Source organism: Liolophura sinensis, chromosome 1 (genome assembly GCF_032854445.1).
Source record: "Liolophura sinensis isolate JHLJ2023 chromosome 1, CUHK_Ljap_v2, whole genome shotgun sequence".
NCBI classification, from domain to species: Eukaryota; Metazoa; Mollusca; class Polyplacophora; order Chitonida; family Chitonidae; genus Liolophura; species Liolophura sinensis.
Window position 1 is genome coordinate 29,082,288 of NC_088295.1, and position 144,179 is coordinate 29,226,466.

The window sequence follows — 144,179 nt, forward strand, 5'->3', positions numbered from 1 at the left end:
CCCGGCCAGAGGACACTCCCCATTACAAGGAGCAACTAACAACACCTCTCCAGACTGATACCCAGTACATTTCACATTTAATTTTTATCACATTTTCCTACTTTTTAACCGTCGTGAATTTGTGTTTATAAAGAGTATTTTGGAAACTAAGCTTGGGGTGTATCCATTTATCGAATGATAATTAGCAAACTAATACCCGTATCATGATCTAACATCAAACCACTTTATAAACAAATAAAATACGAACTGCAAAATGGTCTTCTCTCATGAAGAGAGAGGTGACTTTGGAGAGATAAGATTAATTTGAACAGATAAACGTATAACAATACAGATTTTCTCACAAGTGGTCATTTTTATTTTTGTAATGCATTTCTTTTAACACTTAAAGAGTACAATACTTTGGACAGACTAAGGCCAATGAGCAAAGGTTTTGCTCCTCACGATAAGCTATGGTGAGGCGACGATGTTTTCGAAGTGGTCGATTCAGGCTAGTAGCGAACTATTCGCCCATGTGCAATCGTGAATCCTGTTCTGTTTTCATTTAAAAGTACTCTCTTTTTTGTCCAAAATATATCCTCATGTGACCCGATAAAATGAGACAATAAAATCAACAAAATCAATACACTAATTCTAATATGAATTGTTCAGATCTCGTCTGCAACTTCCACTACTCTACCTACACTGCTTTCTGAGACGCCATTTCATAACTAAGGCAAGCACCTGTCAAGACAAAGGTGTTTGAACTACAAAGAGGCTAAATTATACAGGAGTGTAGTTAATTCAGCCGTTGACTCTTGGACCAGGTTTCGCTTTAATGTATTTATGATCCTTAAATGAGACGTAAGTTCAAACGAATACTGTTTAATACTATTGTCACGACATGCCAAATTATCTCTGATGAATAAATTCATATTTAATGAATATACGACTAGGCTGGGTTCAGTATACACGTCTCTAGTCTTGCGTCAAAAACACAAACATATAATTCCCTTTGTAGAGTCGGGCAGGAAGCCCGTGGGGCGTCACAAGTCACCTGTTAATTGTTAAGAAATCATTATGGGGGCTTTTAAAAATAAAAAAAAATGCAATCGCTTTTCTCTTAACACATTATGACATAGTCGGTGGAAACCTTGGTTGCAGGCATGGTTGAATCTGTTTTGTTTCACGGTCTACTTCCGAATCACTGATATTGTTTGTACCATCCCGCTGTTCAAACGATGAGGTCTATCTCGTTTTATTGCACCGCTGCAAACAAACAAATCCAAAGGAAATTTGAATAATACGCCTGCAATAAATAACGTATCAGGTCATTTACACAGCCAACTCCCCGCCCCGCTCCCACCCCCTCGTATATAGACTGCTTTACCAGGCCTATAAGATTCCATGTTAAAACGTTGAATACATCAAATCAATATTAGTTTTAATATAGACATATATATTACACATTATGTAAATTTTAAGGCACACCACAAAAGTCCATTAAAATAAAATGAGCACAACATGGTGATAATCACCGTGCAATGTTGTATGCTCTGAAAAACATGCACTGCCAATGACATCTCTTCAAATCATTTATTGCAAATATAAAACAATTATTACTCCATGGAATTAAAATTCTTTGGATTTTCTTTGGAAACAAATCAACCAATAATTATAATATTGAAAATTATACACGAGCATGTAAATAACCACTCTCTTAACTGCTGAAACTTATTGTATAATCTTTCATGAAGTGAAAATATCAGCCAACATGCACAATGTTCGCCAGATGTGGAGATTATGAGGAAAGAACGTAAATCGACAGTAGATTAACTATAGGTCATCTTATATATTTAATCATTTATTCATGCACTATCTATTTACTCAAGAATTTTTCACTTATACGACTACCACCTTTTCCCAGTAAAAATCTCTACAACGTAAAACAGACTGTGTGCATGGATTCGAACGCGTTACCTCATTGGTCGAGAGCTATAGGAAACATCTGACAGAAGCCATTAGCCCTTGAGCCAATTCGTACGGCTTATCCCCTTGTAACCAGGGATTAGAAGATGTATAGGAATCGTGATAAATAAAATCACCATGTTAGATCTAGGAATAGTTGAAATTAAGCCACAGCTGATACTGACATAACAAAACTTCTGACAAAATTGTCATAAACGATCACTTATTAACTACAGCTTGCTAGACAGTTTGGATATTGATTTCGGTATCATTTAAAACAGTTTACTGCTTCTCTTCACATGACTCCGTCCTAATTTCTTTATATATGTACTTTTTTAGTTCTTTAGCCGCTTGTGCTTCGCGTGTCTTTGGAAACTGCTATATTTCTATTATTGACTTGATCTTCATTTATTTTTTTTTTATTTATTTATTTTGATTGGCCTTGTACGCTGTACTGAAGAATATTATGAACCTTTGAGCATGTGGATATGGTTGACGATTTGTGTATACGAATGTGTGTTCTGACGCCTGTAGATCTCACTAGATGCTTGTCCAATGGTTAAAGGCAAAGACCACACCAGCATGAAATACATCTCAGAGAAAAGACCAATTCATATTGTCCGGGAAAATAGTCTGATTTATTTTTTAAGAATATTTTTTAAAATGCATTTAAAACTTTGGCCTTTTCTAGCCATAACCGGTGATATATGCTGACCTCACGGCTTATTGCTGTCAATAATGCCATGCTGTCAATGGAGTTGTCATGCAGCTGTATCTGCATGGCGATGGACTGTGGTTCACCCGTGAGGTCTATCAATATTCGACCGCCCATAAACCTGACTCCCATTATAACCGATAAAATCCAGTGCCGTGTTAACAACCAATGAAACAAACAACTAATTAGCATATATGCTAATACACACACATAATGTTTTAAGAAACAGCCGGAAGCATATTGTGTATATACCTAAAGACATTTGTCATTAAAATCATATGCACAAAACTTGAAGTCGAAAGCCGAACAGATTATGACCAGTTTGGACGATGACAGTATATTGTACAGTTAGTTACAAGATAACTTTTAAAACTGATCCTGTTGTAATCTGCCTTTCTGAATGGTAGCACATGGTAAATTGATTAATGTTTGTATAATATAAGTGCAACAATCTTCCATCTACCGTGGGCAAGTCAAATCGAGTTAATTCATGTATCAGTAGGGTTTTTTTTTTTGTTTCACTTGGAAAATTTTGACTGGAACATCATGCATAGAATATGACTGCCTCCCCGGCATCATTGAAAACGTTTGACGGCTTCTCTTATATACTAGTTACCAGGGATATTTTATAAAAGTATTTATTAGGTAATACACTGGGATATGGTATTTGGGTTGTTTCGGAAATGGGTCTTGCGATTATCGACTTCAGCACTCCTTGAGATAGACTGATATGCGAATGTTGAACTTAATTGACGCTTGTATGTAAGGCTGTGTAAATATCACGGAGAACTGTTATTGACGTTATTTATTCATTTATTCATGTACGGACTTGGTTGTTGCTTCACACCATACTCAAAATATTTCAATAAATTATAAAGCGGTGTTCATTTTAATGAGTCAAGGAAACCAGGACGAGCTTAAGAGAAAACTGCAACAGCTGGATTCGAATCTGCGATAGACTTCATTTGTCAAGGGATAGCGAACCTCTTACAAAAATTATTAAATGTCTCGACCACGGCGGTGGTGTATACTTAATGTACAAGTGAGAGTGACAAACTGGAACATCATGCTCATAATCAACGACTGAACTCTAGTTGTCTGTATAAACATATAAGTTTAAACTTGAACAGGAAGAGTGTGCTATATAAAGGAGCTGGCTGAGGGGACAGATGATAGCGACACGTGGGAATTGGATACAAACACTGCCGAATTATATACCTTCGCATAATACAAGACAAACGATGTCTACCTGGATATGACGATTTATGGTATTGAAAAGTGATAAATTTGAAACGGTACATTGACATTGACAAAGTGAGGGTTGTCCTGTGGACAAATTTTGATCCTGTCTGAGTTTGCTGTCTAAATGCGTATCCGGAATACATATAGAGTTAGCGGAGCAGTGATAAATACTAACTGGTGGGGTGTTTGATTTACTTCTATATTAAGACCCCCTTGAGGTGCACTGACAACCAGGTGAAGGCTTCCTGAAGTGGCTGGATCCATTTGTACATGGCGCTAAACCGTTACAAGCGCCTTAGGTCTCGCTAAGAATAATTCCTAAATAGTTGTGTACTTTAGATCCCCAAACACGTCGCTGGGTAGGGATGGGGGGAGGAGAGGATTGTGGTCAGACAGAAGTGTGTCAGGTGTGCAGAGCTGTCCCCAGGGAAACTAGCAGTGAGGGGGTAACACTTGACAAACTATTACCCCCACTATCTCTGTACCACAGCCACTTTGGCACGCGACCCTAAGATATATCCGGATGTCAGAGGTCCAGCTAGATTGTGTATCGACCGAGCTAGCTGTCCGTAATCATTATATGCAGTTTTAATCTTTTATCTTTTTATTTAAACCTCAAAATGCAAACATGAAATTCTAGTTTTGGTGACAACGGCCTCCCCGCACCGGTCGCTTTTCTTATCGGATCACGTGACTCTCATCCCTGTTAGACGCAGCTGTATGGTAATTTTCACCTCCAGTAATAGTTGTTGGGTCACATCTACCGTCACCCGACGTGCGTCTCGCTCTTTTAAAAATCCCCTGGGCCCTCAAACCATTCTCTACCCTTAAGAGTCCTTCTTAAAGAGGCGTGCCCATTTTTGAATCTAGACCACGTCAAACCTCTGTCCCGTCACTTGGGGTTCAGTCACAAGATTTGGCAAACCCTCCAAATCCCCTACCACGTTTTATGTATGCGGACAGTTAAGAGTTCCTTCAAATTTTGTCTGTATAACTATTTTGTCTGTATTTACTATTGCAAATTTTGAAAAGGAAGATTTATTCTATTATTTGCAGTTTTCAAAAAGGATCTCAATTTTAGTAAATATATAAACACACACATAAATATATTTCTAAAATTACAACTATATTGCAGGCTTTATATCATAAATGGTATCTACATAAACGTGTACTAAAAGTGGTTTAAAAGAATATCTTCTCTGAACTGTACGAGGATGCATGATTTTCTTCACTACTGAACACATATATTCATGTTTTTTTATCAATCAGCCGTTTCATATTTCTAAAAATTTCAAATTACGATTTCACTTGATGTAAAAGATTTCCTTTTTAATGTATTGTTACGTTTTGAAACAAACACTCACTTGCGCTTAAGTCCTGTAAATAGTATAGAATGTGTATCAGTTTCTTTCCGTATACTACTTGCTATAAATAAATACAACGCCTCATCTCAGTTCAGCCAGAGTAAGAACATACACAAACATGCATTATACTCCATGCATTAGCTTTCAATACATGAGCACAGTGTTGGCAATGGTTCAGTCGTTACGTTTGCAAATGTACGTGGACTCTTGCTAGCAGAGCATCTTCGTGTAAAAACTGTGTAAATATCATGTCAACAAATGTCAGCGAGTTCAGCACATTTAAAATTTGCAGAAGAAACTGTTAAAATTAAGCAGAGATGACCGTTTCATAAATGTGCTAGAGAAGAATATTTCACACGAGTTTCTACACATCACTTACTGACACAAAGTACTTCTGTACTGATGTGTCTTACAAAGCTATTCTTCAGTATATTCATCGCCATTATCGCACGTCTTTATTCGGCTTGTGATCACTGCTTTGATGAGAAGATGCGTAGGTTGTCCAAATCGCACGGTGGTGTTTTATCAATGTGCTGAATCAATGCAATTCATTGGCTGGTTTTCAATGGACAATAAATCTGGACCAATTGTAGGATGTGTTTGTGGCTGGGCCCTCGCGCGTCCTTAGCGCCTGACTGCGGATGGATGAAGTATGAGTTCTGTCATGATTCGAAAACCACGTGCTGGCTATCAAAGGATCGAAATATAATACTTCACGCTTGCTGAACAAACTGATTTGCGGTTGTGTTGAGAAATTATGGCTTCAAATGAATAAATTGAAGCGTATCGCTGGCAGACGTATGTAGAAAAACGCATTCGCTCCATGCATGCTTCACAGTTTACGGGGTCCTTTTGCGGTTTTTTCTTGCAGGTTATATGATGCTGCTATGTCACCTCTACCTCCTATTTTCAGATTTTTGGAAGAGTTAAGGACTAACTTTCTCACAAAACAGCAATGCACAAACACCGCAAATAAAGCATAGATCTAGTGACAGAAATGCGATATGTAGTGCAATCACGATGAATCCGTGACTGCTGATTGAATTTATTATTTACTCATCGGAGCTACATCAAGAAAGAATCATCATAGAATGTGCGGATAGGCTACAGCGAAAGATATATTTTTCCAAGATGAATCGCGAAAAGTAATTTAAAGCCTGCATCATTACTAGTTGAATTTATCATGATTTCTTCCATATATTTTCATATAAACCTTAAATGACGTTGTTATCAGGTCGTTTAGAAAGTGCTTTTGATAACAATACACACTTCATTTTCATTGGTAGCGTTCATTCAACATTCCAAACATATTAACTGGTTAATTAATTGATTGTTGAGACCATAACAGCAATAAGGTTTGCCCATTTAATTCTCCTTTTAGAGCGGGGGGGGGGCTTAGATCTGTACGTATATTATTTTTTTAATATATAGATTACTTTTGTGATTTGTGTTTATGGGCTTACTCAAAAAGTTTTGACTTTGTCACGTTTATGAGTGAAGCCTCTGGAGTAAACAACTGCTTTTTTCACAAAGTTGTTGACGTAATCTAGCAGCTGAATTATCTAGATTGGAGCTTGCGTCATTATTGGTACAGCTTGGGAAAATGGGTCAAGAGAAGAACCTCATGTATATGCTGGTGCAGGTGAGATAGACTTAACCAAAACAGATGCAACTGTGATTATGTTGACACAGACGATCCTGATCCCAAAATTTAAAAATTTTCAGTAAATGTTACGAACCTCTTCAAATATATGACAATCCCAAATATAAGTTTCGTTTTACACCATTACGGTAAATCTTCAACCTTTTCAACCACGAAACGCTTTTTTCCAGTGGAATTTATGCACATAAAATTATCACGAAAATAACGTCAATGCGTATGTATGTGTCGTTAAAGTGCAAATTATTTCTCTACACCCCATATTTCTCTCGGAATGTTTCAAAGTGTTGGTTGCAGAGCCGGTTGAAAAGGTTAAAAAATTATAGGAAATACATAATGCCCAGGGAACTCCTATATACGATTGCTGCTCTTCTTTAGATCCTTCTTGAATCCCCATTGCACGTACAAGACAAAATTGATTTTTCATTTCTTACTCAGCGAATAAAAAATATCTCCTTACAGAATATACATGGAGATGGTTAATATGTTGCACTAAAGTGGTCAAGTCAGAATAAAAGAACGTGTTAGGTGATTCCAATTGAAAAAGAAAACAGACTAAACTAGACAAAATCTTAGGCACCAAATCGCTGATGTGATTTCTGGCATGGTCATACTTTTCAGATGTCTTCAGTTTTAGATATCTCATGTAGGGGTTGCTCAGAGATATATACATATACCATACAGATAGATAATCAAACTAAATCATGCTAGCGTGTTTGAATACCTGTTATGGGAAAGTTTTGCAGCTGATGGTCAAACTTTGCGTATATAGCCAATACTCATATTCCAGTTTTGTTGCAAAAATCGATTGAAAACACTGTTCAAATCAACACCATAAGGGGTGTTAAGTGATGTATATACAGTAACTCACTGTGAACCTGTCGGAGATGAAAAGAAATGACAAATAAATTAGCGAATCTTAAACAGATAACAAACTGAGCCAGACTGCACCATTAACAGGTTTTTCGAACTGACTCCTAGCAATTAAGCGCAACCTTTTCGTGGAGCTTTCTAGTATTTAAAGGCAGCAAACAAGAAAATACAGGAGAAATCGTATATTTGATTCTTGTAATTAGTTTGGGTAAATCCTGTGGTATATAGTGGTATCACCTTTAAACTCAGAATTAAGACTCTACAATTTATTTATTTATTTATTTACATGTATATATTTATTTGCTTGATCGGTATTTCACGCCGACTGCAGAATATTTCACTTATGCGACGGTGGTAAGTATTATTTTGGGAGGAAAGCGGGACAGATCCCGCGTATACAGCCGGAAAGGAAAACCAGCATGAGCTGGACTTGAACCACTATAGGCCAAGGGTGTCCCCGAAGACGCTACAAGGGTGTGGATTATTCTCCGTGAAACTGAACACATTGAAGGAACACGGCCATGTATATTCATGCAGAGCTTCAGGACTTTGTCGTGATTACGCATATTGTTTTGAGAAATGCTTTCTATACAGGTGCACTGAACTATATGGGATGTAACCGTTAAGACATTATTAATTATCTGATTGGTGTTAAATGCCGCAACTTTTGGCGAACTTTTCACCAATGCGACGGCGATCTGTTTTATGAGTGAAGCAAACCGAGTGTCTGTATACATAAACATTAGGCTTTTGGCAACTACCTCCACCAAGAACGTCTCTGGCACGTGTGACATATTGATGGAAGCGATCTCTTACGAAGGTCATGTAAGGTTGCTTGTTCATGTATAGAATGGCCTCAGAGGCTTTGTCGACCGCTATAAGTACCACCAATGAAGGTCCACAATCAGTTTGTTTATTGTTAAAATACAATGTTATAAAGGAGTGAGTCTAGTATAACTACTGTTTTACCAGCATTACCATCTTGCTTGAACTATTGTAGAGTTTTAGACTCAAACCCTCAGCTTGGCTAAAAGTGAACCGATAATATAAGCAATTCAAGAAAACAAAATGCTGTTTGTAAAACGTCAGCTGAAGGCAATGCACATCATTAATAAACGATGGCTTCTCGTCATGTGGCTGAAAAATTGTTAAGTATAACGTAAACCCCAAACCATACATATATACATGCATACATAAGTATATTTAAAAACGGAAACTGATTTTGCTTGAGCACAGTGATGATGTCTTATTTCTAGAGAATTAAAAACCCGGAGATTACAAATTATTCTCGGCGTGTCGTCTTGTGCCTTGGCTTATTTCTGGGCGAATGAGCAAATAAGCCAGCACTTAGAACGTACACTGTTGTCGCCATGTTGAACGTTTAACGGCGCGTCAAGCACTTCTGCGATATGGATAAAACGATCGACGGCAAACTAATGGCCCGGCCACAAGTGGAGAAGTTTTAAGTAGGTAATTGGACCATTGTATTAATCGATCAATTGCTAGAGGCTTTTAACACCATAAAACACATCACGGAACGTTAAGCTTCAAGAGGCCTGCAATTCACGGCCGCAGTTTCGTAAAGTATAATAACCCATGCGTCAACGGGCAGCATGATCACACGACATATCGTATTACATCTATTACAACGTCTTTATGTCGTTTTGCTCATGGTTGATAAAGGTGTGAAATCTTTCTTAGATTCATTAATTTAACTCGAAGTCTTGTAGGCCTATCTTAAACGTAACATAAGGGAAATACAATACTGGTATGGATATTTAGATTCACGAAAAATTAGAATTCATTTTTGTGACATGTAGGCTGACAGGTTTGTCACAGCCTGTAAAATTGCGTGAATAGATTAGAATATTCATGCTGAAAAATAAAAACAAAGGAACACCGGTCGCTTTTATAGGAAACGTGCAATCATACTTTGCTTTGGAGCAAGATGAAGAACGTGAACGTGGTATGAAAATCTTGGAACACGTTTGGTAATCTATGCACCTTTACTGTTCTCTTGGTTTAGTTCCTTCGTTGTGCAAGATTTAATATCCCTATGGCAGTTTGTATGCGTTCCTAAGAACACAGGCGCACATCATCTCGTGTAACTCGTGTATTCATAATGGCCATATTAGATACCACGGACGACCTATAAATATCAAAGACTCAATAACCTTGACCACAATAAATACTTGAAAATATTAGCAAAACGCAAATGAAGGCGCCTACTGGCTCAGTATGACTGTATATTTAGTTGCCTTTGTTATATAACTTTGCATGACCTTCTGCAAATGTCTTGTTACGATTATTTAACAAACCTTGTAACAACCTAAGTTATCCGTACCTTGTTTTAAAGGCTGTGGGTAGTATACTGAGACACAATTCGATACCTTTACGTCGTAAAGTGCAAAGGACAAAGGCAACATTTGGAAACAGGTAAACATTCGCTGAAATGAGGTTAATGTGCTTCAAGTGTCGGGAAATGAACTGCACATCTTGTAAAACATTATGCAACAAAGGCCAGAAGACACTGACGCAAAGGTGTTCAAAAGGGTGTTTCTTGAAGAACGAAGTAAAGGTGAACCAGAAGAATTAACCCGCCGGTATACATGGATGTGAGGGCACGGGACATGCTCCAGAGGGACGCTTACTAACGGGCGGGTAGGGTCATGACACGAGCTTAACAGACCCACAGTGGATGAGAATGGAGAACTGATTTGAATAGGTACAAAACACGCAACGCCATAGCAGTGTTTCAACCAATGGCCTTGAAAAGACCTATAAGGTAACTAAGTTAAAGACGTGGAAGAGGAGAGCGTGTGTTGGGAACCAGTGAGCTTGTCAGACGATGGGGTTTCCGCCTGTAAGCCCTGGTCCCAGTATTCTACCCCTGGGGAGATAATATCTTCTCCACAAAGACCTATACGCGGTCCATTCTATCAACGCCACTCATAGTGTTGGGCACATTGACAGAAAACTGCTCAAAGATGAAATTTGCCCTGCCGTCGCAGATTCGTTTGTGTCACTTTACTGCTGAGCAAACAGCGACTTCAGCATTATAGAGGTTCAATTGAATTGTCCTCGATCGACTTAAAATATATCTGAAATAGATTTTAAATGGGCAAGAGGATTCTAACAGCCATATAGAGACCTGTTTTCAATGGACTGGCCCTCGTAAAACTCTCAGGTGAAGATAAATAACCAGATGACAGGTATGGAAAAGGTTCGGTCTCGGACCTTTGCAAATCGCTGGTGTTAAGGGCCATAGAGCTGACCATTGATCTGCGTTGTCAGCACAATTGAGGGAATCAGTAAATCACATTAATTCAGAACGACAACGATTTTTATGAGTGAGAAAACAGTGGATTGCAGAGATTAAGGTTTGTCCAATCTTTTACCATGTGAACACTGGATTTCCGTCGGAGGCAGGCTTTATGCTGGGCATACGCGCTGAAAGCTCCTGACGCGGTGCGTTTCCACAGAGTGATGCAGACGGCAACGCGTAACCTTCACCCTCTTCCCACAAAGAAAGCGCCCAGCGGCGTCTTTACAGACAATGTGTTTTGTCCAGTTTCTGATGACGCTAATTAACCAAACGTTTATGCCCCCTTTTTTCATGAATGTTTATTACGCTCCGCTAAAAGTGTATGAACAATAGTTTTTTTTTATTAATCTATAACGTTTTATCTGTTTTATGTAGTTCTCTTCGCGGCTTCAACATTGCTTCTTTGTTGTGTATGAAAGTTAAGAGGAAGCTTCGTACAGCTTTGAGCAATATATATGCGCCTGAAGCAGTAAATATATATATTTGTGGAAATGGTACGTTAGAGGAAAAGCATACACAATGTAACATACAGCTTACAGACTGATATACATTCTTTGACAAGTCAAAATCCTTTTGTCCTTAAAAGTCAATATGTTGCCTCCAAAGACATTGTGGATGCATATTCCAACAAGTTACCACTTGTTGATTGCAATCTACAGCATGTACGTTGTTGTCAAATACCCAAAGATTGAGGAAATGATGGAAGAAGTGCTGTATATGTGACAAATGGCAATTTTAAAGCAATAAATACAAGCTAAATTAAATACAAAAAAAAAAATAAAAAGAAATTATTGATATGTTATGCGATTTGTGAAATAGAGAAACACATCGGGATTTCTGTCAGCAAAATATAACAAACTAAACGCTGAAGTCAGATTTAACAAGCAATAAAGCTATATTAACTGAGCCAGCATTCAGCTGTATTGAACGGGAATCTGTGGCGTACTGGAAAGACACGTTTTCGTTTGGCGTCTAAGTATGGCTACAGAGTTCATTTGTATTTATATATGTAGAATATTGGATGCATGGCGTCAGGCTCTCCCCGTTGTGGCGTAATGGGACAAGGAGTTCGGTTGGTTTGAAAAATACGTCGAAAGGACTTGATTAATGGTAATTTAAAATACAAATAATTTTTCTCCATATAGTGAACCCACTACATAACTGTTCTTTGGGCCTTGGTGACATCAAATGAAGCAGTTGTCTGTGCTCCTGTGTGGCACATGTATTACATGATATGATGTTTCCCGGAGACCGTTTGCATTCCAGCAACAGGACATATGTCAAACGTGGAAAAAAAACACCAGCATATCTTAACTGAAATGCAGCGGTGGTTTCCTCCAGGCACGCCGGCTTCCTCCTCCCCATGATATATTGGCAACCATAGTGCGTGAGGAAAAATCCTTAAGCATTTATTAAAAAGATTTATGCATTATTTAGCAACAATTATGTCATATTCATCAAAAAAAATAACATGAAACTCGAATAAATTCTATAACTGCAACTATATAAACATTTTCAAGTCAGTGCGATATAAACGATGAAGTGTCATAAGAAGAAGTCCAGAAAAGTGCTTTATGACGGACTAACGGGCTAGCAGACATGGTGTAAACATTTATAGCCCGCGTCCGGGCGCTAATAAACAGTAAAAGAAAATGTAGGCCTACCGCTGTCGCTGGGTTCCCTTAAATATGATGACCACAGAAACTTTGCTCTTAAGGCGACAAAGTTTTATTCACATTATGTCAAGATATAGAATAGTCATATTTGAATTTCAGTCTGTGTATGTCATTGAGATGAAGAGTTTTCTTTTCATCTATCCATTAACTCAATGTACCTGCATATATGCCTCCATAGCCGTGTGAAATTTGGTCTTCGTTGCAGTTTTTAATTACACAGTGTACGTAGCTTTGTAAAGAAAAACATAAATGAGTGACATGAATGACTCTGGCTGTGATCATAGTATATATTAATGTCAACTTAACATCTAATTGGTGGAGACAGAAGCTACAAATAAAGGTGTTACCTGGTGAATGTATAATTCTTCACCTGCGACAAATGTTTAACTCTGTCATCGGGATAGATTAAATGGTCTGATTATGCCACGATTATATTGTAGGGATTTTCTTACCCAACATAAGGTCAAAGCAGTTGCCTTAAATAACGTCTGTATCTACACAGCGCAACGAGGCCTCTCGAGATCCACGTGGCGCACGTGCCGAATGTGTTTACTCTCATTGGTGTGTCAAATCAACCAACGCTTGCGCATGTGCAGTCATTATTTCATAGCTTTCTTCCAACAGGTGGCAAAACCTCGACTATGTTAGCTCATTCGCGTGACATGAGCCTGCAAAACAGAAAAATAATGCTTAAGGAAAAGATGTTAGCATGTTAAGTAATGTTTTAACATTTATTATTCGATCAGACTTATACTCTGTTTTGTATAAAATGCTGCATAAGCTATGTATGTTTGCCAAATTTCCATTCGCCTTCAAAGATTAGCATATACTTTTCCACTCTGTAAATTTATTCATTATTTTGCCAAATAAAGTGGGGACCGTGGATAGTTTTCTACCGGTATTGTGTAACATGTCATTTATCAAAGGCCTATTGAGAGAAATAAATGAGGTTTTTTGCTTGTGTTGACATGGTTTTTTCGCCACGCGCTCTGCTCCCGATCGAAAGGACTTGAGCACTGCACGCTTTAGAAGTAGCTCCATTAGCGTATGAATATATGGACCTGTTTACTCGCGGTCGAATAAAGAACCAGAGCTCGGGGTAAATCTCATAAAGGAGAAAAGCGGAAAATGGTTTTGTTCACATGAAAACAGTTTAGATCATAATACATCCGTCATCAAGACCTGGCTAGCGGCCTTTTCCCCCCGACACGTTTTGCCCGGAAAGACGTCTAATTAATAGTCGCACTTCTTTCCAGCTCCACTTCGCAAGTTAATTCATCAAATATGGCATTGTGACCACGGCTATATTGCACACTTAAGATCATAATTTAATCTGTTTATTCCTTTTCATTTTAACATACAAATAAAATAAATCTTCAAAATATATATATGGAATTTGCATCTTTTCGTATGAAATGTGCTAAAAGGTTTAAAAATGGACTGCTTTTATTATTTGATTCAGATCGTTACTACCTAAGGCTACATTATAATGCAAGCTCACGCCTCGTGGGCTGAATACTGGATTTAAACGTACGGCAAAGTGGGCGTTGTACTAAATCACCCACAACACTCCGATAATTCATATTTGGGTTGGCCTGCACTTTTTAACCTGTTTTATATCGATCAGGATTTTATTTAACTGTTAAATGATTGAATGAATTGGTTTTATGGCCACATTGGCAGAATTCCAACCATATATGAACGCCATTCCGCGCCTGGAAGAACTATGCATGTGTTTAATTCAGGAACTGTGGTTTTAGCACACAGCGAACTGTACCCTACATGTAGCGTCTTCAATCTATATATAGAAGACTCTGTCTCCTTACGTCTACACTAGACTCTATAATGGAAGCCCATACACTGTAGATCTTGACTTACTGCTTGACAATAAAGGACGCGATCTTTTCATGCCGCATAAGTCAGTAAGTATAAACTATACGGGATGTTGCATTTCTGCGTGAAAAGGTGTTTTATAATCTACAGATTTCCTAAAAGCTTGCGGAGCTGCAAAGCTACTTTCTGCCTTCTGTTTAGAATAGATGATCACGCAAGTTTTCCACTTACTATGGAACTAGTTTTTCTTTTTAGTTTTGACTTCTATATATATGCTATGGTTCCATTACTTCCGTAGACGTTGAAAATACCCCTCCCCACCCCCACCCCCCTCCTCACAGTTCGTGTTCTCTTCGCCCTTAGTCTGCATGGCCTGCCTGCCGAAGGCGGCCGGAAAAAGGGCACTTGCAACTCATGACCAAATGCCATGCAGTAATTACTAAGTTATGTTGTACCAAAATCCCATCCAGGACATGGTTTCAAGCTGATTCCCACACACTATTTGAACTATCCTGTTCTCCGAACAATCTGTTGATATGAAACGAGCTTTAGTCTCCATATATTTATTTATTTGATTGGTGTTTTAGGCCGTATACTCAAGAATATTCCATATATACGACGATGGCCAGCATTATGATGGGAGGAAACCGGACAGAGCCCGGGGAAACCTACGACCATTGCCTCCACATAGCAGACAACTATCGAATTATATACATATATTATAACTGGTCACACACTCAAAAAGAATGACTCTTCATTAGATCGTCTTTATCCCAATGCAAGTAACAAAAAAAATTAGGAGGGGAAGTGGAGTGTGGGGATATTCAGGAAAGACAGACACTGCATATGATACTAAAGGTTAAGTGGTTGTTCTGATTAGTATATAGCGTTAGACCTATATATTGTGTCCCTGTTATGTATATAGAAGTGGTAGGCGACTCTAGGAAGCGTAAGTGGAGGTTTAACGTTAAACCCTTAGGCAGCTCACACCGCGTATATAGTAACCTACTTTATAGGGAGTTGTAAAGACGTAGTAAATTTGAACCCTTTAAGATTTCAGGTTCCCGGAAAACGGGCTTTAAATCTTACGATCTGAAGAAAAAAAAGCGTTTTAAACTCCGTCCCCAGCTAATTGTGGCTTTTTAAAATCCTTAGCACATGCGCACATCGCTGCGATGTTTTTGTAATCTTTTCAAAGCGTGGTTCCGTCTATTGTCGTTCTGTGATATACGCAGTCCGCAGAAGGTGACAGTTTTCTTTGAGTTCTCTACAAACCACTGTAATTATGTCTACCGTTTGGAGGTGATTAATGCCAGCTTTAGGCCTCACAAGTCAGAGGCACACACGTTATGATTGTATTATACTCTTTCTGCAGCGAACTGTTTGTCATCTGAGCTGATAACCTGTGATGAACAACCCAGTGTAGAACACATGATGGGTGCTGCTTCACTATGAAGCAATCATTTTAGTTGTGGAAAGGCATAAAATAGATGTAAATATTATTACGTCCTACAATAAATGGCATTAAACAAAAGGGTAATTATATAAATCAGTTAAATCGTGGGGTGTTCATTGCGGCATATATTGGACAGCGTTGTTGTAAGTTTTAACAGGGTTTAACTTCGCATATACCCTTCTCAACACGTTAATAACGATTTTGTCCCAACAATATTTATCAGATAGAAAGCCATTCTTGAGTATATGTAAAGTTGAGCTAAGAAAAGTCATGCAAGCCACATCGCATGCAGAGAGCGCTGTATGGTGGCGTGACGTCACAATGACGTGCCATGGAATGTAGCGTCGCTAAGAAAACTGACGTCAGCCAAACGCGTCATACTGTGCTAAAACACCTCAACATCCATCTGACAGCGATTTTGTTTTCAAATGCTATTATAAAGGAAACTTTAATTTTATATAGGCTATCTATATACCCTTGGGGTTCATTACCAATGGGTTTTATCCCTGACCAGCTCGAACGTGTGTCAACATTTATCGTGTGAGCACGCTTTTATCCTTCAATCATTCTATTAACCAATCAAATCAAATTTAATCCGGCAATCTACATATAAAGCATGCCATGTCAACTAAAAATTTAATGAGTGAAAAATGCTAAAGCAAAAACTCAGCTAGATGATGAAACGTGTAAATGAATTTCATAAGAAACTCCGAGATCTATTCATTTTTGTAAACATTTTGTATACCGGTACTCGGAAATGTACATGTAGGTATATGTAGGCCTTTCGCGTAGCAGACAAGGATGAACGTTGTAACTTTCGACATAGCAGACAACATATATATAGGGGGGCCTCTGGGCTTTCCTCTAGAAAACAAACTGCTAGTAAGTTGAATTTATAATTATGTCGACATAGCAGATAACGTATATATACGGGGCTATTTTACAAGCGGCCTTTATCTTGTTCACTCGTCTAGTAAACAAACAGCTAGTTTAATTTATAATTATGTCTATTTCTTAATGATAAAATTTACTGGAGCAGAAAATACGCATTTGTTAGAAACTGGGCCGTTATCTCTGCGATTGGCCTGAGACAAGTTCAGAACTCTACTGTTCTATGGTTGCATTTCAGCCAGGTCTTCAAAATCGCATAGCATACTCTCCAGGTCAAAATCAAACTCTCCATACGCATCTTTCTCCATCGGTCGATGTCACTAGTGAGGGGTGAGCTAGTGCATCACCAGAGACGACGTAACTTGACCTAGTTAATGCTGACTGTAGATTGGATGCCGATGAGCTGGTAGTTACAGCAGCGGGAAGTATGATTGGGGGTGACATGACAAATAGGTAGTCTAGGCTTTGTTGATGACGAACTGGAAGTCACAGTAGCGGGAAGTATTGCAGGAGGTTGTATTCCAGAGAAAGGCACGGATGCTGTGATTGGTATTTGGGAAACGATTACAGTGTTCACTAAGTCTGGACATGAAGCGTTACATGGTGTCCTTGCCCAGTCGTTTCCTGGTAAACCAGACGCTTTCTTCACCCAGGAACGAATCCTTTTGGTACTGCCAGAGCCTGTCCACATCGAGATGCAGTTTAGCGATGTATGTTTGAAATGAAGCCACCGGGCACATGGGCGAGTCTGGTTCTTCTGGCATGAAACCAGAAGCATTATCTTTGTCACAAGCTTTATCATTCTTTGTCAGTTCGTCCACAACTTTATATAGCTAGTCATCTTTTCCATGTTTTCACGTCCTCGTCGACAAAAGTAGTCACACGTCAAACGTAACTTTATTTTATAGCCCATAAGGGTTTTTTGGGGATTGAGGTGAATGGAGGAATAAATCTTCTTCCTGTCATCTTCACAAATGACAGGGTAAGGAGTTGTTGTGCCATGGCCCAGTTGTTTCAGTTCATTAATGGCTTGAACATTTCATTTGCATCGGTAAGTTTACGCCTCTCGGTGGAAACCATAGAAACTCGTTGAAGTGTGAGAATGTGATTTTAGCAATTCAAAATGTATGGAAGCGAAATAAAGCTTAGTCAAGTTATTGTCAAATATATAAGGGATAAATCTACTCAACTTCGTTACACAGAATCACGCGTTTGTGTTGCCAGTGGGAAAACACATACATTCAGCTATCGAATGCGACGTGTGTACACTGTGATGAAGAGAGAAGTGGAACAAACATAAGCAAAACTTGCAGATTTAAGATATGTACGAGTCTAGAATTTTGTACTCTGTGAACAATCGAAACATAGCTGTACGTTAAATCTATAGATTGCATGGAACCAAATCATTTCGCATGCAAGTGCTGTACTGAATATCAGCATGCACCTGGCAGCATAATAGTTATATCAGTCATATTATAGCCTTTATACGTTGACCGGCCCAGTCAAAAACCTTATCATTTACTCAGTACAGTCGAGATCATAGGGGTATAGGAAGATATATATTCATACCTTTACAGTGACATAGCTTCCTCTTGTGTAATGAGGTCAGCGATCAGCTGTATGTTTTCCCGCGCAATGGCTACTCGGTCCAAGCCAGAGCTTGTAATACAGCTGTACTGTGTAATATACCAGTTTGTTCAGAAATCGTCATGGCAATGGCAGAAATGTCCAGTACATTACGTCAGTTTGGTTCGAGTTATTTAAGTGGAAAAGATTTCCTGTTTGGTTTCTAGTACATATAGCACTTCGCTGTGGTTTAGGTCACATGGTCTCCAAAACTGCCTCTTAATTTCGTTGATCATTGGTGATCATCGATGCTTCTTAATTGTGGTATTACAATATAAATCATAATAAGTGTTCTACAACATTTGAGTGACTTGGGCATGTCTGTTCCAGTTGAGAAAATATCATACCCTAATCTCATTATTCTCATTGCTTCGGTCATACTTCATATACATGTACTTTCTTTGGTGGTTTGTGTTCAACGTCATTTTGGGAATTGTCCTTGCAGTTATTGGACCGGTATACAAATGTCTATGCCGAAGCACAAAGAGCCTAGCAATGTCTCCTTAGAAGGCATGCCTCGATCCAAAGTTGCACAGTGTGCCGTCTCACTGGAACATCATGCCGGAGACACCGGGCATGATGCCATACAACACGTAACTCAGTTACTGACCTATGAAATTATAAGATTGAATGCAAACATCTGTTTCCGCTGACGAATTACCTGATAGTCATAAGTTCGCGGGGTATACCAGTGACTCGATATCGTGTTTCCAGTTTCCCTGTAATGGTCTCATAAGAATTTGAGATCAAGAGCTGATTTATTGCGTTTCCCAGCACTTGCCAAAAAATGGCTGTGGCCGTTTAGGTCGGCTTGTACAACTCTTCCCAAATAACTAAGATTATATTATCTAATGTCAGACCTTGATGTGTTTGCACTACTTTAGTCAAACGAGGGTGTTTCTTTGCTCACAAACAATCCCTGCCCTTATAACATACCACTGTTAAGATGTTATTCTTGGCTATCTACTCATGTCCATCTTGCCAGTCTTGTCAACAGTATCGAAAGCAATACTGAAGCCAATAGTCGTGGTCATTACAGGCTAAATGACCAGATAATACACTCTAACAGAGGTTTGCTGAGTGATTATCAAGAACGTGCTCTGAAGCCTGCTTTGCTCTTGGTTATTTTACTCAGTGGCACGATGTCCTCCACTGTATATGACTCGGTTGTTTTCTTGTTCATCACCAGCAAATGAGAACAAGAGTGTATGTCTGACCCGCACAGATCATGTAGCTCAAAGAGATTCAACATAGAAGTGTGAGCAGTCCAAAATACAACTTGGAACGATGGAGAGTACTGATACAAATTAGAATCCAGGAAGAGAAAAGACACATCTTGGAACCTGAGCATTACTGATACGGCTTAGAATACTGTGACAGCACTGATACAGCTTAGAACCCTGGGCTGAACTGATACAACTTAGAACCCTGGACAGCACTGATGCAACTTAGAACCCTGGGAAGCACTGATACAGCTTAGAACACTGTGGCAGCACTGATACAACTTAGAACCCTTGGCAGTACCGATACAACTTAGAACTCTGGGCAGTACTGATTCAGTTTCGAACACTGGGCTGCACTGATACAACTAAGAACCATCAGCAGCACTGATACAGCTTTGAACACTGTGGCAGCACTGATACAACTTAGAACCCTTGGCAGTACCGATACAACTTAGAACTCTGGGCAGTACTGATTCAGTTTCAAACACTGGGCAGCACTGATACAGCTTGCGTGTTCTGATCCTGAAAGAACTGAGTTGAATATCATGTCATCTCTGTGATCTAAACACTACCACTATATGTCACTGAATACAACTCGTTATGTAGCAGGAACTCTGCAAAGAAACAATGCACTACAAACTATGTAATATTGTTGTATCCACATATAAAATGCAATATACAAGGATATGTAAACTCAGTACCTGATACAGTGCATTAACATTACAGAATGCCTGAAACTCTAAACACCCCGTACTATATCATGTGTTAAATGACACCTTGTTTGCTGGGGTGTGCAACGTTTGTTCAAAGTGGAACATAGTGGAAGGTCATGATGACCAGATGCCAGGGTTAGCATGTGACTTATAGGAATTTGGTCAGGTCATGTTTTCATAGGGTCATCACTTGAAATACCGGTTTATGTAAGGCCAACAGTCTCCAACGCACAAATGGGTTTTCTCATTCACCCATTACTTTAAATACAATTATCTCAGTTTCTAATTCTCATAAAACCTTGAAACCAAAAAACAAAGTTATAACTTTGTTCACATTTCCTTTATTCCTAGGGCCCTGTACAATTCTTCATAACACAGACTCCTCCAGCTGCAGACCATGTTATACTGTCGCTTTCTTCACCATTCCAATCTATGAACTCAGTTCACACAGTATAGTTCACTGATATCCATTCCATATGCAAGCACAGCATCAGACTTTTCCTGATGCTCCATTGTACTCCATATTCAGTTTTTTCTGGTGTAAAATTTGAATCTCTTACAGTCCCCGCTGTCTTACTGCCATAACAAGCTGGAAATGAAACAGTAGATGTAGAAGTAAAATGTAGAACATGCACCAAATTCCAGTAGTATTTAAGTCCAACTGAAAATACTCTTGTCAAAATGACCAAAAGACCATAAATATTAGTCACTGTCCTTCTTCATTTCAATATGAATTGTATTTAGGAAAATTGTGATGAAACAAATCAAAATAGTACAGCTCAAAGTCAGAGTGCCGCATAAAAAACAATTTTTTCTCTCATTGATATCCTTGTATACTAAGATTTCAGGGGCAGAGAATATATGAAATATGTGAAAAGATATTCAAATAATACTACCCTACAATGCCACTGGAGAACTGTGTAATTAAATCACAGCTCTCTGCCAGTCTGATGCCTAACATCGGTAACATTTTACATTTTGACCCTTGAACCGGACAATTAGCAATGAGTGAGCAAATAGTTAGATAGCTGAAGAGTACAATCAAAGGGAGACAACTAATGAATTACTTTCCAGCCTGATTAGAATTACCCCCCTGCAATACACAAGATGCAACGGTATTATTTCTTGCCTTAAGCTAGAAATGCAGATATATACATGTAATAATGTGTGTATAAAACATTGTACATAAAAAGAGAGGCTAACGTGACATGTGCCCATAATTCATTGAGGTACCAAATAATTATGAGTTAAAATCATCAATTTAAGTTACTGGAATTGTTTTTTTTTGCAGAGTATTGACAAAATCTCTAAATAGAGAACTTTTAATGCCTCCTATTTGGGGTTTATAAAGGACAGTTTACCTGAGAATAGTTAATGGTGGCATCCCTTCTTCTGTTCCCCTTTTAAAACCTGAAAGGACAGAAAAAGAAATCTGAAGGGAATAACACATTATACTGAATACAGTGGACTCTCTCAACACCAACATCTTAATTAACTGACATCTTGTCAAAAACATTTTGTAGTCTGTTTTCTGCTCCATTTGACAGTAATGCTAATTGCCTTCAGTAAACCAACTCTTGGTCATTCTTAACACCGACAGTGGTATGTAGTACAAACATTTTTAGTGAGTGTTAATCTGTCTTGTCTAATCCGATGCAGCGACGTCCGACGGAGTGCGAGTTTGGCTTCAACTGGCCTGCTCGCCAGGCGACTGAAGAACAGTGGGAAGGGAGATAATCTGCTTATGTGAACTCTGCTTATGTGCCTACTTCAGCAGGTGATGATGTCCTGCCTTGATACTGTACCATACCTCCTGAGATCAGAGTTTAGTTCCTAGAAAATGATGAGTCTGACACGGAGTAGCTCAATGACTGAATAAAAATACCTCAAACAAGTTACCATCACAAATTTTCCCTACTATTGCCCTGACAACATCCGACCATGACCAGTAGACCAGCAAAGTGTGGCCACATGGATATGAGCTTCAGTGATAAAGTTCGATATTTTGTAAAGTAATTATGCATATGTACTAAAGTAAAGTACACATCAGCTTCTTTCGATAGTTTGTTGCCATGCTTCACTGTGCTCTTTAACAAGTTTAATTAAACATATATGTATGTATAATACACGTTGTTGTTTTCCGGTTGGTTTACAGAGAGTCCACTGTAGTTTGCTAGATAAACTCAATATTACGCTATAGTATATATAGTACGCTATATAATCATACACTGTAAGCCACTGCTAATTAGAGTTTAGTTATGTATAAAGTGCTTAGTTTTTTATTTGAGGTTTTAACAACTTTCTCAAAAATGTGATAAAAATTATTCCTTGGTTTGGTTTAAACAACATTTTATTCAAATTAAGGTCAGGCTGCTGAAACTGTAGCGCACATATTTGTTGGGGTCTCCACTTTCACAGGAGACACACAATATGTGCCCGAGGTGCAAAGTGGCAAAACATTGGCATTACTCAATGAAAAGTCAATTTAACGACATGTGACTGCACTGCACTACAAGGCTTCAAAATCAAATCAGTGTTAAGGTGTCATCAAGTTGGACTAGATTTATCACATGCACATTAAAGTTCCTAAGTTCAATTGAAAGCTTCTCGTAATAAACAAAGTTATTATTACTCGCTGAACCCAAACTGGTCCTTGACAAACACACAAGTTCACATTACAAGCAACACGAAGTAATTTCTCAGAAATTCCAACTGTACCCATGGTCAACTGTCGATGACATTGTCAAATCGTGTGCGTGAATAAATGATGGCTGCTCATCACGATGTTGATATCAACATGTTACAGTAAAATAACAAAGGCGCTACAAGGCGGTTATTAAAGACCCAGTCCTGTACTGAGTGCAAAGACAACTGAAAACTATAAGTTACTGGTCTTACAAACCACATAGCCCACCGCAACAACAACAACATCTAGAACTAATGTCTTTTAAACATTACCTAAATAAAGGATGACAGGTATAAACCCCCAATGAAACGTCGTTTTAGCTACACTGAAAACTGTTGACACCCTCTGTTTCATTTCTGGACTCATCTTGACCATGACTAATGGTTAGGAATGTTCGGTAAACAAACTGAAATGTTTTCCGAGTTTCGTTTTCTTGATTCTGATACTCCAGAAAAGACCCAATGTCTGATTGGCTGAGACTGCGGCCTCTTTCAAAATAAACCAACCAAGTGGGGTTTTACAAAATTTACGGTACCCACGCATGCGTGTTCGCATTAAGTATTCAACATCCGCTGTATAAACACGTGGAGACCATGATGTGATTTTGCTGCTAAAAATTCGTCTTGTGGAAATTAGAGTTCCGATGGCGAAAGAAAAGTCTACTGTACGCTTGCGAGGAGGGGCAAGTTTGGTGAAATGTTGTCCAACATTTTCATGGGATTCAAAGTGAGTGGCTTTCGCCACAATGCGAAACGAAAATATTCAATCCAATCCAAAAGCTCATGTCATTGAACTCCGACTGCTCAACAATGTAGGCCTATACGCCATTCATTCAGAATGTGGCAAACGAAATGTGATCACATCTGTTCAGGCCTTTAAATTTAAGTACAGAAGCAGTAAAGAGCAATCCATCTGAGCTGATTTCATACGACGATGAGTTTCATTTTCAGACGATGAGTATCAATTTCATTGATGGTTTTCCCTAACCCCGAAAGACTCGAACTCCTTTTCTTATACAGGCCTAGTGTCGGATTTTCGTCGCTTACAATGGTAATTTCGTACTCAAAGAAGGTCCAGACCGATTGTCTTTGTTATGGAATAAGTCTCGCGAAAATGAAATTCACCAACCTAAAGACCTGCTTTCTGCACCCACGAGCCGCCACAACCGCGCCACCACCACCACCACCACCACCACCATATCTCTCCTTGATTTAGAATAGATTTATTATAGCCATGAAGGCTTCCACTGTATATGCTTCTCGGCAAATACCACCATCTTCTCACTGCTCCACTATGAACATGATGAAACAGGACATGTGAGTGGCTGCTCAACATGGCGGCAATGGCCAAGGAGTTTATACTGTGCCGTCATGGCTAGAATAAATCTATTCTAAATTGAGTCCGGACATATGGTGGCGGTGAAAGTGGAGAAAGCAGGTTTTTAGGTTGGTGTCATTTATTTTTGTGAGACTTGTTCGATAACAAAGGCAATCGGCCTGGACCTTCGTTCAGTACAAAATTAACAATGTAAGCGTCAAGACCCCAACGATGATATGCCAGTATAAGAAAAGGAGTTGGCAACTTTCGGGGCTAGATTGGCCCTAGATGTTATGCAGTAGCACTAGAGGCTAGAGCATGTGTAGCGGAAGCAGATGTAGTTTACAAGCTTTCATAGAAAATAATGTGATAAATGTGCAATAATCCTAAATCCTACAGTTAGCCACCTTTCTGGTCCAAGAGGCGTATGTCTTAAAAATAGTTAACATACCCAAAACAGTACATACCAACTACAGAAGAAAAAATTGACGTTTTCAAAACTTTCATATAATTAAGGAGACAAATCTATGCACAGGAACAAACACCTATGTCATATATATTCGTGACCTGTTTTATTTCCAGATTCCTGTTTTGTTGTGCTGGTGACACTGTGAAGGTACTGAGTATTACCAGTGGAGAATGTGTCCACATTCTTAAAGGTCATAGGTCACCAGTCACATGTGTTCAGGTCAATCCTAAAAATAAATTACAAGTAAGTACAAAAGTCATCTGTTTCTAGTTTGTCATCAATTGTATCAGAACAAAATTACAAGATTAGTGTATGTATTCGGTTATACAACCATTGATGTTCTTTTCCTTTCACATTGATTCTGTCAGAATGATATTTGTCAAGTAACAGGACTAAAACGGTGAAATAATTTTGCATGCCTGTTAAATCTACCTCAGGAGGCTTGTCTTTTTAATCTTTTGTGCACTTTATTTTGTCAAAATATTTAAAAGTGATTTTAGACACTCTTCATGTTGTTATTATCAGAAGTCTTCATTCTCAGATTGCTGTCAGACCTTTGTACTTTGTACAAGTTCTGCTACATGTACAACTAAAAGCTGTAATGTTGCTGTTGTGCTCTGAACTTGGAGCTAAAACACTGTATTCCTGTCAAAAGCATTTATCAAAATTTACAGATGTTGGGTTTTCAATCTGTACATCTGAAAAAAGTGTGAATTTCACTCTTTACTTTCACTTTTTGTTTTCAGATATTTTCATCATCACTTGATCAGACTATTATCAAATGGAACTACATGGATGGAGTTCAGCTTCGGGTACAAATCAGTTATAACACTAATAATCAACCTGGTGGAACTCCTTATGTTTTTCCTCTCTTTTATAAAGTTTTATATTTAGTTACATTGAGACACATTCACTGTGTGTCCAATGAAGTATTTTAAATTTCTTGGACGGATAAGACATTCTCTTGTGTGTGCATGTGTGCTCATATTGCGGCACGTACTTCCATTTTTGCATCAGCTAAAAGCGAAACTAATGTTGACTTCTTGTTTGGATTGAGGTAAAAAGGATCCTTTCAGTCACTAGTACACATTTAAATCCATATATGCAGAAAATCTGATAAAGTGTTAACTTTCCTCTCTGGATTGTCCGGATTGAATCTAAGGCCACGGTAAGAAAACATGGATAACGAGACAGCTGCGCAGACGATAAACAATAGCAGCAAACCTTGACTGAAACCTTTTAGAGTTGACTTTCTTCGTACAACTGACTGGACAAATTGTTCTTTCTATTTTTAATTCATGACGACTGATGAAACCGTCGCTAAACTTGTCATTTAGGGCTACGTGGTCCTGTTAGGTTGATTTCCAGGTCTTCTGGCGCACTGCTCCAAACTATTAGTAGACCCAATTTGCCATGACTGCAAAAAATTATTTCGACAAGCGAAAAGGAAATACTTCTGTGGATTGCAACAACATTTCAACAAAGGATTGCATTTATACTTGCAGAAGTGATAATAAAGGTCCTATTCTCTAATGCTTTAGAGTGAATTTAGGAGCCCACTTCACTATGCACCAACTGGATTTTGGAATTCATTGATTAAACATTGAGGCAGGGAAATATCAGAAAGTTGTTGAAAATAGACCCTAACATTTAATTTAATTAAGTTACTAAATTGGCAAGTCTTGTTTAAAAATTGCAGATCATCTGCTATTGTACTTACTAAAACTTTATGGCTGGAGAAAAGTTGCAGGCCAAAGGAGATTTTCTAATTCAAGCCCTGACGATATGTCCCTTTAATGACTACATATATGTTTTTTTTTTTACTGGTCACTGTCTCTTTGTAGAAATTCCTATTACACTCACCAATATTGAATTTCTGGCTGCCGAAATGGTTGGACAATTCTGTTATTGTATTGAGGAAAACATTTGCTGGTGGTGAGTTACCTCCCTTTTAAGAAGGATTTTTCAGATTTGTTTCCATGTTCTTCAGTAGTATTGTAGAACTGTTGCACCTCATATGGCCATTGTGGTTTCAGTTTTAACCAGTTATCTTTCATTTCCGTAGAGTTGATTTAGAGTATACTATTATCCTACTTTATCGCATCACCTCATAATGTGTATACATTTGGGTTACTTCATAACTCAAAATATTGTTAACTTGTGTTTCAGCCTGTGATCTCAGTACATGTCATCTGGTCGAAGATAAGAAGATTAAACTTGAAACTGTGATTGAAAGATGTTCTGGTGATGCTCGTGGTGTTGCCATGGGACACGAGGTAACCTGCAAAGCAATAGTTATTCTACCGTGAATAAAACACAATTTTACCAATTGTAGAGAAAACATTTTAACACTGTAGTAATGTTTTTCTTAAATTAACATCAAACACCAACCAAAAAATAAAATTAAATGATAAAATAAATTATTTCAGATATAAATTTTCATGAATTTCACCCCATTTTGTGTTTCAGAATGAGTACATTGTATCAGTCCAGGAAAAAGGGCTGAAGATATATTCATTTAAAAAGAAAATATTAGAAGAGTAAGTTATTTGCTTAAATCATGCTTTGAAGTTTAATACCTGTTTAATTTTTAGGACAATACATGTATAACAGTAATCTTGATTTTAAGGTCTGTGTATAGATGTTCTGGATTAACATTCGAGCATTATAGAAAAGAAGCTTCTCATGTGATTTGAAAAGGTCACACTATTAAATGGACAGACAAAATTTCCTGTGACAGACCTCAGTTGCTTGCATTATTCCATCCTTCTTTGTAAATCAGACATGAAAGCCTAGAGTAGACTTGCTTTTGTGTAAGTTTATATTGATTTTGTCAGTTTGTTTATAATTACAGCTTTTTTGTTTGATATGAACAGAATGAAAGAGGGTTTAACGTATAATGTATTTATAAAGATTTAATACATTTTGCATTTCAGACATCGTGTCAAGAAGGAAAAAGTGACTTGTGTAACTTGTCATCCAACAGAATATTGTATAGCCGTGGGGATGTCTGATGGAAAAATACAGTTCTGGTAAGTATATAGTATATGTAGCTATGGGGATGTCAGATGGAAAATACACTTTTGGTAAGAATAGCTTTGGGGATGTAGGATGGGAAAATTCTCTTGTGCTAGGCACAGCTGTGGGGATGTCAGATGGAAAAATACACCTGTAGTACGCATAGCTTTGGGGATGTTGGACAGGAAAATACACTTGTGGTAAGTATAACTTTGGGAATATCAGAGTGGAAATACACTTATGATAAGCATAGCTATGGGATGTAGGATGCGAAAATACACTTGTGCTATGCACAGCTATGGGGATGTCTGAAGGAAAAATACACTCATGATAAGTATAGCTCTTTGGGATATCAGACCGAAAAATACACTTGTGGCACGCATGGTTTTGGGAATGTCTGATGGAAAATACACTTGTTGTAAGCATAGATATGTCAGATGGAAAAATACGTATAAATACACTTATGGTAAGTATGGCATTGGCAAAGTCACATGGAAAGTCCTGTGAAGCACAGCATTTAAAATATCAGATGCGAAAACAAATCAAGGCCTAAACTGCATTCATCTCCCCATGTACATTTTTTGGCATCCATTTGAGCGTTTAGTCAGCAGTTTTTAGATAACAAATATCTGAGTTCATTTGTGCAAAGTTTATCGGGGATGCCGAAGGTTTATGTGAATGAGAAAATGGCATCTCACCATACAGTGTTTAAAATTCATTAAATCTTAGCGTATAATTTTTTTCTGAATTCATTACAACTGAAGAATTTAAATTTTGTTCTTTGTCTTTCTTGCACAGAAGACATGTTGTTTTTCTTTTGTTTGTTTATAAAATACAGTAAAATTATTGAAGCGCCATGTTCCAGCCGACTTGCTTTCTCTGACATCCGCGATAACTAGGTCATCACTGCTTTTATCTTAGAAGTCACCGCTACAGAATTGAAGCGAATCCAGTAACAGTTGAATGCCTAGATCAGCCGAAGTGGTGCTTAGATTTATTTCCATTTGTTTCAGAAATGAAGATGAATCTAATTCTACAACAATGCTAAATCATCACTTTCAAAGTACACAGAATACCTAATTCTACAACGATGCTAAATCATCACTTTCAAAGTACACAGAATATATCAGGGAACCAGACTAGGCTTCTGCTTAGGCTGTTATACAAAAATTACCTTCGACGTTAGAGAGCTAGAGTAAAGGTGACGTCATCTTGCCCTTAATAATGGAGATGTGCTGAAGCTGTGTCAAGACGACGTTTCACTAATCTTTGACTGGGTTGAAAAAAACTCTAAAAAATTATTTAATGCTAGTTTAAGATACTTTGATCAGTGGACATAAACATTGGTTAAGTACTGTCTTTCACTTGAAGTATTGACTGTGGGCTCTTTCCTCTGGGCTCTGCCTGATTTCCTCCTACCATAATACTGACTGCCGTCGTATAAGTGAAATATTCTTGAGTACAGGGTAAAACACCAAATAAATATTAAGTGTTGATATCCATCATGAGTATCTTCATGTTAGAAAGTGGCACGTGTGCTTTTATTGCTTGGAAGTTTAAATTAGTTCCTTGTCCCTTAGAAAGTTGGCACATGTGCTTTTATTGATTGGAAGTTTGAATTAGTGCCTTTTCCCTTAGAAAGTTGGCACGTGTGCTTCCATTGCTTGGAAGTTTAAATTAGTTCCTTGTCCCTTAGAAAGTTGGCACGTGTGCTTCATTGCTTGGAAGTTTGAATTAGTCCCTTGTCCCTTAGAAAGTTGGCACGTGTGCTTCATTGCTTGGAAGTTTGAATTAGTCCCTTGTCCCTTAGAAAGTTGGCACGTGTGCTTCCATTGCTTGGAAGTTGGAATTAGTCCCTTGTCCCTTAGAAAGTTGGCACGTGTGTTTCCATTGCTTGGAAGTTTGAATTAGTCCCTTGTCCCTTAGAAAGTTGGCACATGTGCTTCCATTGCTTGGAAGTTTGAATTAGTCCCTTGTCCTTAAGAAAGTTGGCACGTGTGCTTCCATTGCTTGGAAGTTGGAATTAGTCCCTTGTCCCTTAGAAAGTAGGCACGTGTGCTTCCATTGCTTGGAAGTATGAATTAGTCCCTTGTCCCTTAGAAAGTTGGCACGTGTGCTTCATTGCTTGGAAGTTTGAATTAGTCCCTTGTCCCTTAGAAAGTTGGCACGTGTGCTTCATTGCTTGGAAGTTTGAATGAGTCCCTTGTCCCTTAGAAAGTTGGCACGTGTGCTTCCATTGCTTGGAAGTTGGAATTAGTCCCTTGTCCCTTAGAAAGTTGGCACGTGTGCTTCCATTGCTTGGAAGTTGGAATTAGTCCCTTGTCCCTTAGAAAGTTGGCACGTGTGCTTCATTGCTTGGAAGTTGGAATTAGTGCCTTGTCCCTTAGAAAGTTGGCACTTGTTCTTCCATTGCTTGAAGTTTAAATCTGGCTTATTGTAAGGGAAGAATGTGTACTGTGGCATGTGTGGAAAGTCTGCACACCGGTCTACTCAAACTTTTCATTTTCCAGGTGGAATTTCCTGAGCCGTACAAATGTGGTGAAGACGACCTGTCACTGGCATGCTTTACCAGTCCTCCATCTGACCTTTACGGCTGAAGGTCAGTGCATATAAACTGTTTACTACAGCCCGAACTCTCTTGTAATGGGGCCAGAAATTGATTTAGAAGATAAAGCTATATGATAAAGACTACTGGTTAGAGCTAGGGTCTGTTTCGGAAGTTTGGAGATCTGAGCTCAGAGCTGGGTCAGGCCATATAAAAGACTTTAAAAATGAGACCTGATGATGCCTCATGTGGCACTCAGCACTCAACGCTAAGAAGATAGAGAAAGGAAACAGGAATGGAGACAGTGACTTCAGTATGATACTTCAGTGGGGGTATATACATATATATATACATATATATATATATATATATATATATATATATATATATATATATATATATGTAAGCATATGTACATTCACTGTATGACTCCTTGTCATATGACTGAAAATTATGTATGAAGCATACATATGTACATACATTCTATTACATTAAAAGAAAATGTTAAAGCAAAACTGCTGTACTCTTTTATATTGTATTGCTACATAGACCTTGATTCTGCTGGAAGACTAAGATAATGGCCTTGTCCCTTTGCACTATTTCCTTGTGATTGTTAAATGTGACGACAACACAGCATTTTGAGTAATTCTAGACTGATGACATCTAATGTATTGAATTAACATAAATGTTTTTTCTACCTTATTGTGAACAGTTAGAATAAAACCCAGAGGTAAATTAACATGATGCCAGACTAGTTTTACTGTATATGCCGTGGTCTTTTGTAAGGCAATTTGACTACAGACCGGCAGTAATTTTCATGAATCTCTGAACATTGTAGAATTCTTTTGCACATAAATTTTTCTGTGCTGTCGCCATATTGTGATGCCATGAGTGAGGAAAACATTAGAAAGTTACTTGTGTGTATCGTGTCCTTCAGGCCCTCTTGTGGTCCTGTAGTCTCTGTTCAGGGGCCTGTTTCACAAAGCACACGCAGCGCTGGGAACACACAACTTCCTTGACATCCAGTCCTGTAGGTATTACGTTTTCATCGTAGCTACAAGTACGTAGCATTACATGCACGCAGCGCTGCTTGGGCTCCGTGAAACGAGCCCAAGATTTCACTCTCTGTACTGTAGTCTTTAATAGTTGATAAAACAATGGACGTGAACTCTTTGTTGACAGGTTCCTACCTGCTGAGTGGAGGGCATGAATGCGTGCTAGTGAAATGGCAGTACAACTCTCATCACAAGGAGTTGCTACCTCGTATGGGCGCTCCCATACGCTTCCTCACCTGCTCTCCGGACAACACCATGTATGCCACAGCTCATGCTGATAATGGTAAGTATACAAGGCTAATGTGCTCTGTTTTTGTGATGTGCTGGTTTCTGTGTTTGTCAGTGTAGGTTAGGTTTGAATATTGAATGACTGTTTATAGTACAGGTATAGTTTATGTCATAATCTGAGCATCAGGGTCCAGTAATAGAGAAAGCAATGTTTATAGGGGTGCTGTCTGAAAAAGTACTGCAGGTACTGAGCTCAGGGTTTGTATACATGTAGAGCACAATAGCATGAGGGAGATATTTCATCATTGATTGGATGTGTGCATATTAAGTATGGTATATTACTGAATTCCTGACTTAGTGTATTATGCATAAGAATCAGTGTTGAACAAAGTGCTAGGGGTGGTTCTAAAAAAGTACTACATGTATTGAGCTCATGGTTTGCACGCATGTTGAGCAGAATAGCAAGAGGGGGATATTCCATTGTTGATTCCCTGTGTACATATTAATACAGTAAACTACTAAATTCCTGACTTCCTGTGTTGTGTATTGTGTACTAGAATCAATGTTAAACAAAATGTTAGGGGTGGTGTCTGAAAAAGTACTGCATGTATTGAGCTCAGGGTTTGCTCACATGTAGAGCACAATAGCACAAGGGGGATATTCCATCTTTGAGTGGGTGTGTGTATATTAAATGCCATAAATTACTGAATTCCTGACTTGGTGTATTGTGTATTAGAATGACTGTTAAATGAAATGTAAGGGTTGGTATTTTTATTTAAATGTGTTGTATGTAATGATCTGAAGTTTGACATGCATGTAAAGTACAGTGACGCATTGGGGATGTTCCGTTGCTGATGCTCTGTGAGCATATTAAGTACCGTAAATTACCAAATTCATGATTTCAACTCTTTATGCAATGAGCTGAGGTTTTGCATTCATGTGTCTCGTACAGTCGAGCTCTTTGGTAGCCTTGCAACCAATGCTGAGTGAAGATTTCATTGGCGAAAGATGATCACATGATACCTTCAAGGTCATGTGACCCCAAAAAGTCACAGATTCCATTTTGTATGTAATCACACGACATTTCCATACATGCTGACTGGGTGATGTAGATGACTATGATCTCACAAGATCCAAATTGCCAGCAGATGGGCAAAATCTTGTTGGGCACATTTGTTTCTGGGGTTTTTGGTGCCCAAAATGAAACAAGTTGAATCTTTGGATCAGGTGTTCCAGACTGAGGAATTCTTGTTGCAGTTACTCACACACAAGTAAATTTCAAGGATTTTTTGTTGTCTGCATCAGGAGGTCTTGTTTTCGATAGCACACATTGTTTGTCTGTGCTGGGCTTTACTCCTGGATGCTCACGCTGGGGCACCTAGTCACCAGGTACATCTGATGTATCCAGTGATGGACTCATACTTGTTGTTACAGGACTCCTTTTGTCTCAGGTTTCACCTCTGTTCCTCTGTTTTTTTAGCCGGCAGATAGGAACATAATTTGCATAAACAATTACAATTTACAATGAAATAATTTGTTCAGGCCTTATAGAAAGTAACCAAATTCCTACCCAAAGTTTTACAAAAAAATTTTAAAAAACTGAAATATACATGTGTGTATAGACATTTCTGGGAATGTGCTGAGATGTATATTAGGTGATTGTATAGTTCAGACATTCAACCTCTGGTTCTTGTTTACAGTTATCCAGGTGATCAGCAGTAGCTTCAGCCTGTTACATGTGTATCAGGGCTTAACGCGGAGTCACCTGGAGCAGGTAGACAGTGAGCCCATACCTGTGGGCTTCCTCATCGATCCACGCACAAAGTGTCTCGTCACCAATGGGAAACCGGGCCACCTCCAGTTTTACTGCCTGCACTCTGACAAACAACTCTATAATGTGAGGCGGGGAAGCGGGAGAATTGCTTACAATATTTTAATTAAAGGCTTGGTTTTATTATGATGAGTTAATTTATACTCTTACAGTTTGAATTTCATTGTGGAATCTTTTAAGTTTTAATTTTAGAATCCAGTGGTTCCATTCAGTAAGTGTTCAGTAAAAAATCAGAGGAAAAAAAATTTATTTCCAGATTAAATACCTAAAAACATAACACAACGATTAACAGTTTAAAAGTTGCTTGTGTATTTCCAAACTCAAGTTTTCTTTTTTCAGTGCAGATTTCTATAATTTAACTACAATTATATTGAGTAAGTTTTTTGTGTCTGTATTGCAGCTGGATATTGTTTGTCAAAACTACATCTCTCCGGAGAATCTTAAAAAGCCAACTGTGATAACAGACGTAAGACAGGCATCATTTGATGACAAGGGGGAGTGGCTTGTTAGCTTGGAGATGTGGGATGATGGAGTCATGACACCAGAAATAAGACTGAAATTCTGGCATTTCAATGAAAGTTCACAAATGTAGGTAATATAGTTGATAAATTTTATCCAACTATGTAATACTATATGATGAAATATTATGAAATAGGCATAAATTAACACTTTGTTAGGCAACTCTGTTGTCCATCCAAAGGTAAACATGTTAAAGTTACTTCACATTTTATTACTTATGATGAAAGAAAAATGTTATTGGTTCTGCCTTTAACATGTGACAGTGTATATTGTTTGTTGCATGTGTTTCAGGTTTGTGTTGAATACACGAGTAGAAATGGCCCACCAGAAGAAGGTAAATGCTGTCGAGTTCCAGCCACAGCTTACATCATCGCAAACAGAGTTATCTCCCATGGTTGTGACTACAAGTAATGATGGGAACTTTCGCCTGTGGTCATTGGTTGATGACTCAGATATTTATCGTAAGTTACCATGTTTCATAGAACTGATTTATATTGCTAGGATGCATTTCACAAGAAGTAATTCCTGTATGAACTAATACATATATAAGGTACAGAACAGAGCAATTGGGTTGTTTTAAACCTCCAGTTAATAAGGCAGGTTAAGGCAGTTTAGATGAAGATAGGTAAAATCAGTAATCAATCACTATCTATTAACCATATGATTATTTGATTGATTAGTGTTCAACACCATACGCACACAGTGACACAGGGAATGTACAAATTCCCTGTCCACAATGGAGGATTGAACAAACGTCTGGTGTGCTTTGTGGCTAGGAGTTATGCACCTTATTCACTGAGCTACACCTTGCTCCCAGTAACCACATTACTAATGTCTTTAACCTTTGATGTCATAAGACAACCTTACATATTTTCAGGAGCTAGCAGCAGATGGAGCTGCGAGTCTGTTGGGTTTTATCGAGGGCTTCCTGCAGGACAGGCTGCTTTCTCAGAGGATGGTTCACTGCTGGCTGTTGCATTTGTGTCCATCATCACAATCTGGGACCCATATACCAATGCCCTGAGGACAACATTCAACAGAAAAGACCACCAGGACTGTATTCAGTAAGGACTTTCATCTACATCATTAAAATGCACATAACAGCTTTAAAATTGTTAGTGTAGGTACTTCCTCTTCTGGTGCTATGTATGAAGCCTGGATCTTTGCATAAATCCAGCAGATACCCCTGGTGGCCAACAGTTGAATGCAGCGCCATGGGCTGTTGAAGTTTTCTCATGACGTTGATGTTTGTGAGGATTGGACTTGAGTGTAGTCCAAGGATTGGTCAGCCCATTGGCAATATACTGTGACTAGGAGGGGTATCATGTCACTTGCCTTCATTATGGTGTATATACATTACAGGCAGCTGAGCATTGGAGTTTTCAGCCCAAGACCTCTTAGGCAGAATCCAGCCTTTTTTTGAAATAAAAAATTATAGAATTCGAAAATTTCCCCTTCTGTTTTCAGAACCTTACAGTTTGGTTTGCAGAGATGTTCCCATCTGCTTGTTAGTACATCAAAGACTCAGTTGACTGTATGGAACCTTCTTAGTTGTTCAGGTATGTTCCACAAAATTTATTGATAAGACTTTAGGAAAATTGCTGATATTAATGCAAATTTACCATTAATCAGTACAATCAGCTGACAGATGACCTAGTACAGTGTTTGTCTTTCATCAAGAAGGAGATTGCATGTACACGTTTTTGTTGTAACACATTTGTTTCAGTTATTATTGTAAGGATTTACATTTGCTTCAGTTATTATTGTAAGGATTTTCATTTGTTTCAGTTATTATTGTAAGGATTTTCATTTGTTCCAGTTTTTGAAAGAATTTATGTTTGTTTCAGTTATTATTGTAAGGATTTGAATTGTGTCAGTTGTTATTTCTAAGGATTTACATTTGTTCCAATTAATATTGTAAGAATTTACACAGGAGTATTTATTTATTTATTTATTTGATTGGAGTTCTTCATCTCCTTTCATTATAAGTAGCTGTGTTAAGAATTCACATCGTTTAGGCCATTCACATTTGTACTAAGGTTTTGCCTCATGATCCAGAGATTGAAAACCAGTGCGTTACTGGAGTGTTATGATGATAGGGATACTAATTAGTATATGTTGTGGTATATAACAACACATATAATGTACATATGACTAGAGCAGGAGTATTACCATCTCATTTCTCCCCAGTTAAGTGGAGTGTCAGCCTACAAGTGTCTGTTCTTGTGAGAGATTTGGGCTCAGAGCTCATGGCAGCCTTCACTAAAAACAGAGATGGTAAGCAATTACTCAGTTTCTCAGATAGTTTTGCTGTCTGAGTTGTGATTAGTTTTGTTCAAATGTGCAAATAATTTTGTTTTCTGTATGAAAATACACAAGGCTTGAATCAACATCTAGATTTTTTGATGTCTGTTCACGACATGTTGCAAGCAATTTAAAACAAGATTTGAAGTATAACGTAGACAATACATTTCTCATAAATAACCATCACCTTATTCAGCTATCTACAACGTCACATACAAAGCAGTATGAGAAAAGAGAAATCTGATTTGCATAGTCTTGGTGAATTCCATTCTGAGGTGTTCTGATCTAGTGAAAATTGTTCTGCAGAATGTGTGAAAGATCTCTTCGAATTGTGCTGTATTTACTTTACAGTCTTGCAAGAAGGGAAAATTACTCATCCTTTAAGTTGTAAGATGGTGCACATGTAGGTTCATATACTGTTCATTTGATTAACTATTTTTCTTTGTCTTTTTTTATTTATTTCTTCTTACAGTATTTGTGTTCAAGCCTTCAGATTCAACACCAGTTTATGCACAAGGCACTGGTAGCCACAAAGACATTGTTGCTGCAGTGTTTCTACCTCATGTGCAGAAGAGTTCATCAAAGGGAGAGGAATTGTTACCATGGGAAGAAACAGCACAGTTATATTTCATGAATGAAGATCAATTACTACTGACGATCACATCAGAAACAGAAGACAGTTGTAGCACTGAATCAATTGTACGTTATCACATTTACAGGCAATAATATTTAATTTCTGCTCAAATAAACATAAACATCTGCTGTCTTTTATCACTGTCAGGTTGTCCTGGTTGCTGTTTCTTGAGATAAATTGAAATATCTCTGAGAGTCATCACTAAAATAAAAACAGAAAGTTTACAACTCAGCTGGTTTGACTCCAGTTTTCGCCTCTTTCTTATACAGTTTACCACATGTAATACTAAATTTAAATAAGACCGTTTGTCAGGTACCCAACAAAGGGTGCTAGGGTGGTAAACGCTGATCAAATTATATATGTTAATAATAATAGCTCTTCTACTAAACATGTTATATTTGCAGAAACCAGTTCATCACAATTTACCTCAGCCCCCGATGAAGCTTCTGATGGCTAAGAATCGTAAGTCCGGTGTCAGAGAGGAGAAACCCAGGCTGTTTGACGCTGTAACTGGTCAGCCTGGAAAAGAGTTCATAAGCCAGGTAAGTTTCACATACCCTCAGATTAAGTTTGTGGTTCTGATCCTTCAGTAGGTTCAAGCCTTGTTGCCATAAAGTATCAGCAGAAATCGAACCAAAAAAAATGCTTCATATACTTCTGCAGTTTAAAGCAAAAGTGAGTAGAAATATTTAAATGATACAAAGGAAATCGTATGGAACAGAACTAATACCATGGTTCAAAAGATTTATGATGAATAACACTATTGTACTCCTGTAACTGAACAGTGGTCAAGAACAAAATCTTTGGTAGTGTGCCCAAAATTTTCTTGGTGCGACATAATAATATTCCTTATGTGACGTTGATTCAAGCAGATATGACGTCAAGTAAGGAAATTATGCTAGAATGACGTCAAAAACGTTTGAAAGTACATCAGTATTTCTGGCTACACCTCATCAGTGGGTGACTTGGGAGCCCCCTGTTCATGCCTGACATCACATCACACAAAAGTGGAATGGACAGAAAATTTTGTTCCTTATTTTTCTCCAAAATACACGAAATGGGGTTTAATACACTGCAGTTTTTTGATAATTAAGGAAAGCAATTCAGACTCTCAGTTAGGGTTATCATTTTGAGACAGGTTTTGACTCTGAAGTAGCACTTTAATGTCAATTTTTGGTCCCGTTTTATTAAGGCAATCGAGATACAGTGGTTTACGTGAAAATGTATCACAGTTAAACTTGGGGTTCAATTCATTCTACGAGTTTAAAAGTGGCAACCTTAGTTTGTGTCAGTATAGTGTGACGTGGTGGGACATCAGATGTACTTCCTTCGACATAGCCTTTCACTGGGGCAGCACCAGAAGTATGTTGCTGTCTAGAACTGAGATCCGTTTTCATTCTTCCCACGTTAGCTTTCAGAAATACAGATCTGTACTTTGCCGTTCATTAACCTGGAACTCGGTCTTTTTGAGTGTACTGTCCTCGATTTGTCAAAGCTCTACGCTTTCATGTAATCCTACAGTAATTCTGACTTCATATCACCTAATTATTCATGAATAATAAAGACCATAAGGTTGGTGAAGTTCTGAAGCTACATGTATGCCATAAGCCAACGTGTCAACAAACCACTGTTTTGTGCTCTGCACTAAGAAGGTTAGGGTGCTATTATGTATATGGTCGTAGTCACAAGTTCATCACTTCTTGAATGGTAATGACATCAAGTTATTCTTGCAGGGAGTTTTAATGACAACTTCTTCTGTTTCCAGATGCTCAGTACTTCAGCCATGTACTTCCACAGTGACATCTCTCTGTGGGGCATTCATGGAGTCTCTACTCATCAACAAGACAAGCAGGTATTCACTGAGTTGGCGGGAAATGGATTAAAAGATCCGCTATTAACGTAAGCAAATATATCTGGAAAAGGGGATATTATCATTAGAGATAAAACTGGCACACACCCTCTGTCTCTTTTGAAGGGAATAATAGTGTTCAATGTTATCATGGATTTCTCTTCTAAATAACTTTTCTTGAGTGGCATAAAAGAAAACAACGAAAGTAAATAAATTTAAGTGAAACTTTCAACAAATGTTTCTTGATATACAAATTCCAGTTCAAAACAGGAAGATGAGGAAAGTGGTGAAGAAATGAACCAGTCCGGTGGCGCGTTGTCAGGCAGTGACTCGGACATGGAAACAGAAACAACCAATCAGAAACCTCCAAAGAAAAGTGACACAGTCCCTAAATATGACCTTCATTCCAGTGGGAAACCCCAAAAGGAAGTTATGCAGGACATTTCAGAAACATCTAAGATGCTATTTAGCATAGGCTCAATCTCAGATATGCCATCTGAAGATTATAGTTGGATGAAAGCAGTTGTGAAGTGATGGTGCAGGTCACTTGAGCTGTTTGTATTTGGAGAACACGCCAGAATAAAACACAAACCTATTTCATATATATTGTCTCCGCTTCTTTGGATAAAAATGTTTTAATCAAGCCTAGTTTGAGAAAGAGACTCGGCCGAAGGGTGCTAGCCTCCGTATGTACGACAAACGAGTTGTGGAATTTGACTGGCTCTCATTGTTGAATTGGAAGTTTACCAATATTTTGTTGTTCGTTGAAGTCCTCTTGTCTTCCACCAATACAGTTTTGCAATACTACGCCAAACATGGGCATGCCAATTAGTAAAGGTCTGTGGTATATTCCACGGCACTACGGTTTCCTTCAGCCATAAATCTGAACGCCGCCGTATGAGTGAAAATTTTTGAATATTACTACATGCCATGTAACAATGAGTTACAGATCCATTAGTGTTGTAGAACGCCTGTGTAGAATATTACAAATTAGGGACACAAGGATAAACTACAAATCGTATTGTCACCGAAATAAAATAGTTCAGCGGCTTTAGTTGTTTTGTGCATGAAGGCAAGATAGTATATTGATAATCTTGCACACCTCAAGAAACGCATCGGCCCAGTATACCACAAAAACTTCAATACAGACTCATTCAGGGCACGGTGAATAACTATGCCATTCGTTGACGGGACCACGTGCCCAGTAACCAGAAATATAAATCAGCTGTGGCTTCTTGAGTCCATGCCGGCACTAAAGTATCTAGCCGAAGTCACCGCACCCAGTCACATTATGCTGACACTGGGCAAACCAGTCCAGTTTCTTTCCTCTAACATCCAGGACGGAGTGCCAAGGGAGGCCGAAAATAGAACAAGTCTTCGGTGTGATCCAACCGGGGTTTGATCCCAGGTTTTCCAACTTTAAGGTAGATGCTCTAGCTTGTGTTTATGTAATCCTTTCCTGCTGTCTGCTGATATTGCTTGAACTAGGCCTACCGCATATACACTTTATACAATCTTTCCGCACAGACTGATATGCTTTGGGCTGGATGTAGGCCGTTCTCAAAGCTGAGTGCATGTTATTTCATATACTCATGAGCATACACAAAGGCGTCCACAACCATTCACCACTTGCTTTTAGTGCGTCTTTGAGAAGAATAATGCGGAGAAAGAGCTAAGATGGTGATCAAAGAGGCATGTTTTCGCTTTGAAAGTACTAATGTGTATAAGATTACATGTAGACGTGAATAACAATGTGAAATCCAGTTTATCATATTGTCTGTGACGCTATGTACGATGTTCCAGGAAGTAGGCTGGCAACCGTGGCCTGTTTGGAAGGTGGAAATATCATGTGTATGATGTCCAGCTTTTCCAAACCAGTGTTTGCCAAAGATGTGTATGTTTGAGTAACTCGTTTTACCTACAATATGTGTTTTTGTATACAAAATGCATCTCTGCTACGTATAGGTAGTGCGGCCTATATACTAGTATGCTGTTGTAAATGTTAAATATGTAATTAAGCCAGCAAACACAAAGTTTACCACCACCGTTTGTCCAATGCATGGTACTTCGCGCATATTTATTCTTGTTCACGCTGCATGTAGTAGAGAATATATCACTTCCACGAATTATGTGTTAAGTGAGAAGAATTTAAAGGAAACGATTGTGTGATTTGCTCAATGACTACGGTTCAATCACACTCACAAGCGCCACTAGAAAAATTAAAAACCTATTTTGCTTGCGTTATCCCTCCTAAAGCCAATTTAGTAATCTCTGCTCGTGTTGCAATACATTTCATTTGGTTGCATGTAAGATTTTATGAGGGCTTTTATAGCTTTACTTGTAATTTGCTACCGGATAGCAGGCTTTTTCTGTTTTGGTTTATTTATCTTATTTAATTTTTTAAATTACTAAGTTTAATGTTGTACATTTTGGGTTTTACATAATGATGACGTGATGGCACCCAAGATGATGTTTACTGAAGTAGTTAGTCTATTGCCGCAAAACCAGTTAGGGCTACAAGATAAGTAATGATTTGAGCAGATTCAGCATAAAATGTATTGGTATCCATGGTAAGTATATATACCGCAATAATACAACATATAAAAAAGGACGCCGAGTTTGTTTATTTTTATGGTACTTTTCAGTTTGCAAGATAGACTTTTCAATAATCCTAATTTTTCATGATCTGGGTTTGTTAATTATTATTTTGGTGGCTACCTGGCATAGAGATTCTCCGAGTGACGTTTTTGTTGAACAAATATCTAAAAAAAAATTGCATTATCTTTAGTTGTATATGTGAAAAGGAGAAACTTCTGGTTAAATTGTAGAAATAAAATGTTTCGTCCAAGACAAAGGACAGACATTGAAAATATCATGTAACGTTATGTTGGTGCGAGGTAGACCGCCAGGTGTTCCGCGTACCAGCGGCGTGTATACGAGAGTCCGAACTCGGGGCTGGGCTGGAAGACAGTAGGCTGTATGTCTCCCCAATCTTCAGCGATTGAGAAATCTTGGTGCAAAAGGTCAGTCTAAGCGCCATTGCACGCTACATCGAAAATCAGTTCATCGCCGGATTCTAAATCAATAATCGCAAGGCATAATTGCAACAAATTTATTAACAAAAATTCCCGCACAAAATTTAGGATTTTTTTTATATAAAGGCTTAACCTATTTGCTTGAGAGAAACGCTATAATTTTGAAATGACCTTTATGCATGATATTAGTATGCATGACAGGCAATGGAAGATGTTTTATCGATTAAACACTTTAAAACGAAATTTAAGTGTTATTTTATTAACGAGGATACAAGTCCCTGTTGTCCATTGTTTCTCTGTTGCCATTGGATATGCAAATCAATAAACTTATCCGTTAGAAGGATTGCGTCTACGGTCTTCATAACGAGGTCTGTTTCAGTTTTCCCAGTTTAGCTTTCAGAAGTAATGTGAAAAGCTAAGCTAGGAACATGGCCAACCTATCTCAGAGCTAATACCAGTCTTAACGCCACAGATGTCTAAGAAGGCTGTCGTCTACTATGGTTTTCCTAATAGTTATTCGCCCTGCATGTCAACATTTAGAAATCGACATCAAACTGTTCCTGGAATGCTTTAGTCAAATCCAAAGTGTTATACAATTCCTTGACATTGCTTATTTGGTGCTTTGTTGTTCGGCAACTTATCAAACACAAAAACTATTTGTTTTAAACGGTTCAACTGTTTAACAATTAAACTGTCAAACACGTTAAAGCCAGTAAAATTTCTGCCATTGGCTTATAGGGCGTCGTGATTTAATAATTGAACATTGTAAGATGAAATCGCTGATTGATACTAACAGTTCGTTTTGCTACTCGATAAAGGATGCCACACCAGACAAATGTTTATTTCATCTGCCGCAAACAACCCCCAGACTTATAAATAATAAAACATCTGGTATTTCTGGGATACGAGAATGTTGTGAGGATACAGAGATCTCGCAGATCTGGTGTGACCATCGATGGGGTGTTCCCAAAAGATTTGACAAGTAAGGACACGATCTGCACCTGCCTTGAGGAAATTGACAGGTGTCAGGAAGAGAGTGGACAACCCTTTTTTATAGTCTTTGGTCTTAGTTCTGCAATAACTAGTAAGTTTAGAGTGAAAAGAAACCAAAAGCACGGCCCATTCCACTGACAAAATCCCTTACATTCGACAATTAGTGAGAATTTACGCTTGTGCCTATATTACAAAAAATGGGAAGGCTTTTGAAAAAAATCTGCCCATAAAGCAACACTTATTATAAGAATGGCACTGAATGTCTTCATAAACTACTTCTGTGTAGTTTGCTCTTTTATGCAACTAAATGCCATAACCAGTACACCGTTACAAATGAGATATATCCGTTCGTGATACAAAGGAACTGGAATTGTGGGGCGGAGAATCGGCCCCAGTGCAAGAAACTGTGCACCTCAAGAAGCGAAAATGACCATAGCTGTGAGTGACAGCTGCTAACACACTCCTAAGGCTACCTCTGTTTCAGTTCTGTTTTACTCTTCTTCTCCTGTTATATGGCAAGCATGCGACTTATAAACCTCCAAAAATACACCGAAGCAATGTACAGGTCAAAAAATCGAAAAATGGTAGACTGCTCGAGTACCACTGAAATATCTTTTTTTTGCATCAGACACTGTAGAATGGGGAAAATCACTACACCACAAGTGTAACTTTCTGAAAAATCATTGAGCGCGCAGTTATGCGCCAATCAATTTAATCCGTATATAACAAATGTTCAGCTTTATTCTTCCTCATATGTGCTCTCAACCAGGATTCACGGTTGGAATTCAGGAGCGGTGCCCAAGTCTATGATGGGGTCGCCGTTGGTGTTATGTTTGTCCGGTGCCATGAGATCCACAGACTTCTCTCTCAAGGACATTAGTAACACCAACAGTTGTGTGGTCTATGGAAGCTGGGTGTCGGTAGTGATCAGTTCTAAAACAGCACTCATCTGCGGCTATCGTGCTAACCAGCTATCATACATTTCAGGACATACCCAAGCATCGTCTGTGTAAGCGTATCGTGAAGAATGATAGAAACTGCAAGCCAGGGATTGTGTGCCAGAGGTCGAACTCTCACATGGGCGGGACAACCTGTGTCTTTCTGGAAGCTTTATCGTCGTAAATATCCCCCTAAGAAAATGCGAATGAATGAATGCTTGGCGTTTAACATCGTACTTAGCATTAAACGGCCATCAAAGAAATAAATTTATCAATTTGTATATATATTTTGCCTGCAACATTCATGTATTGTCCGATTTTCTGTACCTAAATAGAGCAGACCAGTGTGCCAGTGACCAATGAAAATGGCATCTCCTGTAACCTTTGTGAATATCTAGGCATATTCTGTTGAATGCATATGAATGTAAAAAATGAAAGAATTTTTGCTGAAAGTAACTGGCCGAGATTTTGTTCCAATAAACTTGTATTACATGTATAGACTACCTCCATCCTTTTGAATAGACACATTATTTGTAAAGGCAGCGACGTCCCACAACCTTGTTCAAAGTGCACAGGCTATATTCATATTCTGTTTTGTCGCTTTATGCGTGAAGTCATGCGTGCGAATGGCTTTCTCATGAACGTATTGGTACTGAAATACAGGAAAACTTTCAGTAAACATACTATGCTGGTGACCTCAGTTCGCGGATGGGGCTGGTTATAAGATTTCAATGGTTAGTCTTGGGTAGAACCTTCGTCAATGTACATACATATATACCCAGACCAGGTGTGCGCATAAGAAATTAAATTGAAAGACAGCACCCGGCTAATATTTATGTCCACTGAAAGACTACCATTCAAGGTTTATTAAACCGCCATTAAATATTTTTTTAGATTTTTCTACCCAGTGAAACTTCATCTTGACACAGCTTCAGCACGTCTCCATTATCGAGAGAATGGTGACATCTCGTTTACTCGAGCTCTTTAATGTCGATCGTATTTTCCGTATAATAGTCTAAGCAGTAGCCTGTGGCAGAGAAAAGTTGTGGAGGACCAAGGGATAAACACATGTAGCTTTCTCGGAAATTGGACGTGCTGGAAGCATATATTCTTCCACTGCTTGAACTGTTGATACAGTTGGCCTACTATGTCATTTAAAAGGAACTCCAGCGATCCTGTTTAAATAGCCTGGAGATGCCGGGGTTCCTGTTTCAGGTCGTAACCTCCGGATGGGCTGTGCTGGTGATTTTGACCCTTGTTAAATGTTTTCAGAATTACAATAGGATCGTTGTACAACTAGATTCATGCTCAGTTCAGAAATAAATCTGAGCACCACTGAGGCTGATCTAGACATTCGACTGTCGCTGTATTTTATGCTTCAATTTTGTAGTGGTAGCGTCCGAGATGAGAGCAGTGCTAACCTAGTTATCGCGGACGTCAGGGAAAGCACCTTGGTTTAACACGTACTGTATTTTATACAAGAAAACAGAAACAAACATCCCTTGTATGTTTATTCCCGTAAACCCTCGACGTCCCTAATGAATTTTGTTACTTAGAAACTGCTGACTAAACGCCAAAATGAACGACGACTGTATGTGTATAATTTGAACAGGATGACTACAAAGTGGGCCTATAGTTGTCTATTGGGGAGATGAATGTGGTTTGGGGCGAGACGTCATGCTAGTGCCTGACATGATTTGGCGTCGTTGAATATTACACGGCTTGTAAATGATTTTGTTTTACACCTGTGGTGGTCCGTTAATGATACAGGCCTGTCCCACAACTCATGTCTCATATCTCGTGTGAATATCGTATGTATGAATAGAGTGAATAACAAAGAACATAAATATATAGGCGTTTTTTGCCCTGTTTATCAAAGAAGAAGCCAACATATATTTCAGTCTACACTCCATTCATGTGAAGTACTAGTCTGTGGTTGACCCTTCATTGATTTCTCGCGACCGTGAAAGTAGGTCATGTTCTCACGTGACCAAATACCAGAGCGCTATAATAACCAGTACTGATTGTGGTTTGACCAGTACGAAGAGCTGATAAATCAAGTATAGCGGCTGGTGTTACGTCAGTATACCGGTACTGATCCCCCCTCAGGTAAGCGGCCACCTGGCTATACAGGTATGCATGTTGTATTGGCCACTGAAGTCACGTATAGGTTAAGATAGGTTAAGATTAGCTGACTGTTTAGACCGCAGCGAAATATTACTGAGAGTGTTGTTGTCATGACACACATACAGGAGGTATTTTGTTGTGAATTATAGAGGTAGTTTAGATGTTGGATGGGGCACTTTAGATGAGTGGGTGGGGTGGGGTATAATATTAGCAGGCAGGAACGTTAGGAGTACAAACTTCTCGCTACGTTCTCTGACTGATCTTAGGGCAGACATAATGTCCCTAATCACATAGCACTTCGATCTGAAGTCTTAAGTCTATAATCCACAAAGATTCTGATACTCGGTCTGCACATCTTACTCAGTCCTATACAGTTTAATCGGCTATACTTCAGGTATATACTTAAACAAAACAGCTCAACAAATAAGACAACGATTTATTTATTGTGTATAACAAAGTCCGCATTTTCACGTTCTGTATCAAAGAGGTAAAATAGTGAAGGTGGTTATCACTTATAACATTTTTTCACTAATATATTAAGAATATTTCACTAAATAAGGCGGCACCCAGCAATAACCTAAATCCGCAGCCGAACCAGCGAGAGCTGGGTTCGAACATGCGACCTCATTGAATGGTCAAGGGTCGAAGGCGATAGGTCCGGCGTTGAGACAATATAATTCACTGACACATGCACCCTGTCTGTGCTGAAGACCCGGACGTGTTTATTGTTGTGATGAGAATATTTGTGTATACCACTGACCTCAAACTCAGTTCAGGCTATCATACTTTTATAGTGTGTATCGGGGTTGCATATACGTGGTCTTAACCATTCATTCTGTGTTGCCTGCATTTGTACGCTCGCAAAGGCCAGTAGCCATGGATATACCGTGAGCAAATAACCTTATGGGAATTAAATTAGTGACCGTAAACCCCCGTAGCAGAGTAAGGAGTATGACGCCCTTAGCGCTATTTTCCTCGGGTCACTTCTTGTTGGTAGGTCGAATTGACTGACGTATTCCAGGTAAACTGCCCCAGTTTAAACCTTTGGTTTGTGATCCGTGTGTATATTCCTTACAGTCCTGTTTCACAAAGCAATTGTCTATTGATGATCGTTTCCCTGACTTTCCTCCCACTATTCATTCCTCCTGCCTCCTACGTATAACTGAAATATTCTTGAGTATAAAATATAAAACACCAATCAAATACACATAATAAAAAAATCAGAGCAATTGTAGATTAAGTTGACTTTATGATAAAGATATACACTTGCCATGTTAAAGATATAGATGCTGACGTTGTATCAAGCAACAATGGGCCTGATTTATTTTTGGAACAGGATACTGTTTGACTTTTAAATTAAAAGTTTGTTTTTGATTTTGATTTCAGCGCAGTATGCATTAACAAATATAAAGACTGTGTTCTTTTTACCATGCACAGTTTTGTAAGGATTCAGGGTCAATCTAAACACTACCATATTGTGCGTGTGATATGCGACCAAGCCTTGGGAAACTCCAGATTCTGCGATATAAGCAATAGGAAGTTTGAGATGAAATGCATCCATCCACCCTATAGTTTTGAGCACCCGTTGGTATACGTTCTCAAACGTTGAATAGTTTCAGAGCATAAGTTTTAAATACGGTACACTTGCACGGCACTTTGTGTCTATTAACATTTTCAGGCTATTTCAGGGTTTTGTAGTATAACAAACAACTCTTTCACGGCCTCCTTGTATCCCAAGCCTCTGTGGAGTACCGGTATAATAAACGGAAATAACTCATCTGGGTTCAAGACTGTTAATCACTGAATACATATTTTGAGGAACTTGTATATAGTGTCATGATTTGTATACATTCCATAAATATGTATTACAAAATGTTATAGTTATGTGAATGCCACTGAAGGGTCTTAAACTTCCTTTGTATGCACTTGTGAAGACGTATATTTCCACTGAATTAGGCGTACAGTGTCTGAGACTGTTCCATGCTATGAAGGATGCTATTCTTTTAGGATGGACGTTGTAATATTGTGCTTGCCATGTTTCCAGACGTATGTACCGATTATTTAAAGCTTGTTGTGATGCTGAAGATGCGAAGAAGAAAGGCGATAACATGAAGGCGAGTGTTTAACTGGATGTATCCAAAATGTATTTATTTATCCAATTCCTGCATTTTCAATGACACTGTACGAAAATATGTGTACTAGTGTGGTTATGCATGCTAGTGTCAACGTCTTAGTCTATATACAGATACAGTATAGATGTAACATTGTTATCAAGTGAATGATAAGAATTATAAAATACATGCATATGTTAATGATACGTCTTGTCCATTTTACAGGCCTTCAAATTAAGCAGTATTTTCGTATCAACTAAACCTACTGCACCCCTGTCGCTTGTGGTTTAATTAACATCTCTACGTACCTTATTGCAATTTTCATTTGTACCATAAGAACAGAATGAAAGCGATGATGTTTTGAAAACGATTGCGTCGTGTTGGTCTGAGGTAGACCGCCAGTGTTCAGCGTACCAGCGGCGTGTATGTGAGAGTCCGGACTCAGGCCTGGGCTGGAAGACAGTCAGGCTGTTTGTCTCGTCAACATTCACAGATTTCTTCAACGAAAGAGAAGTTCTTGTCAAAAAGGTAAACTCTCAGCAATTTGTATTATCCCATTGTAGTACTTGACGAACACTAAAATTACACCAAGATGGATGCTATATGTAATAATATGAACATAATATATTAATATTTCTTATATAAAGTATTAAATCATTCCATAATATTCTCAAATAAAATCTCTTGACAATATGATGGGTATGTCTGTGGGGCAAACACACTAACGCTATAGACAGACTGTCTACTGTTGGTATATTTGCATGTCAAAAAAGAGTTACATACAGTTACATGTGCGGATGAAACAGTAAACATGGACTAAGTAAGAGCTACAGTAGTTCACTTGAATTAAATGTCTGTTGTCTCAATGTCTGACGATCTGATATCAGCAACAGTGAAGTATAACATGCGACGTTGTAACACGTATATATGTTACACTGAATCCCAAGCGTGCATGCTGACAACATTTTGTTCTGGTTAAGCTTTTCGTACCTTTTTAAATTTTCAGTGGCATGGTGAAACTCTAAAGCTGTTAACAGGCATGGTAGTTGTATGGGTTCGCTTGTTCGAATCATTGTTCCCGCCCAAGGTCTTGCTTCCGTTTATGTGTTAGCTACGCAAGATCCGCAACCTTTCCAACACTTACAAACCTGGGTCCGTATTTATCAAGCAATTTAATTGCGTCCTTTAGAAGCCAAACTCAGAGCAGGGAAGAGCTCAGATTGTGGTTAGTACATTGTTCTGCAGTCAAGAATCAGTGTGCAAATTTTAAACTTTCTAGATCAAAATTTTATTTGTAGCTATTTGAATATTTGACAAGATATTTGATAAATACGGACCCTGAGAACTGTCTTATACTGTATGTGAAATATACTCGATTATTTAATAATTTGAATGTGTCATGTTGGATCAGTGAGAGACAAAGTCTTCTCAGACCTGCAATCGCTGGGGTTTGAGTGTAGTTGCCTTGCCGTCATTTTTTTTATTATCGTTCTACTGTGCATATTAATGCATACCACTTATCCATATTTGGCGAAGCGTGCTAGTGCAGCTCATACTGACTTCCTCTCTGGTCGTACCTGGTCTGCAGGTAATCCGTGGATGGGCTCTACCCTGTGTGCTGGCCACTGCCATATAAGTACATGTAACATACTTGAGTACGGAGTAAATATTTGATTGTGATAAGTTTTAGGGTTTAGGGTTTAAGGGTGACAAAGTCTGATCAGAGCACGCAGAAATCCAAAGCACTGTTGTATAGATTTGTCGACATTCATGACGTTGCTCAAAGCTACCATCAGCTGTATTTGACAAAGCGACACCACTGACCGAAAGCTGATAGCCTGGACCGAGGTATATACAGATCTGTCATACAGACATGAAATAAGTTTCCAATAGGTATGCTTATATGTACAAAAACAATGCAGGTGTTTCCTGAGCTACGGGAATGGTGTGAGGACAGGAAGATCTCGCTGATTGAGTGTGACCTTCGATGGGGCGTTCCCAAAGATTCGACCAGTAAGGAGACGATCTGCACTTGTCTTGAGGAGATTGACAGGTGTCAGGAAGAGAATGGTCAACCTTTCTTCCTTAACCTGCTCGGAGACAGGTAAGTGGAGTCACTGAACGCGAAGAAGATAAATAAGTCTTGCACCGCAAGACCATGTCGTAGGCTTACATGGCCATGTAACATGTACAGAATGCCTGTCGCCATTGTGTCGGTTAATACCAGCTTGCATCAACTATATAGGTTCACGTACAGATTTGACAGGAGTAATGGTGCATAGGGCAAATAGTGATAAAGTCCCGTAATTGTGTTTAAATCACCATTGACTGGTTGCATATCTGACCCCAACACCGAATGTGTCAGAAATATGCACCAAGTCTTTCATAGACAGATGTTAAATGTGTTTAAACTGCAATCATTTGTAACACCAGAGCACCGCTAGAGGACGTGCAATTCCTGCTATTTACACATGTACATGAACAGTAAAAACCCTACATAACTAAGGTATGTTGACAAGAGGCCAGAATCCATCGGTTATATGTGACCACGTGCCAGCTATCACACTGTCGTCGATGCTCTGGTTTTACTCTGTGTTATTGTATTTTATATTGTATATCTGCATAAACCAGGATTCGCCATCATCTGGGTTTACTATCTGTATGCTGTAGTTTGACCATTTGCCAAGTATCACACTGCTGTCGCTGCTCTGCACTTACTATATGTATGCTGTAGTCTGACCATTTGCCAAGTATCACACTGTTGTCGCTGCTCTGGACATACTCTCTTGATGCTGTAGTCTGACCATTTGCAAAGTATCACACTGCTGTCGCTGATCTGGACTTACTATATGTATGCTGTAGTCTGACCATTTGTCAAGTATCAAGCTGTTGTCGATGCTCTGGACATACTCTCTTGATGCTGTGGTCTGACCATTTGCCAAGTATCACACTGCTGTCGCTGATCTGGACTTACTATATGTATACTGTAGCCTGACCATTTGCCAAGTATCAAACTGCTGTCGCTGATCTGGACTTACTATCTGTATGCTGTAGTCTGACCATTTGCCAAGTATCAAACTGTTGTCGCTGCTCAGCACTTACTATCTGTATGCTGTAGTCTGGCCATTTGCCAAGTATCAAACTGTTGTCGCTGCTCTGCACTTACTGTATGTATGCTGTAGTCTGACCATTTGCCAAGTATCAAACTGTTGTCGCTGCTCTGCACTTACTGTATGTATGCTGTAGTCTGACCATTTGCCGAGTATCACACTGTTGTCCCTGATGAGCACTTACTATATGTATACTGTAGCCTGACCATTTGCCAAGTATCAAACTGCTGTCGCTGCTCTGGACTTACTATCTGTGTCTTTTATATCCGTGCAGTGTATGTTCGTTTCGTAAGCACTTATGTTTTATACTATACAGATATGGATGGATACCATCAGAAAGTGATGTGCCGGATGATATCAAAGAAAAGTATGGTTGGGTTCCCAACGCCTCGATAACATTCATGGAAATTCTGTGTGGTGCCTACAGGTAAGAATCAAGCTGTCAAAGAGAAACCGTTGATGATTCATGTTTCTTTGGAACCCAAATACTATATACATGTATAACTGTAATAACTTTCAGGCGCAAATTTGTGCCTGAAATAAATGAAGGAGATGACGTGAAGAAAGAGCATATTTGTACGACAAGAGATCTGTGGATGTGATCTTCAAAATGTTATTTCAGAATGAAAAACCCGAATGCGGCGTTCTTCGTGAGAGATTCACAGTTTCTACAAGAGGTACCAGAATCACAAAGGACGCGTTTTGTTGACGATGAACCGCTGAAGAGTCAACATCTGAAGGTAGGCTGTATTAAGAATCATTTCTGATAATTTGAGGGTCCGATTCTCACAAGGCTATTTCTGACTTCAATCAAAATTTAAAACCTTGCTTAAATTGAAATGCCTAGTTTTTGGGACTAGAGGCTGAAATGAAGACACATTTGCCTTAAGCTAACAATGGATTGACGAACAAAATTTTAACCTCTGGAGTCCAGTAATTATCCCTAAAATTTCAACTTCTGACTTAAGTCAGTTTTGTGGAATCGACCTCAGATCCGTGCAAGAAATGTGATAGTGTCAAGAAATCGAACGTGGAAAAGGTTTCAGTCTGTAAAACACTTTATACAAATCTGATTACAGAAAATATAATAATGTACCTAAATGGCTGCATGAAATTTAGCCTTTGTGGTTCACTCTTCTCAGCATGTATCATAACATGTTGTATCTGGAAACAGGAGCTCAAACGACGGATCAGAGAAAGATTCCCGGAACAAGTTTATGACTACGCCTGCAAAGTTGATACGGACAAAGTGGTAGCTGAACAAGAGAGTCCTCAGGTTGGGAAGTGAATATATGATTCTTAAATAAAGAAGGGCAAGAACATAATATGATGAGTGGCAAATCAAACCCATGAACTCTTGTCTGTAGTATACTTAGTATGCCCTAATCGCTGTATGTGTGCTTATAAAACACAAATACAGTGCACAGGCATTGCTGGGTTACAGCTGAAAACGTTGTGTTTTTAATGCAATTTTTGCTGCCCAACATTCCTTCTGCCATAAAGTGTTAAATGAAATTTTTTTCTGAAATTTGTCATAGATTGTAGATATCCTCTATAAGCGCAAAGAAATCAAGAATATTGTGAGAAATTATACCTGAAAATTATAAACAGACACTAATTGTTTGTCATACCTTTAAGAACTACGCTATTGACCTTTGATCTTCTCTGCTTATCTTAGCTTGCCTACCAATTTACTACCTTATTCAGGTGAGTCTCTTAGGGTTGGAAGGCTTCGCACAGCAGGTTCTGGACTTCTTCAAGAATGCCATAGAAAACAAGTACAGCGACCAGCTAAACGTGAAAACATTAGACAAATGGGAACAAGGTGCATGTTTTACTTAGGATTTACTTCACTCTACATTCAAACCATTTTGGTAAAAGACAGCAATAATATGTGGATTTTTTTGAGTCTTTTGAATCTGGTCTTTTGTTTTGAACTCAAACATCGATTTGGATCTTGAAATTCAACCGGTCGTTGTTTTATCTGTTGGATTTTATGACAGATTTAGCCAGTTCATTAGTTTTTCTCTTTGTTAGGCAACCATTCTGAAGAAGGCAAGATTTTGTGCCTTGACATGATTTGCTGACTTTCTAACTAGAGGCATCATCCGCTTTATAATCAGTATAGGTCCAAGGGTTCCAAAGTGCATTAACATTTGGTCTTGATAAATACCCTGTTGATTAGGTATTATATTGGAATACATTTTAGAATAAACGGTCCCTGTGGCATAACGAAAGTGTTTGGTATTTACAGAGAGACAGATGCAGTTCATCTTCATCAAACAGAAATCAGATGCGACCATTGGCAGGGACGGGGAAGTGGCTACAATGTTATCATATGCTCAAGGAGAAACGCCGAGCTTCCTGGAGCTGACAGGTGTATATGGAGAGATATAATCTCGAATAAACAATAAAATCATGTCTGTTCCATTCCCTGCATAACGGCCAATAACGTAACAAAGAAGCACACATTCTTTATGCACAGTGATATTGTTTAATCGATGTTATATAAACTTATTAAACATTTGAACGGCTTTTGAATTTATAAACATGTATAATCACCTTCCCATCACCTTCCTGTTTTCGCATTTTTTGCCTTTTTTGGGGGTGGATGGGGGTGGGGGTGGGGTTAAATGCCTAAAGGCTGATATAGTATGTAAAATGTATCGTGTGTAATGATGTGGACGTCAAGATGTATTTTAATGTTTCAGAGGGAGAAAAGCTTGAAGAAGGTATGTATCTGTCACGTGCAGAAACATAACTTACAAGTGGCGTACATGTCATACTATAGGATACATGACGAGACGTTGTAGCAAAGTTTGGATCCATCACCGACTCGTGGGAACAATATTCTAGAATTCGGCATAAAGAGGATTGTCAAATAAATATTTAATGACATTTTTGCTAAAGCTTTTTTGGAAATCAAGTTTAATTTAAGTACATTATATTTTCCACCCATATACTGTTTTCTACATGTTACACTGTTCTGGGCTTTTCATGACAGACGCTGTTTGAAATTATATGTGTATTTTGTGGGGAAAAGTACATTTCATGGCCTGGTGCACTAAAAGTAATTCAGCAATAAAGCAGTTTAGTGACAAATTTTAACTGCAATTGGATTCTTCGTTAATTTCAGGAAAGACAACTGGCTGGGAAGATTTCGAGAATCTTCATTCCAACTTGACCATTATCTCACCTCCTGGGTTTGGAAAGACGTCATTGATGGCGAAAATAACAACGGAAGCCATGAAGGTAATTAAACTTTTAACGTAAGATATGTGTAATTTATATTTTGACAAATTCGGGAAGAAAATGACAAAACTTACTTTACAATATGTTGAAAGTTACCGACAACCTTTGCCACGCATGTGTGCGGTAGTTCCACGCCACGCCGAATTGGTGGAAGAAAAGTGGCCCTGCGAACGTAAGACTGTACAAATGGCCAGACGAGTACCGTCAACTGGTTATTGTAGAATAGACCACCGAGAAATGAGATACATACTAAATTGATCTATATCCAAACTAAAAGCATAAAGCGGTCAGTATATGAAGTTTGATCTATAAATTGTTGGGCTAAAGCTCAAGACTATATGCCACGGAATGCCAAAAAATAAACTATGTGGTTATAACTTATCTAACTTCATACCCTACTTTGAATTTCGTATATATTCTCATTCCTGATTCAATTCCTGATGTCTTACTTAATGATATATACTTTCACTGACATGTTGGACTCCACAATTTCAGGCTGGGTTGGATGTATTCTACCACTTTGTCGGAAGTACAAGCGCTAGCTGCACAGCTAAAAATCTATTGACCAGACTTAAGCGACATGTGATTAGCTCCGACATTCAAGGTTAGTCTCGATTTAAGCCGTTTATTCAATATAGTTGTCATATGACTGAAAAAGTGTTAAGTGCGACGTAAAAGCCCAAGCATACATACATATATACACTGACAATATAAAAGTACATTGTTCATAAGTATACTGAGGCTCCTTTTTTTTAGACCAAGAAACCGACGAGGAAGAAGCGATAGATGTCGTAGAAGATTCAAAAAAAGTTTTATCAGTTTTGGCCAAGCAGGGGAACCAGTTGTTGATAGTCTTGGACGGAGTCAACCAGGTTAGAAAAATATCTTCGAGTAGAATAATTTATATATATTATAATTCAGCTTATCTGAATGCATAGGACTAGTGTTTTAAGCCAATGACATGCCTCAATTCGAAAATGCTTAATTCTGTGGAAAACGTCTTTGCATGAAGACAGTGTTTTATGGAGTGTGTGGCATATATTGATTCACAGTCCCATATAACAAGTCAGTCTAATTTGGATAAAGCTCATTATCCGAAAGTTAGAAAGTTTGCTTACTGGTATGTATGATATCTTTACCAAAAAGTACCATTTATGCGTTTTGTGCTATGGTTGACTCCCACAGCTGCTGTACCGTGACAGCCTGTCACATCTGGCCTGGTTACCCCCGGGCTTTCCCTGCAAGACTCGCTGTATCGTCAGTGCTGCCACGGAACATCCCCGGACAGTGGAGAGACTGCTGCGCTTCCCCACCTACAAGTTGCACCTGGGTGAAGTGTCACCGGACACAAGGAAACAGATCGTGACAGCCTCTCTCGGCAGGTTTAATAAGGTATTAATCATCATCACATATACTACATACTAATATATACCCTCTATATTCTTTCACTAAATCATTTTTATGAGAGATAAGGGATTGCAGTTTCGTCGGTCTGACGTATTAATCCGTTCCTGATAACGAATTCAATCCCTTACATAGACGAAAATGAAATCTGTCATCATTCGCAGAACGGATTTAAGAGAAGATTTTTTTGAAGAGAGGAAATTTGTTTAGGTGGTGGCTCCATTCTAATTGATGATTGACTCCAATACTAACAACAAATCTAAGACACAAAATCTGAACTGATCGTGGTGGTTCCTGCTAGAGCTCTCCAGCATAGGCCGTTTTATTTGTCACAAAGTTAGGCTAAGATATTCAACCTGAATTATTTCTGGACCGGAAAAAATTAATCCATCAAGCAATAGTCACATCCAGTATAACTCCTCAGTTTGTATTCGACGTCAAAATTCTACAAGTGAAAGTCAATTTTTTGAATTTGGATGCAAACTGAGTTGTAATGAAACTGTTTTTTACTCCCTTTTTGCTATCAGAGACTGGACGCAGAGCAGTTGGAGCTGTTACTCTCCCACCCATGTGCCCCACAGCCTCTCTGGCTCATCATCGTCTGTGAGGAACTCCGTGTCTTCGGAGACTTCGGCAAGCTGACCGGAATGATCTCGAAACTTCCCGAAAGCCTGGACGGTCTACTGGAGGAGATTATCCGGAGACTGATCGCCGAGGACAGCACACAGTGTATGGAAAAGGTGGGAAATACCACGCCTGTATTAATATTCTGGTCATCGTCTCCACTTTATTAACGTTGAAATAGTGCAACATTAATCACATTCGAGCTACTAACATAGGTGCACGGTTCTAACTCAGAGGTGTTTTACTGAAGACTATTTCATTAACACAAGGGTCGACAAGTTATATAGAGGAAATCAACAGAATACAAAAGACTACAATACAGACAGTAAAAGCAGAGCAGCAACGAATGCGATAGTTGGTAAATGATCACAGTTAACCCCTGAATTCTGGTTTCTGATCAATTTTCCTCAGTTAGAGTTATATTCCGACTGTTCATGTATAATCTTTTGTTTTACTCGAGAAAGTCTTGCGATAGTTGCGTTTTCTTGCAACAAAAAACAAGTCATCTGACTTACGTAGAACGATTATAGGGGTAAAACTGTTAAAATTTACGCATGTAAAGCGCTTTGATGGGAAAAAGTGAAGGATGCACCTTCCTGTCCAGATTTGAACCTTCACTGTATTTTAGCAGGGGAAGGTCAACCATTTACTTATAACCTTCGAAACGATCTAAGTATTGATGTTGTTATTGGTATTTTTGTTTTCATTTTCGTTCCTAGTCTCTGTGTCTGATCAGCTCATCTCGTCGAGGCCTACCAGTCAGTGAGGTTTTGAATTTACTGGGTGACCTACCGTCCAAGACATCCGTCCCGCTGGCCGACTGGGCACAAGTGCGTCGTTGTATCAAACCCTTCATACGAACAGTTCCTTCGGGTTCTATCGAGCGGATTTTCTTCTTTCACCAGGCAATGGAAATAGTAAGTCCTTTTAACACGACCAGTGTAATGTGATAATAGTTACCGTACACATATCATCTAGTGGCCTTCGCGTGCTGTATTCCTTACACTTATAAAAAAACAGAAACCACTGCTGCCTTAAGTCCATTACACTTCACAATGACCCTCATGTCAATTTGCAATCATGTGTCCAGTGGACATAAACGGATTACTATATCGTCAGCTACATTTATAGGCCCACATTACATAAATAACAACCTTATCCCTTGAACACCACAAGGCGGTGCGAAACAAACTGGTGTCAGACCTCGAGCAGAAAAAGAAGTGGAGCACTCACTTCGCTGATTACTTGGAATTTTGGTGCGACAAGAAAGAGCTCAGAAAAGAAGAGTTACCGGACTATCTGAGAGAAGCCCATCTAAAAGCCAGGTAAGCCTTCATTACCTTATTCTGTTGTCCTTGTAATGCATGCTTTGGGTTCCACGCCTCTTAAAACTACTTGTCATATATTTATAATTGTACTACCTCACTAAGGCGCCATGCCTGTATGAGAGGTACCGTGCAGCCGTGGCCAGTACCCGCTATATTCTTTTAATGGCTTTATATTTGACATAAAGAGCCTTAACTTGAATGAATGCTTGGGGTTTAACTTGGGTCGTACTTGAAAATTTAAGTCATATGACGACGAGGAGTCATTAGGTGTGTGTATATATGACGCCAAAGTGCTGCTGCCACTGAAGTATTATGCTGAAGACACCAGACATACCACCCCACCCAGTCACATTATCCTCATACGGGGACAACCAGTCCCGTTTCCTTGCTCTAACCTCTCAGTGTTGAGCGCCATGCGAGGCAGCAACAAGTACCATTTTCAAAGTCTTTTGGTATAACCCGATCCGGGTTTGATCTCGGGTCTCCCGGCTTCGATACGAAAGCTTTAACCATAATATAACCAGGCGATATATATACATGTATATCTGTACATATAGCCTACTGCATAGTACGATAACTATGGAGCCTCTCAAAAAAGCGGCCTGCCATCAAGTCCACCGCACAATGGCTTCCTCTCCGGTTATAGCCTACGTGTGAAGCCCTGTCAACAAGCTGCGGATGGTCGTAGGTTTACCACGGCCTCTACCCGGTTTCTTCCCACCATAATGCTGGCTGCCGTCGTATACATGAATAAATACTGCATAGTATGTATTAATTGTATGATGTGTAGCAATTTTCTTTTCTTCACGGCTGTACAGGTTGGCGAATTATTTGCGGAAAAGCCCGGACGGAAAAGAAATCGGAGATTTTACCAGAAGTAGTTACTTGCAGGTAATTACCCTTTCTTATCCGTACTGAGCCAATACAACTTAGGCGTATATCTCAACGTTCTTTTTCAGGCAGGTGGACACCAGTCATTAACACTGGTAAAGTATATATGTATACGTTACAAAGAAAAAAATATTGACGCAAAGATTTTTTTGAATTCTATTTATTTATTTATTTGATTGGTATTTTACGTCGTACTCAAGAATATTTCACTTATACGACGGCGGCCAGCATTATGATGGGAGGAAACCGGACAGAGCCCGGGGGAAACCCACGACCATTCGCAGGTTGCTGGAAGACCTTCCCATGTACCGCCGGAAAGGAAACCAGCATGAGATGGACTTGAACTCACAGAGGCTCCTTCGTGCCATTACGCTGCGCTAGCGCGCTAACCAACTGAGTCACGGAGGTCTCCAAATTAAATTCTAGCCTACAGCAATAAACACATGGCAAGCATCTAGTGTATACTGTACATGTTGTTAGCTTTACCTGTGTCTTATTGGGGTAGGAACAAGCCAAAGAAAAACAGTAATAGATCTATAAAGTTCCTTCACGTTTTATGCAAATTCATTCAGGGGTATAGAAAAGCATCCATAACTCCGCCATGGAATTCGAATCTTTGTCATTACAGGACACCTACGCTGTAAGTGAATTGATCTCCTGAAACCCAGTGTAGATATGTATTGTCCATATATTGATGTATGTGTCTTTCTGTATTGTACATTACACAAGATATCAATTCTGCTTTGTAGTTTTGTCGTTGCAAGAACTTTGTCACGCCTAACACGCCGATGATCTCGCCATTGATGTTGTGCATGTTTTGCGGAATGAACACGGAAGGGTTCTCTGTGAGGAGGAACCGCAACTCGGAAAGTTGTGTCATCTGTGGCACGTGGATGCCAAGGGGCTTCAATGCCAAACCTGCTTACATCTGTGGCTTTCACAGTAATATCCTGTCAACGTCCAGCTTCTTACCCAAATGCTACTTGTGTAAGCGCATGGTCAAACATGATAAGAATGCAACGACGGGCTTGATTTGCCAGATGTGTTCTTCTCCTATGGCAGGGAAAATGTGCGTCGTTTTAGAATGATATTTTTGATGCAGGTTAAAAGTGTGTATGTCGACATTGCAAGTGAACTGCTCTGTCCGATGTGACATATCTACTTTAATACATCAGGAAACCATGTTTATCAGTCCCTTTTTACCGCGGGAGTTCACCATCGACTTTATGGATTTCTGTTAACTGGCATAGCGAGCTCCACGGAGGCGCCTTAATGGTGGAAAGCTTGTGAACTCTGAACTTCATTTTCCATGAATGTTCAACGTGACCATGAGCGGAACGTGTCAATATGTTGTTGACGCGTGCAGAAATTTATTCGAGGTATATATATATAATTTCACGGTAAAACTACATGTATGTTGTATATCTTTTTTAAACCTTCAATACCTCTGAAGTTAAACTATCTCGTCTGTGACCCACGCACATAAAACGCTAGAGATTATGGTACCTATGAATAGATTACCCAAACTCCTTTACTCGTACTCGTAAAGTTCTCTTAGACGTCGAAATGGGTCTTGATATCAGACAGGCAATCTTCACCATGTCACTGGCATATCAAATAGGATACATTGATTATGAAGAGATTGTGCAGCTATCTTCCCTTACAGCAAGGCGGGGGAACTACTCGACCGTAGCTTGACCATTGCTATAAACCTCATTGTTCGAGGTTCAGTTAGATACCGTTGTAACACCGCCTTTGTAATAAACAATTGGAAAATGTACTAAATTATTTTCATCGAATACCATCATTAATCACATCGAACCACCAAGCGCATTCTGAAAATATGTGAAACTTTTCTCCAAATTTATTTCAAAATGTAACGCACTGATTACCCAAGTCAAACCCGTGCATTTTGTAGTGGATTATTTTAATCTGCAAAATTTTGCGTCAATTACCATCGTAAATCATATCGCGCCACCGAATGCATTCGGAAAATGTCAAACTTTTCTGTATTTTTCCCCAAAAGTTCAATACAAAATGTAATGGATATGTATTTTCTCTGACGTCATTACAAACGTGGTTACGTACCGTTCATGTATCACGATCACAATGCAAAAGCAACTTAGTATCGAAGTAAATTCGACAAGCGTGTGCAGGAATTTGAGCACCGGGGATCAATGTAGTACGACCAAGGCAGTGTAGCACAACAAGACATTTGCCTGTTGGGTAATCCCATGAACAATGTTCACGTTTGTTTCTATCCCAGAATTATGCGCAAATGTTTTGTATCTTTCTGTAAAAGGGTGTATTGTAGAGTTTAAACGTATGTTTACTTATTTCATTGGTGTTTTATGACGTAATCAAAGATACTTGACTTGCACTACAGCGGCCAGCCTGGAGGACATCCACGACCATCCACAGGCTGCTGTAGACCTTCACATACGAGGAATCCTGCATGCAATAACCATAGTTTTATTCCAGTGTCTGGATAAGTTTACTTCAAAATTTCTCTAAACACATCAGTTGGGATAATGTATAAAGGATAATTTACACACAAGATCTGTGAACGTGGCCTTGATACAAATGTAGACATATTTGATGTCATTACTATGCCACAAATAACGTACGGAGTAGGAAATACATTAAGTTATTTGCATGTAGAAACCTTTATTTACAACCAAAGTCTAGCAAAATGAAGTGAAAACAGACAGAGAAGGGTCACATTCTAAACTCCTATTTTCAGGGATCTGAAATCAAAAGTTCTACAAGGAGTACTACACCTAAATGGTCAAGTCCAAGATTACAAGTACACAAAAATAAGTCTTTTCATTATAAAGGTTATAAATGTAGATTGCCCTAGTGATTTTTACAGGTAATGCTTAACTCTGGGCAAATACTATGTACACATATTGAATACCCAATAGCCTAAATGCATAAAGAGCAATTTCAGCAAGGCAAAAACATCCATACACATATGATTCACGAGTAATTTGGAAAATAAGTCTTTTCCTTCTCCCCCACAATGGATTGTGTACTAGCACACCTTAAACACAAGGTGCTGGTTATATCTACTCCCAATATTAAACTCTTTGAAAACCATAAATTAAAACATTCACATTCTCACCATTGCCTTCAATTAACTGCTGGACTACAGCACCAATCACACTACAAACTCAATGAAAAAAGTAAGATAACTAAAATATATATCCGGAGGTTTGGGAGGTTTTCAGCTTATGTCCCTTGTATCCTTGTAACAGTTAAAATACAATATCCATCCTTTGGAATTCAGTTGCTTAACCATTGTCTCTTCAGTTTAAAGGTTGATCACAAAAGCCACAACTGTGGCAACAAACACTGAAACTAAGTCAAACTGTACTCCAATAGAAGGGTATGTGTAACAATGCGTCCCACATTTCCAGTCTAGAAACATTCACGACACATCTGCAAGATAAAAATATGCAAGAATTTACAGTCCAGTAAAAATTTACAAATACTAAGGTATGTTCTTTTCATGAAGACATTCACAATACTTTGGTATTACACGGTCAGAGGGTGTAATTCAGCTGTGACTTTGGTGTATGACTCTCTCGAATATTACACCATTTAAAATTTTAAAAAAAATTCTGGTGTGGACAAAGGCTGAGTAATTTTACATTCCTGGATATGAAAGTACGAGGTGCGAAGTGCCGAGGACTTTGTTATTCACACTGAAAATAATTTAGTCTCTGCTACAGACTGTAGTATTGTATGCCTTGCCTATACTTTGTATCATATTCATTCCACAATTATTCTCCTATTTGTGTTTTACGCCGTACTCAAGAATATTTCACTTATACGACGGCGGCCAGCATTATGGTGGGTGGAAACCGGACAGAACCCGAGGGAAACCCACGACCATCCGCAGGTAGCTGACAGACCTTCCCACATACAGCGGAGAGAAAGCCAGCATGAGCTGGACTTGAACTCACAGCGACCGCATTGGTGAGAGACTCTTGGGTCATTACGCTGCACTAGCGCGCTAACCAACTGAGCCACGGAGGCCCCATTCCACAATTAAGTATGCATTTAATAGCCACAGGTTTGTGATGTCACAACAAAATTTGCATAAAAATATGGATAATGCAACTTCCTTGGGTTCTCAGCAATAAACAATATGAAGTCAACTGGATAAAGGGTTGTGGAGAGAGTCTAAGGACATATGCAAAGATTCCTTTCTTTACAGTTGTATGCAAGTATACCAGCTGGAATGATTTTTACAGTTTGTCAATACTTAGTAACAGATGAAGACAGAAAAACTTACAGCTTGATGGCCTATCTCCATATCGTCTTTGTATCTGGTCATGGTTAAATTTCAAGAAAGCTTCATATTGCTCTGAAAATGTAACATTTCATAAATATAATATTAGCATATCAACCCTTTCAAACATACATAATCACATTATTTGCTATGTGTATTTATTTATTTGATTGGTGTCTCACACCGTACTCAAGAACATTTCACTTACATGAAGCCGGTCAGCATTATGGTGGGAGGAAACTGGGCAGAGCCTGGTGACGTGTATTAATGTAAAGATGTATCCAACTACAGAACAGGCATTTATCAAAGAAATATTACTTTCAGCAAATGCTCCCAAAAGAGATTCTCAGCCATCTCGGATGACGTCATTGACAATGTATAATGCAAGAAGATTCCAGATTGTGGAGATTCGCTTGTTAGATACGCTACCAGAATCCAAATTTCTGACAATCTCATCTCTTGCACTGATCACTGTCGTACGAGGAGTTTTTAATCTACAACTCCAAAATGTGTTGGCAAGAAACAATCACACTCAGGTAAAACAAGGAGCTCAACATTCAGAGCACACGTCTTAACTTCCAGTGTCACTGGCGATTAATCAAGTGTATGTACCACTGTAGAACTCATTTTGTTCACTTATCAAAGAATATTATTCTTATAAATACAACATGATGGCAGATTTGTGCGAACAATAGAAAAATTTGAACCACAATGACATTTCAAAATGAACCAATCCAAATTCTTACCTGCTAATTTGCTTGTTAATACTCTATCATAGTCTTCCTTTATTTGTGTCTCCCTCTCTCTTAGCATTCTTTCACATATCATTCCAACTTGACGAAATGTGAATAGAGGAGTTTCCTTCTTAGATGGAGATAAAGCATTGAAAAATGATGATGTGGAGGATGAGGGAGAGCAGGATAAACTGTCTATTGCCATAGCCCCTTCACTTTGCTGGGGGGGAGGACTAGAAGTGCCTGGGTAATGTAACTGTTTCCTCCTCTGCATTCGTTTGATCTCCATACTTATATTTGCAGCTATTTGCTCTGAAAAAGAAAGAATAGAATGTGTACAATGAAATCTACAACTTACAAATTTATTTCACAACATGACTAGAACAAATGAAACAGTAATTAAGTAAATGGGACACTTCAGGTAAAATGCACAGATCTCTATTTCTTTTATGCATGTAAAAATCATAACATATACAATAATCCTCACAAGTCCACCTTTGCTTTATGAAAATATTGTTTATACTACTGCATGGCTTAATGCATGTAATTGACAAATTTGGAATGCTTGATATAACAGTCATACTATTATAAATTAACCCAAACTATAGGTAGGGTACTCTAGAGGAATAAAACAATGTTTAGCGTCTTCTCCCGGCCAGTGTCATTCTGTGGAAAATTGTAAAAAAAAAAAGTCCTTGTTCTAGTTCAGATCTTGTAATCAGGCAGAATTAGAATGTATTCGATCAGTGTACAGGGTGTCTCGGAAGTCACGCACCGCCCAGGTTGATATTGAATGCTTGAGCTACAGAGCAGTGTGTTGCCCCATCTCTTCCAAACATAAAAACAAATTCAACTCTGTCTTGTACTGTTAGTTTCTTAGCCATGATTAACTCTAAAAGAGAGAAAAAAGTTTAAAATTAGTATTAAATCTGAGAGAAAGAAAAAAAAAAAAAATTAAAATCGGGATGGTGTATGACTTCTGGGACACCCTGTATATTCTGCATACATCCTGTGTATTCTGAGGGTTACTTTGATCGGTTAGTTGTGCTTTCCTTAACATTACATTCAACTCATCTAAACAGCCTTTTAGGCCTTTCCTGCATCTATCACACTTTTACTTATTATAGGACTCTGGCCAGAGATGAAATCTATGCTGGCATGAATATGTATTGATTGAAACAGCCGCACGAATGTGGCTCAACTGATTTAACGATGCACTGACATGCCAAGCAGATAGCCACAATGACTTCTGGATGTCCAACGGATCTGTGAGCATTGGCAGCAGAACATAAGATTTTTAACGATGTTATTTTGTCTAACCTGCGTAGAACTGGTTTTTGTGAAGACGTGTAAAGGGATGCTTCAAAACAAACATGCATGATCCTTACTCAAATATGTACAACAAAATCAAACAATTTCAGTGCACAAGTTGCCTCCACTGTTAATGGGTTGGTCGTCATTTTTTGCTGCTGTACTCGCCGTCATGTGACCTGGGATTCTCATTGGAAAGGTCATAATCTGACAAGCTATAAAACCACAGGGTTTCACGATATCACGAGACATGAAATCGATTATTACATAAAACTGATTATTGCGAGTCCAAACTACGGAAGTATGTACTGAAGCGAAGGCGTTTCGTCAAAACACCAAGGATTTTCTCTACCCATTGATCGTAAACATAAAACTGAAGCTACAAGTGTATGCAGACAAAATATATCTGTTCGATGCATAAATCTACAAAGCCAGGGTTTAATACTTAAGATTTAAGGCTTCTGTTAAGGTGGAACAGTGAGCTCATCTGGGATCACTGCAGGAGTGCATGAAGCTGACCTAGTAGCTCAGTACTGTAGTACATTGTTAAATCTGCTGTCAGCTTCACTCATGGAGCTAATGTCAACCTGGATCACTTTCTTGTAACCTTGAGACAGCCGGGTAGCACATTCAGTAGCATTGTCTGCTTTCTCATGTCGTTTACCTAGCTCCTGCTTCGCACTAGATATCCATCTGACAGTCTTGGATAAAAACTCAAACTTCAGTGAGGTCTTTAGTTTATCTTCAATCTCCGCCTTGTGTTTTTCGATTCTCTCGACAATGCTGAAGCACGACTGACAGAGACTTTGAGCCTTGAAACCAAACTTCAACAGAGGTGTTACAGCCTCCTGGGAAACGTCCAACAAATTACATAGAACATCCCCCAGTGCTTTTGATTTGTTGACAAGTCATTGCAAAGTAACTCTTTGGACATGTCCTCTTGCTATGACAAAAAGACAGCTGCAATTAACACAGTTCTCACTTGACATCTGGCTCTTCTGAAGTTTCTCCGGTACTGCATGAAACCCTTGGCCAAAGGTCAGGGAAGCCCAGTGAACACAACCATGTGATGCAAAGACCGGGGCTCCACAATGTCACGTGGACATGAACTTTATTATTGCGTGAAATTTAGTCCAAACATGGAGGAAGTATACCAAAGAGAAGATGTTTCGTCAAAATACCAAGGACTCTAACGATCCGTTCATTGGAACACTGGATTTAGCTGTTCCTAGATGTATAAATCAACAAGGTCAGGGTCTATTACTTAAGATTTAAAGGAGCTGTTAATATAGAACAAGTGCTTTTTGAATCATTGAAGGAGTGTGTGACCATGACCTAGCAGCTCGGTACAGTAGTACACTGTTACATTACTGTCAGCTTCACTCGTGGAGCTATGTTTGAAGTGGGCTCCCTCCCGACAAATACAAAGCCAACACAATTGTCTGACAGGAGTGGCCTCTGAAGTCAATGAAGTAAAGGCAATTTCAGGATTTTTGGGGCCTAAACACCGTACAGTACACAGCTAAAGTTATTTGTTTTCCAAACTATATTACTCCCTGCCTGTAGGCCTACCCAAAGCGAAAGAAGTTCAAATATGCGAACAATAACCTGGAGATCGAAGCTTTCAACGGACGTAGCTTTACGTTACCGTAACTTCAGCAGCATCTCGTACGGTTAAAAATCTTTTCACCATGATTGAAGAAAGCGGCTGCTTTGTGGTTGCGGAACTGAAGGGTCAACATGGCTGCGATGCAAATGAAAATAATGAACAAGGCTTTAGACCAACAAACCTGATGTAAACTTTGGAGTTACATCTCCAAATGGAGAAGGATTCTGGTGTTGCTTCGTGGGTGGCGTAGACGGTGAAAGAGTCATTGGCATACATCTTCTTCTTTTGGGGGACGCTTGTGACGGACTATGAAGCGGGTCGAACTCATAGCTTCTCTTCAGCGTTGCACCGCAAGCCATCTTTAAACGCTGAGCGTATGTTCGCTTTTCAGCGGCTGTTTTCGGCACAGTTTTCCTAGTTTCAACCAAAATATAATGTTAAATGTCAAAATATTGGTTTAAGATAATCGTACAAACTACACACAATGAAAAATTAGTCTGGTTGCCGATCGATGGCGGCAGATAGTTCGGGTCAACCCTTCGACTTCCAACGACTTCAAAATGGCTGATCCCAACTCAATCAAAACAAACGAGCCTCGTTTTGGTGGGTTTAAATATTTTTCCGGAAGTGCTTTAGTGTTGTTGATTTAAAAATTACACGAAAATAGATTGCATTCAAATTGTTGACATAAAAGTTAATTTGCTTAATTATTAAATAAGAATGAAGAATATATTAGTAAATGAATATTTTAAACTTACAACTGCGAGTTAATGTCTGTAGCAAAATCTTTTAAGATAATGTTTTCGGATATATTTACAGTTACAAGTATATAATAACCACAAGTATAAAGTAAATCGAGTGACATTTGTCTTGTTATGCAATCTTGTGGTGAATGGGCCACAAATTCTCTGTCAGTGAGAAATCAGAAAAGTTGCGGGAACAACGTCCTTAAGCGCACAACATCTAGCACTATGTGTTTTTCATATATTTTCGGGTTTCAGGCCGCAGAAAGGGGTGTAGATATCATTTCAAATTGCGATGGAGTAATGCCTGATGGTAAACAGTAGTGCACATGTTGGAAGGTCGAGACTATACCACATCGACTGTCGAATATCAGTCTGGCCCGAAATGCGATGCTATACACTGCATTGGTGATTTTCTTGTCATTAGAAGAGTGAGTGGCTGGGTAAAACGAGAGGTATAATGCAGTCATACAACTAATAGTTAAGACGTTCTAATTAGACAGTGCATGTTTGGCAATAGCCGTAGGCCTGTGGGTAGTGTAAATAATGAACTATGAATTATTCCGACTGGAAATGAATGACAGTAATATCACTTGGAATAACATTGTTGTCTTCTTAGGGACACCCCAGTTAACCTTTACATGAAATTACATTCTTATTACCTGTAAATAGTAATTAATTATTCATTTCTTATTGATAACCTTTTTAACTTAATGTGCAAGCACCATGAATACATTAAATGACTATGAGACGTACTTAATTAAGATTTACTGGTTCAAGATTTCTGTCCTGTAAGTCTGTAAACTTTACTACTGATGGATCCACATAACTTCTGTGAACATATCAACACACTGTCGGACAGCTGTCAGAGTGACAAACACATTGAAATTCTGATTTTGGAATTTGTTTTTTGTTCTGTCTATTTTCATCTGCTCTTGGATTTTGTATGGCTATATTTTATCATTTCAGATATGTCACTGAAATAATTATTGTAATTTGCCGCTTTACTGTAAGAATGGGAAAGCGTAAGCAGTCATCTCCGCACAAGACAACAGAAGAGAAGAGGAAGTGCCTGACATGGAGCATGGTGGAAGGGCGGTTAGAGACTGGCTCTATGACGCTAATCCCAGACAATGATCCATCTTTACTTCAGGAGATATCAGAGGCTGAGAGAAATGACCGAGCTACAGATCCTCAAAAATGTACCTCACAAACCAACTCAAATGCTGTACCAAGTTTTATCAGCGAACAGCTGATGGTAGCATTTGATGACAATCTGAAAACCTGCTTATTTTGCTTTGGTATACGCAGTGAACCTGGTTTTGAGTCACACGAATGGAATGCACAGATAGGAAAATTCACTGTGCAGCTCATTCCACATGAACAATGGCCCAATCTTCTACAAACTGGTTGCCAAAATGTCCAGAATGTTGGCTTTATGTGAATGACAAAAAAGGACAATGTATGCTCTATTTTGAACTGACTGGAAGTGAAGAAAATAGACCAGAGAGTGAATCTCCAATAGATACACAGCCTAACACTATGTTCTTTTTCTGTGACACAAGTTTACCTGTGGAGAGCTTAGAAACACTGCAGATTAGCGATTGTTTCAGCCTGTTATGTCAGATTTCAACTCCGAGACATTGAGAGCTGAAATTACAATCCACATCACAGCTCGAGCTCTTAAAGTTTTAAGTTACCCCAGTGAATTCAAGAAACCCCAGAGAGATGAATGTGCCATACAGACTGTAATGGAAGAGTTCTATTGCATTTCTATTCCAAGTATGTTTGAGAAAATGTTTTAAGCGTTTGAATATCTTCTGGTGTACGCATTTTTATTTTGTTTACTGAAAGGTATGATATTGAACATGTTGAAGACAGAGCTTCCGTTCACAATGAGATCGAACAGCATAAAAATGTGAGTTTTTAATATAGTGGGGGCCTCTGTGGCTCAGTAGGTTAGCGCACTAGTGCAGCGTAATGACCCAGAAGCCTCTCACCAATGCGGTCGCTGTGAGTTCAAGTCCAGCTCATGCTGGCTTCCTCTCCGTGGGAAGGTCTTTCAGCAACCTGCGGATGGTCCTGGGTTTCCCCCGGGTTTAAAAATGGCTTCAAAGTACAATTTTCTTAAGGCCCAGCAGTCGTTCCAGAAATTAAGTAGCTTGCAGCAGTGATGTCAACGAGGATCTCTGTTTATAAAGAACTGTGGGGGACAGACTAAATTTGTCCGGTCGAATTGGGGCAGAGGTTTGGGGAACAGACTGAATAGGGGCAGATGGAGGGGTGCAGACAGGCGCTAAGGTGGCCCGAAGAAGTGATGCAGTCTGTGCACGTCACCTTGGCAACACTGTAGCAACAGGATTCACTGGGCTCGGGGTGTTCATCGACATAATTTCTGAAATATCCGAACTTTGACGGAAAATATGTATAATATAGAGAGGTAATTAACAGGTATAAAAATACCCACAAAGTGAAATTTTTTAAACCAAAATTCTGGGGGACAATTTTCTTCATTTGGCATTGAAATATAATCTTTGTTTTAGAGTTCCTTTTAATGTACCCTTGAAGTCTCCTAGCTATATACCTGCTAGTGTGATTTCCCCTGGATTGCTCTCTCACTCTTGACTCTCCCCTTAGCATTGGAAATGCTCACATAAAGTAACACGGTTACACCTTGGGGGACATATAGATTCCTGTATGCTTTATACAGCATGTGTTTAGTTTGAATTGTCTCTGAGCTTTAATGCTGTAAATTTATCTTTGATGTTTCATATTGATAGGCTATAAGGGAACTGTTAGAACATCCTGGCATGATGTTGAACGGTTGTACTCTAGTATCAAGAGTTCCCATCAGTCCAGGGACCATTCTCTTCACTTGGAAGTTCAACATGCCAACCTAAAACCCAGCCTTCGGCCATACCAGAGATCTGCTGTACAGTGGATGCTGGAAAGAGAAGGGTTTATAAACCACAGTCAAGGCATGGAGGAAAGTAAGTCTAAAAACAAAGTATTTGAGAATACTAAAAAGAACATGTTCCTTTGCAGCTCCATGTATAGAACTTTCTAGTCTAAAAATGATTCCTCTCACAAAATACTGTTTGTTAACTTTTCCCTGTATTGAGTTCCTGATAAAAGGCTATTAAGTTTGCTTGCTGGATCTGGTACAATGATATTTCTGTTGCCTAAGTGTTATTTAAAGACTTCTGTTTTCTTTTCAGAATCTGTACCAGATAAATTACATCAACTTTTCCAGGAGATACAGACTTTGGACAACCAGACCTTGTACTACAACTGCTTCACAGGATGGTATATGAATTGCTGCTGCTATTCCAATTGATTTGGTTTATCTTTCAACGAGCTGTGACAGTTTTTTGGTGGATAATAGCTGTGAATGAAGATATGAACCCATTTGTTGTGTATTCTTTATCAAAGTATATTTCTAACATCTTTATAACTAGGGTTTTGAACCCTGCTGGAGGGGATATTTTTTGGGGCTGGGCAAAGTAATCACATTTGGTTCATACCTGTTAATCAGTATTCCTGAGAATGTTGTTTGCATTTTGTGCTTCAGAATTTGTAAGTGTGTTAAGCCTGTCTGATGTCTAGATATTTAGAGAAATACGCTTTTTGGTGGTGGGTGGGGGGGGGGGAGACATCTGACATGCTTTTTTAGCCAGTATACATGTAATTGTAAGGGGAACTTAGTTCTCTTTTCTCACATGGTGGGTCTCTCTAATGAACAACATATACATGTATACATCTTTACTTTACCTGAAAAAAAAGGCATAGAGAAATGTAATTTTCTGCTTTCAGCATGGCAACTACTCGGTCCTAAAACTCAGAAGAAATTTATTTTTCAGCCTTGTAGAGGAGAAGCCCCTGTGTGTTAAACCTTTACCTGGAGGGATCTTGGCTGATGAGATGGGATTGGGGAAGACGGTGGAGGTGTTAGCGTGTATGTTAGGTCACCCACGCCAGAGTCTCCCTCCTCCAGAAGCCCTGCCTGTGGTGGAGATTATACAGGTATATTGAACAGTCCACTACTGTACCTGTTAGGAGAAGTGAGAACTTTAACAGCCAGATAACCAAATATTTGCCACGTGTGAATTGTATTTGTCTTGAAAAGCTAGTATTAATTACTGCAGTCATATGAGAGCAGGATCTGTGTGGAATTTTGCACTTAGTAAGATGTTGGATTACTTCATTTTGATAACATGGCTGATCATTTTTGACTAGTATATCACAAACCTTTACCAAAGCCTACTTTCTAAGCTCATTACATCTCTTGTCAACTAAAAATTATAATCAAAGATTCATTTTGTGTTGCGTTGTAAGTACATTAGAAACCGATGTTTGTAATTTTATTTCTCATTGAGGTTGCTGTGTATTTAGTTACGCTTCTCATGGCCTTTACCAGTAATTTATAATTTGCCAATTTTTCCTAGACTGGTTGAAACTATAAATGGGTTGTCAAAGGTAGGGCAATGCAATATTCAACTTCTGTAATCTGATTCCCAAAACAGCTTTTTTCTAGTTTTGCCAAATATCCCTGAAAGCGTTTAGAACAGAGGTGCCTGTTGGCTCATTAAGGAATTACAGAAAGTAGTTTCGTATTGCTATGAGAACAATTTCATGCCAGTAATCATTTTGTTCAGGATGATGAAGACATCAGTAATGAAAGTGATAGGCAGATGAAGAAGACTTTGGTGAAAGATGAAGAAAATGTGGTTGCTGATGCGAGCAATGTCTCTGATGGCCCATCTGTGTTGACAGAGGAAACAGATGTTAGTAAGGACATAGACTCTAGTAGCGCTGAAACTGTAGTAGATGCGGAAAGCATACTTGAGAATGATTCTACAGTGTTACAAAGTGATACATGTGAGGATGAGAAGGAAAGCAAGGTGATAGAGAAGGCAGTAGTAAGTGAGGAAAGGTGTGTTAGAGAGGATGAAGCTGTCTGTCCTAAAACAAACTGGTCAGCTGACTTATGTGGTGATGGCAACATAAATAGTGGTGATAGCAACATAAATAGTGGTGATAGCAACATAAATAGTGGTGATAGCAACATGAGAGATTTAACCACAACTAGCTCAGCTGATATAACAACAGGAGCTTCAGAAAATACGATATTCTGTGAGAAGGCAGAAAAACCAGACTGTTCAGGTGATTCAAAAGTTTGGAAGGAAAAACAACCTGTGGAATTGACGAACAGTAAAGTCACAGAAGAAGTGTTGCTCTCAGAGACCGAAGAGAAGGTTTATATAGAAACTGTCCCAACCCAAGGGCAAAGGTCAAGTGATGTAGCCACTGATGATTCTCTAGAAAAATCCACTAGCAGTGCAGAAATTTCTGTGGAGAAAACCGATAAAACAAAGAAATCCAAGCGTGGGAAAAAGCCACGGCGGGTGTTTGGTGAGCTGGTGCCTGTTCATACACTAGATCCCTCTCCTAATGGGTTTTTCAGTGACAAACCTATTGGACGTAAAGAGTATTTTGAGTGTATTTGTGGGAGTAAAGAGGCTGGCTTCAGTTACCAGGAGAGTATGAAAGTCCAGTGCACCCAGTGCGGGTTGTGGCAGCACTCTTCCTGTGTGAACTATGACCTCACAGATCCGTACCGTGGACCCTACCTGTGTCCCCACTGCCATGTGGTTGCTGTGAGTTCACTTTGTTTTCTGTTGTTTATAGCCAGTGGCAAAAAGATTTTAATTTTATTTCCCTGATAGACAACTGTATTTTTTCTGCACAATTGTGCCTTTTTGATTTTGCGTTCTAGTGAGTGTGGATATTGTATGTATTTATTTTCAGTTGAAAGATCCAGTACATTTTCCTTTTGTCTGTATATCCTATATCATCAGTAGGTTATTTTAAATGGGTAATTTCATGGAAGTATAAAATAGATTTTTACCTCTGTGGTAATGAGGGAAAGCGAAGAATTACCTTTCTCAGTTTTCAGTGTCAAAAACTGCATTTTTCAGTTTTCATTGGGCAAATGTTTATAAAGTATGTGGATGGTAAGATATACATTTATGTTTGTATTCTGAAGCTTTGTTTACTTTGGAATTTTTGTTTCTTTTAAATGTTTTGGGGACATGTATGCTTTGTGTAAAGGATGAATATGTGTGAAGTTGTCTCCCTTTGTCCTTATAGGCCCCTATTCCATCAGGAGCGACACTGATTGTCTCCCCGAACTCCATCTGTCATCAGTGGGTGGAGGAGATTACTAAACACATCAAGGAGAAGTCAGTTAAAGTGTTTGTAAGTATGATTTAACTTTTGACAACATCTCTTTAAATTTGTTCAAAGTGTTGTAATTGCTTGTTTGCATAGTTTTTTTAGGTTGTAATTGGCCTTGAAAAGGTTAACCAAACACTGCAGCTGTTGGTTTGAATCCAAATGTACATATAGTAAATTGCTATTTGAATTTTCGATACAGCACCTAACTTATTTTAACACGTGATCAGCTCAGTGCAAAAGCATGGAGCATGGTCCATATTCAGTCAGTCAGAAGATGAACAAATGCATCAGACCTGTGGACACGATGCACTTCACACTGGTTGACCAGAGTTTACCCCTGATTTAGCACATCTGTAATAATACATTTATAACTATCAGTGTTCATGGTTCCTTTTTAGGTGTACACTGGTGTGACCAAATTGAAATTTATTCAGCCCAGAACCTTGGCAAGCTATGACATTGTCATAACCACATATGAAACACTTAGGAAGGAGATAGACTTTGTTGATCTGCCACATAGTAATAGTAGGTATATCTTTAATTTCTGTAATTCTTCAACCTTTTTTACATGTTTGCAAGGTGTTCTTGCAAGCATATTCTGATATTCTTACATAAATTGCACTGAAAATAGCTGTGTCATATGCGAAAAGGTTGAGGAAAAAGGGTAGCATGTTTCAGGTTTTTAAGTTAACATTGTTGTCATGTAGTGAACATTGTGTTAAAGTCCAAAATAAGTAGAAAATGGAATTCATAATCTCAGCAATATAACAGTTTTGTTTTGTTTTCAACAAAATGAAAAGATGTGAAGGTGTTGAAACCTCTGAAAAATAAAGGTTTTCAACTGTGTCTAAGCACACCTGATGCAACTCTGTGATCTTGTTGTTAACCAGGTGAGGCAGGCAGGAGATTCCGTCACCCCAAGAGGTTTATGGCCATCCCTAGCCCTCTTATTGCTGTCCAGTGGTGGAGGGTAAATTCTCATGTCTTTCTTAATTATACATGTATTTATTATCCTGATTTGTGTAGACTGCAAATGCTTTTACTTTTCACTCCTTGTTGGTTTATTAACATAAGGTCTCAAAATGGGGTATGTGGTTAATCTTTGTCAACAGACTCCAAGGCATGAATATAACATCATTTGTGATTTAGAGGCAAAAGTTAACAAAACAATGTGCAATGAATTTTTATGCAATCAAACATAAAATCAAAGGCATGTTTTTACAGTCAAAATACATGTCATAGGATAGAAGGTAAAGCTTACATATCCCAGTAGGATGTCATCCTACCGTCCACACAAACTTCACATCACCTGTCCTTTCTAAGGTCAACAGAACTCTCAAAATCAGGCAGGATGAAGATTGTAACTCTGCCAGGGGTGAAACTTTAGGCCATTTACCATATATTTAATACGGATTGAACTTAAATGTGTGAAATCTTGGGCATGGTTTTAAGGTAGTTTGCAGTGTTGATTTCCTGTGGTATTCAAACAGCAGTCACAGTGTTTATGTTTTGTTATAGATATGTTTGGACGAGGCTCAGATGGTGGAAGGTGTGACCACAAGAGTATGTATCTGGCATACTGATTTCTGAATGTTATGGAAAGATTAAAGATTTGTGAATTGACAATACTATCTATACACTTAAGGAAATATTCAGTTCAGTATAATATAACTAAAGACGAACAGCACAGAGAGTAAAACCAGAGCAGCGATGACAGTGTGATAGCTGGTAAGTGGTCACGCATGAAATATGGCCTCTTGTTAAATTATCTCAGTCACTGTTTTATTCTAATTGTTCATGTAAATGCATGAATAGTACATGTACATGTAGCAGTTTACATGCTCCCGCACTCACAAATAATGATCAATCATAAAGTTTTTCATGTTTTTGTCTTTTCAAATACACATATAATTAACTTTCAGTACATGTGTACCACAAGGTATGGATGTTTATTGTAATTTTGAGTAGTATTATTACATAGTATGCTGTAAAGACAAAAATAGTGTTGACATCTGGTTTGTGTTTATGTATTAGACAGCTGAGATGGCATTACGGCTGAGTGCTGTAAACAGATGGTGTGTTACCGGCACCCCAGTACAGAAGGGCATACAAGGTGAGATGTAAACGCAGTTGTTCATTGTTTGAGGTAGTGATCGTGTTAAAGGCTGTTATCTTTCTAAAAGTTGCACTATCTCTGTATAGCCATCAATTAGAAACTCATGAGAGTTTGTGTTCCTTTTAAGGATTTTGAGTGAATGGATTCTCTCTGGATTGCCACTGCTATCCAGGCTCTCATTAATAACCATTGCCTCTGTCGTAAACATAACGTTACACAAACACCTAACTAAATAGGAATTTGGTCCCTCCTTCTGTGTGGTCAGCAATAATGTGGTTTTTATTCAGTGTACTGAGGCCACTGTGGCCAAGTGGTTTGCATGATAGCTCAGCAGAATGACTGTGAAGCTTCTCACTAGTGTGGTCGTTGTGAGTTCAAGCCCACCTCATGCTGGCTTCCTCTCCAGTCTTATGTGGTAAGGTCCACCAGCAGCTAACTCGTCCTATAGTTGAAATATTCTTGAGTACCGTATAATCAAAAACCATTCAGATAAAATAATCAGATGATTTGTTTAGTTTATTAAGTTGGCTGTTAACTGTTATATTTATTGGCAACATTTTGTTGACAGATCTGTTTGGTCTGCTGGTGTTCCTGGGTGAAGACCCCTGCTGGGTGAGGGGCTGGTGGAATAAACTGCTGTACGAACCCCTCAAGCATGGCATCCATGAACCTCTGTATGAGGTCATGGGCAAGGTCATGTGGAGGACAGCCAAGAAAGATGTCATAGATCAGGTCAGGACCCATTACTGCTCTGAATTCAATTGATTTGTTCTGCTTGTAGTAACACTGCTTACATTATCTTAGTGTCTCCTTGTAGAAGGCCACTTTCAATGCCCGAATTAAAACAGAGCTAAAAAATATAAGAGGGATGCGACATATTTTGTACTCCTGTGGGGTGGCGTTAGTGTGAGTCATTACATTGACCCATCATTGTGTCAGACTTTACTGAGGCATGTCTCTATTTTGGAATTTACTAGTGTAATAATAAGAAATTGCTTCATAAAATATCCCTTCTTGTCATAATTTGCTTTGACATTACAGTTATGTTTGTAATTTCAGATTCAGCTACCTGGTCAGTCAGAACATGTGAAATGGCTGACATTTTCCCCAGTGGAGGATCATTTCTACAGGCGTCAATACCACACCTGTATGAGAGAAGCTGCTAGGGTAAGAAAACCATCCATTAAAACTAGGTGATGATGAGTTGGTTTGTACATAAGCGTCACTGGAAATGTTCTTCTTGTGGATCACTCCTGTATGAGAGAAGCTGCTAGGGTAAGAAAACCATCCATTAAAACTAGGTGATGATGAGTTGGTTTGTACATAAGTGTCACTGGAAATGTTCTTCTTGTGGATCACTCCTGTATGAGAGAAGCTGCTAGGGTAAGAAAACCATCCATTAAAACTAGGTGATGATGAGTTGGTTTGTACATAAGCGTCACTGGAAATGTTCTTCTTGTGGATCACTCCTGTATGAGAGAAGCTGCTAGGGTAAGAAAACCATCCATTAAAACTAGGTGATGATGAGTTGGTTTGTACATAAGCGTCACTGGAAATGTTCTTCTTGTGGATCACTCCTGTATGAGAGAAGCTGCTAGGGTAAGAAAACCATCCATTAAAACTAGGTGATGATGGTTTACTTACAGGTGTTGTCTTTGGACATGTCCTTCTTGAAATCTTTTCTGACAGATTTTTGACATTGTGAGATTACCTCATGATTTTACATTAACCACTGGTTTGCTTTCCCTGGTAAAGGGATATATGAATGACAGAGTGATGAGTGTTTATTCTTAATTATGTGATGAGCTTTTTATACCTAGCTTTTGACCCAGGAATCTGGTATAACTTTTCTGTTTATGTTTTCAGACTCTTCTCCGGCGTACAGATGCAGGAACCAAGCTTACCAGTCTAGACAGACAAACACTGAATTCTGTGAGTGCAATGAACTGTGGCCTTATTCCAGTACTATTTGTATTTTTTAGGCAGTGTGTGAACGGGTATTAACCCCCAGGCTGCAAACCAACTCTCAACTATTTCTCAGATATTTTGACAGGATACTTGTCAGTTACTGAGTGTCAGACCACACCAGTTTAACTAGTTGTTTTACCAGCAGAATAAATCTCATCTCAGTATTGGGGGAGGGTATAAAAAAAATGAAACCATAGAAATCATCTTGTGGGAAATGTGGACTGCCCTATTTGCACAATGGGAAATCTTTGAAAAACAGGAAAATCGTAAAATATTGTGATCCGTCAAAATAAAACGGTGGATTTTCAGATTTATTTTTTTTCAGATATAGGATTTTTTTTCACGTTAGCTCAATTGTAAAACACAAAAAAAAATTGGTGTCGCCTGAAGGAGAGTGGTTTGTTCAGATCACACTCAGCGTAAACCTGACCATAGTAATGTGTCGCCAGAAGGAGAGTGGTTGGCTCGGATCACACTCAGCATAAACCTGACCAGCGTAATGTGTCGCCAGAAGGAGAGTGGTTGACTCGGATCACACTCAGCATAAACCTGACCATAGTAATGTGTCGCCAGAAGGAGAGTGGTTGGCTCGGATCACACTCAGCATAAACCTGACCAGCGTAATGTGTCGCCAGAAGGAGAGTGGTTGACTCGGATCACACTCAGCATAAACCTGACAAGCGTAATGTGTCACCTGAAGGAGAGTGGTTGGCTCGGATCACACTCAGCGTAAACCTGACCATAGTAATGTGTCACCTGAAGGAGAGTGGTTGGCTCGGATCACACTCAGCATAAACCTGACCATAGTAATGTGTCGCCTGAAGGAGAGTGGTTGGCTCGGATCACACTCAGCGTAAACCTGACCAGCGTAATGTGTCGCTTGAAGGAGAGTGGTTGGCTCGGATCACACTCAGCGTAAACCTGACCAGCGTAATGTGTCACCTGAAGGAGAGTGGTTGGCTCGGATCACACTCAGCGTAAACCTGACCAGCGTAATGTGTCACCAGAAGGAGAGTGGTTGACTCAGATCACACTCAGTGTAAACCTGACCAGCGTAATGTGTCACCTGAAGGAGAGTGGTTGGCTCGGATCACACTCAACATAAACCTGACCAGCGTAATGTGTCGCCAGAAGGAGAGTGGTTTGCTCAAATTGCACTCAGCATAAACCTGATAAGCGTAATCCTTGATTATGGCATTTAACGCTGATCAAATAAATACGTAGATTTACTGTTCTTTAAAATCTCCTGAAGGATATACTGGTTATTTACAGGGCTTTTCTGACAGGAACATTGTAAAATGAGGACTTATTGCTGTTTATGTATAAAGATGCTCAAATTAAAGCCACTTTGTCCAATTTTTCAGATCCTGTATCCTCTGCTGAGTTTACGACAGGCCTGCTGTCATCCACAGGCTGTTAGAGGAGCTTTCTTACCACTGCAGAAATCGTAAGTTCTCTTTTGGAATTGTTTGCCATTAACATTTTCTCATACATGTACTGTCCTGTTTAGAGTGCTTGAAAGGCTTTATTTTACATGTATGAAGGCCTGTTGTGGATTAGGGAATATATGAACACAGTTAATTTGCAAATTCCTAGTTGCTATTCCTCCAAGACCATACAATAATGTAGAGGTAACTTGTCAGTAAAACCAGCTGAATCTCATGTGCTGTAAACAGAATGAAGAATTTCCTGTATCCTAATTGCCTAACTGTCACACTCCACCAATCTTTCAACTCCCATGATGCATGTATCAACATATTGGAGTAAAAAAAGTTGTGCTTTTGTTCAATATAGTTTACTTCTAACTGTTTTTCTCTCAGCACCATGACTATGGAGGAATTGCTGGAGTCTCTGACTAAGAAGGCCACTCTGGAATGTGAGGAGGCTCACAGGCAACTTGTGGCTGCTCTCAACGGACTGGCAGGCCTAGATATACTCAAGGGCAAGGTCAGTCACTCATACATGTGACTGGCAATATAAGGAAAGGTGTACTTAAATATGCAGCTCTGATAAGAGTGTCAATTGATATTTTGAAGTAGTTGAACTAGTAGTTATCTTATATAGTGTACACACCATCTCAAATAAAAGAAGACATTAAATTAATCTTATACTAAGAAAAGACCTGAATAAAAAAAATTCTAAAAAAGTACTGGTTGGTGATTATCAGTAGGCTTGTACTGTGACATGGTGTTACAACACTGTAGGTATGTAAGCGTTGGGACCAGTATGAGCACATTGATGTGATATGACGAAAAGGATGTTGATAGCAATGTTAACTACCAAACTATCTGACAAATGGAGCCGCCCCATGTGTTTTCAGTATGTTGATGCTGTAGAGAATTACCGTGAAGTTTTCCGCTCAATTGATGAACACAAGGGTCAGTTCAGGACTGATGACCTACAACAGCTCCACGCCCTACACAACCTGAGGGAGGTGTTGAAACTGAAGCCAGCAGGAGTGTCCCCCACACTGAGAGATGACCTACTGGGTATACAGGTACAGTGATGAACATGTTCGATTTTTACTGAGTGTACCAGCAGAGTGATAGGCTTCTAATTGACTTGGGCTAGTCACCATGGATATTCTGTCTGCTAGAAAGGAAAGTACTGCTGTGTTTAAATTGGTATGCAATATTTTGGTTGTATTTCAAAGCAAAGTGCACTTGTCACCAAACTTTTAGGCAGATTAAGTAATTTTTTTCATAAGAATTTTGGTATAGGATGCAATCTTGGTTTTGATGACACTAGGTGACATTCTAGGCTTCTCATTGTATTGAAATGTAGCATTCTTGTAGATAGCTAGATCTGTGGGATGTGTTATGAAATATACAATAAGACAATATCTTGAACATGAATTCTTCTGAAGGCTCAATAATGACATCATTATGATTAAACTGACAATTTTATTTAAATTTAATTTACATGTATTTAAATGTTGTTGAATGTTGAAGTTGCTTGGTGTATAATTTTCTAAATGATTACCGAATACATGTGTGTTGTAGGCTGAGGAGCTGAGAGAGAAATATATGGTGAAGGTCGGGGCCAAGGTCAGCCAGAGAGAGGAGACTTTACACCCTGTACAGGACAACCTCAGGGAGCTGCGCAGAGAGGTGGGCGCCACTCACAATGTCTACCTAGCTTCATACCTCAGTTTGAACAAGACTGATGGTTTTGGCAAGACACCTGTTTTATATATTGAAACTGAATATTCATTGGGATTAATAAAAGCGAAGATTCCGTACTGAAAAATAATCAGTTCTGTTTGGGAATATTGATTTGCTTATTTATTTAATTTGTGTTTTACAGCATACTCAAGAATGTTTCAGTTATATGATGAGGGCCAGCAATATGGTGAGGGGAAACCGTACGAAGTGTTCCTCACTGATAACCTGGTTTTACTTTCAGTTTTCTGGTGGCAGTGGGTGGTGGATAGACCTGTTACAGTGGGTCACCTACATCCACCAGGATGAACCTCTACTGCTGAAGGTACAGGAACATCTCCGGGAGACTGTCAACCCTGAAATGCCATCTATTGCCAATAGGTAAATTGCCCGTGCTAACAGTCATCAGTTGTACAATTACACTCTTTTACACGCTTTCATTAACTATGCTAATGTATGTTTTGCATAAGTTAAATGAAATATATCTAGTAAATTATCTCTTCGAGAATGGAAATACTTTACTTGGAAAAACAATGTTTGCGAAAAAAAAAAAAATGAGGCTATTTATTGTTAATTCACCTAGGTGGTACCCTTGTAGTGTCAGCAAATTAAGAATTGAAAGGCTGAAATTATCTCCACATGGCAAATTTTTCTTTTTGTCTCAATTGAGATTTTGTCAAAATACTCCAACAAAGATTGATACATGTGTATCTATATGGGGTGGGCATAAAAAAATGTGTCGTACTTTGACACTCAATATCTCCGAAACCCTCTTACTTCAGCTTCTAAAAATTTACCCACTTGAAAGCCATTATGCCCTAAGTATACAGACCAAATTTCAATTTCATCCTTTAAGATTTCTGTTCATGGGACCAAAATCAAAATAGATTCAAAAACGCATGTTCCGGACATTTCAGAATGATGTTCTACCTTGTTTTATTTGAAAAGGTGATCAATTGGTCCTCCATCTTCTGGGTAGACAGCGCGCAAACGTTTCTTCCATGAACGAATCTCCTTGAGAGTAATTTTTGTCCAGCAGTCCTTGATGCATGTCACAAAGGTGCAGCGCACGCTTTGCTCATGACACCTGACTGGTGATGCAATGTGGGTCACCGGAACGTGCGTTTTTGAGGCTATGTTTTCATTTTAACCCTGTGTACAGAATACTCAAGCTATGACCTTGAAAATTGGTCAGTATATTAACAGAATCATGCCATTTGAATGTCTAAAGTTTGAAAGGGTTTGGATAAAGGATAATGCAGCAGTGTAGCATCAAAGTACGGCCCATTTTTTATGCCCACTTGATATAAAGCAATTTTAGTATCGTAAGTAGTATGTAAATTGGGAGGAAGCTGTTAGTTTGAGATTATCTTGTCAGATGATTTAATTGGTTTGTCGACTGTGGTGATTATGTACTATATGATGATGTGACTGAGTTCCAAGTGGCTTACTTACAACAGTATTTTAGTTGAACAATGAGTTTAGCTGTTTGTTACATATAAATTTTAAATGTTGTGACATAATTATGTCGTGTTTTGTCGGCTTTGTGGGGATCTATTCTCACGTTGTTAAAATGTTACTTGTACGCCCCAGGTTCCGTGACTTGAGAGGTTTGCAGTACATTTTACATGGACAGCTTAAGGATCTACAGACAAGCCATGACAAGTTGATAGCAGCCATACAGAGGCTGAGGAAGAAACCGTCTCAGGCTGTGATAGATCAGACTGCTGAATGCTGCCTCAGACCACAGGATAAAGTCCTCAAAACGTCAGTACATGATTCACTACTCATCTTTTCTTCAGTACTTTGTTCTCTACTCATCTTTTATTCAGTACTTTGTTCTCTACTTATCTTTCATTCAGCACTTGGTTCTGTGCTGTTCTGTTTAATAAAAAATAAAAAATACAATAATATAAAAATAATAATTTAGACTTTAATGGAGTCACCAGATATATGGGAAGAAAGTGATTTCAGACTGTCAGTGGGTGTTTGTGCCATTTAAGTCATGTAACTTTTCTGCCTGTACATGTTGAAACTCCTAGTATGAAATAAGTAATGTTCCCAGACTTGTATGTGTCATCTGGATGTAATGATATGTACTGACATTGTGACACAACTGTCTTGTTTTCCACAGATGTCCATATTGTAAGGCAGATGAGCTCTTCTCAGAATATGAATCCAAGTTATTCTCCATCTCAGAGAAGTAAGTGTAGAACATAGATGTAGATTGTTAGCACTTGATCTTTCAAACCTGCAGATCACATGAAAACCTTTTGTATCATTGGTAAAGCACATCAAAACAGACACTTTGTAAAATGCTGTTATATCTGTTCTGGAGTTTAATTCAACAGGTAATGTTTCATCTCTCATTTGCTTTGTATTTTGATTTCATTTGATTTGTTTGATGTTTTTATGCCGTACTCAAGAATATTTCACTTATACAACGGCAGCCAGAATTATAGTGGGAGGAAATGCATTGTATTTTAAGGTATTGTCCACACTTGACACTTTGCATCTCTACCTTTAATAAATCCAAACCGCTGTTGACTGAAGCAGGTATATTTTCACCACGGAGCTTCACTTCACTGTGCTCAATAACGTACAGTTTCACGTTATAAACAAGTTGTTCTCTACCGCAGAGTGTATATTCTCCCATACACTTCCATGGTTCTCTGCTGAAAAGTGGCAGTTTTGAACATACGCTTCAGTGGCTGCCTGTGAAGGATGAGCATTTTTGTCATACTGTTCATTGTTACCTGTATAGGGGTGTGTTTGCTGATGAGGATGACACAGGCCTGGCCCAGGTGAATACCAAGCGTCAGGGGAACTGGTCGGACAGTGAACTGGAGAAAACACTCAAAACTATCCTCGCCTTTGTCAAGATGTTCAAAGGTAGTCATATTGTATGACCGATAATTAGCTTTTACACAGTGTTGACTATCTTTCAGCCATTCAACATGAGTTTATTAAACAAAATTCTCAATTTGCAACAATTTTTCTGTTTAACAAATCTAACCCAATAATGCACATAGCAAATAAGCTTGCTGATGAAACTTATTTAACCTCATGGATACAGCTATCAAGTATTGGTGACCATTCATCATGTCAGTCATCAGTGAGTTTTAGTGTGCTATGTTGCATATTTACAGCTGATGATGATATGATCGCCTATGGAACTACACATATCAAACTGTTTGAAGCTCTGAAGAAGGAATTCAAGGTGAGGTCAAGAAATATAGAAAGCTTGGGGTATAAAGTCATGTGTTGTGTTGGAAGCCAATACATAAATGTAATGTGGTGCTTTTTTTGTGCAAAAATTAGTGAAATAAAATTAATTCTTGTCAGATTTTTTATTTTCCCCAAAATTTCTAATGCTATGTTTTTGAAATATATTTGAAATATATTTGGAAAAATGACATAAAAGATGTGTTTTTATGGTCAATTTACTGGAAGATCTTACTGAATATTGGTAATAAACTTATCTTAATGTAAATGGCCACCTTTACGTGTTACGGCATGTGTTTTCTGTTTGTAGGCTTTGCGTGGTGTGTGGCTAGCCCTCCATGAAATGATCTCTAATATTGATGAGTTAAGTATGGCTACCACCAGGCTACGCTGCAGGCTGCCCGAGGAACCGAAAACTGACCCCCCACAGAGAAATGTTATAGAGCCGTCAGAGGTAGGCAGGTCACGTTAACTATGATACTGTATACTGGTTGAAAAACTCCCTGTACGTCTGTGTTAGTTCAGTTAGCTAAAACATTGTCCCAACTATTGCTGGTTCAGCCCCAGGATTATCATATATACCCTCTGAAGTATGGGGTTTTACTCCTGGCACTTAGCTCTTCTTAGCCCATAAACTTGACTGCTCTCGTACATGTACAAGTGCACCTTGGTATTGGTTAAATAACTAAGCAAGTATTATGTTTTCTACATCACTTCTTCTGTCAGACGTATATATAAACTTCTAGGAATACAGCGTTGACTGATAAACCCTGTAAATTTACTGAAAAACAAATCTACTGATACTAGCAAATAAATTGGAATGACTTGTCATTGGCCAGACTGACCACCACAGAATGAGGCTGTTGTCCGACAGAAACCGTTGGACAAAATGAACTGAGAAAGAAACTTGGTCAGCTGCTCTACTTGAAGAACCTGGCTAAGGTAAGACATAAAATATAATAAATACATGTACATGCATGAATGTCTGTGTTGAAATATTTCTGAATATAAATTTCTTAAGAATAGGAAAGTGGTAATTGATTGGGCATGATTTCATAAAGCTTGTGCTTCTGAAATAGGAAGAATGAAAAGTGAAATATTGTAGAAACGTTTCAGTATATTTTTTATCGATTCATAATTTCAAGTAATGAAACATAGTTTATCTTTATAAATTGTATCAGGATTGTCCGTGCTATGCCAAAACCATGAGTTATTTACTTTAATACTTAGCATCTTATTTTTGCAGAACCAGGATGAGGTGGATGGGGGTTCAAATCCTGAACCCTGCCCTGTGTGTCAAAGAGAGCTGGGAGAGGAGGTTAGCAGCAACACATTTACTGATTTATTTTCCTCTTGGGCTTCATTCAAAAACTGAACCAACCAGTCATTTTCAGTATACCCAAATTTATGTCTTACGATGGCTTGCATTTGTATGCAGGTGTTTATTGTATTGTCAGAAAAAAAATGCAAGAAACAAATCACACAACATCCAGCCAGAAGTAGTGTGAACTGAAGTCAGTGATGTTATTGTTATGTTACAGTGGAGTGTACTACAGTGTGGACACTGTTACTGCCTGGACTGTAATCAGGATAATGGTAGACCAGTACAGTTTTGGGGGTAGACTTAAGTCTCTGAGGTGTGCCATGTGTAGACAGCTGACCCGACACACGGACATCTCTAATGTCAGCACTAAGGCCTGCTCAAATCTGGAGGAAGGAGAGGAGGCCATCACTGTCAAGGTAGGAGAGTACAGAATAAATTCTGATAATGTATATTATCATGCTGTATTAAGAAATAACTGAGACACAGAAAGGTGGTTTAGGCAAAAAGGTAAGCTTATTTGTATCCACAGTGGCCTAATGATAATTTATTATGTTTTGTGTGAGCCTACCAGATCAGGCAGGTGACAATTACTTGTAATAGTTTCTGCATGTAGTCCTATTCATATGAAAGGCATAGGTCAGTCAAAAAGGAGGCAGAAGCTGTACCCACCGGAATACCTTTACAATGTTGATATATGGTTTCTCACAATTTCACATAGATGTTATATATGAGAAACTGAAGAAATCATCAAACAATGGCTTGTAAAGAATATCAGCAAAGTATGTGTAGGAGACTAAGACTAGTTTATAGGGTACTAACCCCAAGTCTTACATTGATATCAATAAGTGTACTTGTGGCATTTAAATGAAATGGCACGATTTTATAACACAGGTAGAGTCTTGGGTTCATTTTGCCATGCTTACTTGGTTGTCTCTAATAGCCTAGAGGAACATAAAAGTCTATATCTCAGAGGCCCAGGATTTTTTTTTTTTTTTGACATAAACTTGACTTGTACAGGTATCATTAAAGACGCCTACAGTTCTGCTATCCACTTATTATTTACTGTGCCTGTTAAAGGGAAGTCACTCTACCAAGGTGGAAGCTGTAGTGAGAGCGCTCAAACAAATCTACACCAATGATCCCTCAGCAAAATCATTAGTCTTCTCAACAGTAAGTATCCTGATAGTTTTGGGGAAAACGAGAACCAAATAGGTGCTGGTAAAGCGATCATAGGCATTGATTGTAACTTCCATGGCAACATATGTTAAGAAGCATATGTTGCCGTGGTAGTTACAATCAATAAAATAGCCATGAATGGTTGTATGCAATCTTGTTGTGTTACAATTTGTGGATTGTCTGGCTTCAGAGGTAAAAGTAGTAGAATTCTTCCGTGCATTTTCATGGAGAAATATAGCCAGTCATATTTAGGCGCATAAAACTGTGCTCAGTCTCTTCAATTTTCTACATATCAAATTCAGTTAGTCAAACAAGGATAGCACAAATGTTATATCATACAGTGAATAGAATTCATCAAATTGCTCAGTGTGAACCTGGCTTATGAAATAACAGGTGTCCTATTTTTATTTCATGTCATGGAATTTGGAGAGTTGATACAACAAAATCAAGCTTATACATGTGTCAGGGTGCTCTTACTTCTGTAGGACAAACAAGTTTCTTTTTTCATTTGAGTACATGTATATGTATAGCTACATGTATTGTACATATTAATGTCATATGTCATTGACAAAATTGTAAAGCAAAGTTTATTTTTTATTTTAGTGGACAGATGTACTGGATAAAATCAGCCAGGCTCTCCTGGAGAATGACATAGCACACAGATATCTGCATGGGTGCCGAAAGTTCCAGGTCTGTAGAATTTGTGGGATTTATCGATCTGCATCATCCGTTGGGACCTCCGTGGTTCAGTTGGTTAGCGCGCTAGCACAGCGTAATGAGCCAGGAACCTCTCACCAATGCGGTTGCTGTGAGTTCAAGTCAAGCTCATGCTGGCTTCCTCTCCGGCCATATGTGGGAAGTTCTGTCAGCAACCTGCAGATGGTCGTGGGTTTCCTCCCAGGCTGTGCCCGTTTTCTTCCCACCATAATGCTGGCCACCATCATATAAGTGAAATATTCTAGAGTATGGCATAAAACATCAATCAAATAAATAAATCAACTGCCTGTCTGCCCCATTATGTGATAAATTAATTCACTGTTCCATTATTTACATTATACATTTTTGACATTTACAATTTTTAAGCTGCTCTTAGACCTAAATTTTTGTCAGTGAAGTTAGCCTAGTGCAAAAGCTAGACTAGAAAGTCAGTTTTGTGTGGCATAAATAAATTGATGTCATAGAAAGTGTTCTTAGTAGAACTACATGCAAGTCATAATGGTTCAGTACTAAGGTCTCTCAGTTTGTGTTCCAGATGAAAGGGAAAACCTCAATGATGGCTGAATATTATGGTCTAGACCACATTTACTTTAGGTGTTTTAGTGATCTTATAATCGTGTTCCTTTATGAGATACGCTTGAATGATCACATCCAAATGACACAACTGTGAAAGATTTTGTGCTCAAATATGCTGTCTATTTCTGATTCAGGACAACCTGCAAACCTTCCGACATGACCGTACAATTCGTGCTCTGCTCCTGCCTGTCCACTCAGGAGCTAATGGACTGAACCTGATTGAGGCCACTCATGTGTTACTGGTTGAGCCTATTCTAAACCTGGGCGAGGAGCAGCAGGCCATTGGCAGAGTCCATCGTATTGGACAGACAAGGTATCCTAGTCAGCAGCAGCCTGTGTAAAAGACCACTTTGTACATACAGTTTACCTGGCTGTCTTGTTTGTAACAATTTTGCACCCATAATTCTAATTACCTTCGTATCAGGGGAAAATTCTTCAGTATGGGGTATGACACAGGTCACGGGAAATTTTTTGAGTGTTGTTTTAGAGAGATTTAAGTAGTAGATTTTTTTATATCTCTTGAGAATGGGATACCGACGGAAGCCCGAAGTTGGACGTATTTCAGTGATGCTGGATGTTCGACTGCATCATCAACAGCTTGACGTCACAGTGGGTAGACCAACTACATCACTGATGAAACCACAGAACGCAACATGTTTCACATCGCACGACTAAAGACTTGTGAAGCGCAAGTCATGATTCACACTAGCGCCAGTTTTTGTGAGAGGAAAATCTGCCATTAGTTGATATCCCAAAGAATGAGCGATGGTACCTCTCACATTTCCAGATTCCTTCTTGTGAACCCTCATCAGTCCTTATGATGGATTGGTTCCAAATTCTCAAAATGCAATGATATAAATCTATAACTTGTATCTCCAAGCCCAATTTGATTCTGACCATATTTGGCTACTATACTTGATGAGTGCTTTACACACTATTTCTGTTTTTAGACAAAAGACCATTTAATAAACCATAGTTATGTTGTAAGTGCCATTGAAAGCCAAACATTAATAAGTAATTTAAACTTAGCATGTTAGCACATGATTAGCACAGCATAATGAGCCAGGATCCTCTCACCAATACGATCGCTGTGATTTCAAGTTCAGCTCATGCTGGTTACTTAGATCGTGTGTGTGACGGCCTGTCTGCAACTAGGGGATGGTCATGGGTTTCCCTGAGCTTTTCCTGGTTTCCTTCCACCATAATGTTGGCCGTCTATAAGTGAAATATTCCTGAATATGTCACATTAAATAAATTTAACAAACTTGCTCGTTGTAGACCTATTAAGGTGGTTCGCTTCTTGGTGCGTGGGACAATAGAAGAAAAGATGTACTCAATGTTCAAGACAATGTCCCGTGATCACGATGACTGGGAGGAGAATTCTATTACGGTTGGTGATGTTATAACGCTGCTGAAAGAGAATGAAGAACCTGACAGTAACAATGACAACAACAACAGTACTATTCCACTGAGTAGTGATCAGCAGTCTGGTTGTGCAAGTGCTAACTCTGAGGACTGTGAAGGTGAGATGCCAGGGATGTCTGCTGTGACAACATACGCAGAGCCAACACCTAGTACAAGCCAGCACTTCCACCAGTCGCAACAGCCATTGTCTGGAGAGGATGTTGTAGAAATCAACACTGAGTCTGTTGTTGACAGTGACAACACTACAGCAGGTGAAGGAGAGCCTAGTGGGGATTCTGTTGCATTTAACACATGTCAAGGGGAGACAACTGAGGGACCTCTTGACAAGAAAAAACCTAGTCTCGACCCAGAACTGTTCACATAACAACACATTTTCAGCCTTGTCAAACCCAAGGTCATGTTGTTGTTGTTGTTTTTGTTTATGAGGAAAACAAAAATGCCGCAAAGTAAGAAAATGTACAAAACCTTGTGTGTCCTCTTCGCACAGTTTATGTACTGTATATTTGTGCTGACAGCTTTGTCTAATGCATTTTCATACTGTGATAAGTGCATCTGTTATTGTAATGGTATTTATTTTTTGTATTTAGACTATTAGTCAAAATTCACAAAACAGGAAATTTGAAATGAATATTGGAGAAAATAAATATTTTTAATTGGGAACTTTTTTCACCTTAACTAATTCAAGCGAAAGCTGTGTAATCTAATGGTCATTCTGCCACCAATTTGCAGGCAAACTGGAAACATAGACTTCAGTACTCATTTATTGCAATGAAGCAGTTGTCAATCCTGCTTGGACCTGAATTACCATGAAGTGTGAGAATAGGTAGTGGTGATGATACCACTTACCTGAGGTTTGATGGGTCATTGTTTAAATGATTAAATAAACTCTGTTAAGTAAGGGTTATAGCCGTTCGTAGGAGGTGTTAGATTGGGGTGTATACGAGAACAGTTACATCACAGGCCAACGGGCTTTAGCTCCTAGGTATATTATGTTATTGCTAACAGGTGAGATCAAACTCCAGAGGCGAATGATAATAACCTACTTACAGAAAGATGCTGCTGTTTGCCCACCAATGCTTCATTTTACATACCGGTATTGTTCAGTTTCTGCCGATAGTTATTAGGGTATGCATTATTATGACTAATGAACTCAATTTCTTGAGTAGAAGTGTTATTTAGTAGAGTGTGGCTTTGTCAGACATGTAGTCTACTGCATGCAAAGCTATCAGTTTAGACTGGATCCAGTAACAATTATAGTACATGTATTTGTACGAGATGTTTATCAGAAAATGTGCAAGTCTGTACTTGACCCCTTGGTGCTGTATACAACACAACAACCAAGCCATTAATATAACCCTCAGAACACAAAGTGTATGAAAAACACGTAGGATATGAAGAACACATAGGGTATAAAGAATACATAGGATATGAAGAACACATAAGATATAAAGAATACATAGGATATGAAGACCACAAAGAATACATAGGATATGAAGAACACATAGGATATAAAGAACACATAGGATATGAAGAACACATAGGATATGAAGAACACATAGGATATAAAGAATACATAGGATATAAAGAATACATAGAATATGAAGAACACATAGGATATGAAGAACACATAGGATATAAAGAATACATAGGATATGAAGAACACATGGGATATGAAGAACACATAGGATATGAAGAACACATAGGATATAAAGAATACATAGGATATGAAGAACACATAGGATATAAAGAATACATAGGATATGAAGAACACATGGGATATGAAGAATACATAGGAACATCAAGACTACACAAATAAGTTCTTCGAAATTCTGTCTTCTTGTCTTGCAAGGTAATGGCATTGACTAGAGCATGCAGAACCTTTAAGATATGCTGTCCAACTCGAACTAATTAAGACACAAAACAAGCCTTTTTGTGGGCAACCTACAATTATTTTGTAATTTTTTGGCCACAGCAGTTTTACCATACACAAGCGATGGGAGGTGTATGACATCTGTATACCCTCGCATATAGCAAGGTATACATTGCTTATCACTGCTGCATCCAGAATGGCAGTATGCAAAATGAGGCATTCGCAGGCAAAAACAGTGCAAGTATGTACATGTAACTCTGGTTAAATATCACCACCCATAAAATAGACTGCTATGGGATGGGTGAAAAATTCATGGGTAGGATATTAAACAAGAATCAAATAAACATGAAGCTAAAACCAGTTTTGTGTGATGAGATTGGCAACCCCACATTGGTGCATTAAGAGATGGTTCAGGTTCAACATTTTGACCTGTACTCTCTAAACTGAAATGTGTCTTTTCAACATGTTTGTTATTCCCAGTATAAGATAGCATGCTTTTAGAAGTACTTCAGTGATAGACTTGTACATATGTGAACATTATGTATGCGAATGATTGCTTAAGGTCTCCATAAATTGATTATACACCAGATGTACATGCAGCCATTTATGCTGTCAAAGTTGTGTCATGCATTTTTTACATGTACAAACTATTTTCATTGTTATGTTTTCATGTACATAGAATTGGCATTGTAAATGTCTGTTATATCAGATAAATTAAACACTCCATTCAGCATATGATACAACAGACATCTAACATATGTTTCTTGAACAAGAAAAACTATGATTAAAGTAAAACTGTAACATGATCTAATTTCATATTTTATAATTACCACTCTCTGGCTGTAAGTGGGAAGGTCTGCCAGCAACCTGCGGATGGTCGTGGGTTTCCTCTGGGCTCTGCCAGATTTTTTCCCGCCATAATGCTGGTCGCCGTCATATAAGTGAAATATTCTTGAGTTCGGGGTAAAACACCAATCAAATAAATATATAAATAAATATAATTACCACACATCATTTACTGTAGTTGACCTAAAATTTGATCCATGATTTTTGAATAGTTGTCCTTTTTTTACCTGATTCTTGCGAGTTCTGTGTAGGGTTGAGTTGAAAGGTAGGATGATAGCTTAATTAATAAAAAAATTATTTATTATTGTTTAGTTCCATGAAGGAAATCAAGTCATTGTATCTAGTCTTCCATTTGTTCACAGCTGGTCGTTACAGTATGAAACTATATCAATAGTTTACATTGTACACAATGGCCGATGGCATTTCTGAAGCTTGAATAGTTTTGTACACATGCTGAAAGACACAAAGGCCTCCACATGGCCTGACATACGTTGAGTGAGTACAGGATTATTTTGTAAATCTGGGTTCCGAACGTCACATGTAATTGTCTGCATTGTGTAATTATAAACTAACTCTTCAGTATTGGACTTGCCATGTAAGAGATAATTGTCAAACAGTATATGTTAAATATGAAGTAAACCTGCAGCTGGTACACTTTGACTTTGGAATTTTTCATTTGGTTGTTATTTGGCTTAAATGTAAGAAAGCTTTCGGCTACATATTCTCTTTTCCATAATCCAGGAAAAGTTCGTGAGTTACTTGCCAAAGGCCGGCGATACACTCTGGTTACCTCCACCCTTATCCTGTAACCCCCTTCTTATTAGAGAAATATTATTTAGTATTATATAGCTAGAAATGTGGTCCAATGAAATCAGTCATGTTGTACCACGTGACCGTCCTGTACTTAAAGCGATATCAAGGGCGCCTCGTCCATTACGGATTTCAACACAACATGGACTCGTACACTCTATAATGTACAAAACACTTCACAATAACCCAATAATAGAGCCCGGTGGCAAAGAAAATATTAAATCAATGAGCAGATAGGCCACACATTAGCTTTGGGGTTCAGAGCGAGAGTCCCCTAAATGTGGAAGTCACTTTTGTTCAGCATAGTCACCATGCGTTGGTAAACAGTTTGATTTTTAGCTTTCTATAATCCTGTTTATTATAATACAGTCTATTTGGTCAACATTATCAGCAAGAATTGAATATTAAAAGATGAGATACGCCAGTTTGGTTTCTAGACAAGTTTCTGTGGTGTAGCTTTTCTGTTTCATTCGCTTTGGAATAATTGGATTGGCAAAGGATTAATTCCAGTATTTGACTGATTTACATATGTAAATAGTATACCAACGCACCGCCATTATCTATCAGAAATATTCATGTGGTTAAAAAATAAAACACTGATTTGATTGGCCACGATATCCACCAGGAAAGTGACCCTAAAACCAGTATTTAAACCAAAATTCGCTTAGCAATGTTTCCACAAATGTTTCCAAAATGTACCTATATTTGAAATGTTTTTACAAATGTATTGAAAATACCTATGTTTGAAATGTTTTCACAAATGTTGTATGGAAAATATCTATGTTTGAAATGTGTTCTCAAATGGGTATAACAGCCGCATAAATGTATGCATATCACCATGGTTTCATAAAGGTGATTATATCACCAAGGCAGATTTCGTAACCGACACTATTTTTACCGCTGTACCAAATTCTGTAAGATTGTGTTTTTATTTTTTTGGATAATTTTAACTAATATCGATTTTTGAAACGCCGGATGGCCTCATGTGGGCAGTTATAGGGGAGGAAGGTTTCTTGTGAAAACCCTGGTGAATCCGGCCTGGTCGGGATGATTTACACAGCCGGCCTGGCTATCCCGATCAGCCCTTCCCCCGGGCTCTGTCTGATCCAGGAACTGGCCCTAAACCTCACGTCAGGTGCAGATTTGCTGATTACTTCACACAGCTTTCTTTCACCAGCCCTTTTATAAACTTCAAAACTACGTGAGGAAAATAATTGCTCTGGCTCAGAGGTTAAGATATCGATGAAATTGGGCAGGCTGATCTTCTTAGTTAATCTAACCTCCCCAGCCGTTTTTCTTCTCTTATTAGCATTTAGTTAATTGATCAAAAGTTCTTGAAAGCTATTAAAAGTTTTGTGATTCATTTGCAATGGTGATAACTAAAATGATTTACATACTATCATTCTGGGTATATATATACTCCGAGAATTCGTATATGTATTTATTTATTGATTGATCTTCAACGCCGTGTCCAAGAATTTTCCACTTAAGACGACGCAAAGGTATGAGGGTAAATCATAGATCTTCACCTGGTATACCTGATATAAAATGGACCCGTGACAGCGAGAGCTGGATTTGAACACACGACCTCATCGCCATGGACCTTACGTAAGGTGAATTAATGCCACTGTTGACTTTCAGTGGAACAAATGGTTGACAAATTGCTTTTTTGTTGTAGCAGTTCCAGCATGATTATAACCGATGCCTTCGGTCAGAAGTCTATGAACCAGTAGACTTCTGCTTCAGTATGCAGATTCTGTCTGCTGTTGTATACGTCAATGTGGCACAGAATCTAGGTAAAATTACACTGATAGTATGCTTGGCAGGTTGGAACTTGGTGACGATACTCAAAGCTCAAGCCGACTGTAAGTTTGTACAGTATTAAGTTTATGGCTGTGGCAAGCTTGGCTAACTGATTAAGTTGTAGTTGATTGCTGCTGTACGTTGTTGCCGGATATATAACTTTGACAACTTGTCAAGAAGATTTTGTGCTCTCGCTTTAGGTGTTCGTACAAACAGGCCTATAATCTTCCACTTCTTCTCCACATTCAACCAAAACGTTATGTCTTCTGTAGAGATTATGCATTGTTTTCGTGAAGTACGTGTACCAGATCGTTTTGGGGAATGAACGGGACACGTTTCGCTCACACACAGAGAAAGGGTTAATCTGGCGTGAATGTTTCCCTGTTGTATACTGGCAGCCAGCAACCTGAGGTGAAATCACCGATCACACTCCGAAGTCATGTAACTGGGCGAGCAAGTGAGATTCGCACGTGAGATCAGCAGCTATGCCGACACACGTCGTGCTTCGTTCAAACCCCTGGCCATACTCACAAGGAAAACCCCAATAAAAGCGGAGAACAGTGCACAAAATTTGTGCTTTATCCCATTATTTCGGCTCAAATCTCACGTTTTATCAGCCTCAAGTGTTTAACGGGTTAAATTATGTTGTCTTTTCCTCTGCTATATATTCAGTCCGCGGTATATGTCAAAGTGAAATGACGGTCTTAAGCGCAGTAACTATCGGTCTATCGGTAACTTAGACTTTACTTAACTTGATTGTTTGGGAGTTTTACCCTCATCCGTAAGGAATTTCACAAATCCTTACCCTGGTAAACTCGGATTTACATACGCACCTTGATGATTGGTGAGTTTCTACCTCTTTAGTTCGTTGTACCCATGCATAAAATATCTATAATACAGACCAGTTTCTTTTGTTCAAAACAATTCTATAAAATACTCCTGTCTTTCGAGGTTCAGTCCACAAGATTATAAGAGTTTACGTTTTCAAGCGCAACAATGTTTTCAGCAACTAAATATAATTATTCTGAGCAAAACGATTTAGTTTCATACCATTTTCTTCCAACTACTTTAGTCGTTCTGTTTCAAAATAGCACACTTTTTCTCCATTAGGCCTATATTAAGAAATGCGTGTATAAGCTGTTATGAATAGATAAAACCAAAACAATGTCTCGATTATTTTAGCTTTTCTATATGTACGTGTACTTAACCATACAAATTGAGATCTGACCCAAGGTTCTTCTGTGCTTTTGTACGTTGCTATGCTCTCAGAATGTAAAAGTGGATGTGGAACATATCTTGGCCGGTACGCTAATTGTAGGCAGGAATACTAGTGTGGCATAAATAGACTTAACTACGTGCATATTACACCTAAAATCCAGATTCTGCTGATACACTGATACTGCAATGTTCTGTTTGCAGATAATAGGTGTATAGCCATGAAACCTGTTGGATTTGTTCTGTATTAACAGCATGTGAAGATGTACTTGACAGGTTGGGATTATTCAGATTCATCCTTTGTGATGTATTGGGGGAAATTCAGTGAAATAAAAAAACAGAGGTTACACTATACTGATTATCAAACACAGTAGGATAAGAATCATGGTTTTATTACCAGTATGACTGTGTCCATTCAGAGCACTGATGTTTATTTATCCGTAGCCTGAGTTTCAAAATTAGAAATTACTCTAAACTGTTGTTATCATGAATATTCATAATTGTCATCACAGTAATTACAACATCTTACAACGACAGCACATAGCATATAACTTTAAAGTTTTATTTAAAGGCAATGAAAACATTAAGATAAAGTATATGTCAGATGAAAGACTATTAAACACTGTCCATAAAAGGTTACAAAGTTTGACTTAATTTTTTTTAACTCAGTAGAATGTATATGAATGTTTGGATAAGGCCTTTCCTGTATGACCACATAGGGCCAGCGACGTCACATTAAGTGTTTGCGAATACATTGGCTGAATGGACCTTGAAACGAACTACTTTAAGCCAAAAATATGGATTTGGCGTCATTGATAGCTTCTGGGTCGCAACAGCATACCGTACAGAATTTGATGTTTTAAAACCATTTTGATCGGATAATATATAGACTAGACTTTTTCTTGGAAACGCATTTGCAACTAGTTCGAGATGGCAAGATTAAAGATATGTTACATGACTGCTATAAAAGATGCACTAAGTGCCACAGGTGAAGTTTTTCTTCCAGTCTTTTGCAAATATTTTGTCCAAAACAATTTTTTGAGGCATTGCTTGTGATGTGTGAAGGATTAGAACATTACAAATTTGTTACTAAGTTACTATTGGACTATTTCTAATGTCTTCAATATTACAGAGTGCAATCGGTTTATGTTTAATGAACCGCTGTTAAGTAAAAATCACTATGAACCTTTCACCTGATGGAAGGACAGTGGTCATATGAAATTTGTCTATAAATAGCTATTACCGCTGCAATCAATTCCCAGCCAGATGGCTAATGTACGTTTCTATTCCTGCTTCGGCATGTCGATTTGTACACCCATTTATGTTTTTGAAGAAGCCCAGTACACACTGAGAAATACACGACCAGCTGTTTGTGTAGACAATGGGGTGGACAGATTCGACTGTCATCTCTACTTCCCGAGTAAACATTAAGGCATGTGATGTTTGACAATTGATATTTGTCTCGAAATATAACATACTTTGTCCGATCGAAGACAGCAGTGATTTAAACTCATGAAGAATGTGATTTTGAGCTCAAAGGTGTTGATTGATTTATCGTTGACGTATCCAAACAAATAAACTGTATTATAAAGAAGGTTACTCTATTTAGATGTTAAAAGCATGTCCTAGTTGTCGGATATTAATTATTTTATGCATATATAAGGAAATGCAAGATAATATTTCAGCTGTCCAGGTTCATAATATTTTACGAAAAATGTCAAACTTTATGAGTGCCGGTATTTGATTTCTTGTTTTTTTCCAGTTTAAATTCAATTCAAATTTCTTCAATTCTTCAATGTAAAATACGATATGAATATAAACAATGTGTTAGCAGGTAACATCAAATGCACGTGGTTATGTAGTAACCATCTATGAAGTATTTGTTCGTCCGAAAAATTCTAAAAGCTTATTTTCGTAAATGGAAAAAGTTATCAGTGTGATATAGGAGTTAAACAGAGAACTCCAGCATGCTGTCCCACGATATATATCTTTTTGATCTTCCATTGCGTTTCACGACTATTGATTATAATTTAATTACTAACAGCTGACCACGAAAGGCTCATTCTCAGCCTTTATGTTCCGCCAGCTTCGAATTCGGTATCTTTGAAACATCCCTATGTCAACAGTCGGGGTAAAAATTCATGTAAACTTTTTGTTGATCGTTCACCTGCTAAGTTTATTTTCATTTTTTGTAATTGTCCACGTGTAAGATTCTTCATCATGCGCACACGCTTGCTATCGACTCACGTCTTCCAGCCCAAAATGTTGACTTTTTCAAAAACCGTCAAGTATTATTCAATTTTAATTTGTTGACATAAACTTGACTTCGCACTGGCCTGTAAGCCGCGGTCAAATAACGCCGTGTTTGGTTAGCAGAGCGATCTGACAGCGCCGGAGGCTGGGACGAAGTCTGTACCCATGGAGCCTGTATTCCTGAGTGGCTGACATAAGGTGCGAGTGTTGACAGCGGCCAGCAGAAGCCTGTATTGACTAGTAATCAACAGACACTGGTAAACCAGTGTACCCGACGCGACCATCTACAAGTGAATGATGCGCGCCTTCATTGTTATGTCATCGAGGCCAACGCGCGAATGGACACTACCGCATTATTAGCGTCGTTAACACCATGCATTCTGGGAGAAAGGATCGCTGAGTGATTCAGTTAGACAAATTATGATGTTTTGCTGTGAGATTTATTCACCGGCGTGGATGTTCCCTGCATAAAGGGCAACATTTACAGTGAACTCTGCTGCGGAATGTACCAATATTTTAATCTCACAAACAAATGCCACATTTAAATTTCTCACTACACTGCATGTTTTCACGTTGGCCTGCATTGTACAGCCATATACACTTGGCCTTTCTGCACTAAAGAGGTATGTTATGAAGGCATTTTCATACGGCTGGATTCACCTAAACCCAAAATGAGCCGATTACCTTTTCATTTTTTTTTGATTAGTTTTAATCGTTCTCGAGAATATTTCAATTTCATGAATGTTGTGGATGCGGGAACTCCTGGCGAAACTACTGCGTCTGCCACGTACCTGGCAAACTTGACAAAGTTGCAGCCTTACCAGGAAGAGGTGGTGTCGAACTCACGAATGAGACAACCACCGATTTCTGGGATGCAAAGCTTTTCCTCGGCCAAATAAACCGCATTCGATGTATTGCACCGAAGAAGACAAATTTAAACTTGGCTTCCTTTATCTTAGACCATAATGCCCTGTTTCACCGTTTTAGCTTTGGACTCTTTCGAAGTAAACTAACTATCAGTTCAAAGGAATTTTCTGGAGTTCCTTATTATAAATGCAAATCAAGAAGTGTGTTAGCAAACAAATCTTTTCAGAATAATAGATTAGACACCCAAGAATTCATTTTAAATTACTAAGCAATATCTTTTCTCCAAATATATTATCTATGTAAGATAATACCATAACATGGAATAAATAAACAACACAGTGGGCAGATTTTACCGTATTGTTTTCTCGTACAATATTATCAATGACTCGGAGAATGTTTTCCTGAAATCTATATGTTACGCTTTACTTAATGTGATGAATTAGACCCAGCATGCAAAGCGGTTATAAAACAGCTGGATAATCAGGTGTGAAGCATATATACCTGTAATTGTCACACATATTTGATAATGGATTCGTACATCTGAAGTGCTCCCGTGTTGAACGTTAACTGTCCTGGACAATGAGTAAATTAGTGATTACTGCGTAGTGTCATTTCAGAAGTATATTGCAAGAACATGGTTAAGTCAGGAGACAGTAAATGGTTTCACATATCTGCATGCTATTTCATAAAAAGACGATTTCAAATATGCACGTCAGGACAGCCTGACTTAGAAGTGGAGAGGGCAGGGGCCCTTTCAATCGCTAGGACCCAAGAGAAGCAGGTTCAAACCCTGCCTTGGACAAGGTAGATTTTCTCGCTCTCACTCTTCTTGGGGTCTTGATGACAATAACTGGCCGTATTACATTCGTTAAACACTACTATAGCTTTTCGCCAGTTTATGTGAAGTGGATATACGTATGTGGAAATGTTGGACAATTACTTGCCAAAGGAAGTGAAGAAGTGAAAAATTCTTTAGTATGGCGATTAAGAACAATCAAATAAATACATAAACAACAAATAAAACAAATAGAGGATGAGAGAACTGTACTGACATATCCCAACTGAAAGTACCATAGCTGAGTTACATGGACAATCGCAGCTTGCAAAGACACCAAAACCTTTTTTTTTTGTTCGAAATGTCCAGTCGCAGACAAACCAGCGGTTGCTGGATTTGAACAGGCGACACCATTGGTCAATGCTTGTGACTTGCTTCAAAAGCAATCACTGAGGCAGCAAACCATTCAAAACGAATATTTGAGGTGACTTTCATACCAGATACCACATTTACTAAGCCTAATTGTTCTAAATATGTTAGTTTATTTACGCATATGTGAAATATAATGTGAAGTACCTCGCAACTGGAGATTTTTAAGGATCCGAACAGGCATTCAATCATGTAACAGAAAGTACATAAAATAACTCACAACATGTAAACACTTTAAAAAGTGTGTGTATCTCGAATTGCTGCAGTGCACCACAGGTCTACCGGCCTGTATGAGGATAGGAACACAGATTTCTGCGTTAAGATAAGAAAATAGCTGTGTAGCGCGACAGTCGAGAAACAATACAGTTTTGTCTATGGTTGTGTTGAGCTTGTTTTCCTTCGATAACGTCCACCCAATAAAATCATTCTTGACATAGCTGCCTCGACTGAACGCTGTTTGATTCCTCCGTGTACATACGCTGTTTGTATGATCACGGGCGGGATTGACGTTGGGACTGATGTAAATAAAGGAGTAAATGACTATATCATGTCACAGCACACAAACCATCAACCAGGTGTCCACAACGGGACGTTGTATGTTTTAGTCAAAGAGCGGTTAGGACACCCAGCTGCGTGGCCGTACTGTCTTTTGGGAACTTTTTTAATCACTTAAAATTGAATTCAGCAAGTATTCTGAAAATAATGCAAAAACAATATCTGTACATGACCTAAATCGGTTGTAACTGTCAGAATAACAGCCATGTTAAAGCTCAGAACTGAGAACAAATGCCAAATTTTGACTGAAAATGGACGAAACGGACCAAAAATTGGCTCGGTGAAGCCATGAATTTGAAGTTCAGAATAACCAAGTGTTTAGAAAAAAAAAACATTGACCGAAACCATGCGAATGAAGAACATAATTTGTGACTTCATCATGGTGAGGCCATGTACCGGTACCAAGTTTCATTTCAATACCATGAACGGTTTTGGAAAAAAAAACGGCAAACTGATTTCGACTGACAGACTAACGGGCTTACAGACTGACATACGAGGTGTAAGCCTATTAGTCATCGGTAGGGGACGAAGAAACAAGAAAAAGAAATAAACAAATTGCCTAATTTCTTGGCCACTCCAAGACAGTGCACACAGTTGAACATTATTATGTACATGGTATTTGATGTCACACCACAGGCTGTCAGTAACAGAACTCATACAAAATAAAATTATTACCGCTAATAAATGCATGAAATCACTTTTACAGCTATAACCACGTCTCAGCAAAATGTTTGTAAGGATCATAATGTATGTAAAATTGTCTCATATCACTGAAAAAAAAAGCATTAATATAAATAACGTTTTCTGTACATATGAAAATTAAAACGTATTATGCTGTTAACTATGTATTGTATATTTCATGCAGAAGAGTTGCTACACGGGTGAAAGCATTTTAGTTCATTTTTGTGAATGTAATAACTAATGCTGACTTTGATAATTTTATACTTTTATCATATTAAGGCTTTAAGTTAATGGAGCCCGAATGGAATTGGTAGGAAATTTGTCATATTTTTGATGGCAATTATAGATTGTGTGAGAGGAAATATACTTGGATTGAATCAGCAAATACGATGTTATTTGCAGTGACTAATACAAAGTGCCTTGTAAAAGTGAAAACACTGGTCCTTTAGCAAAATGCTGGATGTGGAGGCTCTCCTGAACGTGCCGTACATAACAGAGCTTCGCCAGATATCGCCGACTCTGAAAGATGTGTACGTGCGAAACTCCACTCACATCGTATTTGTGCTATTTTGAAATATTTGTCTCCATTCGGTATTTTTTGTCCTCTTTAGCTTTTATTTTTACTTTTATATCTTTGGTCGTTGGGCTCCGGGACTCTGATTGTAAACTTTTCTTTCAACCACTAGGTGTTAAAAGCAAGCGCACCAATTTGCACGAAGCCGATAGCCGTGTATAGAAAGGAAAAACAAGTCATTAATACTATCTGTACAGGACGAGAACCTGTTTGTACAACCAAAGACCTTTCACTAGGAATTACAACTTTCAAGAGAAATGTCCTGCATGTCAATACGGTAAAGTCTTTTTCTCTTGGCTACATCATTTTAAAAGTCAGATTTGAAAAACCCTGTCAACAAAATACATGAACATCCTTTCATGCCCAAATTTATTCGCCCTCAAGCCTCTTAGTCAAACTTGACCCAGAAGTAAAATATCATGAATTATACAACAAAAAATAACGCATATTTTGTAAATACGTCACTTATACATCGTATTTGCACGTGGTGAGACCATTTGGTTACTGACTTACACTGAATCCCCCACAAATGAACCCGGAAATCACGCGACTAAACTTTTTTTTATTTAACCGGGATAAGTAACGGCAAACAACAACGCGATATAGCTGATGATAATTAATTTTAAAAAAGGTATTTTGTAGTTTTCAGTGTTTTCAGGACCATTTCAATTTGAGGGCTTCCACTAAATATATACAAATATGGTTTGACTAAAGGGGTGAACCATGCTAATCCTGATAGTGACCATGGGAAGGAAAAGCCTTTTATTCTCTACAGTGACAAGTGAGATACAAGATGGATATTATAGTGGATATATTAATAGGCACATGCTGTATTTGTGTATTAATATTTTAGTATTTATATGTATGTGGAGATATTGAACATTAAAATATATGACTTTATTGAACCACCTTTTCCAATAAAATAAAACAAAGGTATAGAAAGAAATCGAATACGTAGCTCATCATATTGAAGTGGATAAAACTGGAAATGTGACTGATGCGAAGTGCCAACATTTTTTGCCCCCCCCCCCCAACCCCCCCCCCCCCAAAAAAAAATCTGTTTTTTGGCTGACAGTGCAGATAACATGTCTAATTGAAAAAAAAAAACACATAATTTTAGATTCAAGATATTTTACAGTTTAAAGATATGAGATTCTTATGTATAGGAGACAAATAACCAATAGTACATGCAAAATAGTAGACAAAAATGTAAGATCATTTGACTTTTTGAAATAAAGGTGATTTTTTCTTGCAGGCTGAAAGACATGAAGATGATTTTGTTTGCTATGGCGTTGTCGGAGATTGATAACTTTCGGGGTTCATCCGTTCTGATACTCGATACAGCCAATCAGGTTGAAGTGCTGTGGCCTCCACTGTTACGGAATAAAGCCGGTTATAGCAGTAGGCCAGTCTCATCAGGACAGGAAGGAAATCGATCACCACGAAATCAACAAACGTCAGATTTTTACCCTATTAGGAACGTGTCAAGAGTGGAACTCTCCAACGCCCGGAGTGGCAAAGAGTAATCTCGCGCGGCCAATCGCTCTGATTGCTGATCGGCCCTGGTGCCAAAATGGCCGCCCCTGGAGCCGGAGTCCATTACTGGATGTAGATTCTCTTCCTGTCTGTTTGAGCCTACCCGCTGTCGGCTACTCTTAATGGGATTGTATTGGCTTTGAAGATTTCGACAAGGGATATCCTGTACATGCGGATCGCCCAATATCGCCCAAATTAAAGGTTACCTGACTATATTAACCAAGAGACTGAGAGCCCGGCCACATGATCATTTAATAACGGTAAATATTGGCCAATCCCTTGCGCCTGGGTTCTGTACGTGCCTCAAGCCGACTGGTTTAATAGTCCATCAGATTCCGAATCAACAATCCGGACCCAGGGCTCTCCCATAATTAACCCAACTCTCTTCCTTTCTTGGAATCTGATCCTTGGTCCGCTTCTAACCCATCTTATCTCATCTTCAACATTTCTTTGATAGACAAGTTCTTGAAAAAGTTTTCTTTTTCTGTATATTAGTACCGCAGAATGTTTGTTGTAATTTTTCTGCTTCATGGGCGATGGAATGACAGAAACTTCATTAGGTTATTAATTAGGTGATGATGAGTTAGTACTTGGAAATTCGGTTACATCATTAAGCTGATCCTACGCATTATACATGGAATTGTCTTGAATTCCGTTAGCGTTTCCGCACCCCCCCCCCCCCCCCACCCAACGCACTTTTCGGGAAACGGAGATAGGTTATGTTATATTTTCACACAAATGAAGATGGAAAAGCATTGGGTTAAAATAAGAACATAAACATGTAGAGTGTGGGAACCTTTATTGTTACTGGTACAATTTGTCTGAATCGTCATATATTTGATCTTTTGGATTTGTATGATCTGTGAACTTACAAATCAGATGAACTGTGAAGAAGAAATCGTAAAAATAGGTGTAAGTGTCTTCATTAAGGTGTGCATTAACTAAGAAATAATACATACCTCATAATGTGTTCAGAAATTTTAGAAATTTCTTTCTTTTTTTTGCAGTTTTTTGCAAACGAAGAAAAGACACAAAGCTATTATTTTCTAAGATCATATTGTTGTTTTTTGTACATTATTCTGATCATCTGGAAATTCAATAAACCGTATTAGAATGGTTTTCAAATAGATAATCAGAGATGATTTCACAGAAGTCAACTATTTTTAAAGTGTTCTGTAGATAAATTAAGGGGAAATGCAATGTGACGTTACGTCGCTTATAGGCTACAAGTCAAGTCGTCCGAAAATGAAACCACATACGGGCAGGAAAATTTTTTAAATACAAATGGAAAGAGTTTTGGGCACAATTTTATCTGGCGCTTCGAATGGCACTTACTTCATCTCATCATTTATGACCAATTTAAACAAAGAAATTACATTGATCAATTTTTGTACCTACACAGTTCCTTCCCTTGGATTTCCCAAGTGTTCCTGAAATTCATCAACATTGTTCAGGAGCGCCTTATCTGTGTTATTTGTTGTTCACAGGGCACCATTGTGCAGTAAGCTGACACCTGGGAAGAGTGTGAATTGATGGGCAATATGAGGGCCACATACCAGGCAGGGGGGACAATACGACCAACGTAACACCCAGGGCCCTGGTCAGTTTAGTGGGAGGCAAGGATAATTCTCTGCCCACAACAATGTCACAGTGCTGTCTTTACCGTACACTGGTCATCGGTGCATGCTGAAAGTCCACTGGCGGAGACTTGGACCCACCGGTACCTGTGGTTGGCTATGTTGACTGTTCCGCATACCTTGGTCTAACTGTCAACAAAACTAGACCAGGCACAGAAATAAACAGAGGTCAACTAGCTTCCTGTCCTCCTCACTCCACAGTTCTGCTTTATGGATTTTGCTCAACTACACATGACACGACTCTATAGCAACAGACTGTTCGTGGAAAGAACTTCGTATATACTCATGATCTTTTTTATATTCAATTCTTTTAGAAACTTCTTTGATTCTACTGTATACATTTTTTCTACAAAACTACTAGTACGCGTTTCAAAGAACAAAGACTTTGCTTATATAAGGCCACATTATAATTCACCGTTCTGGAATTCAGGAAAATTTAATGCCTGGAAATTGTGGATAAATGTAAAACCACACAATTTTGCCTCTCGTATATATTTGTTCTATTTGACCGCGATACTTAGGAATAGATCACTTACGAAGAAAGCATCTGATGAACGTCTCACATTTGACGTGGAGATCTATGAATGTGACATTAATGGATGGCAAGACCACATATATAAGAGAGCTGTCATGAAAGTCATGAGAGAGCTGTGGAGCGATTATTGTCACTGAGGCTTCGGCCATAAACTACCCGAAAATGTTCGTATTGTTTGTTTGTTTTCTACCTGTTTGTAATTAGAAAGTAGTTTTGCTAATGCACACATACAAAAAACACTTGTTTTGAAATCTAACACAACAGCTTGTTTTATTTCCATTCAACACAAAAATGTGTTACACGATCACAAACATGGGTTGAATAAATGTGAAGTATATGTGTTAGTGTTACAAAAGAACGAAACACAAACTTGTGCTGAAGCAAAGCGAGGTATAATTTATACAATACAACAAAATCTTTGTTGTGTATTTTGCAACCAGAATTGTGTATAACATCATTTATAAAAGCATTTTGTATTCAATATTTTCAACACAATACCTTGTGTGAATTCAACACAAGATAAAGTTGTTCAAATATGACACAAGAAGTTTGTTGGAAAGAACACAAGTTTGTGTTCATACAACACGAGTGTTTTTTATGTACGCGTATATAAAGTCATACCTGTACCAACCCTTGAACACATATTTCTCTTCTTCCACAAGGCTGGGTAACTAGCTTTTTAACTTGCGAACAAGACCACGAATGACACAAACAAAATTGGTGGTCAGATTTTAATTAAAAACTGAAAACATTTAGAGGAAGTTGCTGTTATTGATATATATATATATATATATATATATATATATATATATATATATATATATATATATATATATATATATATATATAGTTGCAAGTTGCAAGAAGTGTCCGTGAAGGCCCGTTTCCAGTCTAGTTGGTGTTGCCCCAGAGACCATTTGATCCAAACCATGCAGTGCTACAGCAAATAAAGTATCGTTATTGGCGGAAAGAGCTCAGAAAACAATATGTAACTTTGCCATATTCGGCTTTCATAAAACCTGGCAATCTAAAAGCCATCATATATACTGTGACTTCAGATAAGTTAGAAGGCGAGGATGAAAACTGCTAAAACCACCTCAGTTGTGAGAAACATAGCAAGAAATAAATAAGCAGTATAGTTTTCTAGTATTTTAGTTATTTGATTGTAGATCTGATCTGTTAAATTGTTTTTTTACGCCCTAATCAAGAATATTTCACTTATTATGATGGGAGGAAGCCGGGCACAGCCCAGGTGAAACCCACAATCATCCAAAGTGTTGGCAGAACTTTCCACGTGTGGCCAGTGAACAAACCAGCATGAGATGTCCAGCGTCGGCATTGGGAAGACGTTCTTCAGTCTTTGTGCTCCGCAACCACGTTAACACGTCGGCCATGGAATGCCCGATTTATGAGGTTTGAAATGTGTCCGAATGAATTCTCTGTATGTTTTAGCAAATATTTGATCAGCTGAATAGTATAATGTAATAACAAAATGATCACATCTCGCCCAGAAAACTTTTACTCAACGTTCATTTTGGCAAACTTATATCTGTCGGAAAGTTGAATGCATTTATCTCTGGAGTTGTGTTCAGCCTCACTGGGATTTTACCCATGCAGTTTCTATCATTTCACTCAAGCGACGACAGTTTATGGGTAGAGCGGACCAGACCAAACCCAGTGGGAACTGTCACTCATCTGCAAGTTCCTAACAGTTCTTCGGTCACAAGATCGAGGCGGAAAAAGAGGGAGTTGGATTGGATATACACAGCCCGAGTATTTAGGCCGGGATTTGAGCCAGAAATCCATAGTGTGCTGAGGGTTGCGTGTGTTCAAGTTTCAAGTTTATTTGACTTGAGCTCATTCGCTCCTCGTCACACATACATGTTTACATCTGGACAATTGTCGGACAACATGTGGGCGTGAACAAACCATTTAGTGCATGAAACTACTATTTCATTGTGAAGAACTTTCATCACCAGTACCTGAGTAAAAATAACCAGATGTTCACACTTCTGTGTCAGATTTTTTAGAACGTATTCCATTTCCTATGCTCCACGTGTATATTATAACTTATTCACATGAACACAAAATCATTTCAAGACTTTTTCATAAGTAATTATATATACATTTGGAATATTGTTGTCGTGTCTTTTAACTTTGTTGTTTTTTGTGGAATTCTTTATACGCCTGGTACACTACGTGCAATTCCAGCCTTAAGCAGACATTTTGTAGATACTTTCCCTATCATTGCTCGCGTGACCTTGTTGACATAAACGAAAAAGGAAGCCCGTGGGGCTGTTTGCGCAGTCTCACGTTCGTTGAAGACTACCTTTCTAACCCGCAGGATGGCATATGTCACAGGTGGAAAAGTTTATCAGTAACTTACCACAAGGCGGTGGTTTGCCCCCTGCACTGTGGGGTACTCCACCTATAAAACTGACGCCATCAAATATTTAATTATTTATTATTTGACTGGTGTTTTACACCGAACTCAATAATATTTCACTTGTACAGCAGTGGTTAGCATTATGATGGGAGGAAACCGAGGAGAGCCCGGGGAAAACACCACAACCTTCTTAACACATACGACCGGAGAGGAAGCCGGTATGAGCTAGACTTTGTGAGAGGCTCCTGGGTCACTGCGCCGCGCTGACGTGCTTACCACCTTGGCCACGGAGGCTCCCAGTCATTATATATGAAACATTCTTGAGTATATTGTTAAATAAAAGTGAAATAAACCAATACTCCGGCAGATTAGAACAGACTGATCTGTTATTCAAGAAACAAATTTTTAAAAATATTTTCAAGTTAAATCAATTTGCTTACATCGCCAATGCTCATAAATTTAAATCGTTAATGAATGTAAATTGTAGAAGCATTTTTATACGACAATCTGTATATACAATTGCCCAACTGGAGGTATAAAATATAATATCACAAACTGCCGTTATCAAGTACTGAGAACGGCGTTCAACATCACCGTAGGACCGAGAAGTTCATGGCAAAACACCAGGATTCAGAAACCCCAATGTTTCAACTGTGTCCAGGAGATAACATCAAACACCTTCCCTTTAATTTACTTAAATTTTACAATAAATATAGATCTCATGTGAGTGAACAGGCTATGGACAGAGCGTCCAGAATCTTAATGTGATTCATTCGCCTAGCACATTAATTCCTAGCGTGTTTCCATCATCGTTGGGGACTGTAGACTGTTTCTCTTTTCGTGAATACGTCCTGATTTCTTGGTTTCAATACTTTTTTAGTTTTTGGACAAATGCTGGAAACTAGTCGTCTTTGTGAATATGCCTCAGATCTCTTTGCCTTTGTGTATATTCTGTATAGTCCTCTTTGTAATTGTGCAGCAACTCTCTTCGTCCTTGTGAATATGCTAACCTTGGCTGTCTATATGATGTGTATATACCGCAAGTCTTGTCCTCTGTGTATGCAGCCAATCCTACCCTCCTTGGATGTTTCATTGTTATCAATGTTACTCCCGGGGAAAGTTAATATATTTGCCAGATATTTGTTTTCCTTATGAATTTGTTACAAGCCATGCTCTAGTTGTATATATGCCACGAGCAAGCCTTATTGTCAGTGTCTGTATGACACAAATTTTATTTCTAATGTATATTTATTTATTTGATTTGTGTTTTACGCCGTAGCCAAGAATATTTCACTTATACGGCCAGCATTATGGAGAGAGGAAACTGGCCAGAGCCCGGGGGAACCCACGACCATCCACAGGTAGCGGACAGACCTTCCCACGTACACCCAGAGAGGAAGCCAGTATGAGCTGATTTAGGGGTATATAAATGAGTGAAATCCCATTCTCGATGAGTTGCGCTAAATAAGCTTGTAGACTCCACACTTGCAATCGTCCGGGAGCTAGAGGCTTGTATCTATGACCACGGAGCTATCTGAAGAAGGTAGAGTGACCGAACTTCTTGTATAATACGTGCTCTAGTGTTCACACATTGTTACAGCAATCACTTGCCTGAGCTGTACTGTGCGCGGTTGGTGCCGGCGCACGCATTCGTTCTGGACATTTGGCATAAAGATTGAAACTTGGATTTTGTGCGTTTGTCTGCTCTTTAATGCAATGGTGGTAGTGTGTTACCAGGTACGTAACAACAGGTGACCAATGGTAAAGTTCTTGTATAGCTTTTTTGGCTCCATGCTGAGGTTCAAACTTAACCGGCACATTTCCATTGTCGGACACAGTGACCAGAGCTCCTGCTCCCAGTAACTCTTGCCCAGACTTAGGGCCATGCTTTGGCTCAAAAACTCTAAAAACGTTAACGTTTTTCGAAGACTGCACCTCCCAAGGCAGCAACACTTCGTGTCTGGGCGGCGACATTACGTCTTCCCTTTAAGTTACTCTACAGCAATTAGAAGAAGATTCTTCTTTTATATCATGCCACACGCCATCAATCTGTAAACTCTCCTTGGTCAAGTCCAGTACACACTTATATTCTTGCAGACAGTCTAGTCCAAGAATACCTGGTCCATCTATAGTAGCAACAACTGTTTCATGCCTTATGGTTCTTTCACCGATGGTGAACTCTAAATTGCCGTAACCACCGATGCCGGTTTCCCGTCAGCCACAGTTAGCGTCGGTCTAATTGTAACCAAAGACGGCTCCTATTTGCAGACATCTGATCATGTAGCTAGTTCAATATGATCGTGACACACACCCCAGTATCGACAACAAGATCTGCCAGTAGGCCATTCACAAATGCAGGAAGACACAGTCCCTTGTCGGGCAGACCGAACATGCCTCTCATCATCTTAACGCCTTTAAGACACGACGATGAGTTCCCGCTGTTCTGCTGCTTGGATTCCTTACCTGGTGATACCGTTCCCCTCTTCGGGCAGTCTCTTCTAAAGTACCCTCTCTCCCCACTTTTGTAGCACACTGGTGGAGACCTATTTTTTTGTACGTCGCTTGGACACCCCACCCCCATTAGAAGGTATTTCTCTTGTAAGACGAGCAAGAATTGTCCGCAAAAGGTGAAGAGTTTCGGCTTGTGACCGGTCCCTCGGTTTCGACACCAGTCAAGTCATTAACTCCTCTTAGTTTTGGCCTTCCATTAAATCGTCTCTCCTCAGCTCTCTGACAGGCATCAAGCTCTACTGCAAGCTGCAAAGCTTCATCAAATGTCCTAGGGCGTATTCTTTGTATGCGAAGGCGCATCGCCCTCCCGTCGTTTGCCAAAGTATCAAGCATATCCAATGGATCCTTTGGATACCCCAGACAGCCTTCTAATCGTTTGACCAAGTTCCAGCAAACTCCCCCACCTGAAGTCTTCTGCCCCTGAGTTCAGCTTTATATAATTCCTCCATATTAGGCGGTGCAAGCCTTTGCTGTAAGGCATCCTTCAGCAACCCGTAATCAACTCTCTCTTCACTCTTCACACTTGACAGCACCTCTTGCACAGTCCCACGGAGACTTTCTGATAGAAACAGTGCCTTTCATCGTCGGTCCACCCACTGACACCGGACAGCCGCTTCAACAGCCTCAAAGTACGCGACATAGTCCATCCAAGGTGACTGTCCGTCATATGGTGACGGCTGCATCACAGGTCTAATGGACGAAACACAAGGCGAATCGACCTCGCAATTTGACCGCTCCTTGTCAAACCTTTCTCCCAGAACAGCCTTGTCACCGCGGGTCAGCTGAGGTGACTTGTCACGATAGAGTTTGTCAGAATTACTCTGTAATCGAGCCAATCTTCTAGATGTCAATATCTCTTCCTCGACCTCTTTGATGGCATCAGCCGACTGATGCCGGTAACAACCCATGGCGGCTCTTTCCACGCCACTGCCGTGCAGCAAAGGTTAGCCACTCTCTCCAGGTGCCGTTGTCGCAGGAATTCGACGCTATCCGAGAATCTGCTTAAAGACGCACCAGGATTAGACATTGTCTGTCTACCAATCCCTGAATCAGCGACCCTTTTCTTTGGCTGTCCCGTTACGTACCAACTGGGCGCCACAGCTCCAACTTTACTAACCTCATCTTCTTCGAGCGGCTCCTCTCCCCCATTGGCTTGCGCTATTTCCAGTTCTCGATACAACAGCGGAAAGACTGAGGAGATTCCACCGCTGCCACCAAATTTGTTACGTACCCGGTTAACAAACTACTACTATTGCATTAAAGAAACATTAAAGTTTCAATCTTTATTCCAAAACTCCAGAACGAATGCGTGCGCTGGCACCAGCCGCGCACAGTACAGCTCAAACAAGTGATTGTTGTAACAGTGTGTACACACTAGAGCACGTAGTATACAAGAAGCTCTGCCATTCCACCTTCTTCAGATAGCTCCCAGTGGCCTAAGATACCAGCCTCTAGCTCCCGGACGATTGCAAGTGTGGAGTCTACAAGCTTATTCAGCTCAAATCATGGAGAATGGTATTTCATTTATTTATAAATTCCTAACTCACACGACATGTTAGCTACTGCAACGCCGCCTAGTGGGATTTTGCTACCGGAAGTGGTGTGCTTCAGAACGGTCAGCATTATGTTGGGAGGAAACCGGGCAGAACCCGGAGAAAACCTACGACCATCCGCAGGTTGCTGACAGACCTTCCCACTTACGGCCGGAGTCGAGTTTTTGTTCGTGTGCCATACACCCATGTCCCATGAATAAATGAAAGCATTTTGTGAATCATTTCTTAATAATTGTCAACTGATAGATCATATTATCAGACAAGAAAAAAATTTCCACATAACGAAAGACTTATTCCTTTTCAACATGGAGACAGGTGTTGATATTCTGTCTGAATATCGATCTACCTTCAACACAAAAGCGTTATTTGTTAATTTTACATACCTGTCTAGTCTATTTCTATTCATTCTTTACATATTTATTTTTACTCATTTATTTAGTATTCTTCCCATTGTTGTTAATTTATTTATTTGATTTGATTTGTGAATTACGCCGTACTCAAGAATATTTCACTTGTACGACGTCGGGCAGCATTATAGCTGGAACAAACCGGGCAGAGCCCGGGGAAACCTACGAACAAGTACAGGTTGTTGCCAGACCTTCCCACTTACGGCCGAAGAGGAAGCCAGCATTAGCTGGATTTTGAACTCACAGCGACCGCAATGGTGAGAGGCTCCTGGGCCATTATGCTGCGCTAGCGCGCTAACCAACTCACTCACGCCCCCCCCCCTTCCCCTCATTGTTCTTAATGGTATTGTTGTTGTTGATGTTAATAATTATTATATTACTATAACAAAGTCTGGAACAATTCAAGCATTATCGCTGTTGTGCGAACAAAATCTTGTGTCCCTGGTCTAGTGCCAACCTTACTGGCGCGAAAAGTCTCAAGGTCTGGTCCTAAATGTGAAGTTAATTATATAAAGAGCTATAGTTTTTCAAAGTTTGTGTGATAACATCAATAAATAATTCTTATGTAATCATTGCTCTGGGCATCAGTGATACACAGTCTATTTGCTGCTGTCTTTCCGTGGTTAAATATATCTTCTCCTGAGAAAGTGACGTCATTGTTTTAAACTGCAACGGCGAATGGAATTATTTTCAAACCAGCCTTTAAACAAAATATACATTTTATTCTTCGCATATGCGCAGAATTGAAACTGTTCGTATTTGGCATTCCTGTCTGTATATCAACACAGCTTATCAAACATTATCCGAGAAGGGTAAAACTGACAGTCTTGCAGCCTAACTGAACCAGTTGCTTAAACTACATTTACACAGCATGCCATTTTTAAGACATGGCATACATTTGATTTTCATGTGAATTTGTGTCAAATGTTTTGTTTTATTAAACTTCAAATTGACAAAGGGTTCAATCCAAGCCAGTCTGGAGCCAACATACATATTTGCTAATCAGACTGATACAGCCGCAAAGCACTGCATGGGCTTGATAGAATGAACGCATTACGCAATGCTAGGCTAGAGTAATCAATAAGCCAAGATCTTGTCTTCCTTGTTTGTTTGTAAATAAAATGTTTATTCAGTTCGAAACAATTGAATATAGGGTTGATTTCGAGAAAATGTTTGGTTGTCAATAAAGTGCAGTTCATGTTCACAAGTGCGCTTTGTCATTGCCTCGACGGAGTTTTAGTTCGATATTATTGAAGATATATTGACACTTTACTGCCTTTCGTGTGAATGTCTCTTTAAAAAGATGTCACTGAATGTTCTGTTGTAATGATTGTGATGGCTTTGTAGTGACACAGATGTCTAGGTTTGTTTGTTTGTTTTTCTAGAGGTGTGACGTCAATGCTGTTTGTAGCCGGCCGCTACCAATACCCACGAAATTTTATGCTGCAACACCGAAACGCTATGCCGAAGGTATCCAATACAACGACTAGAGGTCAATTGTACTTGAATATTTAGTACTTCAGCCCGGTATTAACTAACATCTTCCATGGCCCAGAGATTTAGCACGCAATCGCGGCGCAATGACCCGGGAGCCTCTCACCAATGCTGTCGCTCCAGCTCATGCTGCCTTCCTCTCTGGACAGTAACCTGCGGATGGTCGTGGGTTTCCCCGGGTCTATGCCCCTGTTCCCCCCACCATACTGCTGACCGACGTCGTATAAGTAAAATGTCCTTGAGTACGGCGTAAAACACCAATGGAATAATTAAATAAATAAATATTTAAGTGACACGTACTTTGTATTAAGGCTAAACTCGTAGTCAGATTTATGTCTGGGTTTTCCTCTAGATCTTAGCGTCGTAACAGATATTTGTCCATAAATCACCACCAACAACGGACCAACCAGATCGCTAACATTCGCCTAACTTCAGGTCTAATGCTAAGCGGCAAGCCAGCGATAAACAAACATAGCCTATTGGAAAATATTAGTATAATCTGGCTCTGACTCTGCTTGTGGCAGTTTAAACATATCTGTCGTAGAGTGTTTAGGGGCGTGTGATTTGCTACTAGTTAAGCATTGACGTGAGTATAGGACGTAACCACAACTCTTGTCCAACTTGTCTTTTGGAAGTTCAAGGATGTCGCAGAAGATCAGTTTCACAATCGTGCAGAATTAAATCTTTGTTGCTTATAATTGTTTATGCTTAATTAATTTCGTGTTTTGAAATGGAAAAGACACATACAAAATTGCTGATGACATACACGGCATATTGTCCAGATCACAAGGAAAGTGACTATTCAGAAATTAATTAAGCTTCACTATGACAATCATTATCAAGAATCACAGCCTGACATAAACTCTTTCACTTTTCATTCAGGTCTGTCCCTTCCAAATGCCGAAATGAAAAGTCTAGAGATTTTTCAAGTCAAGCAAGAAGCTGTACTTTTAGTTATGAACGATCTTTGTACATATATAAGGTGGAGCTGGTTGATATGGTATCTCGTTACATCTAACTAGTTCAATCATATTGCTTAGTAATCTAAGGTAAGCATAAATCTCAACATACTCATAACAAAATACATTCCTATGTACCCAAGAAAGAATCCTGAAGAATTGCATTTTGACGACCTCAGTATTTCGACTTCAATTTATTTAATATTCAGGCGGTTACTCAACTAAAGCGAGAATAGGGACTGTTCTGTTTTAATGTCACCTAGATAATGGTTCCGTGTTTATTACACTGCGGTCATTGATCTTGTCGTTGTCTTATACTATATTACATTACATTTTATATTTGCACCGATACGACTCTAAATCAATACCTTTTGTTTTGTGAAATGCTGTCTGATCCTCAATTAAGCGCCAAAATTCCTTTAGTACATATAATAATATTATAATAATATCCAAATAATATCATTTCGCCTGTTAGGCTGAGGATTTGATGTCGTATAAGTATTAACCCTAAATGACCTAAAATTTCGCCCACAAAAGTGCATTTTTAGGGACATGTAAATGTCACAAAATATTATTTTTAGAGATGAAACTTACAAGTTTCCAGTAGAATATCATCCCATCTTCCAAGCATACCTCAGAGCACCTTTCTAAAATCAACAGACCTCTCAGAATCAGGAAAAATGAGCTCGTTAGTCATGTGCGAAATTTATTATCATTTAGGGTATGTACATTAACTAAAGCACTAGTATATGGTATACTCGGTTTGAATACTGATTAAATTTAAAACGCTTAAAACATGTAAGTTACAAACCAACAGCATGCAAGCCACATATAAGGAAATGTTTATGTGTTCACGAAAAATGTTTCGGTAAGACTTTAAACTTTACCACATTTGCTTACATCAATTAAGTGTCTTACATTTACTCTGTATATGAATAATGTTTTTTTCTGAATGCAGACTGTGAACGTCTAACGCTCATCAGGAAAGTGGAAAAGATTCCAAAATACAGCAGCGCCAAAATCATCTATGAAATAACAGTATATAATATATGTATATCTATACGTAATTGCGGATATTTTTCTTCGAGAAGGAACATTTGAAAGAAGTTACTACATATAGCTTGACGAAAAATAGATACTATACATTATAAAATACAGCATATATAAAGTAAAAATAGAGTAGCGATCACATCGCTGATATAGTTGACAAATGGTTACACGCTTAGATCCAGCATTCTGTGCTACAGTCCGAATACACTTTCATGAAACAATTGCTCCTCCCTCAAATATGTAATGTAGTGATTGCTGTTCTGGAGTGATGTTTTACGAAAAATACGTCCAGTTTAGATGGTGAAATTTGTTTGCAATTATAAATTGAAATGAGAGGCGGGATAAAGATACAATTGCCCTTTGCCTACCAAATTGCAACATCAATAAGAAATATTAAGCAGAGGGACAGTAACGCCTGTTAGAAGAAATGCGTTAATCCACGAGACATGCACGTAACAGACCGATCGTCAAGATAATGGATGTTTCAGTTCAAAAAAGATTCATTGTGTCCATATTTAAATTACAAAAGTATTATACCCACTGAAAAATTCAAGACATGTAGCCCGAATGCTCTTGATGAATTATATTTTATAAAAGACTATGCAGCGTGGAGAGTAAAAACCAGATCATTGACCACAGCGCGATAATTTCTAATAAACTTGTTATGTTGCTTGAAATCGTCACAAAATACACATACTGTGATAAGTTATATAAGAATGGACATGTACACGCCATAAGCAGGTCGCATCGATACGTAGCTAAGCAAATAAGGGTAATTATCAATGTCAGAATTAGATCTATTCATCTTGTAGTAATGATGTGAAGGAAGAGGGTTGTCTTTGTATAGATAAGATACATCTAAGTAAGATGCACAAGTTGGACAATCTGTATTTTATCCAGTAAACGTCGATATATTTGTTTTTTCAGCTATATTACATAGAGATTATTCAATGTTAGTAGATTATCAAAAAAACTTGTAATAAAAACAGCTACAAGTTTTATTTCTGTGTTAGGAAAACACAATGCTTCATAAAAGTGATTGTTTGATTGTTTGATACATACAAATCAGGCTTCAAAGCAACTCGACGGCTTGAATTGTGACAAATGCTACCTTTACTGATTGGTAGCTGCGCAAAAGTTTTTTAAAGGCTTTAAATGTGCCTTGAATATCTACTAATTTAAGGTACCGGTTTAAAGTACCTGTCACCTTACTGAGAATAAACCAGTGGAACGCACAAAGAGGAGCTGGAACACTTCAAGAACATTGCAGATGCCATTGTAGGTGCGCCATCAGGAACAGTTACACTAAATGCTGACATAAGATCAAAAACTGTTCACATGAAAAGACACCAAAGCACTAAATATTTATAACATTTAAACAATAGAAATTCAAGAACTATGAAGTATTTATTAATATCCACAAAATTATCGACTGATTCACACATTTATATTTTTGTGATTTTAAAACAGGTTTGATATTTAAAATGTTATATACCAACAACGGCAAATTGTTTCGTTAAATTTTACACCAAACATTATAAACATACGGGTTTGAAATAAGATTAGAATTTCGTTGTTTGTTATGTTGTTGGGGACCTAACGCGTGCGGGCGAGACAAATGACGAAGTCTCATTGCTGTGGAACAGTCATGTTATCTGAACAAACTATGACTTTGTGTATTCCAGTAGGAAGTGGACTGTAGGTCCAGGAAGACAAGATACATGTGTTTGTGTCTCTGAAAGACGTCAGAGGACCCGCTAAAGAGTCTCTGTCCTATTGGTGACTCGGATCAGTCTCATCAAGGTACGACGGAAGAGACTGCAAGGTAACGCGGTCAGCCGTCTGAGTGAAGTCTCGTTCAAACGTCTCCTCGCACAAGCTGAGCCTCGTAGAAGTTTCGGAGTAAAAGTTTAGTCAGCAGGCTGATCGAGAGGCGAGAAGAGAAGGCTGGTTGTCAGGATGAGGCTGCCCGTTGTTAAGACGCCAGATTCAGCAGTCACTGATGTATTGTGAGCATTTAACCGCCAGGGGGCGCAGTGACCTATATTTCTCTAACTCGTTCACTTTCCATAGTAGATCGAATTGTACGAACGACAGGGTCGTATAGGGTAAAGGGAAAGGGAAAACTTAGACTGGAACACGTTGGAAAGTGAAACACGAGATGGATCACGAGCCCGACGCCCAAAGGTGAGTTTACTAGGCTTCTTTTACCTCCGCGGCCCACAAGAGTTCCGTACGTGCTAACTTTCTCCAAGGTGCACGTCGGCTTCAGTGAAAAGCGTCTTTTACAAAATTGAAACAAAGTTGTGTCGTGCCGGACGAGTCGTGTCAATAGCTGCCAGTGTTTTGGTGCAGAATCGCCAGCATGTCCCTTCCGTCGGGCCGAAGTCTATATATTCTCAGTTCTGACCACGGGCTGAAAACGTGGCAGGGAGTTTTGTGATGAAGTTAAGGTTTTATTACGTGGTCAGTATTAAACTTGTCTGCTGTGTGTTGGGATCATAAAGCCGGTAAGGTGTTCACAGGCCTGCCTCAATACTGAACAGGGTAGATTACGGGAGACAGCTCGCTGTCCAACTGGGTATGTGTACCCCCGAATACCCCGCGGATTTTCAGACTGCATTGTTTAAGCCCCAATAAATATTGACATGTTTGCTTTTTTCTTTACGACACGACGTCTTGGGGGAATCTAAGCGGACTCTGGAAATACATTTCTGTGTCCCTGTATAAGCTGACGCTGTTATATGGCCTGTCCGTCGCTTCACCCTGGACATTTTTCAAGAACAAACCCGTGAATTTAAAGTTAACGTCCCGTATATTAGTATATATTCTGCTTTAACATTAAGTGTGACTGAATTTCGTCGCATTAAGTGGTGTGATTTTAGGACTTGATCCGTGTTTTTAAGGCTTCGGGAAGGGTTAGTTTGTGGATCCGAAAATCAGGTATGTCAACAACGTGGAATCCAGCAAACCCGAAGACCGACAGCATTTTGCTCTGCATACCACAGCTTACTGACAAACCCCTATTACTTTAATTTACTGATAAAAATAACTGTTAACTTTAGAATTTTCAAAATACATCTAACGCATCGACTTGCGTTGTTTTTATCAACGTAACAACAATGTGGTCAACGTATATTCAAAACTACTACACAGTTAACCCGTAAACTTTATTACAGTCGTCACTCTTCTAAATTTCACATCTCACATGTCCATGCACAACTTACAGTCAGATTGCCAGGGGTAGCTGACTCCATAAAAACTACGTATCTCTCCTCCGGGTTATTTAAAGACGCGTTACACATTATATTAATGTGTAGCTGACCTTCGTTAAGAGCACCCTAAATGAAAGTTAGAAATGTTTTTTACGTCGTGCTCGGTGGGCAGTCCAACAGATAACACGGCACATGTCGCGGACATCACGTTCACCTCCCAGTTAAACTTCAGTTCACATCTGTAAAATTTACCACTAAATTTTCATTTTTATCTTCCTTAAATGATATCATTGCTTTTCTTTTATAAATTCAAAATATTTTTTATCTTTGCCACCTGCATTATTAGTGCTTCTGGAAATCATTCCGTATAAGATCATAGGCTATGAGGATACTTTTTGACATTGTTAAAGAAAACACTACAAATGTTTTGTTTCATTCTTCTAGTGTACATTAACGCACGGGATTGTAAAAACACAAATGAAACAAAGTTCAAATATTATTAATTTCAGTTTGTTCTCTTAAATTTACTAAAATTTTCGAAATATATTTAAAATTAAAAAAATAAATCCTGTTTTCCATTATAAAAATTTATTTGTTTAAGTGGTATACCCAAAAAATTTCTGTGAAATATAGAGAAAAGTATTTCCTAATTTCGCTGGTTTAAAAATTCTGTGGTGGAGCTCTTAAGACGATCAAAATATTTGGCGCCATTGTCTTATTTTTGATAAATAAAGAAGGGCGTTTTTGAGAGAATTTGTAGTGTTGAACTATTTGTACGACCGTGTAGAATCTACATTTCCGGTAATTACTAGTCTGGCTTCTAATTGCTTTCCCTGCAAATAATATTTTTCAAATCAATTGTTCTAGGCCCTTTGTCTATTGTTCCCTAATAAGAGGCAATATTAAAAGTTTGTATTTTCCAGGAATTATTCAAACAAAATGCATTTGCGACTCGTGCCAACGGGAGTTCCAAGAATTCAAACGTCTTTGTGTAAAAACTGTAAGAGTTCAAGGAACGCATGGTGCCAGAGTATTTTGAAAATCTTGACATTTGAAGTTGGTAGTTCGGGCAACGCGTGATTTTGTAAAATTGACACCTGTTCACTAAACACATTGTAATGGACTGACTACCAAAGCTACATAGCCTAGTAGCGCTACCTATATATCATCCGTATTTATCTAACGTGTTCATAGGTCTTCCATTGGAATGGCACAGCATAAACTGACACTAAAAAAGCTCTGCAGTGCTTTCAGCTGCAGCGGAACACACACACACACACACACACACACACACACATATGTATGTACATAACATTAAGACATTTTTGTCGTTATACAAACGATTTACAGAAGCTAAAAGCAGCAACGTTATTTATCGTTAGCTATAAATATAATTTTACTTTGACAGAAAAAGTGTAAAATCAGGAATAGTTTTTCGACATATGTTTTATGACGAACATAAATGAAAAAAGAATATGCATATGAAATAATACGTTGCACAGACATTGAAAATCCGGCAACTTTTCTTTATGAACAGTTGTTAGCATAGGGCTTATGTCCTGTTTACAAATTTAAATGACCCAGATTATTAAATAAGCTTTCAATTCCTCGTCATTTACAGTATATCTGTTATGTCAGGCCACAATCACGTTTTCAGGTGTCTGAAGTCAGTGGTTTGGAAGAGACGAACTTCACTGCTGCTCATCTTTGAACGCCAATGATGATATTTTATCACCTAATGTTTGTTTAGGAAGATGGAAAAAATCCAAATATCTGAATTTATTTGTGAATTTTATGATAGATTAACTAAGAAGAAAGTGCACGATGTAAATTTAATTTATTTTTACAATGATGTGTAACAAAGATCACAAAACTGGTATACACGTATGTATGACGTTTTCACAGACTGGTATACTAATATACACGTGGAAATAATTACTCAAAAGGCGCAACTGAAACGCTGGTTTTTCATTATAAACATGTCAAGAACATCTACTATCTATTTGCGATATTCCTGAAATCTACCGGGAACATGGACGATTTAATGTGTTTTAATTTACGTATGCATTCTTTATGTGTTTTGAAGCTGTAAAAGTTTGTTTTGGATTTTCCTCTAGTACGTATTTTGACCGGATGTGTTGTTGTAAAAATGGAAAACATTTTGTAACATAATAAATCTTTTTTTTTTTACATTTTCAGTCTAATGCAATAACATATGGTGTGAATAAGCATGCCATGTACCTCAAAGCATTTAATGCATCATGATGCAGGGCAAAACTCATTTATTGCTGCTATGTATTAAAACCTCAAAAGTTATGTTTCATACATCTGTAAAAGTAAAACTTGAAGCGAATAGCCTAAATGTATATTTTCTTTTGAGTTTCTTTAAAATACCTCTGTTTTATTGGTACGAAAAACATAAAGTACTAGTGTGGATTATATTTTGTCACAGTATAAACGACAGGACATGATGATTTTCCCCTAATGTGAACTTGGTTCTAAATGAAGAGTATGAGATGAAGTGTTGAAAAATATCCTTGCAATGATGTATAAAAACGCTTCTTAGAATTAAGTTTAAACGCTAACAGGTTCTCAAATATTGGATAAAATTGATCATTCTTATTTTCGCAAAAGGGTATGACATATCACGGAGCGTCCTCTTCGCTCAAGTGGTGGAAGGATAATTTCCTAGCGCACGGTTTAGTGCAGTGAAAGTTTCCCTTGTCGTATCAAACAGTGACCGTATCAGTAGCAACCCGCCATCCGTACAAGCTGTAAGTGGTCTCTGTTCGGAAACCCAGCACCCGTTGTCCATGGTTTTTGTAAGGGCAGCAAATCGTGCCCCGGTTTACAGCCCTCACGTCAAGGCGACACCCGAGACGCTATGCCGCCTGTTATACACCCCACCCAATCACACCTCGGCAACTCGCGACGTGTGAAGTTGAACCGGATTCCGTTTTGTTCCTAGGTTAACCTTTTAATTGAACAAATAACCAAAAGCAGCAGAAGAAGGTGACAGATCGACGTGTTAGAGACCAGGCTTCATAACCAAAATAACACCAGAGTAAACAAAAATTAAAGACAGAGCGAACAGGGTAATCCGTCTACAAACTTTCCCATCTGACGTCCTCCACCAGGCGCCATCTTTAATTTCGGGCACTTCTTCTTAAAATTGCTTTTCATGCGAAAACTCCGAAAATTTTTTACATAGAATAATAAAATTAGGTAAAATTATAAAATTGGTTATTACAAACTATAATATTTAAATGATGTGGTGTATGATAAATAAATCTCTACCTAAATCAAAGCTGATAGAGGTTTGATGAATATTTTATGCAAGTGAAATTCTAGTTATGTTGGACTGTGATCAGAATATGAAAATGATTCATTTCCTAAACTGCACGGATGTGCGTACCTTCATAAAATAATTTTCCACAAAATATACATACATGTATGTGCATATGTCTACATATTAATTACCTAAACAAGCGCTTGTGTTATAAAAGTATGTTTGATGTGGAAATATGACATGTTTTTTTACCTTTACATTAGTTTTACAGCCAGTGTTTAATTTACTATCAACACTTCAGTACAAAAATAGTCCAGAATTCCTGCTTTTATTTGGAACATGACTGAGTGTGAGTTCACCAGCTTATATGGCTGTCTATATAAAACATTTCCTTAGTTCACAAATGCCAGAGCAACGAAAATTCACCTGTAGAGCTTAAGCCATATGTCAAAACAGGCTGGAGTACGGTTGTGTCCTGTGATAGTATAGAGTCAAACACTGCAGATTTTACCAGGTGAAACTAGGAAATAATATATAGAAAAAGCGTATGTAAATGGAAAGACATGGCAGCAATCCGAGGATAGTGTTTCTGACTTAGCTGAACATCATTTTCCTTGTTGTTTCTGTTTATGATTGACCACGAGGTAGAGCTGGAAATTTCGATGGTGGAAACTGGTCGCGTGTTAAATTCGGAAATGACTTCAGGATACTGTTTTAAACTACGCAGTGCCACTATCTTATCAATTAAATTCGGTTCAATTAAATATCAATTTAACACATCAGGCATAATAATATATAATTGTCGTGCAACTTCGCGAAGCGAGTGGTTGTGGATGTATAAGCTTTGGTGTGAAGCAAGCTTTCAATCAACATGAATTAAAAGTCGAATTTAAGATCTAAATTACATTTTTCTATAGTTGCTGCAAATTTGAAAACATGTCGTCATTGAAACTTACTGTCTGCTTTACCTACATATGCATGTTATACTAATTTGTTTTGCATGTATATCAGAAGTGTTGTTAAGCAATGACAGACACGAACCATCCATTGTATTATCTCCATTCTTCTGTAATAGGGACTTATTCTCCAATGTCGGTTTTGCCACATGTGCATAAATGTGATACCACGAAATTTAAAAACAGTAACATAAAGGAAATCTCCGATAAAATCCAAGATGTGTGAATAATAAGAACTTATTCTCCAATGTCGGTTTTGCCACAGGTGCATAAATGTAATACCATGAAGTTTAAAAACAGTAACATGAAAGAAATCTCCGATAAAATCCAAGATGTGTGAAATTTGTTTTGCCAGACTATACTCGCAAATCGGCATGTTTTGTGCAAGTAGCGGAAGGGTTATATGCATCCTTCTGATCACAATCGTGGCAAGTTCAGGAACATTCCAAGGAGGTTCATCTTTATAGCTGCATAATATCTGAAATTTAGTATCACCAACATTAGTACACAGCTCAAAATATTTTCTGCACCATGTCTTCCCCTTTATATCTGATGCCGTATATAGTGTAGCTCAGTGACGTTGCGGACAGTTGTTTGTGAATTAAACTGAATACTTTTTGCAGACATTGGTCTGACATTTAACGATATTTCTAGTTTGTTCTCTGTTCGAACAAGTACTGAATAGTTTTTCCAAAAATAAATATGAAGGATAAAGACACCTTGACTTGAAAATTTTCTCGGTCCAAAAGTACAATATCGTTCATTTAAAGTCTCCTTCAAACCGTAATGATCTGTCTGTTATCTGGTGATATTTTCCATTATAATATGGTAATATGTAAAATGTATCTTGTGAATGATTAATATGTTGTTTAAACAACTTACCACAGTTGATCAGTTTCTTAGAATATGACCTGAGCCAGCTTGCAAAATAAAACTTTGAGACAATATCAGTCTATATGGGATAAATAAGAATATAGTTTACTATGAACAGATAAATACATGCAGATAGTTCAGATACACTCTATCTGTGTGTGGGTTAGTTCTGACCTTTTTATTTGCATTATTCATCTTTTAACTAATATTGCAGACAAAATGGTTGTTGTTGGGGGAAAGGGTTATCCAGCCATTAACTTTTTATTTCTTTGGTGAAAAGCTATAAATTTGCAGCGTCGATCAAATATTCAATTATAAAAGAAAAAATTTTTAAGGAATGAGGATTACTTAACTAACACTTAAACATTTTTTGAAAAGGAGTTTTACATTATACGTCTGGGTCCTTCACGAAGTTCTTTTCCTGTCCTATTCCCTGGGCATTTTATTATTCGGGATTTGGGATGTCATTTTAATGAGAAGACAAGTGTTATAGCTGCTTGCTGGCTTTAGCCCGATAAGGGGGCTTAACTTTGCTCGTGTAGGACAGTGCAAGACTTTCGGGGTGTGCAACTTTGTATGCGTGCTTACTTTGCGATTTGTGGCTAGATTACCGGTGTGTAGCAATGGTCACGCATCACACACAAATCTTGCCCAGAAAAATGTTTCTCTTCAAAGGTGGGCAAGAGGAGGGCAAACGGAAAGACTGCTCGTTAATAAAAGGTTGGCGTTTAGCATACAGACGATGCAATACCTGTAATCCACAGGAATCTTCTCTTGATGCTTGTCCAACACTTGTAGCTTTATACAGCTCCTATATTTGTTTGTTTCAAGCTTAAGCTGGCTCAATTGGACTCCGATAAAATAAAAAGATTGATGTAGGGGTTTTAGCACCAGAAGTCAAAGCTACAGACCTGCATCAAAAGACCTGTAGCTGTGTGATCCTTATCGTTATTTAGTCTTTATTTTTGTCCACGAAATGTGAAATTTGGAACTTATTGCGCTACAAAAACATTAAGGCGAAGAACAGTTTGATATTTAGTCGTTCTTCCCAAACTAATTTTTATGTGCTCAGTTATAAATTTATGAATTTTAAAGTAGACCGGTGGCATTTTGTTAGGTGCTATTAATTGAAACTCATTGGTACATACAATGTTAAAAGTTAATAACTCATAAACTGAAGGAAAATTAAATAGGATAATAAAACTTTTAAAATGGTGGACTTTTTTCAAGTTGCAAAGCGCTAAAACTAAGAGTTAACATGATGCTTTCTTGATGCAGTATTGAACCCAAGCAGGTAGAAGAAACTGTTTTGCATTTTGTGTATGTTTAGGAGAAGAATAGGTTGGGTTGTGCTGTCAGCGTCGGTGTATTTTATGTAAATAATTGAATTCCAGGAAGGAAAATTCGCTAAATTCTTTAAGGGCCTGAAAATATTCAAGACATGAGAAGGTAATGGCTGAATGTTGAAGCTAAATGTCCATAGGGCAACATAGATTTTACTTCGAAGGATCTCAACGCACTAAACAATATTTGTTGTCTGCCCATTTCTTATTTGCGATCTGGAAAGTCACAGTATATTACTTGTGCTCTACTCCCATGATGTCTCTAACATATAACTTTCTTTGCGAGCGGGAGTTTAATCATTTTTATTTTCTGATGCTTTTACCTGACTGGAAGGCCTTGGACCTTTTGGTTACTATAGCCTCAGCATACCCAACATAGCTTAACTATTACACAACCAAGGCCTTGTGGGTTTTAAACAGAAAAAATATACGTAAGACATGGGGTATAATAGGTATTATGTCAACAAAGGCGTAACCGTGTGATTTTTGACCACCCTGAGGTTCAGGGCTTGCACAGGTGTCAGTTTGTAACAGTTGTGTGAGAAAATGTTCAGATTGCGAATTTGTGGTGTGTAACCAGGGAGGAAGCTATTCCGACAACAGCAAATTATATAGATGTTGTAATAATTCGAACTGTATGGACCTACAAACGTAAGTTCAGACTGACCGATTTAAAAGAAATGTTGAACTTAATATGATGTTAAACTTTCTAAGTTGACATTCGCAGTGTCGTGTGAAAAGTGTGTAAATGTTGTAAATTACATAATATTAGTCTGATGTTTAAACCTGTTTAATCCAATGGAATATTATAAAATATCATGTAAATATCAGAAAAGTGGTGGTGCATTTCTCCGACACTGTGTAAAATTCACAGTAGTGTATTAGACAGGCTGTCCGTCTCATTATCTAGATTGTGAGTATATGTTAACGTGTTTGTCACCTCACCAAAATGTTGAGTTTGGAGGAGACTTTTTGTGAAATGTGGAAATAGTGAGGATGTTCGCTTTTTCCAGTGGCTGTACATGAAGCATTTCAGGAAATACGTATTATGAAGTTTTCAGTTAGGGACGATTTCAAATGATTTGCGAACATAAAAAGTGTCTTCATTTTCCTACCACCTTAAGCTGTTTTCCGCAATATTATTGGTCGTGACTGGACAATAGGGAAATCGTACCCGGACACAGATAGGGCCGTACACACTCACCCTGTAGAATACTGCACAACGCCTTAGCTAAACTCACTCACGCATTGTCTGTTAATGCTTTCTACCCAGAGTTCATGGTAACCCTGTACTGTATAGTCAAATGCCAAACCTTCCTCGAGAACTGCAATTTAGACGTAGTAATTGTATTTTGACCACATGAAAAACTCAGTGTTTGGGTGAGAAAAAGAACGATTTTGTCTTTGTTGCTCTCCGACACATTGGTGAATCGCGTTTCTCTTAATTTAATTTAACACACACATCTATGGTCTCGCTCTGATACATTACTCGTCAACAACACATAGCCTAAAGAATATTTCAGATGAAGGATGATATATGTATATAATGGCTACCCATGGAAATGGGCAGCCATTATATACATATCCTCTTCTGAGGATTAGTTCTTCGAAGTTACAATCAGGATTTATTTAGCTTCGTCTGGTTTTAGCATTGTTAGTTAAACACTGTGTAAGTGTTTCAATTTGTGAGATTTTTTCACTTTTATCAGGTGGAGGAAACCGGAGTGTCTGGAGTAAGCCGTTGACCTTCCGATAACTGTAAAAAAAACTGTGTAACTGTAAAAATACCTGTGGAAAATGCGCAGCAAAATTACGTCATCATTTCAACTTTTCCTCTGCCACCCAACACTGTCTTTGATGAATGAAAAAATACTGGAGATTATTTGAATTTAACTGTACAGGGTCTGCTCGTTAAACTGATCGGAACAATAGTTTGATCGTGTTAGGCGTGCGATTACAATGTGACATGGGGATTTCTCGTCCCATCCATTCTGTCATGTATCTTTGCGTATATCAGTCGTCAATTAAAATGAATTAGGACGAAATGCTGCCAAGAGAAGCAGTCAACAGTTTACAATGATGTTTGAAAGGCGCAAGGAATGTTCAAAGCGATTTGAATGAAAGAAATCAGTATTCAAATCGTGTACCATACTAGTATATAAGTTAATGTATGTATCTCAGTGACACTTTGATTGCAACTGTTCATATATCACACGTGGTGATCTGGTTCAGTCCCTAGCCTCGGGCTAAACGGAATGAGACACAATTTTGAGTGAGTGAGTGCTTGGGGTCTAACGTCGTACTTAATATGACGTTTGTTTGTTTGATTGGTGTTTTACGCCGTACTCAAGAATATTTCACTTATACGACGGCGGCCAGCATTATGGTGGATGGAAACCGGGCACAGCCTGGGGGAAGTTGTATTGTCAACCAGTTGTTGCACTATCCCCTTAATGCTGAACGCCAAGCGAGGAAGTTACAACTTCCTGTTTTAAAGTCTTAAGTGTGACCCAACCCAGGAGTGACCCTGGATCTACCGTCTCACGAAGCTGACGCTCTACCAACTGTGCTATCGGGGCCGGCAACACAATTCTGAAGCAGAGCACTAAAAATCCGCTGGCTCTGTCCATATATACTTTCAAGAGAATTATACTCATTGTAAAAGTTAATAAACTTAAGAGTCCAAGCGGCATGTGAGCTTGCATATCTGGTCCATCTTGGAGAATTCACTTTGTATGTCATCTTCAGTACCAGAAAGGTGACCAGATCTCAATTTTGTCAGCTACATCGTGTTGGAGGCGAGAATAGTTCATAGAACTCATGATTGGATAATGGCGTCTGGTGGGAAATATTTTACTTCTCTGAATTAGATCAGGCAAATTGTCCACAGCCATTTCCTAATCGAGTTCGAAACAGGTAACTATGACTGTATCTGGCCACTAATACTTTTGTCATTACCCTAAAATCAACAATAAGAAAACCGGAAAATGGACTGATGTATAACGTCAGTGGATTATGACAGCCTTTTGTGCTATCTACCGGTAATAATCGAGGGTTGCACCCTTTTGGTTATTGAACATCTGTTATTTACAAATAAAAAGTGGCTTTAAGTGAAGATTAATCGCTGGACTTTGATCCTATTGACTGACTAAAATAATGTTAAGTTTGTCTCATCATGTAATTAATAGCGCTGCAGTATTGTCTATAGTACAACACCTCAGAGTTGGATACGGCAAATGCAGAAAGTAATGACCGTTGAATGTTGTAGAAGGTTTTCAGAAAAGCCATCACCGCTTTGTACAAACAAGTGATTTTTCTATTTATGCTCTACCCGGCTTGTTTAACTATGGCCACAATGTTTGAACATATATAAGGTAGCTGGCCGCCTGGCGTCTGTGTTCTGTATACATTTATTGAAATAAGATGTTCAGAGCGGCCATGTTGACACGGCAGTTCCTGGTCACTTGCTCAATGGGAGAACTCGACATGACTCCACTCTCAGTCCTAATGCTAATATGCATATATTTTAAGATATTTCTAGCGTAAAACTCACAATTTTACCAAAAGCTGTAACGTTTGATGGCGTTGCAGATTAGTACATAGAAAGTCGCTGGCTTAAACAAAATTTTGCTTAAATTAACCGAGGGCTTCAACCAACCGCGTCAGACCTTATGGGCAATGGGTAGTCTCTTTATAAATAAGCGCATTAATGCATCAGTGAAAATCGTGGTTGTCATTTCAACAACGTGTCGCAGCAAGGAAACCAATCCACCAATTTGATCTCGAGTATTAAGTTATATCTAGGTCTAAATTTTCTGCCACATTGGAATCAGCTAATATACCTTGAAGGATACTACGCATGGTTGTTTCATTTCGTCACCCAGTGTTAGGTGATTGTCTAAGGATCCCTCAGCACATATATATGTAATAATTTTTGATTATTAATGTGAGTTTTTAAATCACACTGTGTACATTTAGCATTAATTCTGTATTCTGTGTAGATGAATAATCTACTGAAATAATGACTTATGACTTGTAGGGAGATTTGCTTTTGACACCTAATTGTATCCTCTGACCACGTGGATAACATAAATAGTACGTTCTAATGAGGTCACGTGCGTGTTTGAGTGGCTTTTATGCACTGCACACAAGCGTGTACCTGGAGAGCTGTGTCTGTTGGGTTACAGGTGCCCGTTAAGACAGAGGCTGACTTTGTCTCGGTGACGGCCCTCAAATATGTGTCAGGTATATAGTGACAAGTTAGATGGGCACGAGGTTCAGATCCGACAAAGCGGCTTGGCATCCCTCTGATTGGATAAATTTACTCGGAGGAAGAGGTTTTGTCAAGTTTGAGATACAATGGTTATTGACTAAGTAAAATACTTTTGAGAATAGGCAACAAAATGACAAATATATCAAACTCAACAAAAATACAATGTGATATATTTTGTTTTGGCATACTCGGCATTAAATGAAACACAAGTGAATAGATTTCTGGTTTTGCCGTTAGTTTATACGTTTATAAAGGGATGGAGAGCATTTAAATATTTTTCTAGCGGATCTAGCAGGTCGTACAAAATATGAGCCGGGTCTAATTTGAAGTGATACACGGTTTGAATACTGATTTCACTCAGTCACCTAAAACATACCTTGCATCTTTCCAATATCATTGAAGACTGTTGACTGCTTCTCTTTGTATGATTTCGTTTGCGGAATGGTCCATCTTGGTTGACGGCTGGTGTACGAATGTCTGTTTCGACGCATGGATTGATAACACAGTATTCTGAGTGATTCTAGACCAGTGCTATCCAGTAAATTGCAATTAGCATCACTGCATTTTTTTTTTATCTATTTCGGCTTAAACTATGGTTTTAGGGGGGATTTGCTTCTAGTTAAACATTGACGTGAACATTTGGAATAAAGCCCTAAGTGAGATAAACTGACAGAAGGCCGTATTTCACCGGTTACGTGTGACCGCTTGTCGGCTATCACACTGTCGTTATTGCCTCTGGATTTACTCTCTATGCCGTATGTTTTTAATTACACTCATTACATATCATAATAACTTACCTGTCATAGCTCATCATAGAAAAAAGGTACGGAGCTAGTGGAAATCCAAGTTAAAGCAGTAAGTCAGTCACAGATAATAGAAAACTATACACCTAGTTAACATTTTCACTTCTGACGAAGGTTCATTTTAACCCTTCAAGACAGTGCATTAACTATAACATTGAGCCACCATTGCAAATGTTACAAGTAATTATTCTTGGACGACATAAATAGAAGTTTTAAAAAGCGCGAAGCATTGTTTAAGAAATATTATTGCCTCAAATTGTTGGAAAACATTCTGAGATCTGGTTTTAAAGAATTCAAATTCAAGCAATAACATTTTTGCATAACCTGATTTGTCATTTAGTTGTGCACCGATGTATATAGGCGGCTAAAATTACGTGGTTGTTATATATTGTTCCTTCGTGAGTTTTTTTACCCCTAGGTACAACATGACACTGCCATCGGATTTGATTTCAGATTTTTTGCAAAATTGTAAAAGGATGCATTGTTTCTCAGACTTACTTTACAAGAGTGTGTCTTGTAGCTGTTTGTTTAGAACATGACAGGGCCAACAGAGAACGGTGGCGAGTTGGACAGACGACATTGATTGACAGCCAGATCGATACGGCTTGATCGATCTTTTAACTTTTTCCCAGAGCTTGCTGAAGAATAAGTCTGTGGACAGCATGAGTCGTCTATCCCTGTTCTACGAAAACAGATCTTAGCCTTCCAAGGGAACGCCAAAGGAAAAAACTAAACATCAATCCAAATTCGACTTTTGGGTCTCATTCCCTTAGCGTTTAATTAATTGTTTAATTGTTGTCACTTGAAAAAAGTCTAGTCGAGCCTAAACACTGGTCATCCAATGTATACGGGTCGTGGTTTTAAAGAGCTGTTGTTGTTTATTTAGTGCAGGTCTTACCGAGTTGTCATGGTGCTTTGATCTGTGAACTGCAGCACGTTGTAATCAGTGTGTGTATAAAACTAGGATAAAAATCTGACAGTCATGGCTATATCTGTTCTGTGATACGGGGTTGAGACAAATTTTCAGCTTTAGTTTGTTAGGAGGATTAACTAAGACTAGTTAAGTCATGGAGGAGGTGACGGTAATGGGTACTTCAGAAATTACTGGAAGAAGCGAATTTGACAAAACACACTGAGAATTTTATATTTTATGTTCATTATTGGATCACCATAACGTAGAGAACATCAGAGGGTCTAGATGTCTGTGGGAAGTGTGTAAACATCCGTATATACCCCTGGGGATGTGTACTCATCATTGTGTTGTGGACCTTCATGAGGCTTATATCGGTCGCTATTGCAAATATCAGCGTCATATATTATGAGTATATATAGTGTTGTAGATTGGCAATATGAAATACTGATCAACGTTCGTTTATTGTTGGTGTTAAAACAATCACCAAAATTTCATGTAACTATATTTGAAAGGATTGAACACATATATTGGGAACCAGAAAAGCTGAATATCACAGTCACACCATTTATATTAATATATTCCGCAAATGAGAATTATTCGTACATGAACGTGAATAAATCCTCACGTAAAGTATTTTGGCCTGACTTAATCAGCTGTTGTACGATGAGGGTATTTAATAATTAGTCTAATAATAAATAATAAATTGACACTTAAGGTTGCTTAAACCTTCGTATCACAGCAGTTTTCTTTTTTTCATTTTACAAGGGAGTAAATAAATTAACATAAACGATGTTAATAAATTGTATATAGATTACATGTTGAGACTTGCTCTTACATTTTTACTGAGTTAAATCTCATAGTTGTCATAAAAACATAACAAGTATGTTACGGTAAACACCTGCTAGTACTGAGGTGGGGAAACAAATAGTGTGCAAAGCACGTTTAAGTGTTAAAATAATATACGTGGCTTTTGAGGTTATTTTAAACAGAAGCAAACTTCGCCGAGTGGTCCACTGTGACAGTCGGGTGGTTCAAGGGAGTTTGGGAGCAGTGACATCACGGACGGCTTGTTAATATGTGGTTTTAAGAAACTCTTTTCTCCGTCTTGAATGTTTCAGATGTATCGCCCTGCCCCATATCATAGTCTAGATGTGAAAAAATACCTTTGTCGCAAAAATTGTTAGAGTTATTTACTATGGATATTTATAAACGTAATGTTATTGAGTTTTTCACAAATTTTAATAAGTTGGGAAGTTTTATTATATTGCTGAGCGGAAAAGTTAACATATCGGTGAATATACGATACCTTTAAAAGACTGAAAAGACTATTCTCCGATCTTAACATACGTAATGTCATATTTGACTTTATTCATTCCGTCCGCCATGTTGGAATGTTATCATTTTGCTATTGCACTTGTCTGATCACATAACCATATCTGGGAAACCCTTGCGAATATGGTGGACATCACTTGTGCTGTTGAAGACTATGAAAACACCCGTATGGACAAAATGACTAGTGTTAATAAACGTTTCCAAGTATTATTATGTGCAAGACACAAGACTCTCATTTGCCCAATCACATGAAGTGGTTTGTGCAACGCTCATTTTCAAATTTTACGCTTTTCAGTTACAATTATTTTAAAAATGTCCTGTTAAACTTTAAGCTGAAATTTTTATATCGGACAAAGATGTTAAAAACGAGGTGAAATTGGAGACAACGCCTTTGTTGTGTACACAATGCTGGCTTGGTTGTTTGGTAGACCAATGCAGAATGTGACACTCACATTTTGACGGTGATAATCAACAACACAAGTAGTGTTGCAGTGAAAAAAAAAACAAAACAAAACAAAAACAAAATGATATTCCCGTTTCATAGTGAATAAAATTAATCTCTTGAATTATATTCAGTTGAAACAAGAAGTTCAGTTCAAGTTACATGTAGATATACTTGTAATTTAAGAAAAAGCAGTTAATTGTCTTATTATTGCCACACAGAGAAATAATTTTGTAATGTTAACTGGAACAAAATCTATTATGAAATTGGGGAGTTCTTTTAATTATTTAATTAAGGATTAACGCCTAGAAAAGTTTTTTCATTGTATAGAGCTATACGCCAAAATATCATTTAGTCTTGAAAGGCACACGGAAGACAGTTAAAACACTATGCTAAGTATATGTACGTGTTGTTCGTTGTGGCTAAGCGGCATAATTCCAGTCCGAACATCATATAAAACAGTTTATATAATCACACAATAAAAAGTAGCCATCGATCGCATAATAATTCTGCAGTGTCAAAGTATCGATGGTTAGAGTTAGCTCCCTTGTCTTACTTACAAACTTTTGTTGACGCAGACCAATCGTGATTACAAAGTCAGTAAGCATTTTTATCATGGTTTTAGCATGATATGAACTAGAGTATTCGCGGTCTACACAACAGTGGTTCTCTCTTTCATTCTTCACAATAACGCCTAGTCCGGAATCACAATCGTCAGCATTTCACCGATTACGTGTCACATTTTGTCTTATATCACACTGCCTTGGCCACTCTGGTTTACTTCTCTATGCGATCAGTATTTATTGTATTTCATAAGCAAGAGAATACAACAAAATTAAGCACCATCTTTGTCACAACAGGAGGTCTTGATTAACCGAGAAATTAGACGTCCCTTTTTCACGAGAATCATTTCCCAAACAGTAGTAAAACAGAATGATTTTTTTTTTCTGGATTGGTGTTTTACGCCGTACTCAAGAATATTTCACTTATACGACGGCGGCCAGCATTATGGTGGGTGGAAACTGGGCAGAGCCCGGGGGAAACCCACCACCATCCGCAGGTTGCTGACAGACCTTCTCACGTACGGTCGCCAGCATGAGCTGGACTTGAACTCACAGCGACCGCATTGGTGAGAGACTCCTGGGTCATTACGCTGCGCTAGCGCTTTAACCGACTGAGCCACGGAGGCCCCAAAACAGAATGAATGAATGATTACATTTAAACGCCTGTAAGGCAATATTTCACCCATATTGTGGGGAATAACATAAAATGGCATCATGCATGGAAATAGTCATGTTTCAGGCTCTGGTCGTGTAAGTATATAGAAATTGTCTACAAGGAAAGGGTGAACGTCAAATAGAATCCTAAAATATATGATTAAAGTCGTCACACTCACTGAGAGACTATCCCTTTGGTACTTTCATTCCAATGTATTTTCTGGTCAATATGTATGTTTTTGTAACAAATAAGTGGTGTTTGAACAATTTTGATACGGTTTAATTAGCATTTCTAAGAATGCTTCATAATTTTCATCTATTGGCATAAATGGCAACATTTATGAGTTGGTCAAAATTTTATTTTATTGAGCTTAAATATAAGCCCTAAAATCTTACTTCAAATTTTGACTTCAGCAAGAAATGGCTTGTAAAACTTAAGAAACATGGAGTAAGACCGTTTGATTGAATAACCTTGACACACTAGTTTTTGCAATAATAACTTGTGACGTTGACTGAAATCGTCACTCAGCAAGCAGGATCTAATAAATGCTACAAGGCGAGATAAGTACGCGCCATGTGCAGGAGTCTACGGTATATTGCTGTCCAAGTAAAGATAATTTACAATGTCAAAATTGAAACTATGTCTCTTGTGATGTCTGCGAGAGAGAAAACCGTTGTGGTCTTTTTACAAATATAGGCCCAAATAAGATGTACCATCTGGAGAGTCTGTGGTTTCCTTTAAATCCAGCGAAGATGGGTTAAAATCTTTCAAAGCCTTTGCTGTACATGGACTGTTTAAAGTTAGCATATAATCAACATTCCGTTTAGTGAATGAAAAAAACCGGGCCTGGAGAGGCATTCCATCCAACTTTACCACCTAGAATGATAAATTTGGGGGGGGGGGGGCAGGGGATGCAAGATTGACCATGGAATTATGTCGTGAGGATTAACTGGTAAACTGATTTGAAAGCCATTTACATGGCAATCGCTTAAAGCATGCAATTATGTTAAAATTGACTTGTCTGTAATTTCTAACCTTTTCGTCTTAAAACTACTGGCAATCTCATTATAATCTATTTCCAATATGTTAGTTAAACTTAACAGTCTTTTGGACATTTTTTCGATTAACCGCGACTGTCGCGATGTTCCCAAGATGCCTGATGAAACAACTTTCAAACTTTATCGAAAACGTGAAATGAAAACGGTTTTTATTTTTATTGAAACTTTGAACCTTTTTGCGAATAAGAAACAAAGCAGTAGCCCAAGTATGCAAAGAAAATAATACATATGTTATGAAACCTGAAAATGACCTGAAAAGTACGTAAGTCTATCCCGACGATGGAACGAAGCAGACGATGGATATGACATGAGATAATATCGAAATGTGGGATCTCCCGCAGTTGTGACTGTATGCATTCGAGGAATTGGTAACGATATAATTAAAGTAAAGAAGAGCAGCGACGACAATGTGATGGCCAGCAAATGGTCATACGTAACCAGTAAAGCACGGCCTCTTGTCAGTTTACCTCAGTCAGGGATTTATTGTTCTAATCTGCTCTAAATGCATAAATAATAGCGATTTACACGCCCCCTAGCACCATGGATTAAGCAAAATTAGGTAAAAAATGCAGTGATATTAATTGCAATTTATTGGACGTATGCCAGCCGTTGTTGACCTCAGTTTAATTTCACCCACGCATGATACACCACGTAATACACCGCGTGACACACAGGGCGTTAATTATATTATATTGTACATCATGCACGCTTTCAAGCTGATGATATACTATGTTCATACTGTCAGACTTAAGTCAGCTATCTTAGCACTACACGTAACTATTATATATAACGTGGGACCAATGTCAGTGGTATTCATGATATGAACAAGTTACAGTCACGATTAAGTTCTAAAATCCTACTAGCAGTTTACACTCGTGAAATCCACTGTGGTTATCAGTTTTACTTGTGATTATAATAATGACAACATTTGTACTCAGATTTTATTTTACTTGTAATATTATAAACACACTAATTATTTTAGACTTTCATATATTGACGAAATTTGTAAGGCATGCATTACGTATCTACTTTACATTACGTGAGCATTACGTATCTATATTTCGATTGACGTTTTATGGCACCCCCACACATAAAAATGTACACACCCAGATGATATTCTGACACTACTATGAGGCAAGTCTGTGGAAGTAACGCTAACGACTTAAATTCCCGAGAAATACTTAAATTTTCATCAAATGGTTCTTAAGATTTATCTAAGAATGGTTCAAGATTTTTGTTCAAGCTTCATCAAATTTTGCGTATGGTTCATGATGGTTTACTGCTATGACATATCCATATGTTGTGTCAAACATCGGGCGTTTCCATGTACAGGAAAGGTAAACAATTCCTTACCATCCTAAGTCATCATCAACGGCAAAATAGAGGAACCTTTGAATCTATATGAAATTAGCTTACTAGGATATCTACTCCTATGTTCAGCATTTGCCTTTCATAAGGTAGAAGTTTTCAAGGTACTTAAAATTTAGACTAATTACATACATATATAGGCCTAGGCATGCTTTCCTCTGTAGAAGTTTTCAATGTACTTAAGATTGCAGTCGTTTAATTTAGACAAAATACATACATATACAGGCCTAGGCATGTTTTCTTCTGTAAAAGTTTTCAAAGTACTTAAGATAACAGTCGTTTAATTTAGACAAAATACATACATATAAAAGCTAAGGCATGTTTTCTTCTGTAGAATCTTAACTTTCATCACTGAAAACTCACAAATGCATCTTTCTTACGTGTTACTAGATTTATTTGCCATTATATATTTTCCTTACAATTTCCTACAATTTGGGAACTGTTGTTTCAGGTTGTCTGGGAATTGGGTCTTGTCATACAAGTGGTACATACGAATGTCGTTAATGACGCTCTCTTTGCTTTGTATGATTGTGTTTATGTGTTAAATGTAATGACAATACAGCGTTTTGGGGCGATTCTGGTAAGTCAGAGCTGACATCACTGCATTTGTTTACCTCATTCTGCTTGTCATGATGCCAGGGTTTGAATAAGTTGCTACTACTCATTTACATGAACTCTGAAAATAAAACCCTATAACTGAGGTAAATTGACAGGAGGTCGGATTTTTTGAATGAGAATCAAATCAGCATCAAAACAAACCATCAGTATTTCTTTATATAATTATCAATATTCGATTAAAAATGTTTATTATCTTATACATTATCAAGTATATATGATTTTGCAATGGTTTAGTTCCAGAGTACGTAGGATGGGGTAAGTTTAGTTCCATGTCAATTTTGAGTGAAATAAATATCAAAGATCGTGCATAAGGAGGCGTTTGCTTAGAGAACTATAAAATAGTAATGTCTCCATTACTTATCATTTTTTGATAATTCCATATTCCAAAGCACGGCATGAATTGTGCATCAAGGCAAAGGTTAGGATGTTTTAAAAGTCGAGATTATTTTGTGGATGATGTGCTAAGGACAGTGGATGAAGCGGGAAACCCAGGCCAAGCGATCACCGAGAATTTTTTGTTTTGCTAAATGTTCATAGTTGACTGAGACGAAGCGGTTCTATTGACTTAGAAAATGACAAGAGGAAGTTGTCAAGTTTGGGAAAAAAATCGGCCCGGGTCTAGTTGACATGTCTTCATTCTGTCTGTTAGTTCTTCTCGTTTTTCACCGGCAATCGCCCAGTTTTTTACCTCGAGACTTTTCAATAGAGCTCTGTGTTGAGAACACTTGACCAAATAATTCCCCCTTAATCAGCGACGTGCTGCGCGGCGAGAAGTGATTCACCTCCCAGCATGCATTGCGACTCATTAATTGCTGACCGGTATAAATAGCTGAATATGTATAACCTATTAATCATATTCCTATATGCGTAAGACTTTCAGAGGTTGTCTTACTTGTAGCACGGACGTAAGAATTACGCAGTCGGATAAAAATAGCGATCTACTTTCAAGCGCCACGTTTTCTCCCCACGAGGCCATTGTTCTATCACATTTTATCATTTATTGTGTTATGTCTTTTTTTGGTTTCACAGTACGTTTTTTAGGGGGTTTCACAGTAGGCTCCATACTGATTCGTTGTTACGATATCTGCGTACCGCAATGATGTTATATCACAAGGAAAAAAGTATACTAGCTGGATATTAGTATGTATGCTATTTTTAGATCTCTCAACAGATGTCAGGTGTGCGGCATCAGCTGACCCACTGGTAAAACAGTGGGATGTCCATTTCAGCCAGGTCTTTGACAAATCTGGCTCAGGCCAACTTTGACGTAGGCCAATCTCTTTGAAACCAAGACCTATCAAGACAACATGTTTTCTGATTTTGGCCTAACCTTTGAAACGAACGTGGAACGAAAAACTTTAAATGTTACAGTAATGAGTGAGTATAGATACATTGAGAGTGTGCCTGTCAAACATAAAGCAGTACATAAACTGTGCCAAGATTGTCATTTGCCTCTAAGCAGTTAACATTGTGTAGTTAATATATATTTTATAACGTTTTAACACCATGCTTTATTTGCTATGTTGTAATAAACAGGAATGAGTATGGATTCTATTGGCCCTAGGCGTGTTACCCTGTCATGCCTAGTTTCTACTTTGCCTATTCTAGCCAGTGGAGTAATGCCTAGGGTTGTCAGTGATTTGATAAAATAAGTTGAGATTTCCTTAACATATAGATAAATCTCTTGTATTATTAAAATGAATGACACATCATATATCTATGCTATGTTTGGTCATTCAGTATAGTTATAACTTATCATAACTTTTTCCGTTGGATTTCTATTACCGATTTTGACTTCTCTGTTGGAAATTGGGTTCGCATTTGTCCGAATGAGGGTGTCATTTTAAATATGAGCCACGGAACTTGTGAAGTTGCGTAGAATTTCCAGCAAGAGTTGTTCCCCCTGTACTACTGTGTAATGTGCCGATGCTACTGCATTATGAGGTTATTCACTTATTTCACTGTCATTATCAGAAGACACATATTCAGATTCAGAGAATCACTGAATTAAAAATGTTGACATTTCCACTATCTGATAAAATAGCTGAGTTATAGCCAGAAGAACCATTTATTGCAATTGTTCTCGTTTTCAAGTAAAAGTATTGAAATAATTATTTACAGTGTATGTCTTCTCATCTGTGGAGAATCAGTGAAACGGCAATAGCTGGGTAACAGCGTTATATAGTAGTTTATAGAATTACCCTTTCAATTTTGCTTGCAGGTCAAAGTTTCCATGATATCCACCCAGTGGTAACCTTGGTAACCTTTTGTATTCATGTCAAAGAAACTCAAGAAAAAGCTATTCGTATTTGATACGTTAGGGGAATACATTATAAACAAGTTTATCGGATAAAATCGGAAACATGATGATTGATATTATTTTCCTTAGGTAAAAGCTTTCAAACCACATAGCATTGACAACGTGGAGAGGACAAAGAATGCGTTATCAGGGGAAATAACTCCACTGACTATATGTCCGTAAATATTACAGCTATGTGCTGTCTTTCCACAGAGAGAGCTATTGCATCTATCGCTAGGTTTGTTTAACCATAGAAAGAAAGCGTGGTTTGATATTTTTGAAGACTGTTAAGGTTAACACATTGAACATGCTAGTTATTTGTTTCTATAATAACATATATTGAGACAAAATATTTTCACACAATTCGATATCAGCATAAGTCTTTGTATATTATTTATGATACTTGTCTCTTTAGATTATTGTTATGAAAATAATAACAAAAATACCAAAGTTATTTTCTAATTAGAATGAAAAGTTGCGTTGTCCGGTCTAAAAACTTGAACATTTTCAAACCTGCGTACGAGCTTCGGTTCAAAAAATCAACACTGAAAACTTTATTCCTCAGACCACAAACACCAAAGTAATGCAAATTGTCCATTTCTGATATACTGTGACATGACCTTGATTTCAAGGTAATTACAAACCAGGCAACAAAAACTACGGTATGATGTTAGAATAGGTGTCAGGGTGTTTGGATGTGCTGAAGGTGAGGCCAGGGGGGTCATAGTATATGTTAGTTTAGGTGTCAGGGCGTTTGGATGTACTGACGGCGTGGTCAGGGGGTAATAGTGTATGCTAGTATAGGTGTCAGGGCGTTTGGATGTACTGACGGCGTGGTCAAGGGTAATATCGTATGTTAGTATAGGTGCCAGGGCGTTTGGATTTATGGACGGCTTGGTCAAGTGTAATGGCGTATGTTAGTATAGGTGTCAGGGTGTTTGGATGTACTGACGACGTGGTCAGGGGGTAATAGCGTATGTTAGTATAGGTGACAGGGTGTTTGGATGTACGAACGGCGTAGTCAGGGGGTAATAGTGTATGTTAGTATGTTAGTATAGGTGCCAGGGCGTTTGGATATACGAACGGCTTGGTCAAGTGTAATGGCGTATGTTAGTATAGGTGTCAGGGTGTTTGGATGTACGAACGGCGTAGTCAGGGGGTAATAGCGTTTGTTAGCATAGGTGTCAGGGTGTTTGGATGGTCGGCGTGGTCAGGGCTTAATAGCGTATGTTAGTATAGATGTCAGGGGCTTTGGATGCACTGACGGCGTAGTCGGGGGTTATTACGTATGTTAGTAAAGGTGTCAGGGTGTTTTTGATGTACTGACGGCGTGGTCAGGGTGAAATATCGTATGTTAGTATAAGTGTCAATGTGTTTGGATGTACTGACACCTTAGTCAGGGGGCAATAACATATGTTAGTATAGCTATCGGAGCGGTTTGATGTACTGACGTCGTGGCCATGGGGTAATAGCCTATGTTAGTATATGTGTCAAGGCGTTTGGATGTACTGACGGTGTGGCCAGGAGGTAATAGCGTATGTTAGTATATGTGTCAGGGTGCTTGATGTACTGACGGCCTGATCAGGGGGTAATAGCGTATGTTAGTAAAGGTGCCAAGGCATTTGGATGTACTGACGGCCTTATCAGGGGGTAATAGCGTATGTTAGTATAGGTGTCAGGGTGTTTGGATGTACTGACGGCGTGGTCAGGGGGTAATAGCGTATGTTAGTATAGGTGTCAGGGTGTTTGGATGTACTGACGGCGTGGTCAGGGGGTAATAGCGTATGTTAGTAAAGGTGTCAAGGCATTTGGATGTACTGACGGCCTTATCAGGGGGTAATAGCGTATGTTAGTATAGGTGTCAGGGTGTTTGGATGTACTGACGGCGTGGTCAGGGGGTAATAGCGTATGTTAGTATAGGTGTCAGGGTGTTTGGATGTACTGACGGCGTGGTCAGGGGGTAATAGCGTATGTTAGTAAAGGTGTCAAGGCATTTGGATGTACTGACGGCCTTATCAGGGGGTAATAGCGTATGTTAGTATAGGTGTCAGGGTGTTTGGATGTACTGACGGCGTGGTCAGGGGGTAATAGCGTTTGTTAGTATAGGTGTCAGGGTGTTTGGATGTACTGACGGCGTGGTCAGGGGGTAATAGCGTATGTTAGTATAGGTGTCAGGGTGTTTGGATGTACTGACGGCGTGGTCAGGGGGTAATAGCGTATGTTAGTAAAGGTGTCAAGGCATTTGGATGTACTGACGGCCTTATCAGGGGGTAATAGCGTATGTTAGTATAGGTGTCAGGGTGTTTGGATGTACTGACGGCGTGGTCAGGGGGTAATAGCGTTTGTTAGTATAGGTGTCAGGGTGTTTGGATGTATTGACGGCGTGGTGAGTGGGTAATAGCGTATGTTAGTATAGGTGTCAGGGTGTTTGGATGTACTGACGGCGTGGTCAGCGGGTAATAGCGTATATTAAGGAGCTTCACCGTCTGTCTGCTAAATCTCGTTAATGAAGCGGTGTTAATCTCCACCGTGGATCCTCCGGACAAATGTATGTAAGAGTTACATTGCCTCTGACAGAGAGAGCCACTTGTAAGTAAATATGGACAAAGCGTCCAGAATCTCTGGCGCTCTGCTTCATGATTGTCACCCGGTGCAAGAACGTATATCCATCGTATTGAATTAGATCGCCACGTTGGATTTATGAACAGTTGCAATTAAAGCGCAACTGAGATACATATTACATATATATATTGCTTGCATGGCACACGATTTCAATACTGATTTTACTCAGTCGCCCAGAACATACCTCGCGTCTATCCAACGTCATTGAAAACTGATTGATTGTTTCTCTTTACATGATTCCATCCTATTTTCGTACTTAATTTCCTTTGTTAGGTCTTTGGTGGCTTGTGGTGTACGTCGTTTTAAGAATTGGTCTTGCGGTTATTGACCTGGAACATCCTTATTGATTGACGCCTGACATGCGAAGATCCGTTTCGACCCTTAGACACTTAAGTCTCAGAGTGAAGTGTAGAGAGTATCATTTTGACGGTTCGTATTTTTACATTGCTAGTGACACGGCACTGTCCATTTAGTAGTCATCAGTATTTTTACGTATTATGTAACAAGTTAGACCAAATGAAAAGAGAACTTTCAGTATATTGAGAGATGTTATGACTGATATTCTACATTACTAGAGACAATGAAATCCGCATAAACATAAAGCCTATAGTATAGTGTAAAATAGCGACGTCATTGTGAAATTCGGTATTTGAAGTTAAATTCGGCACTTTAAGTCAAAATCAGTATTTCAAGTGAAATTCGGTATTTTACTTTGCGAATGACAAGTTAGTCCACTTAAACACTATACCTTTACTATATGAAGTGAGATGTGTCAACGTCTGTGTGAAAATGTGCATTTTACATTGCTTGTGACGAGGATATAAATGTAGGTGAGCATGGATATTCTACATTACTAACGTAAAAGTTCAAATACACTTGAACTAATTTTTGTGCGACTTTGTCCTGATCAAGATTCGTTATTCTAATTATGTATGTATTCTTATAAATATTAGGTGGAAATTGTTTCAGAGTTATGGCCAGAGGCCTCAAAACTCTCTGTTCATCTGTTTTACGAGATAGTACTTTAATATGTAATATCTGGCAAAAGTCTTGACCTTTGACCCATCATTGTGCTTTACAAAAGAAAAGCTAGTTATACCACAGCACTGCTTTCGTGACGAATTATCTGACTTTACATCATTCTTCATCTAAATAACTTATAAATTACACGTGACTAAAGACTTTGTGTTAGTTTTGGCGCCCATGACCTTTTTATGACAGATATATAGCGCACGTCGAACATAAAATTGTCGCATTTATTTCCTAAATAGTTTTTCCCAAATATTAATAATCCCAAATTGGTCGCAAATGTTCATAAAAGCACCATGCATGTTGACGGAAGAAATATGATGCTTATACAACCCGTAAAATGATTCATAATGT

The 144,179-nt window shown here is 38.5% G+C and overlaps 5 protein-coding genes across 6 annotated transcripts in view; 4 read left to right on the forward strand and 1 right to left on the reverse strand.

The window, feature by feature from the left end:
- Positions 1-23,764: 23,764 nt before the first annotated feature.
- On the forward strand, positions 23,765-39,583 carry LOC135482019 (WD repeat-containing protein 75-like). The gene is made up of 19 exons (XM_064761833.1): positions 23,765-23,953; positions 25,127-25,256; positions 25,760-25,825; positions 26,858-26,948; positions 27,183-27,289; positions 27,483-27,553; positions 27,950-28,045; positions 30,542-30,630; positions 31,759-31,914; positions 33,560-33,756; positions 34,091-34,278; positions 34,501-34,670; positions 35,087-35,273; positions 35,677-35,768; positions 36,400-36,486; positions 36,986-37,212; positions 37,552-37,689; positions 38,913-38,999; positions 39,257-39,583. The coding sequence occupies exons 1-19, from the start codon at positions 23,871-23,873 to the stop codon at positions 39,272-39,274; spliced, it is 2,280 nt and encodes a 759-aa protein (XP_064617903.1). The 5' UTR covers positions 23,765-23,870; the 3' UTR covers positions 39,275-39,583.
- Positions 39,291-61,189, forward strand: LOC135475385 (telomerase protein component 1-like). Its single transcript, XM_064755297.1, has 18 exons — positions 39,291-39,405; positions 48,538-48,728; positions 50,123-50,304; positions 51,627-51,737; positions 51,933-52,050; positions 52,485-52,586; positions 53,018-53,135; positions 53,565-53,687; positions 54,022-54,042; positions 54,447-54,562; positions 55,058-55,166; positions 55,319-55,434; positions 55,748-55,954; positions 56,494-56,706; positions 57,310-57,507; positions 57,767-57,915; positions 58,737-58,809; positions 59,559-61,189. Exons 1-18 carry the CDS (start codon positions 39,291-39,293, stop codon positions 59,895-59,897), a joined length of 2,601 nt encoding a protein of 866 aa, XP_064611367.1. The 3' UTR covers positions 59,898-61,189.
- A 202-nt stretch (positions 61,190-61,391) lies between these two features.
- Positions 61,392-67,344, reverse strand: LOC135461790 (akirin-2-like). The gene is made up of 4 exons (XM_064739021.1): positions 66,942-67,344; positions 63,853-64,152; positions 63,110-63,181; positions 61,392-62,250 (listed from the first exon to the last, which is right to left on the reverse strand). The coding sequence occupies exons 1-4, from the start codon at positions 67,117-67,119 to the stop codon at positions 62,240-62,242; spliced, it is 561 nt and encodes a 186-aa protein (XP_064595091.1). The 5' UTR covers positions 67,120-67,344; the 3' UTR covers positions 61,392-62,239.
- A 2,811-nt stretch (positions 67,345-70,155) lies between these two features.
- LOC135461789 (E3 ubiquitin-protein ligase SHPRH-like) lies at positions 70,156-91,353 on the forward strand. Its single transcript, XM_064739020.1, is given in 31 exon segments — positions 70,156-70,493; positions 70,722-70,809; positions 71,364-71,526; positions 72,159-73,160; positions 73,654-73,761; positions 74,139-74,265; positions 74,631-74,710; positions 75,259-75,303; positions 75,775-75,853; positions 76,425-76,588; positions 76,916-77,023; positions 77,723-77,788; positions 79,189-79,271; positions 79,645-79,771; positions 80,145-80,321; positions 80,827-80,934; positions 81,230-81,366; positions 82,579-82,752; positions 83,120-83,188; positions 83,750-83,877; positions 84,135-84,205; positions 84,521-84,664; positions 85,050-85,085; positions 85,087-85,152; positions 85,457-85,528; positions 85,752-85,793; positions 85,795-85,950; positions 86,612-86,704; positions 87,314-87,400; positions 88,138-88,316; positions 89,282-91,353. Coding segments are annotated over 31 exon segments (4,539 nt in total). The 5' UTR covers positions 70,156-70,444; the 3' UTR covers positions 89,793-91,353.
- Positions 91,354-118,250: 26,897 nt separating this feature from the next.
- The window catches only part of LOC135481882 (single-minded homolog 2-like), a 115,510-nt gene continuing 89,581 nt past the window's right edge, over positions 118,251-144,179 (forward strand). The window contains exon 1 of one of the 2 annotated variants that reach the window (XM_064761641.1): positions 118,251-118,361. In XM_064761641.1, the coding sequence (XP_064617711.1) occupies positions 118,336-118,361 (26 nt within the window). In that variant the 5' untranslated portion in view covers positions 118,251-118,335. Of the gene's footprint in view, positions 118,362-126,387; positions 126,502-144,179 lie in introns of those variants that run through there. The other variant, XM_064761642.1, reaches the window with a different exon arrangement.

Coding starts and splice junctions, on each gene's coding strand:
- LOC135482019 (XM_064761833.1), top strand. CDS start 23,871: ATGGCGAAAGAAAAGTCTACTGTACGCTTGCGAGGAGGGGCAAGTTTG. Junction 27,554..27,949: donor AAAAAGAAAATATTAGAAGA/GTAAGTTATTTG, acceptor TTTGCATTTCAG/ACATCGTGTCAAGAAGGAAA. Junction 34,671..35,086: donor TGATGACTCAGATATTTATC/GTAAGTTACCAT, acceptor ACATATTTTCAG/GAGCTAGCAGCAGATGGAGC.
- LOC135475385 (XM_064755297.1), top strand. CDS start 39,291: ATGAACCAGTCCGGTGGCGCGTTGTCAGGCAGTGACTCGGACATGGAA. Junction 52,587..53,017: donor CTGAACAAGAGAGTCCTCAG/GTTGGGAAGTGA, acceptor TACCTTATTCAG/GTGAGTCTCTTAGGGTTGGA. Junction 58,810..59,558: donor CCAGAAGTAGTTACTTGCAG/GTAATTACCCTT, acceptor TCTGCTTTGTAG/TTTTGTCGTTGCAAGAACTT.
- LOC135461790 (XM_064739021.1), bottom strand. CDS start 67,119: ATGGCTTGCGGTGCAACGCTGAAGAGAAGCTATGAGTTCGACCCGCTT. Junction 64,153..66,941: donor AACTCCAAAGTTTACATCAG/GTTTGTTGGTCT, acceptor TTTCTTTTTCAG/AGCAAATAGCTGCAAATATA. Junction 63,182..63,852: donor ATTAACAAGCAAATTAGCAG/GTAAGAATTTGG, acceptor TTACATTTTCAG/AGCAATATGAAGCTTTCTTG.